Source organism: Oenanthe melanoleuca, chromosome 2 (assembly GCF_029582105.1).
Source record: "Oenanthe melanoleuca isolate GR-GAL-2019-014 chromosome 2, OMel1.0, whole genome shotgun sequence".
In the NCBI taxonomy this organism is placed as follows: Eukaryota; Metazoa; Chordata; class Aves; order Passeriformes; family Muscicapidae; genus Oenanthe; species Oenanthe melanoleuca.
Window position 1 is genome coordinate 82,337,780 of NC_079335.1, and position 144,179 is coordinate 82,481,958.

Consider the following 144,179-nt stretch of genomic DNA (forward strand, 5'->3'; position numbering starts at 1 on the left):
AGGGCTGTGCTGCGCTGTCAGTGCAGCAGTACAAGCGTTCTGATGGCAGGATTTACACAAAGGCTTTGATCGTCTGGTTTACTAAAGCTGGAAGCATCCTCACCAAGATAGAGCCAAGAGCAGAGCTGAAAGCACCATTTCCATCCCTTCCTTTCCCTTGTTCTTTTAAGGAATCCCTGCTCTAGAGTTGAAATGATGAAGGAAAGGCAGCAAAATTGGGGTGTGGTGACAGAGGACCACCGCGCCAGCGCTGACATTGTCACTCGGGGACATTGGTGTAGGTGATTGACAGGCGCTTGTAGGGGAGCAGGGGAGAGGGTCGACCTGTGCCCACAGAGTTGCCCGGGTTTTATGGGCTGAAGCCTCACCTTGGCACAGGTGAGGCTGCAGGTAGGTAAGCGAACCATCCAGCACTACCTCTGAGCACACACTGCAGCATTTTACACAATGGCTACGTGAGGTTCAGCATTACAAGGTTTATCTTCTGCTCACAGGAGCAGGTACTTTCAGTTGATTTGTGTAGAGGCTGGCTCAGATTCTGAATACATTTTAAAAATATATCACTTCCAAATGGCATTAATTCCTTTGTCCTGCTCTCTCCTCCCATTTTTCCATTTACGGGTATTCACAGGATTTAAGGATACTTTTCACCAATTTGTGTTTGCCTCACAAGAAACATACAACTTCATGCACACAAATCTTTCAATCCTGAGGAAGGCCACCATCCAACCCAGGACACTGTAGCAGCAACAGTGCCTGTCACCAGCTTTTTATAACACAAAAGCAGAAAAAGGATATAATTTCTCATGGTTTCTGAGGGGCAGTAGAGAAGGAATTTTTCAGCTGCTGTTCAAGGGCAGGGCACAGACTTTTTGAAGATGCAGTTTCAGCCTCTTGGGATCATACTTTAAAAATGCAGTAAAGAGACCAATAATATTTTCCTAGGGAGATGTGTTCTGATAGCGAAACTATTCTGTCTGTTCCATTGTCATGCAAATAGGGAACACCCCCATCTTTGGCACTAGTGTGAATTATTATTTTAAATGTGTTTAAACTCAGGAATTTGGAAGCAGATCACCGAAGTGATGTTTGCAAAAGGTATATTCTATGTAATCACCAATTAAATCAGATACACTGATGAAGTGTCAAACAGTAGCTGTTTCACATACTCCAGCTAGGAAATTAAATATATATCAGATCTAAATAATGCTTTTCAAGAACTGTACTAGGAACTTGGAGATCTTGGCCAAAGCAGCCACATCAATATGGATCAGGTGACATTTGCTGCTCTCTAGTAATGTACAAGTGATAGTACAGAGATATTCACTCTTTCTGCTAAGCCACTGTGTTCAACAGACCAGGAAGGAAAAGCCAAGAGGAAAACTGGATTGAGCTGAGGAACTTCTGAGTGAAGACTGGGAGGCTGCTAAGGGACAATGCCAGGCCTGTTAGCTTCCTGCCTTACCCAGGGAAGAGGATGCAAAATAATTAAAGCTGATTTTGTACAGTTTTGCTTGCTTGCAAATGGAAAAATGAAAAGGCCATGGCATCACTTTAAAAAGTAATGAAAGAGAGTGGCTGTTTGGAGAACCAGATTGAGAGGCAGGCCCTTGCTGGCATGCTGGAGAATGGCAGAAGCTGTATGCAGGCACATCCAGTTGGACCTGCAGGTTAAGGGTCTTGTGACAGAGACTATAAAAGTCCAAGGCTCAGTGTAAAGAGCAAAAGAAGATTCATGGAAATCCTGGCATCAGCAGAAGGAAAGTACCCAGAGGGGTGGGGAAGAGACCAGAAGTGCAGCAAGTTCCATAACCATGGCAACAGCAAACTATCTGTCAAAAAAAGGCATTTCATTCCACTCCCAAAGCAGCCTGAATCTCGGTCAAACCTTTGTTTATGTGGCTGCCAGTGCTGCATGTTGAATCAGTAATTTCCATGGCTATGAACGTGACTCTCTGCAACCTGAGCAGGCAAGTAAGCACTAGAGCCTGCAGCAGACTGAGGTTCCCTCTGGTTCAAGGACACTCTGTATGTTCTGTACCCTGACCTTGCACTGTGCTAGCTGACCCAGGGACAGAAAAATTTCAGGATCCACCAGGTGTGTTTTATGTCACATGAGATCTAGGATTTGAACTGAGGAACATAACGGAAAACATTTTTCAATACTATCTCAAGGGTTCTTTTCCTTCCCTTCTCAGGCTTTCAAAAAAATCAGTTCCATTAGGCTTTCACACCTGTGCCCTTCCCTGTCAGGTCACAGGCGTGTAATAACCCATTGCTCCTGCAGATCTTGCTACAGCTGCTGACATTTATGCAGGAGAGTTGGTGTGGGTAAGATGCTTTGGGGTTCCCCACCATGAAGTGATCTATCTGCATACAAAATATGATTTCCAGTTGACTGCATAAACCTTTTGTCCCTGAGGGGTGCAGTGAGTCACTCCGTGTTAGTGCTTCCGTCCAGCAGCTACGAAAGCACACGTCTCAAATGCTCCAACAGATCTAAGACAAGTCCTCCAATGACTCATATGACAATGAAAGGAAACTGTCTGATTTGATAACAGCAGAAATTTAGGCTGGGCTCACAAAGGTCCTTACAAGCTGTGTGTCACAGAGCTGTGTTCAGCTGCAGGGAGATAGGCAACAGTTGTACTCATCCAGTCTGCCAAGGAATGAAATAAAGCAGGGTAAAAGGGATTTGCAGAGGGCCACTGGGTCAGTCGAGCACAAGACCTAACAGACATGATTTCTAATCAAACACACTGTGCATAGGACTATTACTGACAGAGAATTGCTGTGCCACCTGCATTCCCGGCTTCATCCCACTTGTACTGAAATCCTAACAGCTGAGGTTTCAAGCCCCATCCCCCAAAAAAACCCCAAAACAACAACAACAACAAACTGATGTCTTTTGGAAATCAGGCACCGAATTTCCTCGTAGCAATGCCTGCCTAGGTATCAACATGTATGCTGAAGAGGTGTTTTAGCAGTTTTGCTAACACTGTCATAGCAGCTACTGCAGATGTGGAATTGCTTGTACATCTATATTTTGCATCTGCTTACTAGTGGTTTTCAGACTTTTTTCAGAGAGGGCTGGCTTTGATATTGCTTTAGATTGCAAGATTCATAGCATGAACTTAGTGCAGTCCCATTGCAGATCTCTTAAACTGATTTTCATTCAAGTTCACAAGTTTGATTTCTTCATTTTATGGAACTTTTTCAGAAGTTCCACTCTGGATTCTCTTTCCATCTCTTTTTCTGAGACTACAACTCAACGCTTGACAAAGTGTCCTCAGGTTACACCCATGGCTATCATTCATTATTAGATCATTCAGAAGCAACTTCCTATCAGATCTAATCAAGAACCCATGCCAGGATCCCAGGAAAAGATTTTGACCAGTTTGATTCCCCAGACTGACTTGTCATCATATTAGATGAGCACTAGAAAGAAGGACTGGCCCAGCCCCACCTTAAGATGGCCACAGCATCACAGCCATGGTAACTGTAAAATGTAAGCAGAGACATTTCTCCCTTTCTTGCTTGCCTGATTCTGCCCTCCATGATGCCACAAGTTTTTGAGCAGTGGAACAATAATTTATGTCAGAGGATGGATCCAGCTGAGAAAAAACATGTAATGATGGGGAAAAAAAAAAAGAAGTATTTTTTCCATATTCTCAGGTGCCTTGATGTAGAGGGAGAGACTCAGCCATCAATGCCACTGATGGAAATCTACAGAGTGAGCATTCAAGTCTCAAAGAAAGTAGATCCCTGGAAGCCTGGGACTGCAGCACAGCTACTGCAGCAGCAGCCTGGTGTCATGGAGCCTTAGCAGAGCAGCTGGAAGGTTTTGCTTGGCTTTATCAAGAGTCATTCACTCCTCTGAAGAAGGATGACAAATCAAGAAAACTGAGAGTATCCTAGGCATCAAAAGGAGGTTCGCTGATAGACATTAATGGTTACCTGCCTTCTCACATGTCAAATTCACTCTTTATTTGTGCAAAAGCCAAAGCACAGAATGCATTTTGGAATCAGAAAAAATTGCTGCTCTCAATGATACCCCAGTTCATAACTATGCTTTATGGGTCTTGACTCCACAGTTACCAGGAAGATTTACTCCTCCCTTGAAACTGTACTGAAAGGGAGATAAGTAAAAGTCAAGGTTTAGGATCTAGTGACTCTTATGGGCAACCTAACTTTTGGAGAAGAGCAAGGTGGATAAAAGTACATACCTTTAATCAGGTCTCCTGGACCTTGAATGTCACCTGAGCAGCAATGCATGCACATCCGTATAAACATGCAGTGCTTTTGCTAAGGTATTTTTACTTCATTGTTATTTTTCTCTCCGGTGTCCTACTACAGCTGGGGCTCATTCCAGCTTCATACCTGACAAACAAGGAAGACTTATGGGTGCTGCTTTCAAGGCCATGGGAAAAAATGATGAGCATTTTAAAGGAAATGCAAGAGGTTCCATACACATATTGAGTGCTTTCCCTTCTCATTTTGTAGGGATTATCATGACCTTGCAGTGCTGTAATCAAGAAATTCATTTCACACTTGATGGTCTGGCTCTGCACAGCTGTACTCACACACCTGCACTGCAAATAAAAATGCTTAACCAGCATTTTAGTCTCTAGATGAATGTTTTTCTTTTCTGAGCTTAAGCAAAGATTTAGCATGATTTACAGAGAGCAGCTGCATTTCTTGAAGAAGTATTGAACACACAGAACTGCTAATGTGCAGAGGAGCCCTGTGACTTACTTTTAGAGGTCTTCAGGGTTTGGGATAAGGGAAGTTACAAGCACTTTAGAGAAGACTCCTGGTGAGAAGAGGAACAGATCACAGCATGATGAAATAGGGGCAATTCCCTGTAGGGAGAAGCAGGCCTGGAGACAGCCTCAGAAGCAGCACCAGACATTGGCACCTGATGTGGAAAGACCAGTGAAGAAAATTCTTATTTAGTCCAGCAGATGACTTTAACAAAGCTTTAGCACACAAGGAGGCCCAAACTTCTACTTTGTGGGAAGACACACTTAGCTGGAACTTTGTTAGAACAGATCATCCACTAGGACTCAATTGCAGAAGCCAACTCTGACCCAGCACAGCAAAGAAACTGGCTCTGAACACTTACAGAAGGATTTGCCTACATGAATAAATCTGTCTGCAAAGCTGCAAAACTTACCTTTCAACCTCACCTCATTTCAAGTCAATGGAAACCAGGCAAGAGGAGCTCCTTCTCTCTCAAAAGAGAGACCTGAAACAGCTCAGCTGAACTATGCCCTAATATTTCCTTCTCTCTCCACTGATCAAACAAGCCTGGGGCAAATTCCTCCATCTGCTGCAGGTGTCTAACCACAGGAATCTCACCACCACCACCACCTGTGTGACTCCCAGCAGACATTTTATCCTGTTCCTAGATTTTTATTCCTGCAGTGCTCCTGGCTCCTGGCTGTTTTAGCTGGCAGCCCTACCTACCCAGCTGCAGATTAAACCTGCACCTGCAACAAGCAGAGAGAGGGAAGTGTGTGGTGCATGCAGCCAACACTCCCTCCCTTCCAAGGTGGCTTTTGTCACCTATTTGCCTGTCTGTTTTCACAGTTGCCACAGGCGAAGTGTCAGTTCACAACAGGCTGTGGGGACAGGGAAAGGCTGATTTTTGAGCCCAAACACAGAACTCAGCTTCTGCATTACCTCACTTAGTGGGAGGCCAACTCATGTAGAGGGAAAGAGTTTGGACTCGCTGTAGGGTGGGGGGCATAGAAGGATCAGCACAAGCCTGATGCTGTTTCAGCAACGAGACAGAGGGCAGAAGTGGGGATGACACCATACATCCCATAATGCTTTTTGCAAGAAGCAAGTGACAAATGTAGGGCAGGGGAGGTGGCTTGCAACCCCCCCCCCCCCGCCTCCAAGCTGATCCTGTGCCATGGGATGTCGGGGTACGGCAGCTGAGCCAGGCTTAGCTGCCTCTTGGGATTTAGCGTCAGTGCGGCAGCATGGGCAGAAATTAGCAGGCTGAGCGTTTTCTTTTGGCAGATGCCAGGAGAACTGGAGCCTCTCAGGGGAGAAAAGTGATGAAGGGTTCCTTTCCCTCCCTCCATTTCCTCAATGGGAAAATGAAATCTTACCATTTAGAAATGGAAATTTTAATTTCCAGCGGTATGTAGGAAACTGGAGGCAGAGGAAATGCTGATTAAAAAGCCAATCTGTTAATAAGCACCCTTAACGTGCTTGTTCTTTGTGCAGAGATGATTGCCCTGCCGGTGGAGTGAAGATACATGTTTCCAATTGTAAAGGGCCCACGGCTATCAGGAGCCGACGATATCCTTATCAGCAACAGACGGTACAGTTACTGAAAATCCTCTCCAGTAATGACCGACTTTACTGTGCTCCGGTGGAAAGAGTGACGAGCACAAAATTCACACTCAAAGTAGGGCTTTTAATTATTCACGGCTCCATATTCTCCAGAGCTATGCAAACCCGAATCACTTGCTTTGTAGATCCCCAATGCTGAAAACCTCCTCAGCTGAATGAAGCCAAGGTCGCCGTGACCTTCCTCCCCCTTCCCGAGGCTGCAGAGCACCACGCCATCCTTTTCCCTCTAGCCTGAAACCGGGGCTGCTCTCGGGTGACTCCCCGGAGCCGTCGCTGTCCGGGCGGGCATCCGCACTCAGAGGCTCACCCGCCACCTAGTGGGGCTTCCCCACGCCTGCGGCTGCCTCCGCTTTATCCTCTCCAGGCAAACAGCGGGGCAAAGCCCGGGGAGCTGCGAGCCCCGGGCAGCCGCGCACTGAGCCGCGGGTGGGCTCCCACACAGAGCGGTGCCTGCGCAGCGGGAGGGGTTTGTGTCTTTTGGGATGGGAGGGGAAGAGTGGGAAGCGGAGGGGGTGTGCACTGACCGGGGACAGTGCAGGTTCAGGAGGTAGCGGGCACGGAGGGGGCGCGCTCCCGGGGGCTGCACCCGGCGGTGCGTGTCCGTGCTGGCCCGGAGGAGGGGAGGCCCGGGGAGCGGCGTGCCCGGGTATTCCCTGGGGAGCCGGCAGCACCTCCCCCGGGAGCCGGCCGGGGCCGGGGCCGGGCCCGGGGCGGTGCCTGCCGGCGGGGCGGGCGCGGCGGAGCGGAGCCGAGCGAGCACCGCCTCCCCGGGGCCGGGCCCGGCCTCCCGCTCGGGCCTTGCGTGACGGGCCTGGCCGCGCCGGGAGAGGCGGCCATGGAGGCGGCGGGCGGCGGCGCAGCGGCGGGCGGCATCGCCCTGCACGACTTCAGCGGGCAGCTGGGCGAGCAGCGGGTGCACTTCCACGCCATGCGGCTGCGGGACTCGCTCTTCCTCTGGGTGGGCGCCGCGCCCGCCCTGGCCAGCCTGGCCGTCGCCATGTGCAGCCCCCGTGTGAGTGCCGCCGCCGGCGTCCCGCCCGCCCCCGGAGCCCCTGAGCCGCGCTGCCGGCGCTAAGCCGTGCCCTGTGCTGTGCTCCGCTTGCAGGACAGCATCCCGGTGGCCGCCTCGCTCCTGGGGGACCCGTCGGACACCGCCTCCTCCTGCCTGGCGCAGCGCTTGGGTAGGTGCGGGCGGGGTGCGGGGGAGCTGGGAGCCGCCTCCCGCCGGGAACGCGCGGCTCGGGAGCGGCTCGGGAGCGGCTCGGGGCCACCAGCCCGCGCTGGGTGGGTGCAGGGGATGCGGGGCGCGGAGCCTCCAGCGCTGCAGCTTGCGGCAATCCAATCCACCGATTCACTGTTTTTACCCATCCGTCTGCGGCACCTGAGTCAGCGGCCTTGAGCACGTTTTGCACAATCAGAAGTGAATTATTTGATATCCTTGTCCTGGATCTGGGTGCGAGGCAGCGGCAGCTGCACCTGTCGAGTGGGGTTTCAAGTGACCTCCTCTCTTTCAACCTGTGACACTGCTGTGCTGGTGGGCGAGGTGGCCGTCATGCCAGGCACCTGCATTTTACCTGAAGATGAAGCCAACCCCCATCACATCTCGCACCTTTTAGCCCCCACATTCTGAGAAGTTCTGGCCTGGCAGGTGCTGGGTTGTCTCACAGCTGCCTGGGCTTGGTCGGACTGACCCAAACGGGCAGCACTCGGGATGCTTCCTTTTCCATCACGTGCAGTGTGCTACAGCTACTGCAATAGATGAAATCCTCCCATGTCCACACTAAAAAGATTAAAAATACACGGCCTAATGCATCCTAGGACTTTTGCAACTCTGACAGCTGTGTCATGCTGGTTACTCATCCTCACCCGCCAGTGGCTGATGCAGCTCTAACTGGTGAACTGCTGAGTGCTTGTTACCAGGTTTTACAAGCAACATGCTGAGCTGCTCAGTCTCACCTTACTTCCTATGTTTCAGATGGAAAGGCCACAGAATTATTAATGATCTCTGTGCTGATCTCTGTTTCAGACAGTATGTCCTGAGTTTGCATTGTCAGGCACTTCCATGAGTCTACACCTGCTTCTCCTCCATGGCCACATATAAAAAAGGGTTGCTTACAAGACTGATCTTGAAAAGTAGTATCTCTTCTTTTTCACAATAACTTCGCTTTTAATAGACACTTTTAGTCGACCCTGGTGGCACCATTTTCTTTACACACTGAATTCAATTCTTTCCACTTTATGGGATACTGCATAACATGACTTCTTTATGTAATTATGTAATATGTAGTTAGTGCCTTATCCTCAGGAAGTCAATAAAAATATAGTCAGAAATACTTTGGATAAAGTGTAATAGTTTATTCCACTTTCCATTTGGTCTCCTTGTCACTCATTTCTTCTGAATTTTGCTCAAATCTTCTGTGTAGTGTTGCAGCCCAACTGACAGCTCTAAGTTATCTTAGTGATTTCCATACTTGTACATGTGCTTGCTGTCTACACTTAAAAGATTTATTAGATGTTTCATACCCGAGTTCCTAATAACTTGCCATTTCTTCCTTTAGTTCTTTCAGTGTTCTAGGACAGAAACTGCCTGAGTCACCTGAGTTTTCTTTCCCCTAGTGAGTGGTCTCAGTTTTGCTGGCCTTTTTTTTTCCTCCCTGAAGTGCTTCTGCTATTTGCATTACTAATTTCCCATACTTTGTTACTGAGAAGTGATACTGTTGCTTGGTACTGGTCTATAGGTTACTCTTTATCCTTGGAGTATAATGCACCTTGCTATTTTATTTTTCTTTGTGTGCTTTAGGTATCTTTTTTAGCTATCTTTTTTAGGTATCTTTTGTTATCTCATCTTAAACTTCTGAGCCATCTGTGGCCCAGCTAGGCTTTTGGTCCATGTTCCTCTGTATCCATGACATCTCTCCACTAAGTTGCAGGTTTCCTTGCCAGTCAGCTCCTTTCATATTATTTTTATATACTGTTCTTGCTTGTGTGATCCTGGTTAAGGTATATTATTTTGAGGAAGGCCTATAGACCTTTCTCACCTTTGGTTCAAAGGGGAGAGTCAATAATACAGTTATGGCTTTGAATAATTATGTGTTTGCTCTTTACCTGAGCTTCTGGGAAAAGAAATACATCATTTTGAAACCTCGCACCATAGTCTTTGGGCTGGCTTTTGACAGTCCAGCAATTTAGGCCTACTGATGGTAATTTAGTTCAAATTTATCATTTATTTATTTGTTTGTTTGTTTATTTGCTTATCCTGAGACCAGTGGATCATCAACAAGCATCCCTGTATCTTTGTTTCACAAAGTGCTTGGTAAAGAAATCTGTGCACCACCTCAGCTAGAAATACCCAGCTTTGCTGTTATTTTTTAGTTTTTCTCTGGGAATTTAAATCCTTGTTTCTCCCACAAAGTCTGTAATAACAGAGATGCTATTCACAGCTAAGTCTGACCTGTAGCTGTACTTCCAACTTTTAAACCATCCTGACATGTGGTAACCTTCAGGCAGGCAGTTTTTCTCCCCTCTCCTCCCCGCACCATGCTTGTCACCATTTTTCCCTGTGCAGTTTCTTGTCTCCACAGGCACTAGCAGGAGTAGCATGCAATCCCATTTGCACATAACATTCCATTTCTTACACTTGCCAGTCGCATTCCATCATCTGCCACGTGTTCCTGCAATGTCACATGATCGAATGCAGTGTTTCCTGCCCTGCAGCAGGAGTTTCAGTGCTGTGTGCTGTGCACTCATTCTTTTGTTTTCTTTATAGTTTGGTAGGAGTCCTAGCCACAACAACTGCATTTTGTGAGTTGGCTCTATCTCCTTCCGTATTTCTGATTGTTTTTCTGTTGCTGAAGACACATGTGCTTCATTCTTATTCCTCTTTCTGCATATGTCTATCTATGCTGCTTATATGAGGTGCAGGGACTGTTTCCCACCATCCTGCCTGATTGCTTTGGCACAAGATATGTCTCACCAGTCAATAAACCCAAATTCTAAGAATGTTTCCTGGAGGCCAATTCTTGAGAAAGTTCTTGTCCATTAAGTGCCTCCCTCACATGCATATCCTGAAATCACAGTGCTTTGAGTACTGATTAGTGTCATGTCTTCAATCTTCCTTCTGTAAGGACTGGTAGACTCTGAACCTGAACCTTTTCTTTGAGTATTTCTCAGCTGGGCACTGGTCACTTTCATCACCTCTTTTCCAGCATAAATAGCCTACAAACACATGTGTAACATTTGTCCTGCTACTTCTGCTCCTGCAGGGCTCCTCTTCAAGCTTTGGTTGGGGCCTTTGCTCTGTACATGGAGTTGTAGGAGCAGATCTGTGCAGTTTCTCCTGGTACTCAGCACATCCCAGATGATGGCTGTCAAGGATGTTTTTCCTCCACTTTGAAGAGACAGTGGAATAGGGATTGTTAACCAGGCTGCATGGGAAGCAGACCTGCTGGAGGGCTTTTTAGGTAAGCCTTGTCCTTTGCAGTTTTCTGCTTTACTCTGAAGCTGCAGATGGTCTTCCATGGAGGCATAAGGTCTGTCCTCTTTTGTCCTTTCCACAGGAGTGCACATGTCCAACTGAATCCTTGGGAAGCAGGGACTGAAAAGGTCCCTCTGCCCCTCAGAGCTGGGGCAGAGCCCTGGGAGCAGAGGTCCTTGGCACAGGCAGCCAGAGGGACTCCCAGACTGTTCTGGAACTGGAACAGCATCCCAGAAACTCCATAGGCAAACATAATTAGGAAGTTGAGTTTTGACATTGCAGTGCACTGTATAGTTTTGTTAGCTAGCATAATGCTATTAATTAGTTCAGAATTAGCATTGCATTCATTTAGGGCATGATGATGAAGCACTAGTGCTTACAAACTGTGCTGCTTTATACCACAAAAATCTAGTGCCAGGTGCTAATTTTTGCAGTCAGAGCACCACATTGCATTATATCAGCATTTTGTAGTGCCAAGTCTTAAAAGGCAGATGAGTCCTTGCATTTCAGAAGCAGCTCTACTTACTGAGTCAGGAAGCTGGTAACCTGTTAGAATAGAAAATAATAAAAAATTAATTTGCATAATGAAAATGCCTTAAAGGAGTTGTTTAACTACATTTTATACATACATATATATAGATGGGTTATCTGTATGTTTAGAGTCCTATTTAGAAAGGATTGAGTTCTTGGAAGTCCTAGAGTCTCTATTTTCTAGTTTTAAAAATTCATTTACATTTTTGAATATTCAGCAGAACAGTCTGATTTGTGTTTGGGATCATTAGCTCCCAGCTCATTCCCTGACAAAAATATCTCATGACCCAAATACTATTTTTTGTCTTTTATTTTGCACAACTCAATTTAAATTTAGTGCTTATTTTTCCTATATGGTGCTTACATTTTTCACAACATTTAGCTTCAGTAATACATAAAGAGAGCCACAGATTTGCTATATTACCATGGTAAAATCTAAGTAGGATGGCATTTTATTTATTAAGCACTTCTTGATGTTATCTCTTCTACTCTGATAATTAAATCTTCTTGTCCCACTGGACAGGTTTTTTTTTATCACTGTTAATTAGCTCTGTCATGGAAGGCAGCTCTTAATTTTGTAGCACCTCTCTCTAGGTACTTGTCATTACAGTAGCCTTGTGCTTGGCTTCATCATGTTCAGCAAAGACTCTCCAGCCTCTTGGAACATTCATGCACACTGTATGAAGAAAGGTTAAGGGAAACAAAATTGACAGCAAGCTTAGACAGAACTGGTGCATAGCTTTTTGGGGCCTTTTAAGGATGAACCTTTTAAGGTTTTAATAAATAAACGAGAACTAAGTTAATTTCAATCACTTTCTTTTGTGCTTTCTCTCTAATGTTTTACACAGTGGAGATTTACAACTCTGAATTTCAGTGCTGAGAGTCCAGTACAGTCTGTGGTTTCACTTACAATGTAAGATATTTAAGAAGTGTCCAAAAATCCACTACAAGCACTGAAGGATTTCCAGTCACTAATGGAAAGTGTCTTGTGTCAGGTCAAAAACTAGTTGACAGTCACCAGTCTTATATTTTTCACTTCTGTAATGTGCAAGATCTTGCCCAGCTCCCCAGTGGTCAGGGACTTGTTCTGCTCGTCCTTTATAGCTGCACCCTGCACAGCAGGAGTAGGGAACATCTTAAGAAATCTTCATGATGTGGCTGTTTAAGAGGCTTGCTCAAATACCATAATCACTTTTATATAAGAATAAACTCTGGCTGACTACTCTGTTTTGTGTTTTAGCCAGCAAGACCAAAAAGCAGATATTTGTCAGCTACAATCTTCAAAACACAGACAGCAATTTCACCTTACTCATAGAAAACAGGATCAAAGAAGAAATGACAGCTTTCCCAGACAAGTTCTGATTGTGCATCATTGTGAAAGAAGATGAAGGTTTTGTTTCAGAAAAACTGATTTCAATTTTCACACTGACATAAAGTTAGTATGCTTCTTTTGTATTATTTTGATTGAATTTGTGGTTGTTATTAAATAGATACACTTGACTTGGATTTCCTTTTTGCAAATAGGATTTGAGTTTTCAAAGCAAAGTTGTTTTTTTTTGCTACCCTGCCAAGTAGGATAGCAAATGGATGCTGCAATGGATGAACATCATTGTAAAAGTGCATGTGGTCTCTGGCCTCCACACAGTACTGGGATCTGATGGCAAATCAGTTCCAAATGCTATCTGTACCATTAATCTACTGTGTACTAGTGCTGGACATAGTATAGCAGCTTTTAGTGTTTAAATAAAGAAACCCCACATTTTTGTATGGTAAAGCTGTGACATGAGTGTTACTTTTGTCCTTTCAGCCCTTCTTGGTTGTAGTACTGGTGCTAAACAATTGATTTCCTTCCATCCCTTGGGCACTAAGAACACTAAAAGGATTTCACAAAGGGTTATTTATGCATCCCTGGGGACTACATAGAAGGAAAAAGCACAAGCAGAGTTCTGGAGCAATAGATAAATCTGTCAGGCTGCTAGAAGAGTGTCATATGTAAATTGAGCACATACATAAAATCAGAAAGGTCTGCTACCATGACCACCAGTGAAAAGCATCCTGCTGCTACATCTCTGGACTTGCTTTCAGGTAGGATGGGTATCCTTTCAAAGGCAGGTCCAGAGGCTGTTTTGTTTAATGAGATGGCAGCTAGGAGTTAACTATCCAGGTTTTGGTGGTGTTTTTTGGTTTTTTTTTTTTTTTTTTCATCCAGAGTTGATCCCTGACTCGAGCTCAATCATCAGCTTTTGATACAAACCAAAATTAAACTACTGGTGCTGCTTCTAGGCAACTGTCCTAAGCACCTACAAAGAAGTGATGAATTTACCTTGCTATGGTGCCACAGTAAGCAACAGAAGAGTTTAACTGAGAGGCTGCTGCTGTAGAAGGCACAACTGCTGAGTCTTGTCCAAAGGGGTTTGAACACCCAGTGTCCTCAATGTCTCAGACTTGCTCTGGGTGCAGAGGTGAGAGCAGCTGCCTGTCCTTGCCTGCAGCTCAAGATCAGAATAGCAAAAAGCAACCGTTGAAGGGTATTTTCTTTTTAATTTACACCACCCAGGAAACAGAGTCAACTATGCTTCTGTAATTGACCATAAAAGATAATTAGTTGCAAATCAACGTGCTGTTTTAATTAGCCTGATTTACAAACAGCTCATTCTGTTTGTAGAGCAGGGTAGGGCTATTTGCTGAGGCATCAGCTGCTGCTGGGTGTTTGAGAAGTGACTGCAAGGGAGCCAGACCAGGGAGAGCCAACTGATGGGACAACGTCATTTTATTCTGTACATTTACATACAAAGTTCTTCTCAGTAGGTACAACAGATGTAACATCATGCAGACATTTAGCTTGTAAGACTGTTTTCAGTACTTGATTTAAGCTTGTGCTATGAGGAAGCACCACCAGACTATTCATGATCAAAACATACAGTAACACGATTCTTTAAAACTTCATCAGAAACTGAAATGGGGAGGGAGATCTCGCCCACTAGACAAAACACACCATACTCCTTTCCCAAAACATTTTACACAATACATTTAAAATGAGGTTTGTAATTTCATTTTTTTCTTAAAAAACAAAATAAAAAAAAGGTACAGTGGGGGAGATCATCTCCCCACTCAATAGTGTTGTCTTATGTGCCAGCTACAGGCGCAACTTGACTTGACATTCACAGAGTTCAGTTAATGGCACTTCTGCTTCCAATTTGGTGACCAATAAAGTGTTTGGCTCCAGGAAGTGGCAACAGTTAAGTAAAATACTTCCACTAAAAAGAACGACAACAAAAAAAGCCTGCTCAGTGAAATCCAAAAGTAATCACACAACCCCCTTTCAGAGTGGCCACAAAACACTTGCTAACAGGTGTTACCTGTTTGCAGTGTGTCTGGCAACAAAAGCAGTACTGAAACCTTAAAAGGGGGACAAAACCCCCAAGATCAAGCATAATGTCACTTCACATTTTTGTTTGAACTTAGAAAGATGGAGAAAGCCCTTAAATGGTAAACCCAAAGAAAAATCTACTGATGGGCTTAGAGGTTACTGAAAGTTCACAGAAAAAAGGCCAAAAATGGACAAGACAGCTTGGACTGCTTCCCCTGTTCTGGTGGCCAGAAAGAGCCGCCTGAGAAAAGCCTTTCCTGGTGATGGCTGCAGAGGAGACATGGCTGAGGAGCCAATGGTGCAGCAGGCTGGGACCCCAGCAGAGAGCTCTGTCCTGCTGCAGGACTAGACAAGGCAGGGCAAGCATCCCCACACTTCCTTCCTGCCCTGCTGCATCACCTAGTACCTGGCTCCTCCACCAAGGTAGGTTTAGTGAAAGCTTTCCAACTCCGTGAGCATGTATGGAAGAACATAATTAGAGTTCTTGTTTTCAGGAAAAGGAGCAAAACTGGAACTGCCAAGGCAGGAAATTAGTTTTTGCTTTATTGTCGTGACAGTGGCAGAGGACCAGACCGACTAGAGAAGCTGGGGCTCCCTTCATTGCAGATCAGTACCGACTACCTGGTTTCAAGCAAAAAACCAAAAAAGCAGCAAATCAAATCAACATGATAAGATATTTTTCTTAATAAAAGGTTGCTGCATGTTCCTGTCACCTAGTGTATTTACTGTCTAAATGTTGATATGTTTAAACAAGTATTCTTTTCCCTGTGCCTGTCATTGGAGAGCAACCACCAGAACAGGAGTGCTGTGGACAGCAGCGGCGAGCTCACCAGGAGCACTGGCAGTGCTGGAAGCAGCTGGGTTTGGAGGCTGTGGATGGTCTGCAAGGGCTGCACCGCAGCTGGAGCACACGGGCCACCAAGAGCACGAAGGGAGGAGCCACCGGCTCCGCGCACGATGGATGGCAGGACGCTGCTTTCAGCCTCTGTGCTCGCACCTCCTCCTCCCTCAGGCCCTTTTTCTCTTCCCTGGAGTCTGGTTCTGCTTCTTCAGCTTTTCCTCGTGAACCCATTTCCTTCATCCCCGAATGAGCGTGGCGTGCCACAAGCATCTCGCATCGAAGGCAGAAGGTATTGCACAAATTTGGGGCTCGCATACTGCACGAGAGGGGAAGGGCTGGGCTCTTTCCTCAGGCGAACACAGCCTGCAGACATCTCAGCACAGAACAAAAAGAAGCAGCCACACTCAAGCCTGACAATAAAACTTGAGTGTAAGGAAGATCAGGCTCTTGCTGTCACAGCAACTCTAGCAAAGGTGAAAAAAAAAACAGTAGTGTAACTCTGGGCAAAACTACCATCAACTGGTCCAGTGTTTCTTACCAGGCTCAAGAAGAACCCAAATGTCCACATCATCCTCTGTAAAAATTAGCAGCTTTAGGACAACATCGTTACTCTGAACACAACCACCTCTGTTGCTTCTGCAGGTCTACCTGTCCCCTTGCATCCGTCAGCATCTCAGGCTGTGCTGCTTTACTGCGTGGCCTGCCGGGGAGCACGGATCTCTGATTTATTGGGGCCTGTAAGAGGACATTGGCAGCCTAATGGAGGATGGAAATCGTTAGGTACAGTAGTTAATCGACAATATATACAGCAAGGGAGGAAGGGGGAGGGAAGGTAGAGAGGAAAGTGCAAATGAGCACTTCCCCTGTACATGAATGCAAGATGTACATCAAAGTGGCAATCATACGGACACTCAGTACAACATTGACATCCTGCTGCTCTGCTGGAACGTCTGCACTACCGAGCAATCACAAATGGATGGCCTGAGTGAGAAAGGAGAAGAGGGAGGGAGAGAGGGAAGGGTTAACTACAATGCAAGAAAGCTGTTTACAAAGTCCTTGCATTGAACTAGGTCCTCACAATATTCTCTTGAGTGAGAATCAAAAGCCAATGGCCAAAGGAAATAGTTGGTATGGGGGCTGGAAGGGAGAAGTCAAGTGGCTACTATCAAAGTGCCATCTGCACAGCAGGAGGTAAGCTGGATGTTCACTTTGTGTAGAATTAATCCAATTTAAGTAAACTTTTCTTTTGAACTTAAATCTTACAAGAGCAGTTGGGAAAGTGGGGAAATAAGGGTAAATTCATTGTATATTCTTGGTTCAGAACCAGAACACATCTCTAAGAACCCAAGACATTATTCACAGGTTACCAATTAATTCCTTTCCAGCAGTCATTTAAGCAGTTTTTCCACTTAATTTGAAAACCCAAACCCTGGTTCTAAAGACACTTAAGACAATACCAGGACACTCATTTCCCAGGAGCAGAAATCCCAGTTATGCTGCCTTTTGGAATAAAAGTATAGATCATTGCCCATGCTCCTTACTGTTTATCACTGCTGATCTCTGCTTTTTTCCTGGAGCAGTCAGAGATCCTGGACCTCCTGATAATTACAGCCATTCTAAACAAAACTCATTTTTGCATCATTAGTCAAATAATTTGCACCATCTACATTACTATTAAGGACCAGTGGCAACCACTTAAATAGATTAATATACTCTTAAAATGCAGTAAGCTGATTTTCATTGGAAAATCAGCTTGTTTGGGTAGGATTTTTCTCCAATGCATTCAGTGAAAACAAAAAAGAACTAATTTTGAAAGTAACTTTTAAGTGCACGTGGGCTATAAAGACAAATATAAGCTGCCTAAAATGCAGTCAGAGTTTGAGTCACAACAGGTTTTGCTTTGCTTTTTCTTCCTTTTTTTTAGTGTATACAAACACAGCAGGCAATCTGGGCACTTGGACTTTCTAGACAGGCAGAAGAATGTTGCACAAGTCTAAGTTTAAGTCAATTCAACTTTGCAGTGAATCCGTCTTTCCTTTAAAGAAACACAAAAACAAAACAGAAAACAACATTCCCCCTCCCCCCATGGTTTCTTTCTTGGAATGGCTGCACCTTGTATAAGATGGCTTCATTTTTGTGATCTATGGAAGGAAAAGGAAATAAAGTGCTTCTTGAGAATAAATCAAAATAAATATACATATTTAATGGCAGGAAAAAAAAGAGTTCTGAAGGGCTATTGCCAGCCAGGTCTTTTCTCAAATGAGTCTTTTCCCCCAAAACTTTTCAAGAGTAATCTGCACAACTGTTGAAGATGCCAAAATTTGCTTTAGTAGCAGAGTTGAATTCCTCTAAGTTTGTGTCTGCTCCGTCACTGGTTTGTAAAATCTGTGCAAAACACCTTTGCCCAAAGTGCTACTCCTCCCGCACAACAGCATCAAATAAAATACAAAAGGAAGAGAAGAAATATAAGAAGGGGAAATAAAATAATTAAAAATAAAAAAAAAAAAAAAAGGGAGAAGGAAAAAAAAATCCACCCAGTTACATGGACTTCATGCCGTTGGCAGTGGTGTTCTCCGAGATGCCGTCGCTCACAGCCGCCGAGTCGTGGAGGCCGGAGTAATCCTTGAGTTCCGAGTTTGTCAGGAGCAGCGGCTGCTCCCCCTTCTTGTGCGGCAGGAGGGGCTGCCGGGTGTAATGCTCCCCGTCCGGGATGTTCTCAGGCAGGTTCTGGTTCTTGCTCTCGGGCAGCAGCAGGATGCAGATGATGCAGATGAGCGTGCAGCAGGCGAAGATGACGTGGTGGAGGAAGTAACCTTTCTGGTTGTGGAGCTCCATGATGGGGGCGGTCAGGCGGCCGAAGCCCGCGCTGGCCAGGACCAGCCCCAGCCCACCCCCCCTGCAAGCACAAGCAGAGGGGAAATGGTTACACTCAGCTGTCATTTCACACCCTTTTAACTGCCCCCATAGAAGAAGAAGAGAAGCTTTATGTGTTGGGTTGATGTGGCCAGAAATGTGTATTCTATCACCATCTGTTGAAGCCAGGTGGGGCAGTGACCCTTATCTCCGTGGCACATACCATCTGCTAATGGGCCATCTTTAAAACCAGCTGGGGCAACCATCTTTATCTTTTCCACAACCCATCCTCCCTCCAGGAAGATATCATCTGCTGGGCCATTCAGTCCCACTGTATGACTGATAAATTTACATCATCCCACTGGGAGATGCTCCACCCAGGGGGAGAGAGGCCAAGCCTTTCCTACCTAGATAAAAAACTGAGATTTTGGACAGCAAGTTACCTTCTTTCCACTGGATTCCAGAGGAAAACCAGACCTTTCTACATTAACCCTGTACCTTCAGAGGAAAACTGCATCTTTCTACAGTGATTCAGCTGAACCACATTTGCCACTGCAGGAGGATGCAGCCACCATTGAATGGGACTGCTACCAACACCCTGACTGACTGACGGGGTGTCAGGTTGTATTCTGATTCTGTCAGGGTTGGGATTGTTCTTTGCAATAGTGCATTTCTATTTTATTTTTCCTAGTAAAGGATTGTTACTCCTAATTCCCATATCTTTGCCTGAGAGCCCCTTAATTTCAAAATTATAATAATAATTTGGAGGAAGGGGGTTTACATTCTCCATTTCAGAGAAGCATCTGCCTTTATTGGCAGACATCAGCCCTTCAAACCAGGACACTTTACCATGTGAATGCATAGACAGCACTGTAAAGTACTCCCAGTTCCAAGTATTCCCACATTCAGTGAGGGAAAACCAGATTTTGCTCAGCATGCCACCCTTCTCCACTTAGAAGACACACCAAGGCGCAGTAAGTGCAAAAGTCAATTTTGGCTGCCTCTGAAGTATCTGGCACCATTCAGCAGTGGAGGCAAGAGATTAGACTTTACAAACCACTGCCTTGATCCATTATACCAAACACTGAGTGCTGGAATATTTTCAACAGAAAATCATGTTATGGCTGGAACTTCTCAACATACTGGAGATGTAATAAAATGCATAATTTTCAGACAAAAGAAGTGTGAAAATAGACTCATCTTCCTCCAGCTAGAGGCACTGAAGCTGCTTGTAAAAGGCCAGATCAATGCTTTCTCCTGATGCTTGGCTATGCAAGCAAACTCTCTTGCAATTCCTTGTCCTGCACAGCAGCATCTCTCCAGGACCTGGCCCACCTCAGAGCCCTGGTTCTGTCTCGGCTGGGTGACCCCACACAAAAGTGGCACTGCAGGTGTGTCTTTGGGCAGGCCATTCCCTCCTGCTGTGACACGATTGAGGTCTCCTGCCAGCAGTGCCATCCTTACATGATTCATTTCAACAAAATTTGTGAGAGTGGGAGCTTGTCCTGCATTTTCCAAAACCCCTGCTTCCTGCAGAGGGAGTTCTCCCTGTGAGTTTAATCACTGGCACTCTGCTTCCCTACCAAGCCTGTGAGGGCAACACACTTCCTACATTTCCTCTGGGAGAGCCATCTATTCCAAACCCTCTGGAGATCAGAGGGGCTCAGGTGTTCAATTCCTGGCCCAATGCAGAACGGTCACTGTCAACAAAAACTGGCCCTTACAGAAGATGACTTGCAGAAGGCAAATGGACTACTTTATGTCAAATACTTGGGAAGAAACAGTTTCCCTGACTATTAAGCATCCCAGAAATCATTGTACAAATAAACCTACAAATGCCAAATTCACTCAGCCAACCACAGCATTAAAGCTAATCTTCACTCAATCCTTTCCAAAATCCACTGCTGCTTACTTGACAGCTGAAGGACAGCAAACACAGGTTTCAAAAGATGCTCTTGGGACACTGACTGGATCAAAAACTCACATATGTATGTTCCAGTTCTTCAGACTCAGCAGAGCATCTTTCACAGACAACAGTGACTTCCCCAAATGCTGCAAAAGCCCTTATTAAAAACTTGCCAACTTTCTGATGGCAATTTAGAAACCCAGCTGAATGCAACTATTGTGCAACTGGCCTCCCTGCAACTTCATTAATACACTCACATGAGTAATTGACACAGCCAGTCCCAAATGCATGGCAAATCTCTCTCCAAGCTGGCTCTGGAGCAACAAAAGCCTGGCTCATTTACATCAGTGATTGCAATGGCTAAATTGTATCTCAACCCCCCTGAGAAGGACCTGAGGTGAGTTTTAAATGCTGCTGTAGAAGGACATCAAGCAAGCTGAAAGAAAACGGGAAAAGGCAACAACAAAGACGGCTCTGTCATTTATGGGTCAAGTGGCTTCAGATTTGCAGGGGGGAAAAAAGTTTTTCCATATGACGTCAATAATTAGAGTAAGCATTACTTTTTCCAGTGCCATCAAAACCTGGCAGAAGAAGGCTTGACAGTACATTTCAGAGTGTGTCCTACAAGGGGTTTCTTTAAGGTTTAACTACACTGCAGATGTGAAAATGTGAAAGGAAAAAAAAAAAAAAAAAAAAAAGAGAAAATTGAAAATACTGTCAGGAATTTTTTGTTGCTTCTGTGCACATCAGGAAAAGAGCTACAAGGCGAGAGAGGCAGCACCCTCATGATTCCCACTATTTTGGAGGTGACAAGGGACAGCAGCTAGAAAAGAAAAACACTCTGAGTGCTCTGGGCATTGCTGCTCCTCAGCATGAGGAATTCCATGGCAGGGGCTGGTGTCTGTGCTTCAAACACGCTCCAGATGCAGAGTGGAGCCTGGAGAGGGAGTGCGAGGGCTGCTGGCACCCACAGCCAGTCCCAGCTTCCTCCCTCCAGCTCTGCCTGCCAGTGGCTGCTGGGGGGCTTTCCTATGCCATGGCCCCATGGATGATCCAGCAGGGCCACTTTCCCAACCCCTGCACACCCACTGACAGTGGGGAGGGATGGTTTGCATGAGGTTTATGGTCCTAACATGGGCAAAAAGCAAAGGGATCTTGGTTCAAAATTTTGTCCTCGAAAGGTCCTGCTTATGCATGGGGTAAGAATTTCCTTGCTTGCTATGTCAGTGTTTTTCCAGAGAGCAGCAAGACATCCTCACTGACATCCTTAGGGAAGGGTCCTTGCCCATGTCTGCATTGAGCAAATGGATCAACAACATGACATGGCTCAGAGTAAAAGTGAGCCAGAGAGATGCCTATGCTAAAGGAGGCTCTGGGAGAGCACCTGGTCCAGCTTCCTGCACAAAGCAGGGCCAGCACTGAAATCAGACCAGTTTTTTATGAAATTTGGCTTGAGGCAGCTATTGATAGGAAAAACCCCTAATTCAGCCATTGCTGCCCACTCTTTGGCTGTGTGGGCACAAAAGCAAGATACTGAGAGAAAAAGCCAGAACCATCTTCCACTGGATAGTAACTGAGTATGTGGAGGATGAGGAGAGGACATGCTGTATTTTATTCAGCCTATTCCTATTTAGTAGACATGCAGCTGTAGTGGTGTGAAGATCATTCCATATGAATTATCAGTGACACTTGGTTTAATTCAGCATTTGGATGGAGGATGCACTGAAGTCCCAAGTACAAAGAAGGGTAGCTCCTGATGAAGACCCCCTCCTACTGCCAGGAGACTGAGGTGCATTGCACAGACCTGAAGGATCCCTCTGTGACACATGACAGTGTGGAATATTCATGTTGCTGGAGCAGGTGTCACCTCTTGGTGATGAAGATCTGGCTGTTCTCCTCCTGGAGCTGTTCTACACCACAGCAGCAGAGATGGATGGATGCTATCAAGCCACTGCTACCCCAAGTAATGGCAGTGCTGTTTTCCACTCTCAGGGATTTGCAGATAATGGATTTGATCAGGGAAACCCCAGAGACAGCCCCAGTGCTCTCTTTGCCTTCCTTTTCCCTAATGCTCCTTGAGATCCAACCAAAAGCATGTTAGTATCATACAATGATTTGGTTTGGAAGGGACCTTAAAGATGATCTAGTTCCAACCCTCAAGGGGCATCCAGGGCGGCATTTTGGAGAGCAGGTTATGAGGGAGTAGCCAAATCCCACCAAAAGGCAAGACAGAAGGCACTCAAGCACACCTCTGGCAGATTTATGCACTGTCCTGAGCTACACCTCCTAATTGCAATCCTGAGTGGATCTTATCATGGTGGTAGGATTGCAAAGCAGTGCAGAGTGTCATCATTTCTATAAATAAACAGGGACCCTGAGGCATAGCTGGCTGCTGTCACTCGCCTGGTGTCACCCAGCAGAGTCAGGGGAAGCAGAATTTCGGCTCCCAGCCAGGATTTTGTCCCTCTCCTTGTAGCAATGTAATTGATTTAAGGGAAAAAAAAGCTTGCTAAGTTCAGACTGCCCATCTGATCCCACTTGGCAGATTCTCTTCTGGCTGACATGGTCAATTCCTTATCCATGTGTCTTTCAAACAGAGACAAGGAGAAAATTAAAAAGGCATAAAAACACCAAACTGATTGACACACACATAAATAAGTAGCTGTTAGTGTTTAAGGCTGCTGTATAATCTCACTTCTCACACTGCCTTTTCCTGTGGAAATAATGTTATCCATAAAATACATTCACAAATTTAGATAGCCTGAAAAAAAAGAGACCATGGAGCAAGGAGACTCTGGTTTCTCTGATGAGAGTTTTGCAATAATATTTTTGCTAAGTTATTGAAAGGGTATATAATTTGAAGGGGACCAAAAAAAGTATCCTCTTTCCTCCATTCTCTCTCCCTCTCACCCATATGACCTACATTCCTGGGAAATTCAGTGAAGTCAGAGCAAACTCCTGAATTGCTGTGGCATAATCCAGAACTGAAGCACAACCCTTCTACTAAGAAAGAAAGCAGTGCATGCACAAAATGATGCAAACCCCTGACCATTCAAAGATGTGTTATGGCAAGGTCTCCAGCAAAGGTCTTTTGTCTGATTACTCTTATTTCCCAGGATGAAAATGCTCATCTTTAGAAAAACTTTGAGCCTCTGCTAAGATAGGTCTGTATGTGAAGAGAAAGACACATTTATCTACAATAAAGGCAGAAAGGCAGGCTTGCAGAGGACCTCTATGCACCAAAACTTTCACACCCCATGTTTCAACACCTCCCTTCCACTGCAGCTGTCCTGGTTAACCTGCCCTGTGGAGGCAGGGATTGCTGGCACCTATGTCCTCCTCTGCACAGTCATGGAATTTCTCCTTTAATATCAAGATGCAAACTCACCTGGTTGCTGCTTGAACAAATGAAGAGCTAATGAAGAAACAACAACGTTCAACCACACAAACTGGTTCAGTTGAGTATTTAAGACCCTACCAAGCTGCAATTCATGTGCTGCCAGGCCTGCTGATCATCACCACGATGGGACACAAGGTGGAGCCATGGAAAACAAAGCCTCTCTATACACAGACATGCATTCACTTACAGAATGACTGCAGCTACTGTAAAAACTGGCCCCCAAGTTGTTGTGAGGTCTCCAGTTACATGGGGCTTTCCCTCAACAAGGTGTTAAGTTACACAGCCCATTATCAATTAAATGAGGATAATTTTCTCCCCATCTTTTGATGGGGGCTCCAAAGTCTCACCTGATTACTGTGGGTGTGATTTCAGCACAGAAGAACACGCTGAGGCTTCCAACAGCATGGGAAGAAAACATACCCACGATGGAAAACGCGACAGAGAATTTGTCTTTGACGCTGTCACTCATACCTGGCAAGACAATTGTGTTCATAAAAAGTAAGAATGAGGTGAAACTTCTAAAGAAGAAAACAAAGAAGTTAATATTACTCTTCTCCTTCAACAAGAATTTGACTAATTTTGGAATACTAATTGAAAGCTGATATTTATAAAATCCATTCCCCAAGCACCTGAGATACAAACACACGTGCAAAAAAACACAACATCATGCCAAAAAATGGCAGTGGTCTCTGATTTTTTTTTTATGCTCAGCCACCAGGAAAGGTAAAGCACATGAAAAAACAAATCTTTGGGCAGTCTCTTAGGCACTAGCCTCTTCCCTCTCATGTTTGACAGACAAGTGGAGGCAGGCACTGCTCCTCAAGCTGCCAAACATCTGTACAGTGGGGCTTGGGCACTGGAGAAGCTTCCAGGGCAAGAGGGGAAAGAACTAGAAGGGCTCCCTTCTCTGTGCTAAGCCTCTGCATGTGATCAATCTGCAAACCCTGTTGTAACTCCCAGCTTGACCACTCTGGGTGAGAGCAGTTGATGCCAAGGACAGTGAAGCACTCCCTTAAGTCAGGGCATGTTTGCTCAATCATTTCATGGCTGGATGGCAGCAAGGTTTCCTGGAGCAAACAGTGCCTATCAAGCACTTGCAGAAACCCCAGGAAATCTAAACAAAGCTCAAGGAAGCTGTGTCTGGCCACAATGACAGCACATCTCTCACTTAATCCTTGCTTGCCAGCTTCTGTGGCCAGGGGTGGGATATCTGACCAGGGCTGTACAAGCTGTCCTGGCCAGCATCACTCACAGGCACTGCTGTACCACACAAGGGGAACACATCATGCCTGACAGGAGCACTGGGGAAAAGACTGGAGCTTTGCAGCCAATGCTCCCTCACCTTTCTACACACACATCCCAAACCTGCCTGAGGAAAGAGCTGCTGTGTGCAGCCCCAAGCAGGAACACTGGCTGGGTTGGATCCAATGAAAATTAACACCTGCTTTTGTTCTTGCTGAATATATCAGCTGTCAGGAGAGCAAAAGGTATTTGGGAGCTCTTTGGTTACGTCTTCTGAAATGTGCCATAGCCTGCCCAGGGCTAAGCCCTTTCTGCAATGCACCACAAGTCTGAGGGAGAGAGCAAATTCTGCCAGCTGATGAGGATGTGGGCACAGCACCTTCCAAACCGTGGGTCTCTGGCCACTCTAGCACAGTGGGTGAGGTACAGCATTGACCCCCTCAGGGAGTCATGGCTGCACAGCAGAACAGACCTTGGAAAGACTTGGGCAAGGACAATGCCATCAAACCTGATACACAAAGGTACATTTTGTTCCCCTGTAGTTTGTCACTGTATTGCTCTTACAGTACTTCAGCTTGGGAAAGTATTTTTTAAGGTGTTTAAGTCCCTTTATCAAAAGCATCTTTAAGGTGTTTTAGTCCCCTTTTCTTTACTGGGAAAAAAATAAATCTGAGGTTCTTGTACTGGGAATGCTGCTTCTCAGAAAGAGACTTTCTGGGAAAGCCTTACCCTGTATGACAAACCTTGGGGCACCTCTGCACCCTCTCTTGACTTGCAGGGGTGAGCTGTGTGGAGGGGATGCTACACAAAGAGGCTGCACATGAATGAGCAGGCCTGCCTGTGAGTGGGGTCTCAAGGCACTGCAAGTGGACTTTCCCCTGCACCCCTCTGTGGCAGCAGCTCTGCTCAGAGTGCTGTGGCCCAGGCCTTTAGGATCTACCCATTCCTGGGTGAGTGCTTCCCACATGATGCAGGTTTGTCTGTAAACCATACCTGAGTCTGGAAGTTGACTGTATTTTCCAATCACTGGATCCAAAACCACGGAAGTCAGAGAAAGATATAAAAGAGAAAGGGATTGAAAACAAGAACATACAGTTTTTATAAAAAAAAGGGCAAATCCCACATGCCACCCTAACCCCACCCTCTGACTCCCAATTCTTTCCCATGCCAAACCATCACATAATTCCCTGGCCACCAGATAGGACATGCTGTTTCCAGGCTCATCTCAGCTGGAGGACAGCATGCTAATGAGACAGTGATAACAAACCAGCAGTAAAGCATATTTAAAAGCCCCAGAACTACCACTGGGAGTAACACAAAGGCCTCTTTGTTGTTAATGAAGGGGGAGAAGAGAAAATACCCTCCTGCTGCAGCCCTGAGGGAATGGCCAACACAAGCTTGTGTTAGAGAGCAAAATCTGGGTATCAGTGCTGTCAGGCTGGTGGGAGACCTATTCCTCTCCAAACCAGGAGCTGATGGCCCATCCTAACCACACAGGAGCACACAGCAGCACTGGGCAGCAAGGGGAAGGGCACCAGCACAAGCTGGGCACAGCTCTGCTGCTCATCTCCACCAGGATTCTGTGACTTCCCAGGTGACACTCCAGAGTTCAGAGGAGGGGTCAAACAAGGAGAGCTTCAAGGTCTGCTGCAGGTTTGTGGCTGCTGTAGAATAACCCTCTCTCTCTCACCATTCTCAAATTTGGATTTCGTTTCCCAATTACACCCAAATTATGCTGCAAGATGCTGTGACAGATTTCATAATAAGTAGGGTCACTGCTTCTCTCCAAACAGTGACTAGTTCTTCTGAGGAAGAGGTGGCCATGGTCAAGAGTGGGGAGAGCTGGTCTGAAGTTTGAAGCTGTCTTTCCCTCCTCCTCTCACAAAGAACAGAGTGCAGTCAGAAAGGCTGACAAGGGCACTGCATTGAGAGTGCCAATGCAGCACAAAGCACCTAAAGCCATGCCTGATCTTAGTTTTGGTAACTTGGCTCACAGAACCACCTAAACCTGTTATGGAAAAGGTTGTAATGAGTCCTACAGGGTGTTGCCTCCCACCTCCCCCATCAATTTTTTTTTAAAAAGTGCAACCAGATTTTCATAGCTCTGGAGCAGACTAAAGGCTCTAACACATCTTCTCTCAACTAAGCAAATGTGTGTTTATTGCCTCAACAGCCTCCCATCCTTAAAACAAAAACCAAAATGGGTAAATTCAGTGTGTAGAGCCCGTGATGGACACCCCCAGAAGAACATGGAGTTTTGCACCACACAGCACCAGTCTGACTCTGTGAATGGTCTCGGTCCATCCACAGACATGATGAGGAGCAGCCACAGGACTTCTGCTCTCAGCTGGGATTGCTGGACGTGGTAAATATGTGCTCAAAGGGAATGTAAACATCTGTACCAAGCTGAGAGCAAACACACACGATGCTGGATTTTCCTCCATGTCATGAAAGAGGTTCCCTGTTTCCCTCCTACACTCCCACAAACAGCTTTGTTTGCTAAAAGTTAACTTCGTAAATGCCTCCGGGAAACACAGTCTGTAAACAGGAACAATTCCTGTTGGCTCAGAGCTGCCTTTAGTAGGCAAGAATGTGAAAACTTTCCATCTTCCATGCAAAAAGTTCTTTCTTATTAAGGCCCTCAATTATTTCTAAATTTAGGAATTATAACTAGCAATAACCACTGTTCTGGCGTTCGTCTCACATCCAGTTTGTCCCAAAGTATGTCTCAACCCTCTTCCCCCTTCCTTGGAGGTGGGGCTTTATGGGACAGGGGTCTAATGATTGGCAACTGTGAGAGTGGCAAAACACATCTCACATTCTCTCTGCTTCAACACCTCTCTGATTCATCAAGTTCAACTTCCTCGGCCAACAAAAAATGAAGAGAATGAAAATCAAAAAAGGAAAGGGGATGTTTCTATAGCAGCTCAAAAGGGCCAGACAAGTTACTGCCTGCAAAGGAAAAGGTGGGACACTCATTTTTTGCAGGACAGCCATGCTGTGTCACTTCCCAAAATCATGTGTATACATTCACATGGACTAGACAAACACTGTGTTAAAAGTGGGGCCTGTCAGCTGCATGATTTCTATGCTACCTGCATATTACTTGTTCAGAGGAAGATGCTAAGAGCAGGCAGAGGACATACACCTACTGCTCCAACTTCTGCATGGTTTAGAGACCACTTGAGAAGCAGACTTGAGTGGCAAAGTTTCCCCTTCCCAATCTCTATACTGCTTTTTCCCTGGGGGCTATTTCACTAAAATAAATTTCAAAGTGTTTTTTGTTTCCTGGTTTGTTTTCTTGGTGACTACCCCGGACACAGCACCAATGGTCAATAAGCTTCACCATGGGAATCCTCCAGAATACAATGCCTTTTGTTAATGAGCCTGAGAAACAAGTGTTTGGGGAAACCTTCAAACAAATTCAGATTCTAAAACTATGCAGGTGTATCACATAAGGAATGTGGGAAAGGCAAAGGAAATGCTAGTATTTCCTGATCCTTATTTGCATGTCAAGCTTGCGTGGTCCTGAAAAGCTCTCATCTCCAACTTACAGTTGAGAAGGCCCAGCTGCAGAAGTGATGCCAGAGCTGTGAGTATCATGAAGAGCAGGAGTCCTCCTCTCCTGCCCAGAAAGCCCACCACAGGGCACATGGCCAGGCAGGATGCCAGGGCAATCCCAGCCATGGTGTAGTAGTCCGCATAGAAGTTGTGGGTAATCGCCATCGTCGCTTCGTGCCCCATCATACTCTTGGCAAAACAGTGGTGTATGCCATAGCCAGTCAGCCTGGGGGAAACAGAGAGGGCAAGAGAGACCACTGCTGAGAGGGCAGAACACACACTGCAATGTATTTCAGTGTGGGGAGGCATTCGTGTGGGAATAAAACATCTTAAGTCACAAAACTTATCTCTAGCTGCTGCTGTGAAAATAAGCATTGATAAAAAGAAGCAAAAAGAAGAAACCTCCATTCAACCTAATATTTGCTGACTTTATTCATACAACTGCTGCTGATGGTATGATCAAGGCATGGGGAACTTTAGAAGAGCTTCTAGTATATATTAGGTTTTCCCATTGTATTTGAGAAATCCCATTCCCAGAGGAGCACATCTGTGCTCCCAGTGCACCTGCTGGCAGCTACAGAGCCATGAATGCTGCCATGCAGTAGTCTCTGTGATTGGAGAGCAAAACACCAGGAACACCCACCTGCCTGTGGCATTTGGTGATACTAAATACAAGCATTGCACCTCACTTCCCAAGCTAGCCTGTAAAAACTGAAAGCCCCTGAGAAAGGAGCATTTGAAGTTGTATGTGCTGCAATGACTATTACAATTATGAAATAATAAGCTCTAATTCAATCTACACATCTATACCACCCTTCATAGCAATGTGTCTCCTCCTCTTAAAAAAGTTTCTTTGAGATGCCACTGATCAATATCTTACCATCACATTACATGCCTCTTTTTCCTATCTCATCCTGTGCCTCCAAAAAATAGAAAAAGAAAAAAAAAAAAAGGAGAAGAAAGAGCAGGGGGCTGGAGGTACAAAGGTCAGCCCTAGCCTCACCCTTGATGTGCTACAAAACAGTAGCAGTACAACAGGATAGGGGTACAACAGGACAGGTCAATGCTCTCAACTGCACCCATCACAGCTCAAGCACCTCTGCCAGGAAGAACCTCCTGTCCCTGGCCCTTACACAAGACAAATCTCATGGCACAAATTAACAGTGCCTGAGAGAGTGGGAGGAACAGATCCAGGTCTCAAAAAAAAAAAAAAAAATTTAAGAATGGCAGGTACATTACACTGGTAGTCTTCTATCCTCCTGAAGGTCAGGAATTTGAAGCTGAATCAGTGTAAATTGAATATCAAAAATAAGCATAAAAACAGCTGGGGGGATACACAGTCACTGAATGTATGACAGCCCAGAGACTGAGGAGCTTCTCTTGCAAACTTGAGAATCAAAGCTCTAGTTCAAAACCCCACCCTCAATACCAAACACCTTGCTCCTGATAAAAACCTAATACAAGTCCTTGCAGTTTACACAAAAATGACATTTGCTTTGAATAACTAGATTATAGCTGGCTCTTCCCATAAGAGAAATATTAATCAGCAAACAGTAGTAATAAAAGGGCAGGGTTAACCAGCTTTTCTTCTGTCTTTCTCTTCTATGCATGCAAATACAATTGCAGAAGTTGCTATTGAGGCCATGACTTTATAAAGTAAACTATTGTATCATCTGGACTTTGCTTTCCAGCCTGCTCCCTAAGAATTACTCTGTTCTCTTAACTTGGTGAGCAGCTCAGAATAGTTACTTTTAAAACTAAATCCTGCTCTTTTTTAATTTCTTTTTGTTTCCTGCAAAAGATTCCTTCTCCACATATTAAAAATTCAGCACAGCCCTAACAGGAATAACAGAAGTAAAATTAAATATTTTTTTTCACCCCTTAAAAACAAACATTAAATCTATTTCCTCAGACGTGCATCTGCTTCATGCTCTGCTTGGATGGCAAACAGCCTCTGTGTGCTAATGCCAGAAGTTATTCTTTGGGCTGCCTAGGTCTGATTTAGAGAATTTCCAAATATGCAAATCAACGTGGGTGAGGGAGAAGGGGAGAATTCCCCATGTAAACAGTTTTCACAAATATATTTAATACTGTCTCTTAAATGTACTTGGTGAGCCTAAGGAGAAAGCACTATTTCAGAACAGAGAGAGTTCCCCACTGGTGGGGGGAAGAGAGATACAAAACTTGTAAAACCATAGTTGGTTCTGCAACCAATATCACTGGAGGCTGACTCCTGAAGTCTGTGTGACTTTTTCCCAGCATAGGGGCTGTCCCCTCTGGGTGATGGCTGATCCATAAGTTTGCAGAGTAGTGCTCTGAAGTGAGGAAGAAAAAGCCACAAGAGAGCTACATGCATTGAAACCTAGGAGAGAAAGGGGGTTCCTAGTCTTCTCCATCTCTACCTCCCACTTGAAAAAAACCCATGAAAAATTCAAATGGACATTTTACAAGATGGAAAAATTAGAAAATGCACTGCTGGTGCCCTTCCAAAATTTGCAAGCCAATGTATTTCCTCTTTACAAGGTGTTCAGCTCTGGACAGAAGGTCTCAGAGCCTGTAACCTGCAAAACTCTCTGGCTGATGCTTTTCTTTGCACTCATGAGCATGTCCAAACTGAAGCCTTAGGAGGCAAGCATCACTCTGTTCTGTTGGAGACTTCTGTTCTCACTGTGCCCCCCTGCACATAATTTGGGAGCGCTGGGGCACTTTGTAATCTGCTTTTAAAGACCCACCAAGCACAGCTATTACATGAGGGAGCAACTTGCATTTACTGCTAAGCACATCTTCCTCTGCAGCACAGCCCTGTGAGATGTAAACAGCTTGAACCTGCACTCCTGGGACATAAATGGTTTCAAAACTCCCACTGGGATGCCAAGCAGATGCCTGCTTGCATGAGCACCTGTCAGCACTGGTGACAGCAAGGCAGTTTGGCATGGCACCTGAGAACCTGTGGTTCTGCTGCCTGAAGCAGCCAAAGAGCTCCTCCACATTGCCACAAAAAATATAGCTCCCTACAACTGCTGGTGTTTTTCCAGGATCATTTATCAGACATCTCAGTGAAGGGTCCCACAGTAGGAAATAGTGTAGCTCCCTCATCACTTCCCATTGCTGCTCCAGGTCACTGACCACACAACTATTTAAACAAAGAGATTGGACTTACGAGTTCACACACAGCACTACGATGTTTTTCCACAGGTTCCTTGTTCCCACCACTTTAACAATGCAGACTTTCTTTGGTCTCCTGGTGATTTCCTTTTCCAGCTCTGAAACAAACCAAATCAGATTTATCCTTTCACTGAGGAGAATGAGAAGGAGAACATTTACTTGTGCACTAAGATATTCTGAGGGATGTTCTGGAGAGCAGAACACTATTGATTACATTAACAGGAACTATAAAAATGTTGAACTGCCTGCCTAAAGTCCAGCACAGGTTCCTCCTTTGCTTCCTTTCATCTTCTTGGGGCAAAAGAACTGAGAACTCCTTCATAGTCCAAACCTTCTTCCAATTAAAAATGTGTATGTAAAGTGGGAGCAGTATAGAGCTTGACCCCAGCAAGCATGATAATAAATTTCTTGAAGAACTTCAGGATTCTGTTAATTTTTAAATCCCTTCACAGGGAGGACTGCACTCATGCAGCCACAGGCTCTGCTCCCTTTGTGCAATGCATACCTAAAAAGCCATGGAAAGGACTGGAGCTCAAACTCATTTTTCATGGTAATCTTCTGAAGTTTGTTCAAATGCAAGTTTAAGAAGGAAGTGGCTAGAACATTATGGCAGCTCATCCATCTTCCACTCCATTTCCTTTTCAAATATTTAAATTTTTTTTTTTTTCTGATGGATGTCCCAAACTTTAAGACATTTCCTTAAAGAAAAATCATTGGCCATCAGCAGCTGTGGTGTCTTTGCATTTCAGAACTAAAGCCCCCCCATGTCCTCCCAGTGTTGGGCAGTTTCAAGTGAGCTTTTTTTTTGCAATGCTGAAACAACACAAAAGCCTTACAAATGTTGCATCTGATACTCTTGTTGGCATGGGACAATAATGAAGGGCACGAGAAGCTGCAGCTATAAAGAAGCATCACAGAAATAATGCCCTCCAAGAGCACAGACTAGGTCTGTTTTTTGGGGTAAAGGCTTCCACTGCTGCTTTCCAGCCTGGCTGTGTTAAAGGCAGCAGCTTGGCCCTGCTGTGAGGGGTGCACGTGTTCCCTTGGTGCATGTGCAATGAGCTGGGGTGTCCCCAGTTGCCCACACTGGCCTGCCCTGACCTCTGCCTTACTCTGCTGAATGGCAACTTCCTACAGAGAAGCAAGACAGGAGAAAATAAAAGCAAGCTGGGGGATGGGGGACGGGGGGAGGGGAGGTGGGGGGGTGTGCTTACAAAACAAAAAAGTCACCTGAACTTACCAACTAAACAAAAAACACATCTGCCAGCTATTTGAAAAGTGCATCATAAAAGTAATAAATCAAACAAACACTATTTACATGCAAATAATTGAGCTATTAACTGCTCATGCCTGGTCTTCTCTCTAGAGTAAGTCCTGGGAAGGCTTCTGACAAAAGCAGCAAAGGGTATTTTACTTTAGTGATTGTACTTAAGCAGAATACTGATATATTACTTTCCTAACAACCTGATAATGGCCATTTCTCCCCAGAACCTATGCAGCATGCAGCTCATAAAAGCAGAAAAACTAAGATGTAGAGCAAGAGAAGAAAGTGCTTAAATTAATATTTTTATTACAGAAAGCCTCTTCAGCCTCATCAAACTATCAGGGCCATATTAAAATATAAGCAATTAAAAAAAAGCAGAACCTAATCTTAAAGAACAAGGTCAAAATAATTTTTGTAGCAAGATTCTAGGAAGGAATAAGTGGGAACAAAATAATTCAGAACAATGGAAGCAGTTAGATAAAACCTAATTGTAAAGCCCATGATTGAGCCCAGGCCAAAACTTCTACAGCAAAAAAAGTCAAAGCAAGCACTAGAAGGAACACGAGGGTTTTGAAAGGCTTCTGGTGGGTGTTTACTATTTCAGCTGCAGGGGAACAATGAAAATCACTACCCAAACCACCCATACTGCACAGATTTCATGTGGACAAAAGGCTTTACTCTCAAAGAATGACCAGATCTGGCATATAAAGTAAAACATCTTCTTTACTTTTTTCTTTCAGAACAGAGAGTAGATTTACTTGTAAATACATGCTGCATAGAGCCACAACTCAATAAAATTAAGAGAAACAACACTCAACTTGGCTACACTTGTCTTTGGAACCAAACAAGATTTAGCCCTCCACTCCTGCTCTGTTCATACACCAGGGGTTCCTATAATCCATATGTTCTTTGTTTATTGCCATGCATTATTCTCACGTGCACTCAGGCCCCCCTTTTAACCCTTCTCATAAATCAGTGCTTCTGAACCAGTTCCCACCAGGTGTTTTCCACTGAACTGCTGTTCTGCCCTCAAGTAAAGGCTCACTTGGTTATGTGACCTGTCAAACACCTCCTGTGCCTCTGCAGTGATGATCACACATGGCAGGGGAGCTCACCCCTTCTCTACCCTACTCATGCAGCAGTCTTTCTGCAATGGACCCCTGCTTCTGCTCTAATGGGGGTTATACTCCATGGGTACATCACAGCATTGTACAAAATTGTCTCAATTTCATATGTAACAGCATTACAAGCATAAAAAAAAAAAAACAAAAAAAAAAAGGAAAAGAAGGGAGAAAGGGAGGAGGGGGAAAAGAAAAAAGAGGGAAAAAATAATCTAGCCTCAAACCTTACACCAAAGAATTTTCTGCAAACAGAAACTGGCTTTTTATTGAGAGCCTTGTGAATCTACCAGCTATTTACACCTCCACCCTTCTACAATGTTGCTAAAACTCCAAATCTAAGTCACATGCTTTGGATGAATGATTTGTCTCCAAGAGTCCAACACAATCCATCTTTCTGATGGCTTTCTCCTTCCTTTGTTTCTATGAATACTTTTGGTGAGATGTTCACCAAAAATCCCCACTGCACTGCAAAATCAATGACTTGCAATAACCAAAGTATCATTCCAATAGGAGCAAATAAGCTATGTGACTAGCAAAAAAGTCATCAGCTACAGAGCTGGTTCTCACATAAGTGACCTGCTCTCTTTGGAGGGAGCCTGCCTGCATGAAAGGACCTGCTCTGACTTTGATGAGCATCAAGAGAGTGCCAGTTCCCAGGCTGACTGACTTCATAGGTCACAGTTAAGATATTAAAAGTCAGGCCAAAGTCTATTAAAACCTCATGGAAGTAAACTATTGCTCTCTCAGGACTAACACCAGAAAAACTCCCATACCCCCCACTTATTCTTTGATTTTACACTCAAATCACCAGTACAGAAGGAATTTGCATTAAATATTTCAGCTTGGATTTACCAAAAGGGAGAGTGTGGAATATAAAAATATTCCTATGGATTTATTCAGCAGTCCCTAATAAGTTTTCCCATACTCCAGAGCCCACACACACTCTAGGCTTTCTATTCAGGGACTCAGCAGGAAAACCGTCAACAAGCTAACTCCTTATATCTCAGTGGAAATTAGAACTATTCACTGGCAGACTTTAAAAGTCTCATGGGAAGGGGAACCCTACCAGCAATGCTGCTGAATTATCATGGGACCCTCTGCATTTCAGGAACATGCCTTTCAAAACCAGAAAATATCTTTAAAGCCTTCAGAAGAAGCCACCCATCTCTGCATCACTTGGCACAGACAAAACTGACAAAAGCCCAAATCAAGCTGCTGAAAAATTGTCTAAAATGACAAGTGTCCTGTGGTGATGGACTTCTTTTGGATTTTTCTAGCTACTAAATGATACTGTCAGCAGCTCTTTGAACGTGAAAAGATCTATGGAAGCCTAGCACAGAGACTCAGTCAATCCCTGGAGCATGACAGCTCTGCAGCAGGAGGTAGACCAGTCAGAAACACAGAGGTGAAGCAATCTATTCTCAGGCAGGCAGAGTTACTGGTACACAGGTTTATTTGTACCTTCCAGGACTTTTGTCCAGCTCTCAAGCCATACACAGAAATTATGAGGTATTGACTGATGGGCAGAGAGCAACAAGGGATAGAAAACTAGAAATCATAGGTGGATGGCAGGACATTAGTAGTGGGATGACTCTTCTTATTTAAAAAAAAATAAAATCTTGTTTAATAACCTGAGTAGGGAGCTTGGCAAAAACCTCAGAAATGAACCAATAAGGTCTGCTGGTGACAAAGTGAGGCACTACCTTACTATCAAAGGTAAGTACAATGCAAATGTCCTCAGAGGGAACTGGGTGAGCTTGAGATCCAGTGTGTGGCAAAAGCAAGCGGAAATGTGAAATAAAAGGAAAAATTCTCAGTGATTAAGGGGAATGTTTCTGGTGGAGGAGAAGCAAAACCTATGTTGGACTTGGTTATGTACTACTTGAACAAAAGTGACTATGTGGCACCAGTTTAATGCAGCCATGAGGTATTTGCCATTCAGACAATGAAATACTGGAATTCTTTTACAGTTCTGGTTATCAGTATTTGGGAAACTAAAGCTCTGGCAAGCCCATTTATAAAAAGAGAGGAGAGAGAGGAGAACTTCATCTCAGTACAGGAATAGGGCTGCTCTGCTCTCTTCTCATGTAGCACGAGGAAAAAGAGATATAAGATAGGCACAGACAGGGACAAATGGGAAAGGGGAAAAAGAACAAACCCAGACACTTATAGTGTATTTGAATTGAATGCTAAAATGTTCCTGCAGTACAAGAGGAATATGGAGACTGGGATGGCCTTCTAACAAAAGCACTGGACATAAATACTAATAGCACTTAATATGAACCTGCTTTCATGAGAGCAACTCTAACTCCAGGACTATAACAGCTAAGGACTGATTGCAGTGATTTATTTCAATCCTGTATTTCTAATTACATTCAGAAAAGATCGAAAAGTCACACATAAGGTTGCTGCTGCAATCTTCAATTTCCCATATGCATTATGATACAGCATTTAGATGATCACACATTAGTTTTTCCCCCAGAATGTTCACTGCAGTCATCCAAGGGGCAGATATTAAAGACATCTCTGCCTTTCCCATTCAACATGTAGCCTCATTATCCAAACTTCCCAGTGAGCACAAAAAGTCATAGATTTCCTTAGAGACATTCCTACAGTGCTGTCATAATATACATGCATTTCATAAATTCAAATGAAATCATGTCTACAACCTTCTTGTAAGTATAAGGGCAAAGATTACTTCTATTTCACAGGCATGTAGATAAAATAGAGAGGATTTGTGTCCAGAGTGAGAAGAAATCAGGCAGCAATACCCCTTGTAAACCCCTGATATAAATGCTCCCATCTTTCTGCAATGGAGCCCCAGAATCACACACTAGAGATGGACACTGAAGAAATTGTGATTAGTGACAGCACTGAAAGGTCCTGAGTCCAGGGAAATCTCCACCATTGTACAAGAACATCCCTGACACACCCAGAGAATGAGTACAGCTCTTCAGGAGGTATTCAGCCTCATTTTCCCAACACTGTCCTCTTTCCTTCTGCAACCCTCTGCCTCATTCACTACACACCTTCCAAATTCTGCAACAAATGAGGAACAGACAACAGCTTCATTCCCACATCATCGTCCATCCTATGCACTGATTCGTCCATCCTATGCCCTGTGGAAAAAATAGGTTGTAATCATGTTATTAAAGGCTGTACCATCATGCCTTAGTGCCAGGAGGCCAAGCAGGGGTTGCCCAGGCAACCTGACTTCTTTAATTTCCCAGAGCATGGCTTGTCAATGCTTGCATTCTTCTAACATTATCAGCAATAACACAAAGAGCAGCTCCAGTGTCCCTGGGTGGAGCTGTGGCCATCAGGAGGTTGCAGGTAGCCACACACTGCTGTGGGAGCTCTGGAGGGAACCTCAGCAAGCTGAGCAGGTGAGTGGGCAGCAGGGACGGGTGAAGCAAACATTTTAGGGGTGGATTTTGCAAAATAGTTCTGAGACTGAACCCTTGGGCCTGACAGCTTGCTCTAGAAGGAGGAGGAAGCAAATGATTGCGGCCCCTTTGGTCTCCATGCTCTAGCTCTCCTCTGCTCTTCCTCTATAGAATGTTCTTCCTCCATTGCCACTCTAAGTACCCTCCAATTATTCTTTCTTATTCCCCTTCTTATTCTTTGCTTTGTCCCCTCTGTAGTCTTTGCTCCCACAACTTTTAAAAGTCTCTTCTTTCCTCTCTTCTCTGGCCACTGGTCCCCTCTTACTGCTCTCCACTTCCACTTGGTTCTCGAGGTCTCCCCTCCTACCCTTTACATGCACATCTGGACTCACTAATTCTCTCCTCTCTGGAGCCCCTGGGCTGGGGAAAAGCCAGCAGCAGCAGGGCTTGCTGCCAGCCCTGTGCACATGGTCCCTGCCCTGCAAAGCTGGCTCCTCTGGCAGGATAGGCAGCACAAAGAGCCAGTGTGCCAGCGGGGCACAAATCAACAGGCTGGAGTGCAGCCAGCGAGAGCCTGCAGAGGACTCAGCTAGTGAGAAAGGGTCATTCAAACTGAAATAGAGGCTGACAACCCCCTCTTCCTTTTTTTTCCCCTTTAAATTTCCTAGCATATTTGGCTGTTCCCAGTGGCATCAAAAGGCACATTCTCAGCAGAGTGCACCGTTTTTCCCCTGATCCCTCCAAAACCTGATACTTCAGATATCAGCACTACCTCAGCTAAGGACACAGTCAGGGCATGCATGGGCTCTCCTATTCCATTACTGTACAGCCAGCCAGAGAAAGAGGACTTAACTGACCAGTTTTATTCTTGTTCATCACTCTCATGTACAGCACATCCTGAAAGAGTTGCACAGACTCCACCAGTTCCTGCTACTGCACAACAGGGGCCCAGAAGGAGAAACTCAGACTCTCCTGAAACTTATTTAACATACAAGAAAACAACAGAAATCACTGGCTGGGTATTTTTTTTTAAATTTTGAGATAGAAATCTCTGTGGCTGACACATAGCCTTCAAGCAGAACCTTGAAGTGTTTTAACTTCATTTCTCACATTTACCTGACCACCCTGTGAGAGCTGCATGGAACATTTAAGTTTAGCACCATTAAACACCCGAGAAACAGGATCTGTCAAAGGAGAACATCTGGCAGGTTTGTACTTCACTATCACATGGAATCACCTGTATTATGGAGCCATAATACAGAAGAAACTTGCTTTTCTTCTCCAGCTAATACACACCTCGTCTACCACAAGCTTTAGACCAGCAGTGTAGTGATAGGTGTGATGGCCTAAGGATATGAGTAAAGCTGAAAGAGACTGACTTTCAGACATAAGGCATTTTCACCTTTCCCTCTGCTATTTAACAAGTGGAAAGGGAAAATGCATATAATTACATAGATTCAAGCCTCATGCTTAGGAAAAAAAAAATATATATAGCAAAACAAAACAGAAAAATAGCTTATGTTTAAAGAAAAGTAATGGCAGCATGTTGTTCAGCAGCAAGAAAGGTGAAAGATAATTTTTTTCTCCAGAGGGAAACTCCCTGAAAACCACAGCTTTCCTAACTGCAACCCACACACATACACACACAGAGTATTTATCACCACTGTACCCCTTCACCTTCTCCATGTTGTGTCCTGCATGCTAAATTGCTGGAATCTATTTGGGTGCTTTACCTTTGCTGTCCACCTTTTGTGATTACATCAATATCACTTCTCTAAGCTTAGAAGGGAATTTTGGGAAAGAACAGCTATAACCTCTCTGCCAGGAGCACCTCTGGTTTGTGTTTCCACCCAGAGATGAGCAAAAAGGGAGCTTTGTTTTTCAGCCTGGCCAAGCAGCTGTTTTCATGTTAAGGAACACCTGAAATGTCTCCCCACAGAGGGGAAGCCAAAGAGAACTACACAGGAGAGGTTTCCTTGGAAGCATCATGTGTGACACTTGGGTAGCTGCTGATGCAGCAGTGTCTCAAATGGAGCATTTCCCAGGACACACAGACACAGCAGGGCTGGGTCAGCTTGCAGGAGACAATCTATTCCCTTGAACCAGGCAAAAAGACCCTTCAACCCCACACAAAGAAAAAGAATGCATTCTATAAATATAATGAAAGCCACCTAAAGTGTAACACACCTTTAAAAGGTGTAAGGATGGTTGGTGCTTTAGGATTTCCAATTCCCCTGAACACTCTTTTTTCCTGTTTGTTAAACAATCCCCATACTCCCTTAGCATTTATGACACCAAGGTTAAAATAACTGTCCAGCAGCTGCACTGAAATGTATGTTTGGTTCTTGTTCTACAGGGGAACAAGGAAGAGATGGTAAAGCTTCTGGAGAAACTGGTAGCAAAAAACCTGTACTGAATTAATATTATCAAAATATTTAATTTGCCCATGACTGAAGCTGACTTTTTTTGGGTAATGCTTTGAAACATCTGTCAACAAATTTCAGCAAGCCTGTTTTAAAAATGACATCTCAAGACACAGTTGAATAAAAATAATTTCCTTGATGCAAAAACAGATTTAAACCTTTATTTCTAAAAGAGAGCAAAGTTTAAAGTCAACTAGTAAAATTTTGAGTTGAAACATAGTAGGGGTAATTTAAACCAGGTCTAATTCATCTATGATTCTTAAGCTTTAAAGAAGAAAATGCAATCACATAAAGCCAGAAATCTCATTATAAAGGCAAATTATTCCTGCCCAAAATCACAAGGTACACCAAGCACTCAAAAATAAAGCCACTTAAAGCTGATGAGGAAAAAAATATCCCTTTATGCAACCAACATCAGCCCTGGGATAGGCTACTGAAGATAAGGGCAATGTAAATTTACAACACTCCAGACTCCTGTTAGCATCCCTTGTCTCACTTTGTTTGCCATGTAAGCACACTCCCACTTTTCTTGCTGGCTGGGCACTGCCCAACATCTGCCCACCCCCCTTTGCTCCTGGCAGGGGCTGCTACAGCAGCTGCTGGACCTTTCAGCTGCAGCTGGATCACTGTCTGGATTTTAATTGTTGTCTTTAGAGACATCTCCCAGGAGAGCACTGCCAACCACTCCAACCCAAAGGACTGTCGAAAACAGCAGATAAAATTTGCTTCCTTTTTTTCTTCCCCCCCATCTCACGCATGGGCTACCTCCCCATGGAGCAAAGAGGCCCTATAGATGGTTAGTGGCACTCTCCACCACAGGCAGTGTAGCCACATGGATGAGCAAAAGCTTTCAGCAGGCAGTGGAAATGGTGTGATTCTTCAGAAAGGAAAATCAGCCAGCTCATTGCTTGGGGAGCAGTTCAAAATTAAATTTTCTTGCATCTCAGAAATACTTTGTCCTCTTGAATGCTGCTTCTTTTTACTATGGAACTCTCATCAAGTGCCAAAATGGGTAAATATGAAACTCCTGTAACTCCTGTAATGATCTGTTATATTGGATACACTAATTTGACTGGTATGTATGAGTAAAATCACAGTGGGATTTTCAGCTGGAAGGGACTGCAGGTGAGCAGTTTATCATTTAAATGCATTGGGAGTAATTCAATCACAGGAGGCTGTTACAACAATGCAGTGAGGAATAATAAACAGCAACACAATGGCCTCTAACTAGAGCAAAACAGTTTCCAGCTCTTTCAGATGGAAAACAAAGAATAAAACAAATCACAAACAAAAATCCCTCCACACAGATAGGAAAGCTCAACAATGGAATCGAGGGAAAACAAGGGATATCTGCACCAGGCTCAATGGTATCCTTTCTCCCAGACAAGGACCATCTTTTTACCCATTCCATACTAGAGCAGCTATGGGCATGTCATTACAGCACACAAGAGCAGAGAAAGGTCTCCTCCTCCTTCCTAACCCACTGCAAAATACAAAGCTGCAGTTTGATCACATTCTTAACCCAAGAATCCTACTGTTCTCCTGTCCTCACTCAGACCATCAACACCCCCGTGCATCCAGAATGTGAGAGGTGGGGCTTTCTTCAGTAGTTTGTAGTTAATCTCATTCCATTCTTTTCATACTGCAGAAATGCAGCTTCCCTCCAGGGCTGCATCAGAAAAGCCCTAAGTGTGGGGCTGCAGAAAGAGTTTAAAGAGAAAAGTGAGGGAAGAAATAATAAACTCCAACAGTCTTGTCTTCAACAAGGAGGCAGAAATGACCATGTTCTGAATAATTTATAAAATGCAAATGGTGTTGTACTGACAACTGCTATATCTAAATGTATTTGCAGTCAGAGGATCCACAGTATCAAGACATGAAATAATGCTGGTTTTTCACATGAAAGGGAGTCCTTTCCTTAAACAGGAGTGTACTCCTACCGTGAAACTGCTGAGAAAAGTAATCAGTCACAAATAACAGTCATAAAGCCATTTTGACATTTAGCATTTCTCCATGGGCAATATCATTATACATGGCCTAAATAAATCCCTCCAACACACAGCTGTGTCTTTATTATTTTCCTTAAAGGAAACTCAGGTAATTAGTTCTCTTCTGTCTCCTAAAATACATTTTATTTCATCTGCAAATTCAAGAAGCTGACTGACAAAAGCCAAATTTAGGAATTGGTTAGGAAACTCCAAGGCCAACTGTTGGCTCAGGGATCCATCATTTCTCAAGATCCATCATTTATTCTGAGGAAGATCTGCAAAAATGAGGAGTGGGAAGCAGATCAACAGGTTGGTGATGGCTCACACACCCCTAATGCTTTTCAGAACTTGACCAGAAAAATGGCATTTACACTGCAAAGACATTTTGTGTGATGCAGATCCAGGAACTGTAACCCCTGACACACAATTACATGCAAGTCAGCTAATTAACACCAGTGCACTGACTGCACCAAAAATCATCAGTGACCTGGGTATGTGTAACAGAGATCCTGAACTTTGCTTTACATTCCTCACTGATGGAGACTGCTTTATTAATTAGGCACTGATGTTAATGGTGACAGTTCTATCCTGGATTAAGTCTGTTCCAGGGCTGACTGACACCTTTAACACTGACTGACAGAAAGTACAGTAATCCCAGAGACCTTTGACAAGGATCAGACAAGTGCAGAAGCATCACTTCTACCCACTGGCAGAGCTACTGGCTGAAGTTCCCCTGCAGCCCCTGGGGTCAGAGCAGGCAGTGCTGGAAAAGTGGGGGAAAAGTTTCCACTGTTTTCTGACAAGTGGGTAGTATGATACAGATTGTAAATGACAGTGCAAAATGGGTGTTTATGGGCAGAACCAAGCCTGTGAGAAGGAAAAGGGGAGTCTGAACCAAATCTGACAGGTGCTCTGGTGATACAAAGATCCAGACAGCTCTTTGCCATTGTTGTAATTAGACAAACACACACACACACACACACACACACACAGAGTCTCCTCTGCACAGCAACCTTCAAGACAGGATCTTGGCTATTTCAGTGACATTTCTGGTGGAGCCAGCTCTTTCTAAAAGCAGCAGTAAACCAAGGAATTGATACTTTAGACTGTCAAGCAAAAACTGCACCCTACCACTGTCACTTGCAACAATCCCCCATCCCTAAAGCAGCATCACTCAGATGATGCAGGAGAGGAAAGCAAAACCACTCTTGGAGCAAAGCTTTAAAGAGAAACTCTAATGTGGTTTAAGTTTCCCATGGGTCTGGCACTTTAGAATAAGAGGTTTGAGTGCTGCTGCTTCTCCAAACCAACAGAGTAAGTGCTGGGTGATGGGCAGGATCCCAGCAAGCAGCTTCCTTTAAAACACAGCTTCCAGAGGCACACAGAGCTGAAGGCACACTCTTGTAGCCATGGTAAAATTCTTCAAGAGATGTCTCTAAAGACACACGGCACTGCAAGACAAGACTATAATTACTAGGACTGTTCAACAGGCCATGTAGTTTGTAACACAGTGCTGGAGTTTGGAATGGATTTTCAGGAAAAGCAGAATGAATGAATGAATGAATGAATGAGATGATTTACAGGCAATAAACAGATAATTTAATTCTGGGCAGTAGTGCCACGTGCAGCCTTTCAAGAAGAGCTGGGGGATTTGCAGTTGTCTGTCCAACTCACCAGGCACCACTCCTTTGATGTCACTTTCTGTGCTCATCCTGTTCTTGTGTGTGAACTGAAGGATCAGCTCCTTGGATGCCTCAAACTGTTGTGTAGCCATCAACCACCGAAGAGACTCTGGGAAAATACTTTAAAGAGGGAAAACAGGTTAGGGCTGCTTCCAAGTTTCTGTCAGAGGATGAATTGGTAGAGTTTTAGCTGCTCATTTAACCACTCAAAAACTGTGTAATTATTTCAAATACAGAAGAATAACTTATGAAACAAAAAAAAAGGGAAAACAGATTCAGAATGTGCAAAATTATGATACTTTCATTTACCCTGATTCACAAATCATAGAGGAAGTATCTTACCACATGGAAATATAACACATTTGAGTTTTATAACATTACAGGTGCTCTGTCCATTAATATAACTTGAAAGAAATGAGAGGAAGAGGCAGCACTGTCTGCAGCAGACATTTGCTGCCAAGAAGGGAGTGAATGAAATGTGCAGTTCACACACAGTAATTCAGACCAAAGAAAGAAAACAGCTGACAGAAGTAATTTGGGTTCTCTTTCAGAGACAGATGAAAGAGAAGAATTACTTCTTAGGATGATAAGCTTCCCCTACTAAAGACAGTATTTTGTTAGTTGCCTTAAAAATATATACATGCATACAGTTTAAAAAGTCTGTATTCCATCCAGGTGTTTTTTTTCAACTGTTGATATTAACCAGATTAATGAGCTTAGCTGGTCACTCTTCCTTTTTTTCCAAATGAGTTTATTTTAATACAAAAGCAAAAGAAATATGTAGCTCTTAGAACAAACCCACAAAACCTCCCATACTGCTATAGACATGAAAACTTTCAGCTCTCACTCCAAGTAATTTTTTTTTCATGCTAAGACCTTGTTTTTACTGCTCCTCTAAAAGATCTTACTAAAAACAAATGTAACAACTACTTTTAACTTCAAATAATAAAACCCCAAATTTCCTTCACAAAGCACTGATCTTTGCTGTGGATGCTGGCCAGTCCTTGTACTTCTAAGCAGTCAATTGCACCATTATCATACTATCTCTTAGGGCTGATACAATTTGGAAGACACCTTAGCAAAGCCTCCAACTGAGACAGAGAAAGTATTTTTGGAAGAAGAAATAAAAAGGAGAGAAATCAGGTAGACTGCAATCTAAATAATAACAGTCAATAAAAATATATAACAGCTATGATGACAGTCATTCAGCTTGACAGCTTATTTACTACCTCTTGTGCTGCACAGATGATTTGGCACATCGTCCAGAAGAAAGTCTTGTAAAGAAAAAGCATTTTTTTGAAGTACTAAGAATTTTCTGAATGCAAAAATCTCTGCATGCTTGGCCCTGGAGAGGGTACAGTCTCAGCCACCAGCCTACAAGTTTTAGACTTTCCACAGAGTGCTTAGAGGTTCCAAACAACAAGTCCTGTGATGACCACTAACATGTAGGGAAAGGAAAGGAGCCACGAGGATGGGCATCACAGGTTGGGGACAAACCTGTCCCAACATCTTCTGGCTCCTGCAGGTTTCTAAAACTGCAAGTGATTAGGTCTAGCATCTTTCAGGTACTCCATCACTCAGTGTGAGCAGTGAGAGGTTCCTTAGGGACACTTAAAGATCTGTGTGCTGTCCTGAGTCCAGGTCATCAGTCCAGTCATGTTCAATGACAGCTCCCATGGTCTCAAATTCTCAAACAGTGTGGCACACTAAGTCTGGTTGCACTGAATGGACTTTCATGGCCAGAGTAGAAGTCACATTTAATAAATCTCACAGCCAGAAACAAAAGTGTCATTCTTGAGCAACAGGAATGCAGGTTCTTGGGTTGCTGGTGATAAATGCACTGTCTGTGGAAGCACACACTGATAATACTTGAACTATGAATAATACAGCCATTGACAAATGCATTAAATTGTGAGATGACTAAAAATATGATCACAAACACAAGCTTGCTTTCTGCATTTCCTGAAGAAGCACTTGGTATTGCTGAGTGTTCAAGTCGTACACAACAGGTGGTGAGAGAGGAGATAGGTACAGCCCATCAATGGTCCCAGAATACAAAGGTGAAGTCTTCTCTGAACTCCTTCCTCACTGAAGCTACATTTATAACGTTTTCTCTGAGGGAAGGGAAAAGGTAAAGTTACAGGAGATGCCATTTCATATTTAGGTTGGAATTTGGGTGACTTCATCAGTAGCATATGTGGGGGTGTGAAAAGTAATACATATTTTTGAGCTAATGTGAAAAAGTTCAGCTTTTGCTCACCTTTTGGGTCATTCCTTTGGCTTACAGTTCCCATCAGCTGCATTGTTCTAAACAGAGCTTGACTGCAATCCCTCTGTGTCACTGCATCCTTTGTTTCCTGTCTCCCTTAGAGCAGTACACCAAGCTCCCTCAGTGTTCCTGCTCCAGGGTGTGCAGACAGTGTGTCCCTGGTGAGCCACAGCCAATGCATGCACTCCTTCCTGCTGAACTTTGGCTTTCAGTATTTTCCTCACATAGCTGGTTGATAGTCTGGTACCTCCTCTATCAGCAAGGAAAGGGCCATGTTTATACAGTCAAGGAAAAGAGCAGGGGCTGGGGTAGGGTTAAACTTTCATCTCCTGTTCCACAGCTTCTGCTGCTTGGGAGACGAGAGGGGGATGACTGGAAGGCACACTGGGGAAAAAGATCTTAAGACTGAGAAATCCTGAGAGAAGAATCCTTGACAAACACCAGGAAGGTACCACATCCAGCTGGAAGAACTGTGATTCTGTGCAGATGGATGGAAAATAGATGCCCATGGAAAGGTTGTAATGTGCTGTCAATCAGGGGTCTGCCTCAGGTCAACAAACCCAGTTACTGCAACTTTGTGTCATGATGCAAGTAAATCCTACCTAAAGCATCAAGAAAGAAGCAGACACCTCTTCCCATTTCTTCAGTTTTGGTTAGAGTGAAGCAGGAGTTTATTTCAAATTATTGATGCCTTTACTGACGTTCATGGCATCATCCTGTCTGGAGCTTCCTTTGCTCAAGGGAGAAGAAATAAATCTCTGTGTAACTGAAGCTCCCCTTCTCTTATGGCTCTAAAACACACACACTTGAAAGGAGTCTAACTTCTATTAAACTGTCTTTATACACCTGTTACAAACCCCTGCCTGGCTTACATGGGTGCCTTTCTGCCCTTCCAGAATTACCTAAGAGCCCAGTAGGGGAATCTGCTCCACACTTTTGTATCCAAGCCCATCTGCCCATCCTTCCAAGACAAATCTGCTGCCACTCCCTTTTTCCCCATCTGCTCCCAGCTTCCCAAGCCACTCAGCCATGCACCTCCTGGGGACTGTATAGCCTGCCATGTGCATGTGGCCCACAGAAGAACAAAACAAAGGTGGGAAGAGCTAAGCCCCAGCCCTGGGGGGGGGGCAAACAGCACTCTCACAGCAGGAGATGGAAGCAAAGAGAGTACAGGGGAAGGAGGAGGCAGTGCAGGGGCTATTTGCAGCATCTGTTATTAGGCTCACTGCTTTGGGTACATGATGGGGAATTAACAAGCAGTGCAGTTTTCCAGTTTTTCTTTTATTACCAATCAGTTACTTTTCTTCCTTGATCTGTAACACATGCTGCTAGTCCACGTTCCATTTGGAAGGAAAGGAAGAGGTAATAAAATGGCAACACTTCCCAGAGAATATGCAACAGATGGAAGCAAAAAGCCTAAGAGAAAAGTACAGACTGTACTGACAATATAATTAAATCCCAACCAAGGTTCATTTCTGCAAATGCAAAAACCCTGGGCAACACAAATCCTGATCCTCAGGCTATTACCACTATTTATCAAGCTGCTATGTTCCACAATATATAAGGGGGACTTATTTCCTTGGTTTGTCTGCCTTTCCCAGCTAAAAAAAACCACAGAGTTCTTTCAGATTACAGAATAATTTTTAGCATTTCCCATCCCTTTTAATGTCACTCAGGAATGACCTCTGAACAGGAATGTGTGAGACACTACCAAAGCCACCTGGAAAACGTGTGGCCTCCAGAAGTCTGCTGAGGGATGCCTGTTCTCCATGCCATCCCCCATGTTCATTAGGCATCTCCATACTAGTGTACCATGCTTTTGGACACAAATGTCTGTAAATATTCTGTTTGATACTGCATTTTATCCAGTGGTGGACATCAGGTATTTCAGCTGGTGGGCATTACTACATGAAGCTTTGGGGCAGACCAGCATGTGTATAACATACAGCAGGTAAGGGAGGGAAGAACTCCATCACAGATTAACATAAACTTTCTTCATTATTAATCAGGATGTCAAGATCAGGCTATTTAAATGCTGTAGGTTGGAATACAGGGGTAACCCCCTGCCTCCTCTGCTGACATTATCTTGCAAGGGACTTGTAACTCTCCTGAGTGCACATTTTGCCCATGCTGAGGCATGTCTGCCTTGGGAATAAGCAGTGAAATCCCCACTGAGGGTTACTACCTTCAACACAGGAGGGCTCAGTAGGGAGTTAATACAAAAATACAGCTGCTACATCCTGTAACAAGTTTTCACAAGCTGTAACTTGTCAGGCATTACAACCAGCAGCCTAGCTCACCACGGTACACAGCAAGCTCAGTCCTCCATAGAGTAGTAGCCTTTTTCCTCATTTTTCTCAGTGTACAATAACTAAATATTTTAGACTTGTTAGTGTTCTTACTGTTATGGTTTTGTACAACACTGCTCTCATGAGCCTCTGTTGTCTCATGCCACCACTGCGTGTCACTATTAAGACAGAACAACAAAGAAAGAGTTTTTGGAAGGTTTATAAAATCATGGTGAAGATGAACCTGGCACTATTCCCAAGGTGAAAGCCATCCTGCTTCTCTCAGGACAGCCCTACCAACACCACAGTGTCTCAGACAGAGAAGAGTGGGACCAGCTAGGAGTGGGGAATTCCTTATAGGAGCAATGCTGAGCACTGCCTGGCACAGATCAGCCATCCAGACTTCAGCATAACATGTGCTAATTTGGGCAAAATCAAGTCTATTCAAGGCCTGACTACCTCACGTACACAAAACATCCAAGTGTGCTTGTTCCAGGGCTGACAGATCTTGTTTGCAACTTTTCTTGGATCAAAGAAACCAACAGTGTCAGCCCAGAGCCACAACACAGGTATTAAGGGAAAATAGAGCCATGTCAATCTGACAACAGCTAGGCTGGGATACATCCTCTCAAGAACTTAGTTTAATCTTGAAAGGGGAAGTGACAGTCAGAATAATAACAAAGTACAACTTCACCTCAGTGAAAGGGGACTATCTCCCAAGTGCCCACCGTGCCACAGGGTGCAGAATATGTGCATGCTACAGAAGATTATAAAGCTATTCTTTCTTATTTCAAAGCCAAGCCTTTGCACAAGGTGAATGGAATAACAAAAGGAAAGGCTCATACGTGTTGTGAAGCACACACACTTCCCAACACTGGAGCATCTCCCCAGTCCAGCATCAGGAGCTTGTTGGCAGGAGGAAGAAATACTTACACCCAGTAAAACAGCATCAGCAGGAAGGGACAGATGATGACAGCCTGGAGGACCTGCCAGTCCCTGCAGAGGGCAGCCAGCCCTGGCATGAGGAACTGCCCTGCCATCTCGATGAAGCTCGCCACCATGGTGATCATGAAGCGGTGCCCGGGAGGACAGAGCTCTATCCCTGAAACACAGAGCACACAGACAATCAGCCCCCAGCAGCAAAGACATCCTGAGCATCGCTAGGAAACTTTAAGGGAGTTCATGTCCTGCAGGAGCTATGGTCAAAGCTATGCAGAATCAAATAAATTTTGCTTACTCCCAAATTTAGGCACTAGAGAAGCCCATTAACAGCTGTGGTGCAAACATTGCAAATTCCACATACCTGCCAGATTTCCTTCAGTCTCTACCTAGAGAAGCATTTTACCAAATAATAAGGTGTTTATTTTTAAAAGGGAATGTGTAGTCAAACACAAGCCAAAGATCTTGGGTCATGCCTTTTCACACTCCTCAGAGACACCACCTGCCTTTCCAAAGAGTTTGCTGGGAGGAGGAAGAGCACAGCTCTCAGCAGGATGCAGGCTCCCAGCTCAGATGGGAAGCCACCTGCCCACAGATTAATATGCTCCAACTCAGCCAATGCCAAGCTGGATTTTGCTGAGTGTGCTGTTTCTGGGTTTGTGCTTCCCAATAGCCTACCTTGATCAACTTTCAAACAAGCCAACTTCCCTTCTGTCTTATCCGCCCTCCCTCCTTCCTTTTGCTGTGGGGCTATTTACCACCATCACTGGCATCTTTGGTTGCCTCAGTTGTCTTGTCACAAGTGAGTAGATAAAACTTAGTTCACTAGATCAAATGATTTCCTCAAACCCTGAATTCTGGCTATCTTTATTCAGTCAGAAGATGAATTTAGTCAGAAGCACAGCCTAACAACAAAATTTTAAAAAGTCACAGAAGAAATAGCAAACACAAAATTTGGACTGGCTTCTGGAAATTTTTTCACCAGTAAGATTGCAATAGAAGCCTCTATTTCACATTTCCCATTTGCCCACATTCACTTACACAGACTAATGCTTTAGCTCAACAAACCTGCCACAAATGTTGTGTAGCACTTGTTGGAATGCTGATACAGAAAGAGGCCTGCAAACATTCGTGATATGTTGCTGTCAGCATTGTTGTTTTTCTATGGGGTGTTTTCCTATGGTGGTTTTAAATTAAAATTTAATGGTTATTAAAATTTTAACTGAAAAGCTGTAAGAAAATAGGAAGAGATGACAGCTGTTCCTTCATTCACTCTCTAACCTGCAGTTTGCATTTATCACTGCAACACAGATTTAAACTAACTGACCAGGAGCTAGCTTGTAGATGAAATGTAGGATTAAACACCACACATTTTGCTCTCTTTTTTTTCAGCCAGTGCAAAAACTACTAATGGATTTTTGCCAATACAAAGGGAAAACGTATCTGTTGTCAGGCAGCCCAAATTTTCATTATCCTAACCACAAACACAGCAGCTTTGGAAATGAAAGGGGGAGAAAAAGCCCTCAAAGTCTCTCACATGCTATAAAAAGCTTTTACATTTTAATTTGGTAAACAAGCTTAAAACACAGAGCTCCTTATGACATTAATATGGTTTCATTCTCACTAATGAAGTATCCCAAGACTAGGAAATTTTTTTTTATTCTATGCAAAGAGGTCACTTCCGTTTTATTTCTCTAATCTCCAAATATAAAGTGCTTCTGTTTGTTTTTCTAAACCTTAAAGTCACAGTTACTCACACTCCAATATTCCCTCATTAAGTACAAGGTCGAGTTTTGTTGCTATGGAAACGGGAAGTCTGCATTAGATACATAAGGCTTTGGCATTTCAATTGCATTGCTCAGGTTAGTATCAGGTAAAAATAAAAATAGCCAAGATTTCAACTTTTATATAAAGTCAGAAAGAGGTGAGAAAATAATAAAAAGTATATTTCATTAAGTCACTGGTGGACAGTAAAAAACTCTACATGCAGCAGTTATTAATTATATAGAATGGAAATAACTTCAGAGATTGTTTAGCACCTATTTTCTTCTCTGGATTATCACATGCATATGATCAGTTTCTGCCCTTTCCTCTAAAAAAGCTGGAGATGACAAGAAAATAACCCCTGCTCTAGCTGGGTGAGCCTGATTTTCAAGCAACACCAGCAGCATATGAAGCACCACATCTCTGTTGAAATGTTTTACATATTTGGACAGCCTACTGACTTTCCAACATATCTGGCTTCGATTGTATATGATAAAAGATTCAGCATTGCAGTTTTCAGCAAGCATCTATCAATCAACCCTTTCCCACCTCTGCAGCAAGGCAGCAGCCTTGCCCCAGGAGCAGGAAAGGCACCCAGCTGATGCTCACACTGGGGTCTCAATGCACTCAGGCATGAAGTCTCTGCAGCTGCAACAATTTCCACCCAGTTCACGTGACAAAACTACCAACTCAGACAAAATCATTACAAGAGTCAGATCAGCTTTACCCACCCATGGCAAATCGAGCAAGCAAGCTCCAGCTCTCTGAATCAATAAAAAAGTTTCCATCTCAATTACTTTGTGGAGCAAACCCTCATCATACACACTAATCAAAGAAATTATCACCAATACCAAAAACTCCCAGATATATCCATTTGCTCTACTTGGTTAATTTTGTGTGGAGACATGCATGTAAAGGATTTTGCTTCCTTGCCCAGCATTTCTATTCTATGCACTCAGTCAGAGCAGCAGATCCAGCTCAGATACCAAATTTCCCTAAGTCCTAGGCAAGTGATCATACAGGCAAGTTGAAACCTGCATGCAAAGCAGTACTGGGGCAGTGAAATCAGGCATGCTGGGGACAGGACACAGGGGACAGACTCTCTCACAGTCAATGGGCACTCAGCAGCAGAGGACAAACAAGCTGGACCCAGACAGCCCCTAAGGCAAAACTGCTCCCCAGGCTGCAAGCCCAGCCCAGCCCGAGGGCAGCTGTCTGACTGCAGGTGTGACCCACACCTGGGCCCCACAGGCATCCCAGGCACAGGGCACTGAACACACGACACTCCTTGCACAGCACATTGCACCTCTGGCTGGGAAATGTGGGAACCAGGTCCTGGGGCCAGACATGTTGTGCCCAGGAGCACTCAGGCTTGCTGGGGTGTGAGTAGGGAGCTACTGGAGAACCTCTGCAGTGCCCCAGGCTCAGCCCCACTGCCTTGTGCTGGGGGTCACTGCCCTGGGCATCAGCAGAGAGAGGCATGGCAAAACCACAGGTCAGAAGACAGGTTAACCCATAGAAATGCAACTGGCACTGGTGACAAGCAGTACAAGGACTTTACATCAGAAAGGACAAAATGCCTTTGCTAACAGCTTCTCTCCCTGGCACTGGGATGGACTAATTGGGCTGGTATCCTTTACAACAGTTTTTCAGGCAGCCTCTTCTGAAAAGAGGAAATGGGAAAGCGAGATAAAATCATGTGAGTATGCCACAGCCTGACATCTGAAATGCTGTCCTCTCCCCTTTCCAGCTGTTTTTTTTTTCCCATCCTCTCTACCTGCAGGTATGGTAGGAGCAGTCTATGAACATACAGATGGGAAGAGCTGCAGTATTTCTAGGTTAACATCAGCTCATGTAGCCACAGAGCATGGCCCTGCATAGCCCACCTCCTCCAAATCCCACCAGGCAAGCTGTCACTGCCATGAAGGGACTAAGAGCCACATCCTGTCCTTTTTCACTCCATCTTGCACTTGCACACTGGTAAACGATCTGTTTCAGATTTCAGCAACCCTCTTGTTTGTCTTAAAAGGATGACATTTATTCTCAGAAAATTTGCACAAGGATGAAAGGCAAATATCTCTATTTAAAAAAAAATATGAAGAAGTTATTTGCAAATAGCATATCAAGAGGAAAAAGAGGCTGCTTTGCACTGCTTGAACAACTCTAGCATTCACTCGCCCATCTTCAGACCCAAAACACAAAGAAATTCTTGTTCTGCAGCCCAAGTTTCAGCCCCCTCTGAAACCACAAGGTAGCAGCTTTTTGTGCCTTTTTGTGATCTCTCCCTGCCCAGTTTCCATCTGTGAGACACCAAGACTGTAATTATATAGGAGTATCCCTTGGAGAAAATGGCCAAGACAAAGCACCTGAAGCCTGGCCAGGAGCATTCACACTGAAAAAAATCCCCAAGGAGACAGTCTGATTCTAGATTCACACTCACAGTTGCACATTATATTAAAAAAAACCCCAAACAAAATTCCCCAGTTTCTGTCAGGTTTCCCCATACTACTGCACACCCAATACTCTTAATTCCTTCCATCTAAGCACCCCTCTGAGATGTTCCTCTGCTTCAAAAGGGAGGGGAAAAATGAGACTCAGATGAAAAACACTCATATTTGAGAAGAATTCTCTGGCAACATAGCTTTAGGTTTAAGATGTGGAACACCAGAAACTCCCAGTGGCAGTAACAGCCTACAGCACCAAGTCTGTGTTTGCCTCAGCCCCAGCAGCTGCTCTGCTCTGTTGAAAGTGAAGCTCAAGATGTGACCCTGAGAAAGAATTTTGCATTTGGACTCTGCTTTTCATCAGAGCACAAAAGGAAAGAAAACAAACCTCTAAGAGTATTTAGTTTCCCAAGCTGTTCAGCACCTCCAGCACGTCTCAGCACCTCTGTGCTCCCTGAGGTCACCCTTTTGGCACCGTGAGCTCTGCCACCTCCGTCACAGTGATCCTGAAGGCTGCTGGGAGGTGACCCTGTCCCTGCTGCTGCTGTGTTTCCTAATTCCCACCAAGCTTTCTCAAACCTCTGGGACCTTGTCTTCCTCCAACACTCTCTGAGGGATTTGCTCTCTGCTGTAAACAAATCATCTCACTGGATACCCTAGAATAACATGGCCCCCAAGCTAGCTTTTGGCTAGCTGACCGGATAAAATCACAGAAAAACTATCAATAACTCCCAGACAAGTTTGCAGCTGGCTGCTAGGAAGGAAGGAAAGTAAAATCCAGCATATCTGCTTATACACAAAAATTTCCACTTGGTTACTAGACACAAACTTCTAAGAGGTGCAAGCCCTACCCATGGGCTACATATACTTCTTATCTCTCAATTAGCACACTTCTGATTCAGTCCTGGCCAAAATAGCCCAGGCTAAGCCAGCACTCACTCCTGCATGAATTTAGACAAGGAGTACATCATCTTGTTTGCCTTTGCTGTCACCAGAAGGAAAGAAGCATAATGTGTAAATACTTTATTTACTTTATTTAGTTGATTAGGGAACAGAAAATGAAGTAGCTCGTGGAATTAAAGGTTATCACACACACTGCAGCACACAGACAACCACCAATTGATGTAAGCACAGGACAGAGACAGAGTGAAAGGGAAGGAAAAATCTAATTTCCTCTTTAGAGAAATCCAATCCACTGCCAAGAAAAGAAAACAGTAATAGACTGAATCTCCAATGGCAGAGTAATAGTATTATTTTCCCCCAACAGCACATCAGGACAGAAATTACTCTAAAATACACCTGTGAAGTGACACAGATTCTCCTTCAGAGGTACTTTTCTACACATCATCAGCTTGGTGAGAGTTCTTTTAAACACATGCTAGCCCACCATTTAATTAACACATTTAATAAGTGTCAAGTCAGTTGCCTCAGCACTGACATAAAGCTGAGCTGACAGAGCAGTCAGGGTGGCACCAGGGCAGGCAGCCAGCACAACACCTCACCAGATGTGCAGCAGCACACTTAATTTCTGACCTCAATAGATAGCCTGGATGGAGCTATCTTGATAGGGAAATATCTAATCACAACAGATTTCTTTCTTATCAAAACTAGATCAGATGATCACTTGGTACGCAAAGACCAGGATAGTGCCAAAACTGATGCCAGGCAAAATACCCTTTAGATACACTATGGAGCCTCACAGAGAGGCATAGCATGAAAAAAGTGAATATAGCTGCACCTCTCCTGCAAAATCCAGCTGAAACACAAGGTGCAACCTTCCCTCTTTACTTTCCACATGCCTGACTTGCTCCTGTAAAGCACAAATGAATAACACACCATCCCTATTTCAGGCCTGGTACTGCTCAACTCCATCAGGGTGTTTAGATTGCCTGAGCTGCAGGCAGTGTGTAGCTACCCACAGGTGGAGGGTTTGGACCACAAGCACAGAGCCAGGCTGGATTCAACGCAGGGTGTTCACTCAACCCTCATTAACTCGGTTGCAGAAGCTGTGGACTTCCCAGGCACAATGTATATGCAGCAGAGCAGGGCAGGGCAGGGCAGGGCAGGGCTGATCTCAGCTCCTCCAGGGACAGGAGACCTTGAGCAGAGGCTGCCTGACCAGTGTGTGGGATGCAGAGATGTCTGCAGCAATGCCCTGGATGCAAGCTGTCTCCCAAGGAGCACCAGTGGCAGAGAAAGAAGAATGTGTCATTCCTCCCTCCCTTCATCCCATGGCATCTGTATTTGCCAAGTTTTACATTGCACAAGACAAACAACATCTTACAAAACAGACGGCTGACTGCATAAGCAACCTTTAACACACCATGCTGCCTGCCACTCACAAAGTGACAAACCCAAAGAAATGTTAGATCACATTGGACTTGAGTTGCTGCAGTTGCCATCTATCCTACTTCCAGGGGAAGGCAGCAGCAGCACCCCTGCAGCTCCCAGCCAACACTGACTTTTGGTGACAGTTCCTGTACGTGAATAAAGCATTATGAAACAACACAAGGAGAATGCCCCTGGGAACTTCAACAGCAGTGACAAAGAACATGAGAAAAGGGTAGATACACTGTGTTCAGTTTAAAGATGACTTAATTTAAATGCAATTAAAAAGTGATTAAAAAGCTTTACCAAGACATAAGTTTTTATATATGTTAATTGCCTTCTATAAAAAAAATTCTCACCAACTTCCAGTCTAAAATTTCCTACCCCCCTTAAGACACTCTCCAATGCCATATAAATATTTGTTCATTTTCGCAAAAACTAAGATTGCACAGAAATATATGGCACTCTTTCTTGTTCCAAAAAGGTGGCTTTCTCTGAAGGAAATGCACAAATGGTCACAGCAATGCTTTGCAAACCTAACACCTCTGCTGTTCACAACAGCTGGTGTGTTTTCTCTTAGCAGGATCTAAATCATTACTGACATCTTTTTGACAGGAGTGTATGAGAGGAGCTGAAGCAAAAACTGATGTGAGATGTATCAGAGGAGCTCGTTTTCTTTGATGCTTTAGTTGAAAGGGATCTGCATCTGTATTTGTTAGTGCATTTTTAACAATATTGTAGCTACTTAAAATAAGAACAGAGAAGAAATTCAATAGCTGGAAACCTACACATCTCTTAATTCATTAACTGGTAAACAATATTCCAACAGCAGCTGTTTCAAAAGCTCTGTTTGCAACCTTCAGATGGATGATGGTCCTCAAAGAACCAGGACCAAAAAAATAACAGCCTAACACTTTGTTTGAGGTCTATTAAATGCTTCCCAGCTCACTGAGACAGCTGGGCAGTCCCTCTTTGTGCAAGAACTGATCCCACATGAGGTGCTCCTACAAGGAGGATTTTTTCACCATTACCATCATGCTGTTGGATGAGTGAATGGATGCACTGAGCCTTGGATTTGAGCACATTGTCAGCAAAACTGCACATTGCTAACGAGAATTTGACACAGGAGACTTGAGCTGGTTGCAGCCTAGCTTATCAAACAGAAAAGACAACCATGGAAGAAAAATAAATGGAGGCTCAAGAAATGTACTTGGTGCTTTTTAGGTGGCAATAAAGCTCTGCCTGCCCTGCACCCCTTGCCTCAGATCAAAGGGAGACAGCTGGTCTGAAGAACCTCACATCCAGAGGCACAACCTTTGGAAAGTACCCTGCTCCTTTCACTTGTGTCAACTTCATAACAAACCCTCCATGGGCTTACATACACAAAGTCTAAGCAAATATTGGGTGCTGTTTATTAAACTCTTGCAAATACAGTTGTAACCCCACACACGTGTGCATATATGTAAACATACACACATATTTATGGATGTGTGTATATATAACAGTGAAGGCAAAAGCCCCTAGCTCCTTTTCCTCCCCTGATCCTCCTGTGATGTCAGAAGCAATCAGTGGAAATGAGGGTGATGCCCTGAATAACCCATCCCATCTCAGGGGGCTGAATTGCTCAGGTGGCATCACCCTGTTGGAGAGAGCCTGGAACAGCACAGCTCTGGCTGAAAGCTCACACCAAGGGCCAGCAGAAGTGCAGGCAGTTTAATCACAAGCAATTAGTGAGCCTTTTTGTGAAAGGCTGTCACACATTTGGCCCCCAGGGCACCCTCGTTTTTAAAGATTTATGCCACGCAGTCTGGATAGATATTTAATGAACACAGTGAAGGGGATGCAGGGATGCAGAGCCAATGAGCTGCTGTGTTCTGAGTGCTTTGAGCAACACATGCATTCACTGCAGAAGGAGGTGCCACTCAGACTAAGGGGTGACTTCTGCATTAATAATTCCCTGTCTCCAGGGTTCAGAATGAACACTGACACAGGTCTGGAGAAGGCAAAGGGAGGCAGACAGAACTGGGACACCCACCCAACAGGAGAGAACCATGCCAAACACTGCACACAAACACTGTGCCTGAATAAGAACAGCCCCTGGTCAGGTGTCCTCTAATTTTAAGCCCACGAGGATACAAAAAGAAAAATGAGGCTGTGATAATGCAGAGATGGTGGGAAAACTTCTGATATAAAAGCAGATGATGCACAGTTAGAAGTAGTACAGATATTGTTTTTCCTCTTCTGTTTCCCAACGAGCTTTCATTTTCCAGGTAACATTCCCATAAGGAAAAAGATATATTCTAGGGAAAAAAGAGGAAAGACCAGCGAAGATTTCATTTTGGTCAATTGATTTTAAAGTGAAAAAGATATGACATCCAACCTTGGGAAAAAATCTGCTCCTTAAAGCAACGAAAATTCTATTTTTCATTCAAAATCAAGTCTTAAGTATTTGGTTACAGGCTTTTATTCCTTCTGTTAAAGGCATGACCTCTATGCTGCAGAGAACATTTTCCACTGCTCTGTGCACATGGAGTGCTCTGTATGGTGGGGTCTGCTTGTGGCTGGTTTGTGAGCAGTCCTGCAGTGAAGACTGTAATCCAATGGGCTCAGTGACAGTGCACAAAACTTGTCAGAGAAAGAGTACTCCCTTTCCAGCCCTCTCCAAGCACATCTCTGTTCCCAGCCAAGGGTAACTCTGTAGGTGCACACACACACAGAGGTGAGCACAGTGGAACATCCCTCACATGCTGTTGTCACATACAACGTAAAATGAACTCAGAATTGCCAAAGCTTAAAAATTCCTTAAATTTCTTCCTTGCTATCTTTACAAATACAAGACAAAAGCTTTTGTGAAAGCTTTTTTCCTGTTAAGCACCAGAATTCCTTGATTTGGTAAAACCTGATTAGACATTGAAGAACAATAAAAAGGGAATTGGCATTACAATGCCTCCAGCATCTCATATTTGCATGTAAATTGTTGTGCTAAGGATGTCTGTGCAGCACCAAACCAGACCACCCAGAAACATCCACTGGGATTCAAAGTTTACCCAGAATCAACCCTGAAAAATGTGTGACTTTATTCAAGAGTTTCTCACAGCCAAAATGAATATGTTGTTTCACCAGTTTCAAATACTAACATCCTGTTAAAACTGGGGTAAGAAATAATTTTTTTTGCTGAATGGATGGAAAGCCTCCAATTGCTTTGCAATAACTTTGGAAAAGATAAAGACTATGTTTCTTCACATCTTCCTTCCATGGAAGCTGGCAAGTAGGCTGGGAATAGATGGATGTTCCTGAGTAGAAGCCATCCTCCCATGGGTATGTTCACTTTTCTGCAGTGAAACACCTTTTCCAAGAAAACTCCTGCCACTTACAGAAGAGTTCAAATACGGCAACACTTGCTGAGTTGTTCCAAATAAAACTAGAATGAATTGCTGAGCTAATTAATAGCCCAACATTAAAAGGAAACCAAGCTCCTTGGCAAGAATCCAGCTGCAATTCATGAAAGCGGATTTCACTTGTTTCGATTACAACAGCAGTAGACTTTGTACACATCACAGCTACAGCTAGAATTGTGAAGATATATGCCCATACCCACAACTTGAGATATTAATGACTTTTAACCTTCTCTTAGCAGTAGCTAACTATTTCTCTAAGTGATTTTCTGTTTCAAATGCAAGCTCCTGACAAGTGGTGCTTTGCTGTACCTGTGATGGCACAAAGATAAAGATAAGAGCTGTGGCAAGAGGTAATTCTGTCTAGGAGAACACCTGGCAGAGCCTGGTGCAGACTCCACCTTGCCTAGGCACAGTCAAGCTGTACTCTTAAGGTCAGATGATCTTAGGGAGGTTCTCTCTGCAGTAATTTCTGCTACTGACTTTGAAGACAAAGCAGTTTTGCCATTATTTGTGTTTTTGTTTGTGCATCAATACTTAGATTGCTTGTTGTACATAAATGGCACCATGAGCCTTATGTGCTGTTTCCTGTGCAAGGGTTGCATTGTGTGTCGTGTTAGATCATCCCGGGAACAGCTTCAGGTATTTCCAAAACCTCCTGTATTTACCGTCCTCTTGTAGCAAGAGAAATATGTATAGAAGGTGGGAGAGTGAGAAAGAATGACAGAAAGATTGTAGTCATGGGAGGGGAAAGAGATAGTTAACAGAAGGATTGCTCCTGGCTCATCATATCAGATTTCCTTCCCACACTCAGCTTTGAATAAATCATTCTATTGCTTGACACAACAAAAATAATTCAGTTACTGTTTCCAAATTTTCCTTTGTGTCTCCTTGCAGAGCCAGCAAGGGGATAAAAAAGGGCTGAACTGGAAAAGTACAGGAGTTGAGATACAATTTTCAACTCAAACACCAGTTTGCTTCCTGACTACATAAAAGAACATGGTAAACTACATGAGAAGTCCTATCTATGAGAAAAATTCTGAGAGATGGCAGGAAAAAAGCTTTTGTGGCTGATCCTGCCTTTGCTGGTGTGACTGTGGATCCTCAGCACCCCATGCAGGGCTCAGACATCACCACCTCTCCGGGCAGGTCCCTGTGCCTGCAGGCACAACAAACCTGAGCACACTGTGGGTGTGTGTTCTCCTGCCATAAGCAACACAGGAATGTCATAGAGGCTTTTTCCCAGATCAGGTACCCACACACCCAACAGAACACAAAACACTCTCCACAGCTCCAGAGCAGCACCAGGCTCAAAGGGCAAAGCATCCCCAGGAAAAGAGGGCAGAGCCCTTTGCCATTCATAGCACAAACCTACAAACTACTTTCTCAAATACCAATGGGAACAAGGAACTGATTCCTGGCTACAAACTCATCTAACAAGTTGCACAGTCCAATTAGGAAAACCTTGTACCTTATATTCAGATTTTACCAAGTTATCAGCCAAAGAATTACATACTAAAGGTATGCTGGGTTACATGGGAAGCAAGCATAACTAAATCTGAAAAATCTGTTTTTGCTGAAACAAAGTCTGTGGACATATAATTTGAAAAAATAGAATTAATGTTCACTTACATTTGTATATGTTTACAGAAGCTGAGAAGACAAAAGCTGCTCCCCCTGTCTTGCTGAGTGATGTTTCTATCAAAACTAGAATTTCTCCAGACTCCTAGAGAAAGCTGCTGCTCAAGGCTGTCTGGCACTGGACAGTAAGCAGATCTCTTCACACATCCCTGTCCACTTGCATGACATTCCCAGACACAGAGAAATTTTAATCACTGTTTTCTCATCTAAAAACAGGGCCAGAGCCAGAGGAACTGGAAAACTTGGAATTCAGGCTGGAACCACAGAGCACTTGGTCTGCTCCAGGTGGCTCCTGAGGGCTTTGCATGGGGAAGCACCTTCCTTCAGTTCTTCCTAAACACAGAACACCAAATTTAAGCTCAGGTTTTTAAGAACAGGGCCATCTGTTATTATCACTATTGGCTTATTTTAACAGCAATAGGAGACTATATATGGCTATGTCACAATGAAATACAGAATTTAGAAATCAGACCTACAAAATTAACCACTAAATAACAATTCAATTAAATCATTTCTTCAGCCACTTCCTCGCATTTATAATTTAGCCAGATGTTTCACACTGGAGAAGGAGTATCTTTTCTACCAAGGGTATGAATAGATAGAAGTAAACAAAAAAAAAAATCCCTTTTCTAAATAAACCAACTTCCTCTCCAGCTCTTGCCCAAAGGAGAGGAAATGTCAGGCATTCACAAAGGCTGGGTGACAAAGAACTCTGACTTGCTCCAGATGAGTGAGGTGCCAGATATTTGCATAAGAAATCACAAGTGTGGGAGCAGCCCAAGGCACACAGAACCTGCCCAGCTTTGTACACAGTGTCAGCAGAGTGCTGGGAGAGGGCACAGGTACCACCTCATCCACAGCAGCAGGTGGGGAAGGGTCCTCTTATTTTGGTCCCTCTGCCTCTTGCACCCATTGTGCAGAACCAGTGCTCTGGTGGTGAAATAAAAAAGTGGCTTCTCATGAAGAAAAAACTGCAAAGCAGCTAATTAGCTTTTGCCCTCTGCTTCACTCTGCAGCAAGAGACTCTCGTGCTGTCATACAGTAAAGCTCATTGCCCTTCCCTCCCCTCCCTGCTTGTATTTTCCAGCATCCACTGCCCAAGGGTAAATTGCCAGTAAATACAGAGGATGGGTGCTCCAACCACACACAACCAGCCTCCAACAGTTTCACTACCAGTAATGAGTTTCCCTCACCCCTAAACCCAGATATCACATACCTACACCTTTGTCTACATAGAGTTAAGTCATCTGTGCAACCTTCACCCTGAGGTGGTTTTTCTTCTAACCTGACCAGAAGCTGTTGCTCAGATCACTTTGCACCTGACTGCTGTAGGGCTATAAATACACATCCACAACACAGCCTTGTACTCACAGGCATTTGATTAAAATAAAGTCAACTAAAAGGCAGACCACCTTTGAAATGGAAACAAATGGATACAGAAGGAATGAGGAGCTGAAAGACAGAATTTCTGAGCTAGTTACTGTCAGGCTGCCATCTCCATTGCTGTCCTGGTATCACCAGCAACATTTCTGCATAACCACATAAACAAAAATCAAAGCAGAAAGAAAATACTATTTTTATGGGGGCCTAGAATTGAGAACAACACATCAATATAATAACAACAATACCAACACCACCCAGGGACAACTTAACCACATTAACATATTCACTCATGGCTGGCAGAATGTGGTATGCAAGCCCCTGAAAGGGAAGACAAGCACTGGAAAACAGAAAGGGAGCAAAGCAAATCAGCAGACCAGTCTGGCTCACTGGCAGGCTTCAGATGGCTGAGCCTTGTCATTTGTGGCCTTCTTCTCTTTAAGGGAACTCCATTTATAGCCAATTTTGGAACTCCAGATATGAGAAATGAGACACTGATATAGATGGGGTCTCCTGGTTTCAGGCATCCTAGCTTAGTTTTAATACTGACTCAGCTGACTGGCAAAGAATCACCTGCAAACAGCAAGGAAGATTAAGATCTGAAGTGTGGCAGCAATTTCATTTCCAAATCCTTCTGCAACACAGGAAAACTCCCTGTGCAGTTCACCACACAGAGGAGAGCGAGGAGCAAAAATATCCAAGCTGTGTTCAAAGAAGGAAAGGTGTGGGCGTGCAGGGCTTGCACTGATGTATTACTGACTTATCAGAAGCTAACATATAAAACCAACTAGAAAAGCAACAGATGTAAAATATTTTCTATTTTAAAAATCCCTGCATACTCTTCCTAGAAGGTACAAAGACTCAGAGCTGACTTTTCAATTTGAGCAAATGCCTGTACAAGCATAACAAAGAGGGAAAAAAAGTTATGGAGGAAGAAAAAAAACCCCACAAACCCAAACTTCTCTCCCTCACCTAATCACAAATAATGTAGCAAGGGTCCTTACACTTAAGTACAGGTCCTAAATACACAAACTCTAAGCTTCATTTTTTGGGAATTCATTGAGAGGTATGCAAAATAAATAACAATGTTTGAAATTGTTGCTAATAAGGACATGTTCATGTCTATTAATTATATATTAATATTAAAAATATATGTATTAATATTAAAAATATTTATATCACATGTAAAGCTCTATAACCATTAATTTTCATACATCACACCAGATTCAATTGCCTGTTAAAAGGATCTTCCCTTTTACTCCATAGTCAATTATTCATTAACCTCCTAGAAACATTCAAAGAAGGCACAATTTATTTCAGAGACAGAGAGGAATTTGTAATTATAAAGATTTCTGAATTTAAGTTTTTTTTATGACAGAAACAACACAAGAGGCAACAAGATACCTAACTGGCCAACATCAGGATGAGTTCCAGAAAAATAACTTTGGGCATGATTTTTGGTATTGAAAACCCATAGGATCACAGCACCTGCAAACATTTTCAGCTAATGAAAGTATGCTCAGCAGGAGTCTTACATTAGAACCACTCCTGCAGCCTGTGAAACAAGTTAGCCTGGACTTAAGCTTCCACTTAGTGACTGACCACACTATTTCTGCTTCAACAAAACATGTTGGATGTTGAAGGAGCCAAACAGACTTTTGTACTACTGCAAGCATCACCAAGTGCAACAGACAAGGCTTAATTAAAACAATATATATACACTGTATATCCAACCACCCTAAGAACACATTACTCTTGATTATATCTCTCACCACCAGGTATTTCACATCAAACAGGAGAAACTATCTCTGTTCCAGCCTCTTCCTTCCATGGTTTCACACATGAACCACTTAATGACTGTGTGCTGTAGCATATGTAGTCAGTTAATATTTATCCATGCTTTCACTACCTACCTTATATCACCAAAGGAGCCTAAAAAAAACAACCCTCCCCCCCAAAAAAAAACAAAACAAAAAACCAAAATAAAACAAAACAAAAAAATCCATGCTCTGAAATGAGATTGTGAATTTACCTAGGTATGAATGCTGCTTTTAACATGCTTTCACTATGAAGTAGTCTGGGTTTCTCTTTCACATCTTGCTAGAAAGACTGTGGGCTGAGGGAAGAGTATTTCATCTTCATGTCCTGACTTTTCTGACTCAAGTAGGGCAACAACAACTGGCCTGTGGATTTGGGAAACAATTTATAATGCTTCAGAAGAAGAGGAAACTACACCTGCTTCAGTATCAGAAAGCACCAGAATGCACCTGACTTACATTGCACTCTCCAAACCCAGGTTAATTAAAAATATCCTGTCTCCCAAAGACCCACAAGTTGGGCTCCACAACAGCTGAAGCAAATTTTCTAAAGTTCAGATGGCTAGAAGTTGAGAGCAACAAGCAATATTTGAGACATGATTTCATTCTGAATTCAACAGAACTAAGATATTGTATTAATTAAAAAAGTGTCTGAAAACAGCTAAGTGCAAAATTCTCTGGGGTGTAATTAGCACAGTGCTATCTGCTGCTGGGACACTAGTACTAGTTGATCCCCTTCTCTGGAAAACAGACTAAAGCTCTTCCACTTAAGTGAACTTCTTCCCTCTTTCAAATTTTTTTGCAGTAAGAACAGAAAATTGTTTTGGCATTAAAGAGGAGTTTTTGCTTGGTTGGTTTTGTCGCTGCCTTTTTTCAATAAAAAAAAACACAAAACTACTGCATGCTTTAAGCAGGGATAAGAGCACGGGTGGGCAGTTTCCAGCAAGGGGGTGGCAGATCTTTTTGCAAATAATTTATTTGAGAACACCTTGTGCACACTAGATCTGGCCACAGGCTGCCTGGAAGAAGCCATGCACAGCTGTGGTGCACTAAGCAGCATCCCTCTAGCACAGCAGTTTTTGGGGAATTGCACAGCTACCAAGCCACTGGGGGCTCTCACCCCTGCCCTGGATCTTGGGGCTGCTTTGACACCAGGTGATGGAGGCCATGAGGAACAGAGCACACAGCAAGAGTGGGAGCAGGAGATGAAACAGGGAGAGCAGGGATGGCAGCAATCCCTAATTATAAAGAGACAAACAAAAGTCTGAGTTTGGGGCTAACCCTGCCACACCACATGTCACTACTGTCTCCACAGCCAGCTGTCAGGTCAGAAAGACTGCTGGTTGTGCAGCTCTGGGGAATGGTGTTTGTCCCCAAAGCACCACAGGCACAGCAGAGGAGACACTTATGTTCATGAAATATGATCCTCATCACATTCCCTCTCAGGTGAGCAGCCCAAGAACAGGATTCCCAAATACATGTGCAAATGTAGATGAGAAGAAGTGGGTAAAGTCTGGTTTCCATAATAGCTTTAAGATAACTAGTGATGTCTCCAAGTGTTATAGATTTTTAGATTAAGCACTTCATAAAAGAAATCACAAAGGTCTAATATTATCAGCATTTTCCACACATACAACTCATTGAACTAACTGATCCCTATAATAAGTTACACACTGAAGGGTATGAAGATCCAAAGCCCAAGATCTAATGTGCTTCATATAGGATTAGAAAAAAGCAAAGCCATGGCTGAAAAAATTAAGTTCTCTGTGACTGCATTCCCCACGAGAAGCTCACTACAAAGAGCTGTATGAGCTCCAAATGCCAATTGTTGGAGTGAATGTAACAGCCTGGGACACTAAGGGGCTTTAACTTCTTTGGAATGAAATAATTCTGTAGCACATTTACAATGCTGGCAACACATCAGATTTCTGTATCTTATATTAGGAAACAAAGGCATACCAATCTGTGGGGTTACAGACTTTGTGTCGTGGGCCAAATCTGTTCCTAATCCAAAGGCATAGATCTGAGCCTTAATAAATAATCCCCCAAAAGCAGCCTGCCCTGCCCTCTTTCCCTCTTCCTATTTGCTTCTGTGTTAGATGCTTGATGATGTTTTCCCCCAAATCTAGCCTTGCCATTGCACACACTTCAGATGCTTCAGCATCAGATGCCTCTTTGAGAGGCCAGAGCCTACTCTGGGATAGCTCTTTGAAAGAGTAAGATCTTCCTCTCCTACATATCATAAGCACACAAATGCAAGTAACTAAAGAAATGAGAATTTGGAGAAGAGTAATTTCTTTCTCAGGAAAAAGATGGAGGATGTATTCTGCATTGGAAATTCAGGAACACAAATGGTGATGTGAAGGGATTGAGACATTTCTCTTCCTTGAAGATACTAGCAAAATACAAAATTTGCCTTTTCATTGGTGCAGTCCTGCTTATTTCCAAAACCAGGCAGCATATCAGGTCTCTGCACTGAGTAGAGATATGGAGTGATGTCTTGTTTAGAGATCCTGGCTCTCTCTTCAAAAGGCTCTGCATCCCAAGCAGCCTGGCACCCAACCCCTTCCCACAGCCAAATACCATACACCCCAGACATTCCTTGCTTCTGGTACAGACTTACCATCCTCTGTACCAATTTTATAGCTATGGCTAAGTTGTTTCCAGCACCTGAGTTCACTTTCTATTTTATTGCACCTTCAAGCTAGACTTCGACAGAGATGCTTTTAAATCATGTCTAAAGATTGCTGAAATCCTAAAGTGCACTGAAAGAAGCTGGTGACCTTTGACTTGGCAATTTCATTCAGACATCTCAAAAGAAAAATTAAAACAAAAAACCCAAAAATCCAGGAACAGTTAAAGAACGGGAACAACACTTAAGAACTTGGAATTTTTTCCCGAGAGAAATTCCACACGTAAAATAAAATATCCTTATAATTTTTCTTCAACTACTGCTTTCCTTTCCTCACTGGGCATGCACCCACCCACACAGAGAAACACTGACCTTTCTTATTCCCAAACTCCTGACAGTGGATTTGTGCCAATCTCCCTGCAAACATCATTCAAATAGTCCTCCCCAGTGCAAGAACGACCACACACCACAGGAGTCAGATAAAGTACAAAGGTAAATTTAGAAAGCCAGATACACTGAATGACATTTTTGTTGCTGCTCTTGCACACCCTGAGGTGACTCGGGCATTCCCAAGAAGGGGTGAATGATGCTCCTTCTTACACAAGCAGCAGTTGATGACAGTCTTCAGTTTCAACCTGCTGACAAGTTAACTGCACTGCAGAGATACCAGATAGCCCAAGAAAGCCTCACCTTATTTTCAGACATACCCCCTGCTACATACTTTATCTCCAATACTGCACTTGCTATGTACGATTAGTCTTCCTTTCTAGAAAACTTGTTCAGGTGTGTGGCTGTTCACAGGAGATAGTTCAGGTATGACAGCTGGCTGATTTTTATTTTAAGAAAAGGTTAACAGGCAAAGGCAAGACCTGATGAGGTGGGTGGGGATTTAGGGAGTGAGGGCAAATTCTTTAAATACAAATCTCACTTTTCTGCACTTTTAAAGGTGGAATTATATAAACTCTATTTGAATATCTGAAAAAAATCCTTTTAATTCTACATTTGAAAAACAGCACCCTTGTCATAAATTAAATTAATTCTAAAAAAAATAAAAATGTATTAATTCAAAATATTGTTCAAGGAAACAATGGCTTGCTTCTCAAAGATTTCAAGCAAGGCAGACACTGAGTTTGCAAAAGCCACAGACCAACACTCTGAAACAAGAGTTTTGCAGAAGGTCTAACTCAGCTCCTGACAGATAAACCTTTGCCCAAATGGCAAAAACAGAGCTTGTAAATATGTTTGTTTAAATTAACATATTTCTATGGGCTTTGAACTTGCCACTGAAAGTAAGCTATGGGAATTGGGAAGTTCCAGGATGTGGAAAGCTTATGCTTCTCTTTCCTCTGGTATCCACTATGTTATCTACTCTATCTAAACTCTGAAGGGCATGATGACCAGAAACAAAAAACCACAATGCTTCCTTTGTTTAATGACATGTTAACTTGAAAGAGCAAAACCATATTTTGGTAAACTTCTATTTTGCTCAAAGAGAAGATCATTTGAACAAGCTTTTGTTTCACTAATAATTAGTCTGTAAATGAAGAGCTTTTTAATTCCATTTTTCATCCAAGCTCATCTTGGCAAAGGCCACAAGGGAAAAACAACCATTAATCAGGGATCTGAGCAAGTGGATGCTGAGCCCTACAACTACTTCAGTGAGCACGTGCACACATGCAGTTCTCCAGTTCTCAGGAACAGTGCCAAATGAATGTGACAGCCATATTTAATTACAAGTCAACACATTTGAATTACTACCAGCCAGTGGCCACCTACTTCCTATTGAAAAGCATCTTAAATAATGAAATTCTGACTTTACCTTAAGTTTCAGCCTTGCTGTCTGAAGGCACAAATATAAAACCTATAGCCAAATCCTTGACTTTCTGCATTCCAAATACCTTGTCAGCGTTAAGATCCAAAAATTGGGATTTTGGAGGAGCAGGAATCACCTCATGCACCAGCTAGCAGACACACTGCAATTTTGGGTATTACATGAAGCAGTCTGCCTACTTCATTTCCTCCCTTTCTCATCACTTTCTTCTTGAATTCTGGCTGACACACAAAACATTCAAGACCTTTGCATTTTAAAATTACTCTGGCCATCCTTTCATTACAGACAAAAGAAGGTTTTCTAGCTCAGATGTTGATGATTGTCACCAGCCACGTTGAAAACCAATCAAGACAATGTTCAGAAACTGTGTGAAACTTTAAATGTGCATCAAAAGAAACAGGTTCATATCTCAGATGCAAAAATTGACAGAGCACATATAAAACCACACAAAACCATGCTAATAGGTAAAATGCATTTGTAGAGAAAATTATACTTTTGTCAGAGAGATTAGACAAATACATTTAAATACACTAAATAAAATTTAAATTCTCTTGCATGTGGGGTCATTACAGTATCCCTCCTTAAATATATCCCTAAGCAGATCCATTCCATTTCCCAACACAGTCTTACTGCCAGACACAAACTCAGCTCAGTTTGATGATCATGACATATTCTTCATTCTTCTCATCCTCTTGTTTAAGGGGAAATCCAGAGATTACATATCCTCACAAACAGCCTGCTCAGGCAGGAAAAATGTGGAGTCCTGTCAGACAATGTTTTTTGCTTGGAGGATGGAGACACCTCACTGTGACTCCTGTGCTGCCCCTGGCACAACTCAGCTGTCAGGCTTGGTTGTATTTTTCCAACAGGCATGAGCCACCTCTGACCAACAGATTACCTCCACCTGCACCACTCACCAACCTCCAGAAGACTTCATATGAGCCAGGTACCCCAAGCCCTGCCCAGCATGGGCTTGTCTTCTGTGAAACAAGTCAGAGCAGCACCACTCAGAGCTCTGCACCTACTTATTTAACCTAAAAGGAGAGGCCACTTCCTTTCATCTCCAGGCTGTGCTACTTCTTTTATTCAGTTGCCTTTAGGGAACTCCTCTGCTCCAGAAGCAGGAAATATCTCACATCACAGCAGCTTCTCCAGGAAGCTCTGAGACACTCAAGCATTTTCCAGCCTTGCCAGCCATGTACCAAGGCTTGATCACTGGAGTCTGGTTCCCAGAGTCACTAGGTCAGTCACTTGGTTACTGAATGAAACATCAGTGGCCACCTACCCAGGGGGAGGGCGTGGGCTGAGATCTTGTTTACAGGAGCTCTCAATGTTCTAAACATGTGGAAACTTGGCAATGGTGAGCAAAGCTTAAATGCCTTTTGAGCTTTTACCTATTAGCTAGCTACTTCTAAAGCACATGCAAACACCTCCTCCTGCCCTTCAGCTGAAGCTGAGAGCCCTCTGAAGATGCTGAATCCCAAGAGTGTTGGAGTTGGTGGGATGATATTGCCCTGAAACCAAACACAAAGCTGGGCCAATACATCTGGCTCTGTAGGTCTGCTGACCTCTCTGATTCCAGATGAACCTCCTCTTTGATTTCTCCTTCTGACTTCCAGTCAGAACTACCAGTTGTCAAGCCTGGCTTCAGAAGGAAGGCCAAGGTAATGAGGAGGAGCTGCATCCCAAGTTTGTGGTGTGCTGCTGGCACAGATCCTTGTAAATAAAGGAGGCAGAACCAAATCCCCTGAAAGTATCTGTGATTCCCCATGGTAGATATGGTACTTGGGCCACCTCATGTTGTCTTGTCTGTAAGCCCAGCTTCCACTCCAAGATAGGGTTCAGAAGAAGACAGGCATCTTCTTCTTAACCTAGTCCTATTCTTCTCTCTGGATGGCTTCTGCTGAGCAAAGAAGCTACCTGTAAGCAGAGCCACTCACAAAGCCTGAACTGTGCCAGGTCCTCCACCTTGAGGAAAAACCTTGAGGATTTTGGCCTGATTTTGTGTGACTAAATCTTGTCAACAGGCTCAAAAGTGATGCAAACACGGGGAAGAGGAGAAAGTAGTGGGGCAAGCAGGAGGATACACTGTGACTTAATGGACTACATGAGTTGATTTTTTTTAGGATAACAAGTTTTTAAAATGTTAAATAAAAGGAAACAACAAGCACCTTGGCCTAGAGACACAGAAAATTTAAAGCAAAGTTGAGAAATTTGGAGTACTGTTTCTGACTGTGGTCAGTGGTACAGGCATGCAGCAAGACTTCATTCAGGATATTTACTTTACAAGGCAAGTCCCCACCTGATGCAGCCACAGAAGAAAACTTACAAAGCTGCTTTTAAACTACAAAGCCAGAGAAAGGATACTGCTGGAGAAAATGCTCATTGCTTTTGTGGGAGCTGTCACACCTTCAGGGCTTTGCCCTTCTTGGCACATGGAGAGCTGTCAGAGCATTTAAAATGCCTTGGTTCTGATCAATGCTAATTTACTCTGTCACCAACTCAAGTAAGCCACAAAACTTGCCTGAAAGAACCACATGCAAAAAGCTCAGTTGAAGATCTGTGCTGCTAAAATTAGCTACCAACCTTTTAAAAATATACAAAATTTAGCCTTGGTGCAGCAAGGGTGGATATTATGCTCTGATGTCCCCCTTGTCCTAGCAGTTACCATAAGCTGCTCATGACTCTTCCCTTACATTCTCTACATATTTTCTACTGGCAGATTTATCTTAAGAGTATAGAATCAGTTAATATAGGAAATGTATAGAAAGCTTTAATATAACAAAAAGAAAATTGTTTTTCCTTCAGGTCAAGTTGGCTCGATATTTCAGAAAAAAAATCTGGAGTTATTATGCACAATATGAGATCATATGTACTAAGGAGAAGGGAGAATGTGTTGGCAGCACAGAACATGAAACGATATGGGCAATTTGGCTGACAGCAGGAAAGATTGTTTGGATTAAATAAAAAGAAGTGTTGAATGTTTGCCTGTGCCAAGAAAGCTTGACCCTTGCTTTTAAGAGGGATATATAAATTGGTTCAACAATTTAACAAAGTTTCATTATGCAGTACTTAATGCCTGGAAAAAAAAACACTCCAGCCCTTTATAGTTACGACTTGCAAGGTGCTGAATCCCTGCAAGCATGTTTGCTCAGCACTGTTAACACTGCAAGCATCATCAGGAAGAACTCTCTTCTTCCTCCCCACTTCTGCAGGGGGTCTCCACCTTCTGTGACTATACTGTCACAGTTTATCAGTTCTGTCTGGCACAGGGCAAAATGAAAGAGAAATGAAGTGTTCTCCCCATTCTTTCCAAAGGTTTAGTGGTACAGATAAGCTAGCAAACTGGATTTCACTTCAGCATGAGAAGCAGCTTAGAGTAAACACCTTACAGTACCACACTGGAGAAGCAGTGCTCTTTGCAGTAAATTGGGTGTGACAATGCCCAAAAGAGTATGGAGAACATATAGCACAAGGCAAATCCAGCCTGATATCTGTATTTCTGCATCAATTCTGTCAGGCCCAGTCCTTCTACTGGTGCAAGCAGCTATAAGCATTTACCCTGAAGGTATAACAGTGCTGCCTTACATAAATAATGAACTCTTCAGGTGGAGACAGAGCTCAAATAGGGAATCAAAATCAAGAACAAATAAAACAAAAGAAAACTCCAGTGAACTAACATGCTTTGTCAAGCTGGCAGCCAAGCAAGCTGTCTTTCCTGCACTCCTGCCTTACTGTCAATTATCTGATCTCACTTCAGCTACTTTTACTTCAAATATTCCAATGTGTCACCTCCCTGCTCACAGGTACATTACTAATAAAAGACATGGGAAATTATTTTAAAGAACAGAGACTCAGTGTGCATCATGCCAGTTTTTCACAAAGCAAACTGTATGACAATAAACACAGAGAAATATATATTGCAGCAACAAGGAAAAACCCCACAAGCACACAGCCAACACACATGCAGCAGGAAGCTTTGTTTGGGAAGCTTTTCTGTGTTTTTATGGGGTTAAGAGGTTTTTTTTTCTGGAGGAGGTGTAGAATAACCCCAAAGAACAGGTAAAAATTAAGCAAAACTACAACAGTTTGGTCAACATTCCACCGATTCTCACTTTTAAAAAAAGTAATCTGAGAAGGTCATCCACCAAAATCAGAGTACTTCAGAGCTGCAGCAACACAAGATGACAAAGATTACTTGACAAAGTCAGACACATTTCTCAGAAGAGGTAGGTAGGGACAATCCTTCTGGGGAAAGAAATGTGCATTTGCTTTCCCAGTTTCACACGAAGTCTCTGCAATGTCTCCCAGGCTACATATAATATACAGAGAAAACAGTGGCTTGCACTCCAGGCCCTGGATGATAGCCTTCCTCTTTACAGAAAGCCATTCACACTTTATTTGTACATCTACCTACACCTCCCTGCTCTCCCTCCTCCACTGTTATTTTTCTGGTTGAGAATCAGACTCCTGCAGTGTGAAAATCAAGATACTGCCAAGAAGCATCACTGAATACAAATGAATTTATCAAAAATGAAGGAAGCCTAAAATACTATCACAACCTGAATGTTCCAAATAAGAATTTCTTATCCCTGAATCAGTATATTTTACAGCTCTCTGTACAGCTTTCTTTTCCTGTTATTGTTTCAGATGAGCTCTGCATCATATGAGATATTTGTACCAAGTACACACAGAACAACTTAACAGGAAAAGACTCCTTTCACACTTCCCCCAACCTTCCCAAGTATATCTAATACAAATCCTGGCCATATTTTTCATGTTTTCATTTAAAACTGAAATTGATTTTTATTCCTTAGAAAAAAGCTCCTCTCATTTTTAAAAGTTTCTGTTAAAGACTTCTTGAACATATTTTAAAACAGATCAAGCAAATTCTAAATTTGGAGTTTCACCTTTCCAAAAATATTCACATACATTTTTCTATTCGTGTCTCTGTCAAAACCACTTGGGAAATAATTATCAGTATCTTCTTTGTTGTGGCTGTCTAGGAGCTATATATACATGCACAATGACAGAAGTTTCCTGGGTCATTTCTAGTTAATTCCATTTCTGGTTCTAGAAATCCCCACCCACACAGTGATTATTATTAATTAATATAAGAGACAAAGAGAGACAAGTGGGGTCAGGGGGAGGGGAGAAGAGAGAAGGGCACAGAAGAGCATCATCATCCTAGCAAACATGTCCCCTTGCAGCTTCAAGCATATTAACTACTACCCTGAATGCAGACTAACTTCTTGTCAAGCCCTAGCACTTCTCAGAATTAAATCACACTGCTGTAACATCTGAGCTTGTCATCAGTTAAGGCAAGACCTTCATGTTCATGAGGAGAAAAATATTGCCTGAAGCACTACTAGTGACAAACAGATTTAAAAGGATTTTAAAAACACTGCAAGACCTGGTTCTTGATCCCATCCTTTCCACAACAGCATTAAAAAAGACCAAAATAAACAGGAGGAAAACCTTGTCACTCAGCCATTCTAAAGCTCTCAACACATCATTCACGTTTGCATTGAAATGCAGAAGATGCATGCCAATGACCACACTCCAGCAAGAGAGGCAAGGAGGTCACCTCCTTTAAAACAGTCAGAAAATAGACTGCTGAATAGAGATGGTAAAAAAAGAGACAGGCTGTGAACTAAAAGAGGAAGCCATCAATTTTTAAAACACTGATGGAGACAGATTCAATCACATATGATTAACAGCTGGAAACGGAGCTGATGCAAGAAGGGGACACAAAGGAGGCTGACTTCACAGGAAAGCCTGATATACACATTTACAGGGCAAACAGCAAGGAGAAAAACAAATGAGAAAACCTGGGGGAATTACAAGACAACAGGTTCAAAGAGGTTCCAGATTTACAGCACCCTATTAACTGGCATTGCTGTTACCTATTGCTGATACATAATATTACTGAGACTAAATCCTATTTTATTTAAGCTGTTGAAAAACGAGTACAAAGCTGAGGAATGCTTGGCATCATCCTTTTGCAGAAGGTGCTGTATGCACTCAGGCAGCTGCCAGCACTCAGCTAATTGAGAGTGTGGTCTTTTCCCAAGACCACAACTATAATTTTAGCTCATTACAGCCTGCTTTGGGGTGTGCTCAGTTTATATCTTTGCACACTCTTCTTTTAATATTCTGATGAATAATTTAGTTCTGATGGCAAGCCCTTTCACATTCAGGCATTTTTTCCCTCAAGCCTGTGGATGTGGTTCCAAAGTATTGAACTGGAAGACACTCAAAAGGGTCTGTATCTTTTCCTCCCTCCTCTCCCTGTATTTTCCTTACTCTGTAAAAAGCAGAATGCAGAGCACAGGGCAGCCTAGGACCTACAGCAAGATGCATTACCCTAAGGAAACTGGAAAAATTGCACCACCTTGGTATAAGTCACAATGGAGCTTAAGAAGAAAAAAGAACAAAGCAAAGGCAAAGTGCTTTTACCTCCCTGAAAAGCATGGCATAATTAATCTTCCCAAGCACTCAGCATACATTTGAAGGTTTGCCTGAAACATGGTCAGGGGGTGTTCACAGGAGCCTCAGCTCCACTAGGAGCCAAGTGACAGATCTGTCAGGACCAGCCCCTAGACAGCCACAGGAGGCTGTGGGGTTTCCTCTCACTGCCACTTGGCAGCAGCTTCCAGCTGTGCACACAGGTCCTGTTATGGACATCCAGCATCATTTCTGCTCCTGGGTGCTCCCTGTGTGTCTGTCACTGGCAGCTGGCACCCAGATCTTCCTCCTGCCTCTGGCACCCCCTCCCCAGCAGGGAAACCTGCCTTGCAGATGACAGTACACATCAGCATGATTTAGCAGTGAACCAGCTGATTTCTTGCACCACAGAGGCAAATTCTCTCCTGCAATGTACAGGAGAGATGCCACCCAAATTCATATGGCCACAACAGAGAAGGCCATTCTCCAAATTTAAAAAACAAGACAGCACTGTTACAGCATATGCTTGGTATAATAAACACCCTTCCTCCTAAAATCCTGAGGTAAACTCAAATTTCTCCCCTAACTTGGTGGAAAAGAATGTCATGAATATCCACTTTGCCATCTCTAGCATGCAAAAATTTCCTTCTCTGCTTTATTTGTCAGCCTGACCACAAGGAAGCTCTGCACTGTGGCTGCTGAAGTCCTTCACACACAGCACACACATTCCCAGCAACATGAAAACTATACCACATTTCCAAATAGCATCACAGGTTGTTTACAGAGACAGGCTGACTAAAGATATTTTTATCCTCAGCTTCCAAGACCAATTTATAATTAGTGCAGCTTTTGAACAAGATGCACTTGCAGTACAGCATCAACACACTGACTCAAAATAGGGCTATTTGTATTGCCAGTGGCCTCCCCAGGACAGCTCTTCTCTATGGCTCTTGGGCCACAATAATACAGACAGGGTGACTGCAGGGCACAGCATGGCCAAGGAGCTGGACAGTAAAGGAAAACACCTTGCTGGTAGAGCTGAGAATTTCCCCAACAACTGGTATTTCTTCTGTAAGTGGACAATGCAGCTGCCACTACCTGAGCTCTCTCTGGTCTCTGTACCACTGGTCAGGTGTCAAAGAGGTTTTTTCCATTTCAGGGATATCCTTAGACTCACTTTGCTGCAACATCAACACACAGAAGCTGCTCTGCAGAAACACTTCCATGGCACTGACAGCCAGTGTGCTTCCATGCAGTTCACATTACAGCATCCCTCCTGTACCCCTAAAGCCTCCCTACAGCTCTGCTGCTCAGCTCAGAGGGTGCTGGGCACACACATCCCCTCCAGACATCCCCAAGCACAGTCTCAAACATGGGCAGCTGCCACAATGCTTTTCACAGCATTCAGATACAGCACTCCAGCTGAACAAAGGCTCTCTTGTGCTACTGCTGCATGGCCTGAAATGGGGTGAAGAGAGCATGCCATGGAATATGACTGCCAGGAGGTTAGGGAGAGGCATGAGGGGGTAGGAAAGCCAGATGAGGGTGAACAGGCAATCTGGATCGAGCTGCCTCCTCCTCCCCACAGCTTGGTGTGAGCAAAATACCCACAAAGCACAGCACTTCCCTCTCTGCTGAAAAGCTGTAACATAGCTAGAAGGGTCTCCACAGTACCACAGGCTCCTTCTAAGAGATCTCTCACTCCTCTGGGGATGGGGAACAATCAGGCACCACCCAAAGGGCAGCATCTCTTCCTGCCTCTGTCCAGAAGGCAAGGGAAGCAAAGATAAGGCAAACCTTTCAAGTCTCATTTGTGGGATAATAGAATTATAACCCTTTGTTTGGCCAGAGCCATTGATTGTCAAGGCAGATAGTTTAACCCAGCAATTCACCTTCCCAAATAAATCCATGCAGAAACACAAAAAAAAAAAAAAAAAACAATGGGTGAAATCTGCAGACTGCAGAATTCTTCTCTTCTTAGAAAAGAAAGTCTGTGGGCCTAAATGTGATGAGAAATATAGATGACAATCCAACAATCCTCCCAGACATAATTAGCAGTCTCATTTTATTCATTTATGAGGCTATGGAGACTTCTTTCTATACTTCACCAGCTTCTGCTATGGGGGGAAAAAATAAAAGCAGCAGAAAACTCATGGGTGAAGCCCACATGAAGTTAACTTGGCTTCTTGGACTCTTTTGGTTGCAATAAACAAAGTCATTGCTTGGGAACAAAGTTTGATACCTGCACTCGTGGCACCCTGGGACAGTTTCAATACAAGTGAGAAACTTGATCGAAACAAGCACTGCAGTGACCTGAGAAACAAACATTGTCCAGGGAGAGCTGCTTAATTAGGTCTGCCCACACTCTAGAAAATGTTGTCCCATGTCCATAAAGTAGGCATTTCCAGACCATTGAAGGTAATCCTTCAATGCTAGCTTTGCCCTTCCACAAGGTAAAAACTTGCTTTACTCTGTTCTGTAAATTGATTCCTGCAAGTAAAACCCTCATGTTTTCAAGGAAGACAAAACATTAGTTGCATATGTGCAAGAGATAGCACTTACTATCTGCCATGAATGGGGCAGTGTGCACTTCTTGGCTGCAGACCAAGGTCTCTGAGACCTGAATTAGCTTTTGATGCTCCAAAACCAACTGCTGCATTGCTTTGACTAAACCATCCTGACTATAACAACTATAACAAAAAGAAGTAATCCCATGGAAAACATTGTCCACTTTCCAAGACAAATAAATAGCTGTAAGCTGAGAACAGCTCAGATATTAATTACAGGCAATAGTGTGGTGCATGTGGAGTAGACAGGGAGGATGGACAAAGTCTCTAATGCCAGGGGAAGCAAGAGGGGATGCCTTATTACCCCTAAAATGCAGATGGGCTACTGCCAGAGCAGTATAAAAAAGCTTGTTGTTTCAAAACAAGTCTCTTGAGAACTGGCTCCTTAAGACAAGTTGAGTCTAATCCCAGCACAGTCATTCTCTTCAGCTCCTGGAAGGAAGAGTACTTGAGCCTGTGCTAACCAATTCACATCACCAACACAACTAAACTGTGAGCTATTAGGGCTTTAGTTGCATCTTATACAACTGTTCCTTACAGCAAGCTAAATTTCAGAGAATAAAATCAGTAATTATAATGTAAAATCCATATGGTTTTACAACAAAAAAAAAAAAAAAAAAAAATCAGTATTTTTGATGGCTTAAAGTATCACTGCTACAGCAGCTGACCAAGCTACATTGTATAACATTACAAATCTAGAAATTCATGTGTTCAACCACAGTTAAAATAAAATTAAGAATATTTTATTTCTCTGATTGCCATGGGAATGGCTATGACTTAGTTCTGATGGGGCACCCTTGCATTAGTGGTGAGTATTCTGCTGCAGACTGACAGAAACGAGGAAAAAAGCACTCAGATTGAAAAGCAGCACCAGTGCTTCTCCCAGCCATCAACTGCAGCCAGTGCTCCTTCTGTGTGCTGTCAGAGCAGCTCCACAGGGAGCAAAGCAGCACAGGCCTGGTTTAGCTGAGAAATTGCCCACCAGTGAGGCTGGGCAGTACAACCAAGCTGTTCTATTGCTTCTAGACAACCTGTACGACGTTGTTTGGAGACTGAAGAATGCCCTAACTGAATTAAAAACAGTTCAGTGAGGCAGAAAAACACAGCTTTTGCCTCTGGAAACCTGGGTTAAAACCATGGCTTCAGCCATCAAGGTAAACATCATGTGCTCTTAACTGCATGGGCTGCTGCTACAAATAGGAAAAAAAAAAAAAAAACCACCACCCACCAAGGAAGATTCTGCTCAGATGCAATTGGAGGTCCTGAAGAGACCTTCAGAATTCAAGCTCTGCATATATGGAAAAATCAAGTGTAAACACAAGGGAAGGGATCTATTCAAAAGGCTTATTCTGGCCACTAAATCACTCCATGTACTGGCTGGAAACAAACCTTGTTAGAAATCAAGACTCCACATTTTCAGCTCTCTCTCCATTCCTTGTGTTTCAGAAATACATGATTGAGTCAGAATCCTGTTATTACTTGTTTCTATCCTAAGTTTCCTTGTCCTTCCCTCTCCCCAGTGCACAGATGCAGCTTCAGTAGCTCCTATTTTCATTCCTTCTGCTTCATCCACTCTCCACAGAGGTATCTCTCCATTCATAGTTAGTAGGGCTTACAGAACTGGCTGCCCCAAAGCAGTTGCCTTCAACAAAACACTTCCTTAGAAACACAAAAGCTACCTTGAGACAAGTGTGCTGCCTCTGCCACTGTCCACACTTCTGGTATCCCACATCCCAACCTCACTTCTCTCCTTTATCACAGGGATCAGAAATACACCAAACATACCTTAAAGGATTAAAGATGTTTTCCTTCCTCTTGCCTAGCATGATGCTCAACACACAGGTGGAGATTCTTCCTCCTGAATGCCACATTGGAGTATGCACAACATGCAATCCATGGCAGGCATCACATTGAACAGAAACCAGAATGCTGAGCAGGGCAGAGCAGGGCACACAGTATTGATTCTCCCACTACGAAAGGAAGAGCTCCTCATTTCAGAGAACACCATCAGGAAACCTAAAGGGATCTTCACAAGCAAATGGGAGCAGCTGAGTGTCCTGCTTCACCCCACTTTCACTGTGGCAGGCATTATAGACTAATTCAGCAAAATTTTCTACACCAACAAGACAGGACAGGAAAAACACAAAGCACACAGGCACTAAAAAACTGCAGTGCCTGCTGACAGGTCTGAGCAACATCTCACCAAGCAGGATCTCTCCAAAGAGAGCATAGAAGGGCCCTGAACTGACTCAGTCATGGACATGGGGGAAGGAGTTTATCCCATGGGCAGCAAGATTTGTGTTTAAAGGCATGCATTGCCCCACTCCTAGCTGGAGACAGACATGCAACAGCCCTTTCAGTCACACACACACCTTCTTTCATAGCCTAGCTCAGAGAAACCTGCCACCTACCATTGCTAGTTTCTAGTGCACCAGCCCTCCAAACTAATGTAGAAGAGATATGCAGAACAGCACTGGAGATTTCATGTCTGAATCTGGCAACAGAGATAAAAAATGCTTTCTATGAAGACACAGGAGCACACAATCAAAGGTGGAACAAGCCCCCTGCAGCAGATTCTTGTGGCACCACTTAGCTTTCAGGACAGGGTGGTAGACATGGGGATGTTAAGTGTGCATTAATCCTAGGCAAAAAGCCTGCAGCTTCCAAAGGGTAGATTAATTATTAAACCAGCAGCAATAAAAATATTCAGCAGCTCAGAGACAGACACCTATATTATGGACAGATAAGAAGCTCCAATAACCTTGAACTTCAATTTATAGATTCACTTCTCCTTCCCAGTAAATAGCAGCAGTTATATTTTCTAATTTGTTCCTACAAAGGGAAATTGATGAAAATGGTGGTTTATATTGGCTAAGAGGCACAGTGTACACAGCAGTAGCATTTTCCTCCATCTTTCTATCTTCTCTCCTGTCAGCACCCATAAGAATAGAGTATGTTTGTTTCCCTGACCAGCAAACCAAAAGAAGGATCATGACAATGATTATGGGCTTTTAAGTACAACTATTTTTCCTTTAAAATTGGGATGGCAAATACTGGGACATAAGGGATTAGGCCTGTTGGAATTTGAAGAGACACTCCTTAACATCCTTGCCTTTCTAAAGTCAGGTTAGTCACTAGAACACCCAAAACTCAGATATTGAGAAAAGGGATGGGCACATGTGCCCTCAAGACATTGTAGTTTTGACATTGCTGATATGTACATGCAAAGATCACCCTGTTTTGTGGGTGAAAGCAGAGCATAGTCTGTGTTTGAATGAAGAACATTTGTAATCAGTTGTCAGGAATTTTCACCTCAGTGTATTCAACCCAACTAAACTCCAAACAACCCATTTATAGATAGGAAATGCAAAAAAAGCAAAAATAATGTTTTACAGTGTTGGCTGTGAGTCATTGAGTTGAGCAACTCCAGCTAGCAGTATTTAACATGGTTAAATGAAAATGTTGGTAGGAAGGCTGGAATCTCAGTTTCTCAACAGATTAATTTGCTATATTGTCTCTCCATGGGAGGAGTTGGAAGTCTCTGATGTGTGTATCATTATACAGTGAGTATTAAACAGGAGAGGACAAACAATGGCCAAGCTGGCTGTCCTCCAGTTAATCATTCTGCTTTGACTCAGGTTCATCTTTGAGCTGCTGTTGAAAACCAATTGCTTGTTTAATGGGGCAGAAAGATGAAATCAATTTCAAATATGCATCTCTAAAGTGTCCCTCTTATGTAAAAGTGCTGCCTGAGGGAGCAAGAGACACATACATTTCCTTCTGCTTGTGCCAGTTTCACCTCCAATTCACTATACCTACAGGTACCAAAGTCTAAAATAATGTGAAGAATGAAGCTGCAAAGTGTCTGTCTTTGGTTTGTGGTGTTCTCAGGACACAGACAGAACTTCTCCAGGGAGGTGACAGCCATACACCCAAGTGAGATTAGTTAACACTGACTCATCAGGTGTTTCATTAAGGAGCTGTGTCAAGGAGGAAACCAAGTGTGGTGAGCAATGCTAACACTGCTCTGGGGAGCAGTGCTGGCTGCTGGGGTGGAGGATGCTTCAGGGACAGGGGACACTGGCACTGCTGGGAATGCCAGGCCAGGCCTGGCTCCAAAGGAGCAAAAGCCATTAAGTGGCACTGCCCAGAAATTAGGGTCAATAGTAATGCTGACACACACACAGGATGTTCTTTTGGTCAGGTGAGGAGCATGCAAACCAGATCAAAATGGATTTGCTGACTGCAGGCATCCCATAATCTTTTCCTATACCAACACTTAAAGGCAATAATACTGTTTGGGACTTCACCTTTATTTCCTTTTATTTTTTAAATAAGAAAACTTCCCTAAGCTAAGAGAAATAATTAAATTTTACATTCTAACTTGGGAATTTGAAAACTGCATTAACAGAGAATCCAGGACTTTTAATTTTGCTGTTGCATTTTTCTATTACAATTTTATGACAGAACATCCACCCATGCACAGTTTCTGTGATCCTTCACTAATATAATAAACCAGAAAACAAAAATTTATGCTACTCTGGGTAAGCATAAGACAGACCAGTCTGGACCAGTGGTCAAAACACCACCTCCACAACCCATGCACAAACTCCCTGCTCTTTCCAGCCACATCCCATTAGTCTGTGGCTATCACAAGGAAACATTACTGTGTCACACATGCCCATGTACCCACTGGCCAGGCACCACACAGCACACACAATTTCGGGGTGCCAGCCCAATTTTTGCAGTTATCTGGAAAGCAGGCGTTCCCAGAAATATGGCTAGCTCCCTCTGTGTCCCTCACTACAGCTCCAGAGCAGTGTCAAGGTGCTTGAAGCAATGCAAGTGACAGTGGACAGTTTGCCAAGGTGTTAATGTCAAAGGCTCCAAGTGAAGCTGCTTGGTGCCACCATAAGGAATTTCTGTCACTCCAGACAAGCCCAAGAGACCATGCACATACACAAAAGTCTCCTCGTGTCACAGGCAACTCGTTAAAATTACAAAAGGAACCAATCCCTCAAGCATTCCAGAATTAAAAAGCCTGTGTTTACTGCTTGTCAATTGATCACCTGATCTTATCAATTTTATCATCACATGAGTAACTAGGTTTGCACTGTGTTTTTTCACCACACTATCTTGAGGGGATAAGGTACATAAAAACACAAACCACTTCCAATTCCTGCAAAAAGGATACAATAGAAACGAAGAAAACACAGATGCCAGGTCTTTGGAGTTCCTTTCACAAAATTCCAGCAGTGTGCAGAACACCAGGAGTAATATCTGCAGATTTAGGGAGCAACTGCCTCTCCCACCAAACACCCACACTGCACACAAGTACCACCAAATCACACAGTATACTGAGTAGAAGAGCCCAGGTCACCCCCAGAGTGAGAGCAGGTGTCTGTTCCAGGCCATTCTGGATTGCAGTGTTTCTGAAAGCCAGTCTCTGGTCACAAAGAACTTGGTGAAGAGGAGGAGAGATGAAGGAATTGCGTGGGAGACTATGCTGTCTGTGTGAGTTGGGGAGTTTCTATCCCATGAGAAATTTTAATATTTGTCATCTGCTTTCACCTAATCTATCCTTATTGCTTAAGGGTTCCCATGATACAAAAGACTAGTTCAGCAAGAATCTGCAATGGAAACCTGATCCAGGAATCCAGACTTGAGGAACAAAACACACATAGCATTTAAAAGTAACACAGTATCACATTTAAAGGTAACACATTATCTCCAGAGACCCCAGATATTAAATGTGACCCGAAACAAAACAAGCACGGTTTCTCCAGCACAGCCAAAGAAGGCAAATATTTTTTGTAGAAAGTTTCTATCACAACACAGTAGTTTTCAAAAAAGCGATGTCTATACATATACACACGTGGGCATATATATTTATTTTTATTTACATGTATTTATTTTTAGGCAATCTTCCTCTCTTCTAAGAGACACACTCCTATATGTCATACTTTCCTTTTTGTTCTTTATCACATGCCTTTGATCTATTTGCTGCCACTCACTCACCTACCTATCTTTGCTAGGTGTGCTAGTAGTATTCCAGAATTGCAAATTAAAAAAGACCACAACTTGCAACTAAAACAGTTAAATGAAAGTCTCTTCCTCTCCCTGACCTTTCCATGAGAGGGTGTCCAGCTCAGCTGCAACCCATCCATGCATCATTCCTCACCCATCATTTCTTTAACTTCCTTTAGTGGAGTCCAAAGACTGTGGCTCCCACTAGCCATGTTGGACAAGGTTGTGTGATGCCATTAGAAAATTTTACACTTCAAGAATTCAATTTTCCTCACAGAATGATGCTTTGATTTTTTTTCCCTTTTGATTTTGCTCCACTCTGCAGTACTCAAGAAACTATTCAAGTATAGTTCATGCTGAATGCACAGAGACATTGTGGTACAAGAAGGAAAGGGCACATTACTGGTTATGGTTCCCTTATCTGCACCAATTCCACTGCTGTTGCAAACACACAATAATCCTAGGGTGGATCTGTCAAAAAACAGAGCAGAGAAACTGACAGTGGTGGGAGTAATATTTCAATAAGTATTTTTGATTTCTTTTGCTTAAGCCACATCACCTCGCACAGTTGATTTTGAGTGCAGCTACAAAACCAGCCAAACTGGCAAAATTCAGCAGGTGTCAACATGTGGCAGAAAAATCTGACACTGGCAGTGTTTCTTGAGAGCTCTAATGTATGGCCACAGCTTTGCTGGGTTTTCAGACTTAGCTTCAGGAGATAATGCTGGTCAGGATGCAGTTTGTTACCTCATCACAAAAGTCCACCTTCCTGCATTCTCTCCTCTCCTGACATTTACCTCCAACATTTGCATCTGTTTGCTCCCTGAATGGATATTTAAAGAAAAGAGTAGAAAACTGGCTCAGTAAATTGAATTTTTGTTACTTTGTTGGCTGGATTATGTGGCTGAGTAAAGCCAGCAGAGAGGAAGCAGATGCAGGGAGGAATGCAGGTGAGCAGGGCTCAGAATGTGCTGGGATTCCCCCAGGCTGGGAGTTAAGGAGCAGTTACAGGAATGCAAACACATTTCTCCTGCATGGTGACCACATTAACAGGAACTCTATATCCTATAATTACTGAATATCAGTATCTTAACAGGATCACAGTTGCAGCACGGGGCCCATGCAGTAACATTTTTCCTTAGAGACCTCCAGACCCACACCACAGTGACAGCATCTGTCTCAACAGGATCCTGCCCTGGGGCAGGATTAGGCTGTTTCAGAGGTACCAGGGCTGCTGCCAAGATCTCCAGGTACAGACAACATGGAATGGCATTGCCAGCCACAGCCTATTCCTGTCCTGATCCACCAGTTTGCAGAACAAACAGAAAATGGAAGTTTCAACAAATTGTATGTTTAGGTTACTCAAATGTGTAATAATTTTACATTTACAGTTAGGTGAAATTAAACCTAATGAATTTTACACTGGATGCCTATCTTGAAATTGGCTTAAGATTTAAATTTCAAAAGTACCATTTCATACGAATTACACATTGTACAAGTGTAATTGCCATGCAGTATATTTTAAAAATCAGCTTAAATATTGTTTGCTTTGGCATTTGGCCTTCTTGCAGCAGTAGCTTTACTTTAAGTCACTGAAATTCTGTTTGAAATTAGAATTGTGCATAACATTTTGTATACCAGTATTCCAATTCAGAATCATCAGGAAAAACTTGTTTTCACATAAATCTTAGTGAACACTCCTAGTATATTATAACAAGTTTTAGTGTACCTTTCTCACAGTTGTCTTCTCCAAAGAATAAGCACTATTTCATTCCAGTGTTGAGAAAGGGAAACTCATGTTTCAGTGAGTACAGTTTTCAATACTGCCATTTATAACAAAACAAACAGGAGACACAGCTGAAGCCTAAACACATAAATCCAGAAACTTCCTTTTGTATTTCCTATTTTACAGTACATTTTAAAATAGAAATGGGCATGCTGTGGTCAAACATTCTCAGGTAGCCGCCTAATTAGCAATCAAAAATTAATTCAGAAAGCAGAAATAATAAATTAAACAACAAAAGAAAACAACAAAACCCCCAAATCACAAAACCCGAAACCAAACCAACCAAAAAAACAAAAACACCTACACACTTTGACAATCTCAAAGGCTTGGAAAACATTCTGGTTAAAAGACCTTGGTTACAGGAGCTTGACAGACAATTCAGCACAGAGAACATCTTTCAGTATCTTTATCCTAGACAGAAACATCATCATCTCTGCTCCCCAGTTCAAGACCTAACCTTTTCTTATCCCAAAGCCAAAAAATAAAATTTAGTCTCATTGAAGGGTAAAATTTACTGAGTAAAACTGATGGGACAGTAATAAAATGACCTTTTCAAAGCAACTCTTTCCAGTACTGAAATATCAGATTGATGGCCTGCATTTCTTCTCCTCAAGGTTTGCACTGCCAAGTTCATGATCAAGATGTTTTGGTCTGAATCACAAATTTTTTTTGTTGTCATCGGCAGACTGAAGGGTTTTATTTATTCACTAATTTGGATGTTGTTAAGAAAAGCCAGCCAGAAAAGTGGAAATCTCTTTACTAGGACCTGATCATATTTGGTTCTCCAACTGAGCCTCAGAAGTTTTCAATAAATCCAAAGCCAGGCTTCTCACTCTGAAAGCTTAAATAAATAAAGTTAAAGCCACACAGATCTCTGTAAATTATTTTTAAGAACTGCTTTTCTCTGCTGCCAGTTTATCTGCTCTTCTTGAGCTTAGTCAGTGTCTAGAAAAGGTGGAAGGATTTCCATCTGCTACTACTTCAAAGACAGCTATCCTGAAAAGAAGCACCAACCTGTCCAAGACATATGTTTCTCAATGTATTAGACCTGCTGTCTCTGCCAAGATGCTGAGACACTGTCTAATCTTTAACAAGCTTTCAAGAAATAAGTTTTAAATCCCACATTTAAGAATGACCCACACTGGAATTAAGTCAAGCTTCATCATGACTTGCAACAGACTAATCTGTTTACACCAAGGGAATTTCTTGACCCGAGTTTGCTGCAGTAAGCTTGCAAGAATTGATTCATTTGCACTACAAGCAAGCCACAAGGGCTCTTAGACTGCTTCTACAGCAGGGCATTATGGCAAGGCAAATTTATACCATGGCCCTTGCAGTCATGTCACTCCTCTCTCCTTGAATTCCCAGGCATCTGCTCCTTCTCTCCACCTTTGTCTGCCCATGCTCATTCCACCCTGCAGTGAGCTTTTGTGAGGAGAAAGACTGGGGGAAAACTGACTTCAAACCAAACCAAACAACAAAATCAACATTTTTCAGCTTGTTCTTACATTGCTGAATCAGTTCACTGTCAGGCCAGCAGTGGGTGGGAGCACCAGCCAGGGCAGGATGGAACCCAGAACAGGCAGAGCCAGGTCAGCTTAGGCTGTCCCTGAGCTGCTGTCAGATTCTCCTGCAGGGCAAAAGCTCCAGCCAGTTCCTCCTGCACTGTTATTTTGAGATTTTTAACTGCTCCCAGAATCAGGGCAGAAAGGGTCAGACACACAAACAAAAAGCCCTGTCCTGCTTGGACAGGCAGGTGGGTTATTTCTGCCAGCAGCCCATTCCTGTGAGCTGTTCCACCTGCACTGCCCTGCCATGGGCACAGCCACACTGCAGCCCATGCAGGACATGCTTCTGGGGTCTCAAAAAGAGATAGAAATTATAGGTAAAAAAAAAAAGTAACCTAGTCAGAAATCAAATCCAAAGCTGTCCTAGCAGGGAAAAGCACTTGTATGCCCAATGCAAGTCCCAGCAGGTACTAAAAACCTCCCAGCCAGGATCCCAACAAAGGACAGCACTGAGGCAGCAGTGCTACTCACATTCACACATGCTAGCACTACATGCTGCCAGCTTTGTCTGGCCATTTTTTTTGTTTCCAAAACAACTAGGACACAAAATCTTTAATTGATGCCATTATTCTTCATTGCATTGGAGCAGATTTCTTATTTTAGAAAAATATCTGTCACATTGTCTTTTATCACAGCATGAGAGAGGAGGCAGCTGTGGTACATACTGTATAGTCTTTTTTTTTTTTTTTTTTTTTTTTAATTTTCCCTCTTTGGGTCATGCATTAGCTATTCTTCTTCTCTGCTTTGGCACATGTTACTAAGCCTAGACCCACACAAAACACTTATCCTCAGGGAAAGATCACCATTAAAGAAAATGTCAGGAAGGGAGGAAAGGCACCTGCATGAATTTTTTTTTTTTTTTTTAAATACAACACTCAGTCAAAAAGGATTAAGTCTGTCTCCAGAAAAAGTAAAAATACATCAGGTTAAATGTTTTCAAGATGCAGTTTGGATTTTGCATATTTTCTTCCAGACTTACCACAGACACTAAAGAAAAAAAAAAGCAGAATGGGACAATCGATTGGACAGAATGTGACAATGGCTGATTCATTATTCTACACTCACACATGACATCTGAAAAGACTCATATGAGTGCAGTCAAGGTTGATATAATCAAAGCTTCTCCTGCCCAAATTCCAAAGCATTGGAGTTCACTAATTGGGTTTCTCTGTTGTACAGATACAAGAGAAACAATTTTTTTTTCGAGAGATGACAAACACTGACAGTTTATTTATTTATTTAACTTTCAAAGCAGAGTAATTTTTAATGGATCTATAATTCAAAAGCTCTTTAATAAATTTTCCTCAAGCTTCCTAGAAAGACAGATTTGACTTTCTGCATTGAAAAACAAGTCAGTCAAGTTCTAGGCAAAGAACCCCAACCAAACGTTTCAAAATCAAAGCTATGAAAGAAAAAATAAATAGGATGTTATTGGGAACACTGGTTGCAATTTCACCACATAAGCTACTTCCAGCATTACACAATTTTTAACTTGCTTTTATTTCTCCTTCCTGCCTTCAATCCATTTTTGTTTCTATAATAATAGTAAAAAAAACTCCAAAGAAATTCTTGCCTCAAATTGCTTTTTGCCTCACCACATTATTGATTCTGTTTCCTGTGCTTTTTTTGCTACTTTTCTTTCTTCTGACTCTGTTAATCAAGTGCTGCATATCCAGGAGGCAGCTACAGTGCCTACAAGTACTGGACTGAAATCCGAGTGGAAGTAACAGAGGAACTGGGAAAAGTCCCTGATAAGCTGACAGGCAGACACTTTATTCCTTTGGACAGCAGTTTCACATCAAGCAGAAAACTCTAGGGATACAGTTATTTATTTATTTAGAACAACAACTCTGGTTCTTAAATATCCATTGAACTCAGTGCTTCATATACAAAATGCCCTCCTCATTTCTCCAGGGAATTAATCTCAAGTGTCTGGATAACAGTGACATAAAGTAACCTACCATGCCTTAGTGCCAGGACACACAGGTTCTGCAGTCTGGATTTTTAACAAAATCACAGTTGCAGTGCACAGTGCTCCAGCAGAGCACTCCTTCTCCTCCACTGCACCATGGCACTTCTCAGGTCCTAGTGCAGGTGAGGCACTGCCCTGCTGAGATTATTCACCTCAGAGAATAAACCACAGCAGAATGAAATGTATGTCCTCAACCTAGTACATTGATTGTGTGAGCTAAGGCACTAATGGAGATGTATTTACACTTGAATGCCTGACTGCAAGGGAGAGGGCTGGGTTATCACTGTGCAAGAGGGTGATCTCTGCCATGGGACTAGGGCAGAAAGCTGGAAGGAGAGGCCACAAGAATTGTTAGCCTGCCAGGAATTCCTCCAAGCACAAGCCAGTTACAGAGAAATGTTGGGACATCCAGGAGACGGGGACATCACCCAGCGAGGTGCAAGAATATGGATCCAGAATTTGTGATGCAAGTACTGGACTGTGCTTTCTCCCACAGTTCACTTCATCAGGGCACAGCTATATTTCCAAACCCCTGAACCTTTTTCAAACACCCTTTTTCTCTAAGATACTAGCTGGTTGTTTTTTTTGTTTGTTTTTTTTTTTTTTTTTTTTTTTTTTTTTTTTTACCTAAACTCAAGAATTGTTGCAAGAAAATTTGAAAGATTTCATACTGATGTACAGGTGACTAAAGCAGACATACAGCTCATATATCCAAAATTGGACTAGGGCAAGATTTGCACATCATTCATTAGACTTTAGTAAACTGATTTCTTCTCTCACAATTCATACCATTACCAGAATTCAAAGAATGTGAACAAACAAGTTTCCAAGATATTAGCAAGCACTTAGGTATCAACTTATCTCTAAAAGCTAAGTGTCTGTACAAGTCATTTAAGAAAGGACCAGATATTCTCAAAAGACAAAAACATAACTCATACTTTTAGGTTCATCAGTAACTGCAGCATATAATTTATGACAAATTCTTTCACAATGCTACATCAATGAGTTTTCTTTAAAAAAAAAGAAAAATAAGCAATATGAGCACTGATATGGTGTGCATGATTAATTTCTGTACACTGTCAACAAATAAAATGAAGAATTAAAAGTAAACTTTTTATTGTATCTGACTAAATAATACACACTTGCAGAATTACTGCAATGAGCACTGCCTGCAAATTTCATGCTTAGAGTGAAATTTAATTAACTTGAACTAGTAAAAATCCCACAGGGTTATATTATTTGTAAGTGAGAAAATAGGAGTCATGTCTGCGTGACTGGGAATGGGAATTTGGCTGCCTTGTTTAATCATGGTTCCTCTTGAAAGGCACATAAATATTTATGTGAATTTGTGCACTGACATTTGTTGCTGGACTTGAACATTCAAAATCTCTACAGATAACTTCTACATGCACCTTCTACATACACACAGCTTTTCCTCTATGCACATCCTGTTACTATAACTTGGCTTGTCTTCCTGACAGGCTAACCTGTAGGGATAGGCAGGAAAGGGAAGTAAAGCACTATTCATTCCTAGGTGATTTATGAACCTATGCATCCTTCCTTCTGCAGCAGAAAGCTGGCACGCACACACACAAAAAATCTATGTCTGTGCCCTCACTGGAAGAAGGTTCTGGGGGAAAAACAATTCCAGCTCTGAATGCTGTTTGTCTTAAGTGCAACTCCTGAGAATGCCACTGCTCATCTCATTTCCAACACTAGCCCATCCTGTTTTCAAGTGCTGCCAAGGGCTGAGACACAGATGAGGAACAGGGCAGCTACAACTCAGTAAGCCAGTTTCAGCACAATGGTCTTTACATGTACAACTTCTCTCTGATACTCTCTGTAAAAAACAATTATCTTACTGCTAGGAAAAATTTAAAATACTTAAAATCTAAAGTCACTTTGACATGGCCTGCACAGATGCATGCACATGTGCTATGGGAAGCTTTTACTACCATCCACCCTACACAGCACAGAACATCAGCCTGGACCTTTGTAGCAAGAAAAAGTCATTTAGCAGCTGTCTTACAGCAAGAGGGGAAAAAACCCCAACAAACCAGCAGAGGGAACAGACACTTTACAATTTAGTCTTACACTGAAGCTGGAACACCACTTCAGCTGAGTCGAAGAGTTGCAAGTGAAAGGCAACTTTTTGGATTTAACTATCCATTTTAAACACTCCCTTACAGTCTAAAGTCATTAGTTGTATGAGCAGCTGAGACAATGCAAAGGAATTTGGATGAGGAAGAGAAAAGCTTTCCTCATTTCCTTTCAGTGGCAGCAAGCTCTCAGCTGTGCGACAGACTTACAAATCTATTTGACATTGCTCAGAATGAAAAACCACCAATTAAAAAAAAAAAAAATCCCTAAAAGTGTAATTACAATTTTGAACAGTTACAAGTGTTTGTGTAACAGAAGGTAAGATTTTGCAAACTGAGCATACCCAGGGTGTTGAAGCTGGTCTGGAACAATTAAAAGACAGACATTCTAAATGGTAAAAATGCAAGCTGTGTCCTGAGCTGGGGAAATTGCAAGTATACTCTAATCTCATCTGATTGTCATCATCACAAGTGTAACAACTGCAGTGTTCCATCTTAATTGTATTCACAATTGACCAGTCATACAAAAAGTATCTCAAATAAAATTAATTTCTTAGGCTTTTTGTCACATTGACAACACACAAGATTTTCAGCAACTGAAATGGAAAAATTGATTAAAATTATATTCTGCTGCATCAAGCAAACATCTTCTAACCTTCCAAGGAGCTTTAGAAAGAGACTATTTTTATTCTCCTTTGGCATGCTAGAAGACTTATTATAAATTAATTTCAAATGGGCTGCCTTCAATGGTACAGTTTTTCAAGGATTCAGGACAATATGTTAGCCGTGTTTCAAGGGCACCTCTGCTCCAGAAGACAGTGTAGGGGTTAAAATAAGGATGAGGGTCCATGCCCTAATGGCAGACATTGTGTCCCTTGAAGGGCATATATCCACTCTGACCAACAGAAAAGGGAAAGAAATTCGGCAGAAGTAGTGAGGAAAAAGAGGCAAACAGATTATTATGAGTTGTGATTTGACTGTAGTGAGGGAAGCAACGTAGAGCAAAGAAAATTTATACTTATAAGGAGAGTACAGTAATTCCAATAACCTTTTCCACTCTCACATAAATTGAGCCCCCAGGCACTTGATAAAAGGCATGCACAGCACTTTTTTTGAGCAGCTGGAGAGCTCCTACTACATACTTTTTTTTTAAACACTTCTCCCACAAAGCTATTGAAAATTGCAGCAGTGCTGTTTCCAGAAAATCACATCCTGGTTCAATGATAGAACAGCCTGCGGTGGCTCTATAAACAAAGTGGTTCTGTATCGTTTAACAATTAATGGTCACTTTAAGGTGAGCCAGTTAAGATTTTTCCTTCAGTGGATCCCTCTGTGATCACTCCTACCACATCTGCATCAAGTGACTCAGACAAAGGAAGGCTGGTTACATAAACAGAAGGTAGGTGGCTTAACAACCTTGATCTTATCACAGACCTGTCAGGGGAGAGAACTGCACGTTACTGCAGAGCTATCTCACATGTCAATGCACTGGAAAAGAATCAGATGTTTTCCACATCCTCCAATTCGGGAATGCTTTGCAGGGTTATTTATTGAGCCAGTTCAGATTACACAGAATAGCTTCAGAGCCTCCACCTGCCTTGCCAAGGCCATGCTTGCTACTGAAGAGTCACAAGAGGAAAATGGAGAATGAAATCTATTACAAACTTGGAATCTTCAGGATTTCAGAGCCTATACACTTTTGAAAAATAAAGAAGGAAAAGAAACAAAGATAAATCTCACCCTTTCTATCAACAACTGGCTGGAAGCAAAATTATTTTACAAATCTGACATCGTGACAGCCCAACACTCAGAGGTGCTCCATTTTCATACTCGCTCATTCTTCAGCCAGCAGCAAACTTTCTAGCACTCTGCTCTAGCTTTCCAGGACACATGCTTAAAAAAAAAAAAAATCTTGAGAAACCACATTTAGCCTCTTAGATCTCTGCCTGTGTAATTTACAGGAGTAACAGGTTAGACTGACCTAGCTATAAATGAGAAAGATACATCACAGCTGGACACCCTAACTGGTCTGAAAGCCTCTGCCAAGCTTCCACAGCTTTTGAAACACAACCTGTGATTTTCAACAATGTTTCTACCTTTTTTCTCCCAACAGTGAAAGAGAAGCAACATGCCCACTCATTCTGCTACTATGCATTGGAGGGACACCCCTGCTTCCTTGCTTCAACCTGAGATGTTGTCTTTTTTCCAGCAAAGCTATTTCCAGAGCTTATTTACCAGTTCATTCAAGTCTAGACTTTCTGTAGCTCAGTCACCCATGAAACTGCTGAACAGCCTGCAATTGTGTGCAAATCCACACCATGGGCTGTGCTGCCCGAGCTCAGGTACAGTCATTAGCAACAGCATACAGCACTTTAATGGGAAGCTCTTTAAACCTGCCAGGAGCATTTGCCAGAAAAAAAATCTCTCTTCCTTTCCTCTCCTTCCCCTTAAATAGTTTAATTAATACCAAAGTCCTAGCTGTGGCTCCAGGGGATCCTGACTGGGAAATAGAGACAACATAGGACAAGAACAGCTGGAAGGGAAGGCTTTTTTCCCTTCATTCATGTAATGGCCCTGCCCAGTGTGAGCCCCCACTCCCCCTCTATCTCCCAGGCTCAGGTAGCACAAGAGACACTGTGCTCAGTAGATCTCCCAAAGGAAGCAGGGGACAAGATCAGAGGGGTCTCCCACTGACAGCAGCACACTGGTGGTCTCCAGAGTGAAGGTGGATGCCTTGCCTGGCAGAGGGCTCAGGCAGATACTGGCACCACCCTGACTTGGACAGCAGCATGTGAGACGAGAGGGGGTGAAGGGGGAACTCCTGCCCTCAGCCATGAGAGCTCTGGTGTCAGCTGGTGGCAAGAAGCCCTAAGGAAGGGAGCTGTGCTGAGTCAGCCACAGCATCTGCCCTTCTCCACAAACACCCAGGAAAAGGCTGCCCTGCAGTCAGGGCCAAGGCAATGACCCAGTGAGACCAAAGTGACCCAGAGGCAACACCCTTCCCACCCTCAAAGTCATCAGATTTGCTCTCTCCCATGACTTCCACGTTTGCTGAGCGTGCTTGGTCCCATGTGAGCTGCACCAGCAAGCAGAGCTATCTGCAGTAAGACTGGCATGCCTTGCCTGCTGCTGCAATCCACAGATAGCAGCAGAGGCATTACTCAGGCACCCATGACCCTGCTGAGGGCTCCCACACCTCTTCCTCTCAGCCTGTCCAAAGGGCCATCTCAGGGCTTTCCACCCCAATGGCTGAAGTCAAACCTCCTGTCCTTTGGCTGGGCACCAGGCTGTGGCACCCTGCATCCATCCGTGCTGAGCTAACAAGGGCACAATGCCCATCCTTCCTCTCTGGATGTGCACACAGCAACAAATACCCAACAGAAGGCACCCTGAGGAAAAAAAACAGCTTTCCCCCTGCCTTCTTTTAACCTGTCTTCTTCCAGTCCCTAGCCTACACTGTCTTCTACATTTAGCTGCTGGGCAGGCCATATGTGCCCCTCCAACCACTGTGGCCAGAGTGCTCCTTTCATCCCTTCACCATTTCTCTCTCCAGGAGATGTCACCACTGGTCCCAGCACCCTCCTCCAACAGGAGGTGGCCCATTACTGCAGAAATCTGCTAAGCAAAGATAGTAGGGGATCCACCCAGCACACCACAATGGGTAGCTCCAGCTCTGTGCATCACATTGCTGCTGAGTGTGGCATATTAGGAATCACTGTACCCTCCTGGGAAGTGTTTCCTGAGGATTCTTCTTGGTTGCTGACCATAACTGCTGAGAAGCACAGGTATCCACTGAAGATTGGTAGGAAAACCTGTTTCCAGGTAGGAAAACACTTCTGGAACACAGTAAAAGCTCTTCCTGTTCCACATCAGCATGAAATAAAAGCCTTTCAAAACTGTGTGTTTGCTCAGTGAAATAGGATTTACTGCCTTTCATTCTCCTGGATGATGCAAGGACCCACAGCAGCCAGGAGGGGAAAGCCCTGGGCTCATTGCTCCTCTGATTCCCTGCCTCACAGCAAGCACCATCACCTGCAAAAAGCCTGTCTCTTCCTGCAGCCTCACTAAAAAATTTTATCTGAAACACCTCTTCCAACAAAACTGCAGCAGCTGCAGGAAGAATTTTCAGTTTAACAAATGAACATCCCAAGGTGGTTCCTTCAGATAAGCCCTGAGCAGCTCCAGGCAAGAGGCTGTGCTTGGTGGCCACAAGAATTGAGCTCACCACAGCACTGAGGAAAACCCAAAGAGAAACACAAGCAGATCCTGCTGTCCCTCCACAGGAGGCAGGGCTCATCCCTGGCACACTCTGTACCTTAGGGCAGACAGCTCTGAAAACAGCAGCAGGCTATGAAGAAGAGTGTGGTTTGAATGAAGGCAACTCAGTCTTGGCAGCTCTGTGTTTTAAAGACAGCACTTTGGTGCTCCTCTCATTCCCAAAGCATCCTGAACTGTTATTTACAATTTCCCTCAGGCAGGCCATAAATCCAAGCACAACTAGCAAGCTCAAGACAGTGTAAAAGGATCCCAGAGGCAGACTAATTACCTTTGCAGGCTATGCAAGGCTATGCAGTTTTCTTCTGCACAGTAGCTTTGGAAATTTTGGCTAATGGCTGCCACTAACAGGTCAAACTTTCCACTTTCCATTGTTCTGTTCAAAGTAGCCAGCTGGGAGTTCAGGGGCAACAAATCTCCAAGGGAAGAAATCAAGGCCATTAAGGGAAAGGGAAGAGAGGCTATGAATCATAAGAGTACTCCACACACTTTTCTGATTCCAGCAGAAAAGACTGAGAGGAAGCCTAACAGATTATGAGGACTAAAATCAAAACCACTGCCAAAACAGAAAACCCTACAACTCCTGTTCTCTTGAGACTTTAGGGATTACTTCTCTCCAAGCATGCTATATCAAAGTGAAAACTTCTTTTTTGTTTAAATTATTTAATACAGTAAAAGCCCCTCATCTCTTGAGACAGAAGGTCAGAAGATTTCTCAGAAGTGCAGGTGCTGCATCTTTCATATTTTCTCACCTCCACAGAAGTGTGCTGATGTTCACCCTGCAGCTGATTTCACACGGATCTCTCCTAATACCTACTAGCTCTGTTCAGGCATTGTCTATCCAGACAGCACTTGTTATAACAAACACCTGAATTTTAGAGTAGGGGTAAAATATCAGACTCAAATCATTGCTCTGCACCAAGTAGTGCATGAAGCAACCAGGATATGTCATTCTCTGAATGAAAGCCTGGGCTGACAAGCTATTGTGTGTCTGAAGCAACACAAACACTCTTTCACTCCAATCCTAAAAACATCCATAACCAAACTTCTACTTAGTTGACATTTCCCCATGAAAATCATCAGTTGCAATCTCTTAAAAGTTGAAAAAAAGCCCTCATCAAGTAAGAAAAGCTAACATGCTGCAACTGGGCTGCGAAAAATCCTGACAAGCCTATTTTCCAGCTGGACATCACAGTGGTAATTGCTGAAGCCCCCTCTCATGGGAATCACACAGGTTAAATTACTTTCCCAATAAAAGTGTAATGTCTTCAGTTTCTGGTGTAAGATTCTCACCAGAGATTACATGAGCAAAGGCAAGAGAATTTTAAAATCATGTATCTCAGGTACCATATCAGGTATAACAACAAAGTGCAATGCAGAACAAACTCTTGTCTGTTTCAGGCAGGCTTCTTTCCCCTTGACACAGACCAAAAATAAAACAGAACCTGTGGAACTTAATACTACAAAATACTCTGTGCAAAGTAAGGATACTGTGCTAAATCTTGATGGGTTAGATACCATCCACAATAGGAAGTAAATAAAATTTTATGAAGATCTGTACAGCAACTTCCAGGATATAATTAGATAATACTTTTCCAGAGCCATAATAGAGAGGAGGAAATTTTGTGTTTTCTTCGGTTGGTGTGGTGCTACCTGTTAATTACAAACAGCCAAGGAAGCAGAAGATGCTCTCTGGAACATATCCCAGGGACACAGATTAGGCTGGTAGCATCATGGATGCACCCTCCAAAGGCAAGGCCTCCAGAGGGGCTTTTCAAGTATTCTGGCTCCAAGTTTACTAGTAACCCCAGATGGGAACATGTAGGTATTTCTTAAAAGCTTTCCCTCAAGTTTCTCTCAGAGATTTTTTTTCCCCCCTCATGAAACAGGCATAAACAACACCACCCCCCAACCAAAACCCCCAGACTAGACAACCAAAAAATGAAAAGAGTTGATAAAAGGACTTCAGGGTCTTCTAACATATTATTCATACACATTATGGCTATGAACCAGGTAACTTCTAGGTTTAAAAGACAACAGACAAACCCAAGCCACCTTATATCTTTTGAAATGAACTCTGAGACAGCTTCACGGACTGCTTTGTAGTAACTAAAGAAACAGCTGCAAAATCATCCTTACCAAAATTCAGGCTAAAGCTTATGCAATCAATATGATCCTGGTTTGAACAAAAGCAGGAAGGCTGAGAACAGCAAGCCACATTCTGGATAAAAGCACGTTTGTATGGTGATGAAGGAATACTCACGCAGAGCGTACAGGGAGAGGACTATTCCAGCCAGGCAAAATCCCTCAAAAAACCTGAGTGTGCTGAACATGGTCACATTCACTGAGAGTGCCACAGTCAGTCCAAATATCAAAATGAATATGACAGAGAAGAGCAGCACAGGCCGTCGACCAACCCTAAAAATAAGGAAGTAAGGAGAAATAGTGTTACAAGTCAGGATGGACATAATGCTGGATCATTAAAACTGGCAAAGAGGGGAACAAGTCAGGCAATCCCTTCCAAATATTGCCACCCATTTTTAATGCTTGTTCCACTCTTCTCTCTTTTTTTCTTACTAAATCCCAGATTTCTCTGCCAGCTTTGCATTGACAAGTCCATCTCAGAAGGGATTAAGCAGAGACAGCACATTGTATTGGTGCTTGATTTAACCAGCATTTTCAAAACAACAAAGGTAAACAAGGAAGCATCTGGGAACTACTGTAAGGCCATACATAAGTCCCTTGGAGATGAAAATCAACTTATCAGAGCTTTCTGTAATAGCACAGGAGGATATATGGTATTATAATCTGCATGGCACAATATATTTTTTGCTGCAGAGGTCTCCTCTTCCCAAGAGACGTGCTTTTCAGTCTCATCTACATGAGCAGCAAGCTCAGGAAACTACCTTTCTTGGTCTCATTTGTTGAGGAGAATCCTAACAAACATGGACTGAGCACAAAACAGAGCTCAGGTCACTTTGCTGAGCCTTAGAGAGTCAATAATGACACTGACAGGAAAACTGTGAGCTCCAAGGCCCTCCACCTTGTGTCCTCACAGCAGCTGGAGAGACTCACAAAACCAGCCTGACTAGAGGGTGGGGTGAGGAATAAACCACTTCAAAAATCATTGCAACAGGGAATAGGACTTGGAGCCCTCCTTTGCAGCTGCAACCTGCAGCTGCATCTGTTGGTACAGTGCTGACAAGGAGGAAGAGTTATGCTACCACTGAATGTGGGGTCAGCCACTGCAGAGTTTGGCTCTCTCATGTCCAAGGAGCATGAGATTTTTAACATCTCTTATTCATATGTTTAGTCTTTATAATTCCCCTTTCTCTCCCCTCTTTCTGTGCAAAGAGAACGATATGAAGCACCAGAGCACATGGCTATTTTTAAGCAAGAATTGGATCATTATGTGGAGATTTCCAAAATTTTTCAACTTGTCAACTCCCACAAGTTTTCCAGTGGAACTGAGGATCCATTTTAGTCAGCTCCATATGCCATTTTTGCAAAGAATACATGAACTTGCTTTCCGTAGGCAGCTTTCACAGACCCATTCAAAGCAGACTGTCAGCTGCAAGCCAGCCATCAGGTTGAATGTCAGCACAATAAAGAGCATTTAAATCTCACAACTTAGTCCAGTTTCACATGCTGTAGCATTTCTATTCAATTATTTCAGCAGATTGTCACCAGCAGTTATAAAATACATTATACGCATGCACTCACAATTAGAACTTTGGGTTTTGCAGAACTTAAAATAAAATAGGGACTGAAGGGCTGAAAAAGAGACATCATTATAATTTTTTACATTTTTGGGAACTGGAAGAGTGCACCAGTCATCATTCAGGCTTTTTCAAAGTCACACCTAAGAGAGTGCTGTCATGGCTCCTTGCAGGAAAACAGGTTTATTATTATTTTCAGCTATTGTGTCACCTGTGAGGCCCCTCAAGGGCTGAACTTGTTGGCATTAGCCATTCAAAGCTTTTAAAGCAGAACCAACATGCAAGCTGCAGAAAGCAAGGTCAAAGCAGGCTGCTCTCCATCAGGGTACAAGCAGAGGCCACTGGGAGAGGAGCTGCAGTGGGGCTGAGGGTGGGAACACAACATCACTGACTCTGTGATCCACAGCACACTGGGGACACACTGGACAAGGGGACAGTGAGTGCTGTCTGTGTTCAGATTTTGTATCCACAGAACACTTAGGCAGAGAGGGGAAATACCTCATGTAAAACTTTGAATACAGAAAAAAAACAGCCCTCTGAACTTTGTGTTATCAGCTATCTGCACAGCCTTTTGCAGCCCCATTTTTGTTATGCCAAGCTGTAATTCATACCAATTAGTATTTGTGGAAGTGTTTTGCAGATGAAAGGCATTATGCAAACACTCAGAATTAGGAACTTAATTCTCATCACAAGCCTGACCTGCCATTCCCTGATGTTGATTGAAAAAGACCTCATGCTTAGCATACTTCAGTTCCCTTCCTCCCACCCTCTGTACTCAAGGTTATCCATCATTAGGACACAGAATTTCTTCTACCATTATACAACTTACACAACTGAATGGTTGCTGCTAATGAAAAAAATCAGAAAATCCAAGAGCCTCCTGAGCCTCTAAAAACTCACTGAGACCAGATAAGCCCTCTGGTAAGAGGCATTTCCTCATAAATACAAAACTAGTCATCTTCTTCACCAAGGCATGCAGCACACCTCAATAAAACAAAGCTCCAGGGCAGCTATCAGCCATTTATTTAGGGATCCAGCAGTGTTTTGACAGGATGGTGTCTTAGAGCATTAAAAAGTGCCTTTTATATGCAGACAGAATTATCTGTCTAACAGTACATGGAAATGCTTGAGAGAAATTAAGCCATACACAATTTCCCTGGTAAAACAGCCCCAGGATGCTATCTGCTGCCATCCAAACTGTTCCAGAGAGAGATTACTGTATCACAGAAGTTTCAGCCTACACTGCATGCTATTATCTAGATCAAATGCTAAATGCTGCCTGCACAGGTAAATAACCAGGGATACAAGCAACCCCAGGGTTTTGAAGAATCTGCAGCCCCCACAGAGCATGAGAAGTAAATAGATGGAAAAGACATTCCTAAAGTCAGAGTTGCACCACAGAGGGACAGTGAACGGGCTGAGGACAGGACCTGCTCTTCCCATCCTCCTACACATGTACCTTGCCACCCTGAGATAACCAAGCTTTGCTCTTGCAGCTGATCAAATTGCTCTTCCCATGCTCTTCTCTGCAGGCTCTCTCTTGCTTTTGGGACTAGGACTGACCCAAAGGCTCTAAAAAGAATTAGATAGGTGCAAAGCAGGGGCACTACAGGGCAATGAGAGGCACAGACCTACTGTCTTGGTGCTACATGAACACCATGCCCAGCTGCTGCAGGAGGAAACTTTCCACACAAACCTCAATGGGCTCTGTCCAGAGCAGGCAAAATTGCCAGCAGCACTCTGCCTGTGGAACAAGTAACTTATTCAGGCATTGGACACAGCTGGGGTTCCCACAACCAGGCATGTTTGCAGACCTTCCTCCTATAGATTTTCCAAACAGAGCTGTCCCAGTGTGCACACCTACTGTGTTTTGAACATGGAGCACTCAGTTTACTTAGCAAATTGCCTTAATACACTCTATGCCTTTGCCTCATTCAAGCTTAAAAGATTCTTTCAAAGGGGAAAAACAAAGCCCCTAACTGCACAAAAACCCCAAAGCATCTTCTAATTATCTGAACTGGAGAGTGGTATATAAGTGAAATGAAAACATATTTTGAATTTTTATAACACTCTTAATGCATTACTCTCTTTAATCTCTCTGGCTCTTGCTTGGGACTGAAATCCCTCTTCGTTTTCTCTTTCTACCAGGTACAATCTGTACAACCCCTATGTATCCATCTCTTTATACAACCCCACACCTTAGCAGGAATTCAAGCTGTGATTAAATGGCAATGTAAATTCCATTTAGGTCTTCTTTGCTAAATGGCAAAAAACCTATTGAGCACAGAAATCCTGCTGTGTCAGAAGCATCAGCTGGCAATATGGACCAAACAGGAGTATGAGAACCAACTTTGGTGGCAGCAAACCATATCCATTCTTGTCATCCAAAAAAGGGTCTCTGTTCCCTCCAGCCACCAAGTCACCCTTTTTCTCCTTTGCACCACAGCTAGAAACCAATTCTCCTAAATTTACTAGACATTTCTAGATATTTGAAAACCAGGGTAATTTCATGCTGCATTAGCTCAGCTAAGCAGCTTGCAGAGGGGTCCAACAAACTCATGTGGCAGCACAGAGTACACTCTGGGGACAGAAATGGATGGAAGCTCAGGATGCTCCTTTGGTGGCAGAGAGCTATTAAATCCACTTACACAGTGTTCTCTCAAAGCCAGTGCCTTAGGCAACAAGTTGTTCACTTATTTGTGGCTTATTTGTCAATTATAGCAGCACTTTCCTAACTTGGTAATAAGTCTGCTTTCTCCACACTGATTCCATTTTAGGAAAGCCAAGCAAGGTCCCTCATTAATTTCCCCTCAATACTTCCTATGGGTTCTTAGAGCCCCTTTTTACAGTGGTATTTTAATCAAATTCAACTGTATTTCATGCATGTTCTCTACTTCACTAAAAAGTCATGATTTGTCTCTTGCCCAAAAAATTTTAGTGACTATTCAGGAATTAAGAAGCAATTTTGTCAGGAATGCTTGATCCAAATGACTGCAGAGCTGCAGGGGGCCTTTTTCTCCCAACTGACTGGTGAGTTGCTGAGGTTTTATAAGATTTCCCTAATAGGCAACTCTTCTTCTTTTCCTGTTTTAATGAATAGTAAAAGGGTTAACTTGGGGTCATTAAAAGCACCAACACTGGCAACTGTGCTGGAAGGCACTGAAGTGACAGGAGCAGCATTATAGAGCTATTGTTTCAGATGCTTCAAGTTTCCACAGAAATCACTAGAGCCATCCATGTAATTTTTTCCCCCTCTTCTGCACTACAAGACCATCTTTTTAAATAAAAGCTAAATCTTCAGCATCATTGGGGTATCCAATAATGTTTTAACTGCCTCAATTCAAGGAATTGTGATCTACTCTTTTAAAGTTTAATACCCCAATACTAGCAGCACATAGGTCAGCAAATCCTTAACACTCCATCACAATGTTTGCCTAACAAGAACTTTAAAAAAAGAACAATTGAAAGATTTGCAAAAAACAGCCTTCAACTCACCAAAAGGTACTGTGTAAGCACATGGTTGACATTACATTAGTCATGTATTCAGTGAAATCAATGCTGCTTCCAATTTCTTTTGGTCCTCTTGCTTGGTTAAAAAAACAAAAACCAACCCCAAACTAAAGGTTTCACTTGTGTAATTAGAAAATACTTAATTCTATACTAGCTTTACAGCTGCAATAAATTGTGTCAGTGGGAAACAAGTAAGCCAAATATCAAACTGTTTGTGCTACTTAGCTTGATATAAATTACTCAGGTCCAATTAACACACTTCGACAATGTTTGTCCATCATGATTCTTTCAGAACCTTAAAAATCATTATGTAAAGGTTCCTAATGAACATAAAGTAGAAGGCAATCAAAACAATATTTAATACCTTTATTTATTAATAGTTACATTGCACTAAAAGATTTTTCACTTACCAGTCAGCTATACATCCTGTTATCAAGTGGCCAAAGATTAATCCTACAAGCAGGGAGAACTTAGCAATGTGGACTTTCCAGGCAGAATCACAAACAAGATCCCACTGGAAGAAAAAAAAGAGACAGATAAGTTGAAATAGATTAATATCTCAGATGTGTTTAAACATACTAAGATGGTGTAGTTTCTTCCAAATGTCAATCCTAGCACAAGTGGAAGGAAATGGCAGAGGAGAGCTCTCCCCCTCAAGTTAAACCCCAGACCCCAAGAAGCAAAGCAGACTCATTCATCTCAGTGAGTTTTATCAGATCCTTAATTACAGGATGATAATATCCATCACTTAAAGATCCCCTCTCCAGGCCACAGGAGGTTAGCCTAAGGGGAAATCACCAGGCACTGGCAGTACCACAGCTGCTGCTGGAGCATCTCACCATCCCAGCCCCAGGTACCTATTACCAGAGCCCTGTGAAACCCCACCAGCAGCAAGCCAACAATTTAAGAGCAAGTGTTTCAATTAATCATCTCAGGGCTGCTTGGAAACATGGGGAAAAGCAGCTCCTTTGCCACAGACCTCTAATGGCCATTTGGTCAGGATCTCACAGTATGAGAGTTTCTTTTGCTTTCAGAAAAGCATCCTGATTTCCCTAGGTGGTGGAAGGGAGATGAAGACTGAATAAAGGCACAGCTGGTCAGGACAAGTCCTGGAATGGAGGTGCAGAGAGCAGCTGGAAGTCCCAGTGCAGCTGTACAACTCCTTGGGACAGCAGTGACTTTTCACAGCTCAGAGACTGGACAGGATCTGAACCTCCACAATAAAGCTATGTTAATACTGAAATTAACATTTCTATCCAAAGAAAGGGGAAATGGACCATTTCAGGCAGCCTGTTACTAGGGCATTGCCTCATTCCCAGGGAAAAATTAGGAAAAACAAGATTTCTAGTAAGGCTTCCCTAAACTCCAAGCCATTTTCTTCTGAGGCAGAGGAAATCAGAAGAACCAGACTGCATTCCTGGCTTTAGCCCAACATCCTCATTGCCCTTAGACATGTAATGTAATCTTTCTTATGTGTAAAGTGTGGATAGTTACTATTATACCCTTGAATATATATATATCCTCCCTGTAAGAGGATATGTTTGCCCATGGTTTGTGAAGTGTTCAAATATTGATGATAATGGCAGCCACACACTCCTCATGACAAATAAGTACAGCTAACTTTGGAGAGACAGATACTTCAGAATTGAAACTTTGCAGAATAAATGGCTGTTTGTGTGTAATGTAATAGTAGCAGCTCTTCTGACACCAGTAATTGAACTTTCATAGCCAAAAACACAAAGTAAAAGTATGCAATTTATTTTTAAAAGTCAGATGCAACTTCAACAAAAACTTCCCTCAAGAGTTCAATTAGGTGCACTGCACTTTGAGGCATTTCCATGATGCACAGCCCTTCCACAAACAAGGCAAGACTCAGCCCTCTGGTCCAACACACAGATGTCCTTGCTCCAATATACCATCTCACCAAGAGGTATAGCAATTTTATGGCTGAAAGAATTGTGCAAGCACTCAGGCTCAGGCTTTTTGCTTAAGTTAAATGTATTTTGAGTTCCCCTCTGCACTGATTTGCAGAAGTTGGGACACTTATGTTTCATCTTCCACCCTAGACTGGAGGCACTAAAGAACCATAAGCAAGTAGTATGAGCAAGGATTTTTTCCACCAAATAGCTATGAATAATTTGCAGCAAAGAATTCAGCAAGGAACTCTGGATTGCTCTCCAAAAATGTTGACTTTTCAGAAGCAAGTAGAGGAAATGTAATTACTAATACTAGCAATTCTAGAACTAATCTCAGCCAGCAAACAAGAATATCTGCCCAGACAAGCTGCAAACAAAATGAAATTCAGAAGATACATCTGAGGCAGAGGCAATCTTTAAAATTCTCCAGGTTAATTTTCACAATCCAGAAGCTGTATATGCTGCTAGATAAAAAATTAAGTTTATTAAAAATATTCATATTTATACAAGAGCAGATTTTAAAACTCAATCATTCATTTTTATATTTATCAGTTGATGTCAGAGGAACAGTAGTGTCCTCCAAGTGCAAAAAGAAAAAGGAGACACCTTGGTGCCTTTCCATTCTCACAGGCTGCTGTTGCTCACACAAGCCCCAGGCAGGGAACGTGCAGTACCAGGTTACATTTAGACAAAGACTTGTGGCTGGAAGAGCCAAAATCTCATGAAGGGCTGTTGTGAAATTCCAGCCCAGGACAACAGATGTCAACCCCCCTGGCACACTGGCACAGAGAGCAAGAGTTTAAAAGTAGGAGAAAAGTCACTCTATCAGCTTGTCCTTCAGTGGTGCCCAAAACACACCCACTCCTGTCGATAACTTATCTGCAAGTCATCCTTTGTTTGTTTGGTTTTGAGGCTATTGTCCAACTCCCCAGCTGCTCTGAAAATAAAAACATGTATTTCCTTACAAACCCTGCATCTGGCCCTTTCCTGCCCTCTGTTAAGCACTCACTGCAGGCCAGCAGAAATCAGAGCTGGTTCCCCAAGCCCCCACAGGCAGACTCTTGACAGGCCCTGACCTTCCCAAAATACCTCCCTCTGCAAAACCCTCCATATTTGTAAATACACAAATAGTGAAATATATCAGCAGTTGCTTCAACAAACAATTCTGGAGAATCTGCCGTGACCCCACATTACTTGCTCAGTACTAAGAGCTGAATTATATCCTGGTTTCTCCTCTGGCAGCTGTCACAGCCAGAGAGTGGTCACCATGAAGCAGTTACCCAAAATAAATTTGGCAGGACAGTGGTAGGTGCCACCAGGGCATTCAACTTACAAAGGGAGATGAGAAAAAGGAGAGAGAAGAAAAATGGATATTGGAGCCAAAAGCAGCCTCAGGTAAATATGATATTTATAGGACAAAATGCAGATTTAATAGTGAGTGTAATCTCCACTTAACATAGGAGCAGAGCAAACCAGCAAAGCTTTGTCATGCTGAAAACACAGAGATTTTGCCAGAGACTTGTGCTCCCCTTTCCCTTCCCCATGGAAAAGCCTCAGCTTTGAAATAGAGCAGGAACCTTCATACACCATCAGTGTTGCCTCTCCCCTTCCATACACCTGGGCTCAGCAGAGCAGAACAGAGCTGACATGTGCCCACATGGCACAGCTGTGCCCAGAGCCATGGCACTCCAAGCATCCTGCAAAGGTGACACTCAGCTTGGCTCCAAGGAGAAAGGAGTGACAATCTCCCATGGCCCGGCAGAACAAAACAGTCGGGTGGGCAGAGCTGATGACAGTTCTAGTGGCTGTCCAAGTAAATCTGCACTGGGAGATTGTTTGGGCTGGAGACTGGACAGTAATCCTCTACCACCTCTTGCAAAGGGTAGATTAATCTGTTACAAGCAGGGAAACCATTAAATCCTATAACTGCTCTGGCTGAATCCCCTGGTATTCCACTTGGGAGTTGACAGTGCCAAGCCCAAAGAATGAATGTTTCTAAACTTTCCCTGGGATTTCTCTGTTTCTCTGTTCTCTCTGCCCCTGGGTTTTTATGTCTTTCTGTCCTCCATCCATCCTCCCAATATAAGAAAGAGATCAGATAAAGTGACTTGCTAAACAAAAAGCACTGTATTGTTATGCCAAGTTAACTATATTTTAAATATGCTGGTGTAAAAGGAACATTGAAGAACAAAACTTCTTTTTTCTTAGCAGTACAGCAATATAGAGAATTTGCCACCTATGCAGATGTGCAATATATTGGAAGCATTTTTTCATGTTGTGACAGCATATTTTGGTCAGAGCTGGAGGAGTCACACCTTCAGGAGCCTAATGTTTAACTGGTATCAGTGAGTCACCACCCATGCTGTGACTCACTCTAATTCTTGGTGAGATGGAGGACTATTTAAAACATGGGATGCTTGGGAAGACAGCTGGCAAAAGGTAACCCACCCAAATAGTAATCATCATGCAACTTCTTTACAAGAGGTGAAAACCTGGACAGGGCTAACTCAGTGCATCAGTATTTGCACTGCTATAAGGTTTAAAATAAAGTCTGCAGCATGTTTGTAAATACAAACACAAGCTGTCTGAGTTAAGGGCTCTTGTCTCAAAAGCCCTTGAGCTCCAGTGGCCATAAGGCTGCCTGTGCTACCTAAGCACACTGACAGTGTGGTGCCACTGATAAAAGGTAAGGTTGAGGGTCTGGCTAGTTCTGCCTTCACTACCATGCCATGAAATATGCAAGGCAGACCCAAAAACAAGGAGAAAGCAGGAGAGATTCTCTGGTACAACACTAACCCAGAGTCTGGCACAAAAAACCCACCAGAGGGGAACTGGACACACATCCCCTCTTCCCACACTGTTCACAGTCTGCTTCCAATGCTCAGATTGCTGCTGAAGGAAAGCACCCCCTTCCCCAAAGAGTCTGCAGGTGGATTGTAGCTCAGCTGTGACTGCTCTCTGCAGTGGTTTCAGCAATAAGAGAGGATCCAGAGGGTCACCAAAGCTGCTCCTTGGAAGGCCCTAAGCCAGGCATGAAGCTGCAGCCTTGGCACTTGGGGAGCCCTGTCCTCTACATATCATGTATGCCACAGCAGCAGCAAACTCTGCCTGGGGGAAAGCCACCAGCTTGCCTGCTCATGAGGGAACGATTTTAGGACCAATAAATGAAAATAAGAATTGATTCTTCATCACTGAGCTGTGTTTGGTCTCATCTTCCTTTGTTCCTCTCCTTCCTGCTTCATCTTTTTATAACCAAACCCTGTCAATTTACCCTGCACAGAATCCACCTTCTATACAAGCATATTATCCAGTGAGACTTTAAATTTATGAAGGCATCACATTATCGTAGAATGTTTTTTTTCCTAAAATCCCCAATGACCTGAACCAAAGTTATTTTAAAAAAGAATAAAATAATAAAAAACCCCAGTTCTGTTTCTCATACAATATACATTAAAAAAGGCAGAACAGTCTCCAGGTACTTATTCCTGGAGGAAAAGCTCCAGGTCAGCAGACCAAGTGCTATTAAAAACAAAACCCCCCAAAAATAGGAAAGCAAAGCAGTCAGTAGTTCTAATACAATATACCTCACAGAACTCACAGAACTGAATAATCTGAGTAGTACTCATAAGTAGAGCCACAGGACACCACTGTACCAAGATTTCCCTCTAGGCTACTAAAGGACAAAAACTCTCTCCTTCCTTTCTCAGCCCCCAGCAGAAATGACACTCTGGCAGCAGTTAATCTTAAAGAAAGGGCATGAGATTCAGGAAGTGGCATGATGCTCAACTTTACAGAAAAGAAGTGTGAAGTAAAACCACACAAGGGAGGTTGCAGAAGAATCCTCCCAGAGGGATGCTCCAGCCCAACTGCAACACCTAAAGCTAGGGGGTTTTAGTGTCACAGGCATCTCTATCTTCTCCTTAGCCAAGGCAGCATGAGAGCATTTGAACTATTTAACCTTAAGGGTTCAGAGTAAGGGTGCCTCTCCTTTGAGATCACAGCAGGGCAAAGTACTCCCAGTCTGCATTTTAAATGTCAATAAAGTGTTCTTGAGAACACGTGTCATTTTTTGTGACCATCAGTACTACCAGCTGGGTGGAAATATCACATTTGAAAATAAGAACATTGAGTAAAAAAGTAATAGAATTAATCCTGAGAGATTTGAGAAGAAAGTATAAAATTTAATAATTTTATCTTATTTTTACCAGGTGCATTCAGAACCAAACGTCTCCAAATGACAATTCTCTTTATGGTTTTAATCAGACACAAGTGGACTGGAAACTAGAAGAGTCAAAAAACACAACATGCAAGAAAAACAATAAACCAGCTATTAAGAGGTTTTATTGTTTGTTTTCTTTGAACAGCCACTCAAATAAACCTACACCACACCTACAGTGGAATGCCTCAACCCAACACTCAGTCAACACCTGACTTTCAAGCTGCTTCCTCTCTGTATGATGCTAGACCTCTAAAAGCCAAGTACATCTAACATTGTTCAGCTTTATCATAAGTGGATGCTTTTGCTGAAATCTTTGACCAGTGTCTAAGTGCTTAGAACTTCAATACTTCAAAATTTTTACTGAGCAAGTACACACTGGTATTTTGAGAGGTTTATAATCAGCCAGATTTGCAAGAACTTTTACTCAGGTGTCGAGAGAAATATTGCTGGTACCACAGTATGACCTGTAGCTCAACATCTGCCTTCTTTCCTGTCCTAGCAAACCTCAGATCCCTATCCCCACACACTGGAGCTTGCTAACTCAACAGATGCCAGGGCTTGTTTGGGTCAGCTTCTTATCCAACCTGTTTTTCTTACAATGGAAACAACATTTGCTGTCCTTTTCATTCTCAGAAACCAGCAAACCATTTCTGACCACAGCAGACACCTGGCAAGGAAAAACTGCGGCCCAGAAAAACGACTTGTGAACAGTAAACACAAGGTCATTTACACAGAAATTGTCAGATTGTTTTGACTACGGACATGACTGACCACCTGGGCAATGCACCATTTGAAAAACAAAGCAAAGAAACTACTTTTGGTACTATCACCAAAATAAAGGTTTTGAAGACATGGGGAGGGAGAGGAGTGGGCTGAAAAAGAGGGGGTGGCACATGAGCCAGGGGACATGTGCTTAGCTGTCTTCCAAGAAAGATATAATTAGATTGTGCAGCATAATATGAACCTATGGAAACAGTTTCCATCCCCACAAAATAGTCCAGGACTCCATAACCATGGACTTCACAAGTTTCCTTAATGGTTTCTGAAGTTTAACATAGTTTAAGTTGCTGAAATACATCTCCTACAAAGCCATAATTTTCAGATATGCACAGCTTAGCTGTGCAATTTCTGCATTAGTTTTTTAAGTATGTATTTTTTTAGTCTGGTATTACAGCCTTAAAAATAAAGCACAAGGGCTCGGTGCCACGCATTACTGTGTGAACACTAACACAGAACACAGCACTTCCTCCTGGTGTGAACACTTTGTCATCATAATGGGAAACCTAAGGCACAGGTTTCCTCAAGCTGCTTGAAACTGGATAGGCAGAGACACAGTACCTCTTATATTAATTACCTCAGAGTAAGCAGGCTGTGCCCACTGTGCCCCGCAGGGAGATGCTGTCCTGCTCACAAGCAGTATGTGCATGGCCCCATTCCACCCCAGGCAGCTGAAAGGCCTTTCTAAAGCCTTTTGGTCATGGCTCACCTTTAAGGGACATATCCCATCATGAAGAGAAGGCTCAAGCAATTTTGCAGTCACAAAACAAGCTTAGAATTTCAAATACACAAAAAGACACATATTAACTCCATTTCAATGCCAGTAAACTAACTTGAGAAAGATTTTAAATTTAGTGTTCTGCACTAAATTGTTCCTTAGTCTATGCCATAAGCAAAAGAGACCCTCCAAGCTCTCCACTGGGCACATCAAGAGAATCCCAAGATAATGCCCCCTGAGACACTGCAGAACTGAAAACTTTCAGCTGCCCTTCAACTTCACACTTTAGTCAGGAGAAATTAGCTCTTCTATTCCCAAACTTGCTCTCCTCACAGATCTGTTTCTTTTCCCCAATGGCAAAGGGAAGAAAGAAATTTGCTAAGTAAATAATAATTGCTAATGTGCTAACAATTAAAATATGATTTGCTAATCATATGACAATCTTCTGAATACTCAACATGATTAAATCAACTTTAGTAGCATACATGTACCACCCACCTCTTCATCACTACTTTTTATTTTCAGTAGGAGTTCCCATTATTCTGAGACATTTAGATCTTCCTCAGCCTTCACCATCCAGATTAGTCAACTAACTTGTTTCTCAGCTGATGTGATCTGCTTAGTTTTTCCCAACTCCATAATGTAATCTAACATCAAAGAGTTGGGAGATACAAAATCCTGCTTGAAGCTTTCCTGCTCACTATTCATAATACTATGCTAATAATTTTCCACAGAGCAGCATCAGGATATTTCAATATCTCTGTGCTGCAACTAAGTAGCTTTTCTACATGCATTCTGACATGATTAGAAGACTCTGCCACAAAAGTGACTTTAATTTTCAATCCACTCTTTGCTGTAACACCTTGCAGCTGCTTGCCTCCCTCTGGCCTTATGAAAAGACCATGAGCAACCACGCCCATCCCTAGGACTGAGATTGCACACACTGACAAGTGGCATTTGAGTACCATTCCTCAGTATTCAGCCAACAACCATTTATTCTGAGGGAGGTGCATGCTGCTGGGACTGACTTCACAACCAAACTAGAAAAGTTAAACTAGCTATCAAATTTGTATTTTGAACTGGTCTAAGTAAGCACTGTAAATAGAAGCCACGCATAAAAAACCCTGCAACATTGTAGTTAAATATTAACATTCACTATCAAGTTAATGCTTTGTAGACTAGTATTTTTCAGGCTGACAAAACAGGTATGCACAAAATATGTTGCAGGCTTGACAGGGCTGACATGGCAACACCTAGTTTACTATCTTGTTGGGCTTTTTTAAATCCAGGGGAAAAAAAAAACCTCAAGTACGGCATGAAACTCTGAAATTGAGAAGGGTGAAACAGTAGATAAGAGGAGAAAGTCATTCCTCATAAGAAATACTTGCCACCTTAGATAAAAGGACCAGACACCTTAACTCTGACATGCAATTATTGGTGCCATGACCTTGCCCTCTCATCATTTGCAAACTATGACTATTGCAACTCAGGCAAGAAGAAAAGGAGAGGAAAAAACCCCCAGGTCTGGTATTAATTCAGACCTAAATAAATATTAAGGGTAGGGAAGAAGGGAGAAAAATATTCCACTTGGTTTACAAATCAGAAGGTGAAACTGGTCTGTCAAGCTTATATTGTTCAAGCAGACAGCATTTTACACAGCCCTGAAAGACACAGTGGGGAAAAGGTCTTACAGTTTAATTTACAGTCCCTATCCTTAATAATATTTCTAGGGTGCACATTGCAACACTGTCTGCATGATCATGGACTTTGGCCTGAAGGCCAGGAGGAAAGCAGGCAGCTCCAGAGTTCTGCAGAGTAGCAGGGAGATAGTACTTGGGCCAAAATGAATTCCTCCACCACTGTCTGGAGGCAAAGAACCTTTTTTAGGGAACCAGACCACCCTGCTCTGAAAACAATGCACAAGGGTAACTATAAATCACTTGCTGCTGGAGAAAGTGAACATACTGCTTCCCTGCATTCCACAAGCAGCATTCCTGATTCTCATAGCTTTGCTCCTGGGGGATCTAGATAGGCATCCCAGAAATGAGGATCAGGATATATCCACTTACCTAATCTTTTGTTCTTGTTTTTCAGCATAACAACTGGCAATTTGGGCTCTCCCAGATTATAAACAAAAATAAAAGATGCTAACAAAACCTTGTATCACACACTGAACTTTCCTAGCCAGTCCAACATGCTCACAGCACATTTACCCTCTCCTCATCAGCTCAGAGAACAGGCAGGAGGTTCCACCCCAAGCATGCCAGTCACACCAAGCACAGCACTAATCCTTCTTTGTGGCAATAGCTACAAACCTATTGCATGTTCCCAGCAGGTATGACACGGCATGGATCAGCAGGAGCAACTCAACACACGCATTAATCCCTGCTGCCTGCCAGTTTTTACAGGCTGGTGTAGGGGCAGGCTCCCCAGCTCCAAGACTGGGTGTGGATCAGTGCAGCTCCAGTAGTGCTGAGCAGTTATCAGACAGTGAAATGGGGTTTGCCTGGAAACCTCTGCAACACACCCTGATGACAGGGATTGAAAGGGTGTTGAAACTCTTTTCTCCATCCTTCAGGTTCCTTCCTTCCTCTTTGACTTCAAAAGGGAATTCAGAATGCACACAAAGCCATCTGCTGTCAAAAGTCAGCTGGTAAAAATTATAAAAATAACTTACATTATGAGAGCTAAGCACACATTTGAGTTAAGGTGACCAAAACCTGAGAGAAGCTGTTCTGATGGAATTCTGTGCAAGAACTGAACAACCAGCACTGCTGCAAAGCTGCAGCATATTCCTACAACAGGCTACTCTGATCTTCTACACATTGTCTGCAGCAAACCCCAGTCCTTTGTTCTGTAGCAAGATCTCAGCCTAATTAATTCCACAGTTACTTGCGGGTAAGCCAGCGCCAGCCTGGCTGCCCTGAAGAGCGGGAAGAGGAAGGAATATGAAAGGGAGGGAGAGAGGGAGGGAATGAGAGTAAGGGTGCCAGGTGGGCAGGAACAAATAGACTGACAAACAAAACAAAAGATGGGGTACACAAAAGCACTGTATCTCTTTCAGCATTTTCTAAATTTAGCAGCTCTCTAGAACTGATTTGATGAGACTTAAGACTTTTCACCATCAGTACGGCCAAAGTTTTGAAGTTCAAGAAAATCATAAATCTTGTGCTATTCCAGGTGTTGTTTCATTAAAAAATGAACTCCTGAAATTTGGCTGTCCTGCAAGCCTCATCTCAATGTCTCCATCAGAAGGGGCTCCAAATTACATGCCTTCTTGTGTGCCAGTTCCTTTCTTTGACAAATGCTTTAAAAAAACATGAGGTCACCTTTTATTACTGCAGTCTTGTAGCCAGAGTAAGAAGAGGTAAAACTGTTAGTGCACTTCAGAAATTTGGGGTTAGACTGCCTGCACAGCTGGTAAACATTCACCACAGCCAGCAATTCCTGTCACAACATGGGCAGGGTCTGTATATTTAAATTATGTGACAGAGATACAGGATGTATTAGGGAGTGGAAACAAAAACAAACAGAACCCCAAGCATTTCAAACATCACGTCCATCCAGGAGGTATTAAAAAAAAAAAAAAAAAAAAAAAAGGTGGTTGTTTGACATATGCACAAAAAATGACTTTTATGAAAGGCTCAATAGCAAGACTTGAAAAGCTGAGAATTCAATATGGAATTACCTTCCTGAAGGATCATTGCTAGTCGTGGCAACGCTACAAACTATTTATGGTAAATTGAAATCAGATTCCTGTAACTGAGACGCTTTATCTTAAGGGTGATAATAAACATGAACTGCATGTACATTTCCTGTAGTGAAAAAGAATCCATGCCAGACAAAATCCCAAAACTACCTGAGTTCTGATGTCAGTGTTGGTCTTAATTGGTCTTTGTTTTCTAGACCAACTGCTTTAAAAGGCTTTGGCCAGTACATAACACCTCCAAATAAGTAAAACCATTATCTAGGCTCACTAAACAAGAAGCCTTGTGATATCATACTTGGTTATTTCAAACATAAGATTACTTGCAGTCTGCAGACAGAGGACAACTCTTCACACAGGAAGTTGCAGGTGCTGTTCCCAAAACAGCCATCCCCTTCCTCGATGCCACTCATCCAGAAACTCAGCCTGTTCTTCCAGAATGTTGCTCACCTGTGCCCTGATAACCGGGAGGCTCCGTCACCACTCTCAGTGTGTGCAAGCAGGCGTCAGGGCAGCTGCAGCAGGACAAGCCAACAGCTCCCCTTTGCCTCCTCTTTAACAAAAAGATTTTTCAAGTCTGTGAAGGCTCAGAGCAGCAACCACTGACTCTTTATCAGCTAGCTTGCAGAGGGAAGAAGGAAAAAAATATAGTTTGGGATCTCTCGCATAGTTGAGGAAGCCATGAAATAAAATAGTATTAGATGTTTGCTCTGGTCTGGCAGTATTTCTGGATACCTCTGGCCACAGGGACTTGTTGACCCTTCAACACCCATTAGAAGCTGAGAGTCATTCCAAAGCCTTGGCTGAAAGAAATTTAGAACAGACCTTCTGCCCATTGCAAGTCTCTGCTTTGCAGGTCCCTACACCCCCTTCAATCTGTTCAGTGGAAACAAAGTGATGTAGTAGCTTCAATATTGCCACTTCTGACCCAACTACTGCAGTGGGTATAATAACTCAAGGTTTTCATTGATTTGGGACCAGGTAGAAGCCAGTCGGCCAGGAACTAACACTGACAAGACAAATCCTGTCAGCTGCTGGGGGAAAAAAAAAAGAAGCATCAGCATTTCTAAAGTCTCTTTGCAGAGACTAGCCAACTGGAGAATATGCAGAAACAAATGAGATTACAGGCACAAATGGGAGGAGATAAGGGTGACACAGTTCTTTTTTTGGGAAGGACCTTGTCAGAATGATGCCTTCAAAGTAATTAATAACTATATTCTGAAAGTCCATTTAAAATGTACACCTATCCTCTACTCCAATAAATATTATTCTTCAATCTGTGCCAAATTAATCATTACTATTATCACAAAGAAATTTGTTTGTTTTATCATTTCTGGCTACTTGCAGATACCAGCAATATTCCCACAGGACAACACCGCAGACTAAAGCACATGTTACTGCACAGAACAATTTAACTTCAATTAACCCAGGAGAACATCCAGGAAAATAAGAAAAAAATTCTTTTTAAGAGGAAGTTTTCTATCAGGCTAACAAGCTGATTCAGATGAAGTTGTGCCCAGACAAGTGCCAGAACCGCAACAAAAGAAGGAGAAGGAAGACCGGTTAAGCAAAGACATCTGCCCTTGCAGGAGCAAAGAGCACCAGCCACAGACCAAATCAATCTAAGTTCAGACATCCTTGCCCCCAGACCATTTGGCTCTTCTGACTTCAGCTCTGCTTGTTTTGGCAGGGACAAATTGCTAGAGGCTCAGCCAAATTGGCATGAGAATGTTTGAACCAGTGGCAAATAGGTAAAACGATTGCCATGTTCCTTTGGAAAGAAGATGACTCAACCCAAATCAAGTGGGAAGTTGAGAGCCAAGCGAACAGCATTGCAGGAAAACAAGGCATCTGGAGCATAAAAACAGTCACAACAGGAATTCCCTTGTGACTAGACATGAAATATTATTACATAATTGCTCCAAGTGATTAAAATGCAGCCTTCAACTAACCACTTCCCTCTTATGCCAACCCCAAGAGGTGGAATGATCTGGAACGTTGCAAGTGCACACAGAAGGATGATGCGCTATCAACCTCTGCAATTTAATCAAGCCCATTCCTTGTCCATCACCAGCTCTTGGTCTCCATTATACAAATTAGCATGCAGAACAGCAAACAACCCCACCACTTAATGCAATCAAACACAGAGGATGGGTCATCCTAGTAACAGAGTTAAAAAACCAACAACCATCAATCCTGTAACTAAGAGCTTCCATTAAAACGTTGTCCCAAGATAACAGCTGGCTTTGCAGGTGGTCTGAAGATGCAGGCGCTGAAGAAGTTAATGAGAGAGTTAGGAAAGTCCCTGCTGAGCACACACTCCAGCCTCCTGCTAAGCTTCATGGCTACATATGTTTAGTTGTCACTATGTTGCTCATTGTGTTAATGCTAACAATTTACCTGAAGCATCACTTTGCAAACGGGTGAAAGGAGATCTCAGGTTTCCCCACAGAAAAAAAAATTAAGAGTGTTTCTCAGCATCCTTCCTTTGGATGCTAGTGAGATGATACATGGAACATTAAAAAGACCTTTTTTTTAAACTAGCCTTTTGCCTAAGGGCTGGTTTAGAATGTATCTCTCAAGAAATACATGTGCACTCTGTTTATAACAGTATGGTGATGTTGATGTTGTGATAAAGAATAGATGAAAGTCTTCAAAGAATCATTTAGCAGTGAAAAAGTCTTGCAAGTGAAATGTGCTAAGGGAAGATATTTATGTACAAACCAAGCTAAAGACCAAGATTTATGTGCCAAGTCAGGACATTAGCTCAGAAGGGTGATTTAACACGGCCACTAGAATCCCTGTGGTTAAATTATGCATCTGACCTCTTCACTACATGTATTTCAGCAGTGGTAAATAATAAGCACTATGTCCTTTATTACCATTTCCAGTTCCAATGACTGGCAGCACTATAAAAAGCACCGTTCCCAGTGACTCAGTCAAGCAGGTCAGGATAATGACAGCGTCTAACACAGCAGTGCCAGTCTTCAAGAAAGGTGCAAGGCCACCCCTGGCTCCAGCAAACACTCAGAAAAGTGGGGCTCAACAAAGCACCAAGCAGGGCTGGAAACAGCAAGACCTCCACTCCATCAATCCCAAGCATGACAGGCTGGGAGAAAATGGGCATCAGGGAAGGGATGGCTGAGAAAGTCTGGACAGGGATACAGCATCTGATGAAGGGAGCACCATTAGAAGAGAGGCTATGGAGACAGTGGAACTTAACACAGTTTAAGGACAGCTACCCTGTCCCTAAGGAATGGGGCAGTGATGTTTCGTATGCACGCACATCAAATATGGTTTGTGCTAAATAACCAGAAATATTTCATAGTTTCTCAATACAAAGCAATGCTGGAACATCCAGCAGCTATTAGCTCAGACCACTGAAAGTAAGTATGAGAGGATTTACTTGCCAAACAAAAGTACATTTTTTATTAATATACTTTTGGCTCTCTTTATGATATTTCAATATAACCCCTGGCTACTACACAGATGAGCATATATTAGACTAAGATTTAATAAAACTCTCTTTAGAAAGATGAGAACATTGCATAATACATTACAGAAATAAATGTATTTTTGAGGGGAGTTAAGGGTGATCTGAACATCCAGTCTCTTTAATTCATCTAGAGCAGCTCTTTCTCACAAAGGACAGTGAGGTGCATGCAAGAGGAGTCAGTGGTTACCAGAACTGCTCCCACAGTATCAGAGCTCCTGGGGACTGATAGGAAATGAAGTCCAAATCAAGCTATGATGATCTTCTGTCTGGGTTTTTCCTCTCTTTCTTCATTAGAATAAAAACAGCCAGCACACCCACCCAGAAAACCCCCAAAACAAAACCAAAGTACAAACTAAGGAGGAATCCTGACCCTGAGAAAACAATCTAATTATAATTACGTGGGATTACAAATCAAAGCAAAAAAGCTGCCAGGTTTTGGGAAGTGAGCATACAATAAAAATAAAAACTCCATACTGGAAAAACCCATAGTCTCAAAAGATGATTATTATTCTTTCTAATACAAAACAAGACAGCAGGGGCCACAGATGTTTGTTTATCCCTTAAAATTGATCTGCCCTTTACCGCAAGTTCTTCCAAAGAACACTTTTTTTATTATCTCTAAAGAAGCATGCAAGACAGCAAACTAACTCTCCCTTGACCTTTTGTGGCCAACTTGACGATGACCTTCAAAAGATTCAAACATTTCCAAAATTTTTTTTTTAAAGTTTGGACTAAAAACATATTTCAAGATATTTTTTTCAAGCTAAAGCTTCAGTGCTAAACCCCCAAACACATGAATAGCTCAGTTTCTGGATATAAAAAGAAGAAAATGTGACCACCTTAAATATCTAATTTTCTTATACATTTCTTTATCACAAACCATTCAGATCCAGCATGTGCCTATGCTCCTCTCATGAAAGGAGTGTAGCTGGGTTACCTTTCTTTTTAATCCATTTTGGATTCAAGGTATTGAGGGATTTGCTTTTTGCCTGTTGCACACTTTTTCAAGGGACACAAAGAGAAACCAAAATGATTTTCAATGATTCAATATAAGTACGCGCTGGCTGACCAAAGCACAATTATGTTCATCTGATTGTTGCCTCGTTTCTTTATCCCAACTAGATAAACACAGTTAAGCCAAAACACTGCTCCCAGGCAGGAAGTAATTTTTGCTGATCTTACTTAGGAGGGGGTCTTGAGATTAAGGGAACTACTTCCCTGGTGTAAGCATTTCATTTTGCATTTCCAGGAACTCCAGCTGCCTGTTAATATCAATAGGGCCCATCTGCAGCCTGCGGGGCTTTTGCAGGGCCGATATTAGAAACAAGCAAAAGCTTTCAGGTGAAAAGGGAAGGTGATTTTTTTATATGCACTACTCAGCAAATATGAAGCAAGAGCAGAAAGCAGCATAGTCTCCTCACTAGAAATTTTCCACTTTAGCCATTACATGGGGAAACACAAAACACAGTAGCATGCACTTTCTGTTTCTGGAGTAAAACAGCTTGTGAGACATTTCTTTAATTGCTGTGCCAAAACAGTTTTCAAGAGAGTAAGTACAAAACCAGAGGAATTCAGGAGAACTTTTGTCTTATTTTACTCACAACAGTCAGCGTTTCTTCACTTTCCCTAAAAATCAACCTGGTTTTTGATGTGTACAGCTGCTTTAGTACACTTGCACAAAGACCAGCTGGAGCCCTCTCTGCAACCTTTTCCCCTTACTGACTGGGGCTCGTGCCTACAGCATCTTCCCCACAGACACCCAGGGACAGCAGGACAGTACCAGGAACCCAAAGGGACACAGAGGATCCCGTTCCAGGACATAACTTTGCAGCTTAGTGCTGCAACCAGTGTGCGGGTACAAGTCCACAAGCTGGATCCAGCGGGAGGGAATGCGGGATTGACTTTCTCCGGGTGGGAGGCTGACCCAGGGGCAATTGACTGACCCAGCTGCGGCACGGCAAGGACAGATCCGTATCGTGTCCAGCGGCTCCCCTAGCCTCGGAAAGAGAGGGTGCCGAGAGGGTCCGTGAGGGCCGGACAGGGAGGGGGGGCCGAGGGAAGTCGCCTTTCTCACCTTGCTCACGACGTTCTGGACGAGGCCGGCTCGGATGCGGTAGTGCCACTCGCGGCAGCCGCACTCGCTGGCGTTGTCCCCCGAGGGGGTGGGCAGCCCGGGCGGGGGGAAGATGCTCCCGTTGCCGCTGTGGTTGGCGTGGATAGGCGCCAAGGTCCCGCTCCAGTTGCCCTGCCCGTCCGCCTCCCGGCACCAAAAGTCGGGCTGGTCCAGGAGGAAGGAGTCCGAGAACTTGCTGAAGCCGATGACGAGCGCCGGGATCCAGGTGAGCAGCACCAGGGTGCGCTGGTAGCGGCCGCCCAGCCCCCCGAGGAAGGGTAGCACCGAGCCGTCATAGTCCAGGAGCAGCGGGCTGCAGGCGGCGGCGGGCGGCGGCACCGGCAGCGCCTGGATCTCGGCCCCGGCGGCGCTGGCGGGGGGCGGCCCCGGGGGGGCGGCGGCCCCGGGACCCACGGCCCCCGGCACCGAGCCGTTCTCCTCCGGCAGCGGCCGGCCCCCGCCGCCCGCCTCACGGCGCCGCTCTATCGCCATCCAGCCGCCCGGGGAGGCTCACATAGGGGGGGCCGGGGCAGCCCCGGCTCCCTCGCGAGTCCTGCCCTCCCCTCCGCTCCGCCCGGGCACACACACACCTTGCAGAGTAAGGTATTGCACACACGCTCTCAGCCGGACCCGGCAGGAGACGGATGGGGGAGGGAGAGAGGGAGGAGGGGAGGAAGGATAGGGGCGAAGAAAGGGGGAGGCACCGAGGGAGCCCCTCGCTCTCTCCGCTCCTCACCCGCGCCCTGCGGCCACGAACCGCTGCAGCTGCCGGCGGTGCCCCCCCGCTCCTCGCCTGTGCGTCAAGCTGCACTCATCCCAGCTCTCCCTTCCCCCTTCCGAGAGGCACCGCCGAAAAGAAAAGGAAGGATCCAGCCGGATCCGAGCATGCGATGGGCCAAAGGAGAGGAAGGGAGAAGGCGGGGAGGTTGGAAGAGAAAAGAGAAAAAAAAAAAGAAAAAAAGCCAGCCACCCCGCGAACCAAACCCTGCAACAACAAACCAAGCAAAACCGGTGCAGCAAGGCACCGAACACGCCTCCTCTCCCGGTTTTGGTGAGGAGGGGGAGGAGAGACAAGAGGGAAGGCAAAGGAAGGAGGAGAAGAAAATAACAGCTCCCGACACGGCTTCCCCGCTTCCCGCACAGCTAAGGGCTCCCCCCCGGCCGCGGCAGCAGCGGCGGCGGCAGCCCCCAGCACCTCCCCGCCGAGCCCTCGCAGCCCCGCGTCCCGCACATCTGGCTCTGCAGCAGGGGGCCCCGCCGGCCCCTCCGCGGCCCGGGCTGCGGACGCGGTCACCGCCGCCACCACCGCCGTGCGCCTCCCGCGGCAGCCCGCTGGCCGCGCCGTGCCGCCGGCCGCACCTCCAGAGGCGGGCGGGCAAACCCCCCGGCTCCCGGCAGCCCCCACCTGCCGGCCCGGCCCGGCGCCGCCGCCCCCCGCTCCGCCCCCGCGGTGCCGGGCGGCCGCACCTGCTCCCGCTCCCGCTCCCGCTCCCGCTCCCGCCGGCCCGGCCCGGCCCCGCCACCGACCCGCCGCCGCCGGGGGCGGGACGCGCCGCGGGGCGGGGAGGGCGCGGGGCTCGGCGGGGGCTCCGCTCCTCCCCGCGGCCGCGCTGCGCTCCGGCGGCCGGGCAGGTAGGGCGGCGGGCGGGAGGGCGAGCGCTGGGGAAGAGGAGGAGGCGCTCGGGCTCCGCAGCGCGCTAGCTCCGGATCAATTATTTACGCGGTATGTGCGCCTTTAATAACGCAGCGCGGCTGCGGCGGGCTGGGCCGGAGCGCACCGCATCGCCGAGCCGCAGGAGCACCCTGTGTGGCTGAAGAAAGGACGAGACTCGGAGGGAAGAACCGAAAGGTGAAGGGGGCATTTCCGAGACCTAGAGGGCGGCGAGGAGACGTGCCTGCCTCGCTTCAGTCAGCCTGTCACATTAGTACACACTTTGAAGAAAATTATATCCTGTTAGCACCTGACGTTAATTGTAAAACAGGCATTTCAAATTTGTGAAGGTTATTTTTGTGTTAAGCTAAATTTACTTCAGCGTGTAAGTGCCTCAGACTATTTTCATCGTGGAGCACAGCCTGTGCATTACTGAACTGTGCGGTTATTTTTTCCTTTGTAAGAAGGGAAGGAGAGAAAACAGATCAATATACGCTTGTACACGTGAACACAGCTAGTGAGCAGAAATGCTTGTGTGCATTAGAAGAGGATGGGTGTCATTGCCAAATATAAATGGAAGAGCAAGCTGTTGATGGAATTTCATGTACTTGATCTGGCTTCTGCTAGCAAATTATTGTACACCATTTATGCCTGAGATCTTCCTCTCTTTAGCTCTCTGTCTTACAGAGGACAGCAGAAAGGTTTCATGTCTACACCACTTCAGTGTGGCTCTGTGTCCCTGTTGTGGGGCTTCCCTGAGGTCTGCTCTGAGGAACACCCAGTACTTCAGAGGCCCTACAGCCTCTCCAGGTGACACTCTATCCTCCTCTCTGAATTTTCCTTGGTGAAATGTGAATGTGGTGGTCCCTGCCAAGGGAAGTCTCCTCTTTCTGTGTCTCAGTGTCCTTTTACATCTGATGCCTGCTATCAAGTCCCTGTGCCATGTTTTCTTTAAGATGAGCAGCTGCAATTTGTCCACTGCTCCTGCAGTCTCTGGCCACTGACTGTCTGCAGCTCTCTGGTCTCTCCTCAGCTGGTGTCTGCAGCCTGTGCTGAGCAGCAATGCCCCAGCCCCTGTGCATGCAAGGGGTAACCCTGCCTCCAAAAACAATTCCTCTCATTACTTTTCAGTCATCTTTGCTTTCCAAGCAGCTTCTTAGGGTTATTTTGAATTCTTATTCATCCTCTGATGTGTTTGCAGTTGCTCCCCAGTTAGTGCCAGCTTGGAAGGCTGCTAGCAAAACTCCCCCTTTGGAATTGCATTTATAGTCCAACCTCTTGCTTGTAAAACACTGACAACTGCTGCTTCCAAACTTCTGTTTCCCCTGCCCAAATTTTTCAAATAAACTGAACTCCCTTCCTGGTAAGCACATGCACAGAGCGTAACCAAGGCACAGATGAGTGGAGTCCACTCTCTCCTCTTCCATAACATGGTCTGCTCCTATTGCCAATGGAAATTTGCCCAGATTGTCCCAGTTTCTAGCTGACAAGTTCATATTAATAGTGTCTTGTCCTATTGTTTCCTTCTAGCTGTTTACAAATTGTGTATTATTGGTACTAGATGCTTTCTGGGGTGAAAACTTGGCTTATTTATTTATTTTCAAATGATGCTTTTGAAGACAGGCATCAGTTTGCTTATTTCTTGGCCATTTTCCCTGGATTCTCAGATATAAACTCTAGGGTTTCCAGTGCTGCTTGAGCCACTTCCTTCACAGCCCTGGCATAAAGTGCAGCCAGACTGTTGGATTGAACACCACAATGTTGCCTAAGTACTGTAGTAGCTGTTTCTGCCCCAGTGTGGGCTGCAGCCTTATTCCCTTGTCATTAATGTGTACTAAGGCAGTCACCCCATCACAAGTGACCTCGTTTAGCCAAGACTGGTGCAAAGAAGGCCTGAGGCAGTCTGAGCCCTCTCTGGCATCAGTCAATAGCTTTCTCTGATGAGTAATCCACTTGCTTTTGACTTCCTCTTACCACTGATGTACGTACCAAACGATTTCTCATTACTTGGGATGCTCTTGCTAATTATGTTTTATTTGTTGAATTGGATTTTTTTGTGTTTGTCATTACCCATTCTTGCCAAAGAGCACTTCTGCACTCATCCCATGGAAAGATCTGCATTCTCTGGGCTTGCTTTTTGTGAGCTCATGATTGCCTGCTTCCTAACATACTTAAATTTCTTCTGCAATGTGATGATTTGTGACAGGTCTTCTGGAAACTCCCAGCTACCACTCACTGTCTTTTCCCACACAGGGGAAAAGGCCTCATCATAGCTTGGGACTGGCAGAGTGAAATGTTGAGGGGAAGAGAACTTTATGAATGGAGGTCTCAAGTTGAAGTTCTGAGAAAAGAGAAATTTGACTGAAGAAAGCAAAGAATTGAAAACTGGGGAGAAATGGGAAGGAAAAGGAGAGCCCTTAGAGAACCAGGTAGGTGTAGTAGATCTGTAGAAAGAGAATTCACACAGTACAATGAAAAGCCTGTAATGAGAGGTTACAATTCTTAACTCAAATTGATCAAACATTTTCATTCAAAACACCTTTTCTGGGCTGCTTCTACATCCTGACTTTTTGTTTGGAACTGAAAAATTTCAAAGGTGGCATATTCCTGAGGGTTACATGTTTTTGCATAGTAGGAGTTCTGCCCTTGAAACGGTGATCCTCAAGAGACTGTTCCTGAGTAGAAGAAGGTTGCAGACAAAAGAGGAAAGAAAATACATTTCTAACAGCTAAGAAATAAATTTTTGATGAAATAAGTACTACTGAAGCAAAACATGTGAAAAAAAACTTTCAAAAAAGAGGAATGCCCTTACGTATTCCTGTGAAAACTGTTCTTGGTTTAAATGAGGAAATGAAAATTGCTTTAAAGGAATATTCCAGATATGTGGTAGACACATGAATAAATGCTGAAGCTAAGCATTAAGACTCTCTCTTCTGAGCAAGGCTTAATGAGGAGCTACATTTTGTGATCAAGCAAGTTTTCTCCAGTGGTGCCTCTTTGACTTGAGGGAGAAGAAACAGAATATTTGGGGTAATCCTTCATAGAAATACAAAAAGCTGCAGTTTAAAGAGAAGCTGTATTCAAGAAGAGAACAAATCAATGTATTTTGATTTATTTTATCCACCTTCATTGAATTATATTAGAAAAATTGTGCACCATTATGACCTAGGTCATCAAGTATGTGGGGTGGAGGAACAGAGAAGGTGGCTATGACCTGCTCTGACAGGGCACTTCGATTGCCCTGTTGCAGAACAAACATCCTGTCTATTGGCACCCACTGCAGCTCAAGAGGGTTTCAAGCCAGGACTCAGAGAAATATTATCATGTTTACACAAAGGAAGGAAGAAGAAATCAAGCTCCCTTAGCTTTGGCATTAACATTTTCACATTCTTGGAAGGCCAGCCACGGTACTTTGAAGAACTCCTGGCATAAATTCCTGGTTTATGCGGAATTTCCAGCAATTCCATAGCAACTACTGTAGCTATATTTTTTGTTTTATGGGATGCATGCTTCATTGCCTTTTTTGTCTTAAGGAATCTTGTACTGTAAAGGTGAAATTATGACAGTGTAATAAACCAAAGCTACTTGGTACAAAGTTTGATTAATAAACTTACCTATTGGAATGAAGACTATTTATATACTGGAGAAAAGCATGCTGTCTTCATAGGATCAGATGAAAATTCAAGTTGAAATGGATCAGGAGGTCTCTAGCCTCCCCTCCTCTGGTAGCAGGATTGGCTGTGGGGTTGGATATGGATGTGCAGTGCTTTATCAAAATGCTATAAGGGATTTTTCAGCTCAGAGGGTCAGGTGAGTGCTGTCAAAGCTGGATTTGAGGTAAGATAAACCAAAATAAAGAAGAATAAATTGAAAGTGGTAAAAGGGGCTAAGCTACCTGGGGAAAAGGTAGAAAAGCCTGTGCTTGTTTCAATGTGCTCTCTTATGATTCTAATTGAACCAACAATGCCTGACTTTCACCATTGTTCCGATGTCAGCAGACATTGGTGAAACTCACTGGAAAAAAGTTCTGTCCCTCCTGATGCTGATTCAAAAAAGACGACAACCAATTATTTGTGTCTTTTACTCTGATGGTATGTACCTCATATGGGGAGGGATGAAGCAGGAGAAGGGCTCCCATCCTGTCTCCTATGGATGTGAGCACACTGAAGAATGTGGATGACTATGTGTATTATCCTAAAACCAGAGAAATTTATTTGTACATTATTTATTGGAAAAAATAATATGTGTTGCAAAGTCAAGCAATCTGACATTGGTAAATGCTGTAACTAAGATAGCTTGGGCAATGTCAATTTATGCCCTAGATCTGGTGCACATGGATTCTGATGCAAACTTTAATGAGTAGTGCATTATGCTACAACCTATAATTACATTATTGCTAACAATTTTTCTTGCAGATCTCCTGTTTTGTTCAGTTAAAAATAAAAATAAATTAAAAAAGCAATAGATGCTCACCTAAGAAGCTTGATTTTCAGCACTTAAAATACCTTTAGGAATCTGTTTCTTAATGAGGAGCATTTCAATACTTTGTTTTTTCCTTCTTTGGTATGGAACCCCATGACTTATTTAATATACTATCTTCCACCCCACTCTCAAAAACTATTAATTAATGCCCTCATGGAACTTCTTATAATTCTCCCCTTTGAAGCATCCAAGTGTTTCACAAATACTAAGGCATTTATTTTCATGGTGTCTCTCTAAGGGGAAGGTTTTTACCTTATTTTCCTATTGATAATCTCAGAGGCAGATAGGTTAAGGTTAAAAACCTTGCTGTCTTGGGTAGTTGAGGCTTGCAGCAGTTTGACATTCTAGAGTATGGTGCAGCATTTTTGCATTTTTGGAGCCCAGATCCAGGTGGCAACTGTGATTGTGCAGTGTGTTTCCAAATCAAATTACAGTCTCAAGGCATGTACTCACAAAATTAGACAAATACAACTGGAATAGCATCATACAGTGCTTTGAGGAAGAGAGAGAAGTCTGAGATCAGTCCTGGGCAAAGTGATGGAGCAGCTGATGCAGCACTGGATTAATAAAGAATGAAAACTAGGTGAGATAATTAGAGTCAGTTAACCTGAATTTAAGGAAAGCAAACTTTGTTATACTACCTTTTTTTAAAGTAAGTTTATGAATTTGGCAAATTAAAACAATGGTACTGATGTGAACTCTTAATGACGGTACAGCAAGACAGAGATTCACAACCTGGACCAAGATGTTCTCACTGGTGCCACCAGAAGAATTTACCTCCACCACCTGCTCTGACCATTTCCTAGCTGGAAATTAGCTCCCCTTCCAACCTGCCTTCAGGGCAATTCCTACATGGACCCCCTGCTTTACAGTTCTGTAAATCAATGAGGTTCACTCAGAACAGCAACTTGAATTGCATAACCTTATATTGATAATTTTCCTTGAAGGGAGCTCAGGAGCTCTCTCATATACCTCTGTACCTGTCAGCATCCATCCAGTAGATTTTCTAAGTTATGAATTTAATTTTCTGGAGAAGCAGTGACTCTTCATCCAGTCTCCCACCTCACTTGTGATTCACCTGCCTCTACAATTAGTGAGGCAGTGCTGCACAGGGAGCAGCTGCCTTCCCAGTAAGGTGACCCACATGTAAAGCAGGTCTAGCCTGTTCACTCAATAAAGCAAACACTCTGTGGACAAAAAAAGTAGTTACATAATTAAAGGTTTTCTCACTGTATATACACAAGTATTATACACTTTATATATGTGTGTGTGTATATAACACACAGACATTATGTGAACACACAGAGAAGCCAAATTAGACTTACACAAGCTATTTTACCTTGTGTAATTTCTGACTTTCAAGTGCCTAATTTTGCTTCTTCATGGTATTTAAATGTAGGGCTTTTTGTCTGTGTGTATACATTAAAACAATGCAAAAAACTAATGAGTGCTTACACAAGGCAAGTTCTACAGTGTATATAATTTTTAGATACAGCTTGTTTGAATGCTTCAATGGAATGCAGTGAAATCAAGTAGGAATTAAGTCAGTCCAGTGGCTTTTTTATTTTGAACAGACTTCAAATACTAGAATTAAATAAATGAAATTAAATGAACAATTAAATTAAATTAAATTAAACAGGCTTTGAGCTGGATTTCTGCTTCAAAAGACCAAAGTCTCTAACAACATTCATTTTACACTCCCTTGGTCATAGCATGGTAGCAGAACATCTGATGTTCAAAAACCACTTAGTGAGAATATATGTATATATTTTCTGCATCCTCCTCTGAGGCTGCTGACAGATTCTTAACAGAAATACTGAGTCTGAAATAGTAATACTTATTTCAGGAGCAAGATGGGTGCATTTTTGCCTATAATAGGAGTCACAACTGAGTACATGCAGATGTCTACCATTGCTTTTACTGTATAAATCAGTTTCTAAAGGGAAAACAAAATCAAACAGCATCGAGGACATTTCTTAAGGATTATTGAAGGATAGGAATCAGGACACCCTGAGGGAATGCAGTGACTCAGAGTGCAGTCCTTAGACAGATAAATTACACCTTGCTTGCAGTTTAACTGTGCAAGCCCATGTATATGCTACAGAAAGTAGCCTAACAAACATAAGGATGGCAACTCAAAGACCAATTGTCTAAAATGCATGAATCACCAGGTTTTCCAATCTTGCAGGACCTAACTGGAATAGCTAATAAAAATGGGCAAGAAACTTATTTGCACATCAAATGCTTGCCTTTGATTTTTTTTTCTCCCCTTTACACTTGGTTAAGAAGCATTCTTGATGGGGACTTCTTTCCCTGCTTGTTCCTATGTTGTTTATGCAAGATCAGACTCACTTAGCCTCCAAAGGTTTTTTTCACTGAGTCTATGCTGGGCTCAGACATAGCTGGGAGCTAGCTTCAGGGTGCAACAGAAGACTTTAGCCTCTTCTTCTATCCTTCAATGCAATCCCAAACTGGATGTTACACCTGAAGAGGCTGAGAAGGGCCAAAGTCTCAATTAAACCAGGTTGTGTAGCCACATGATGTTGACATGCATGCACCTGTCCATTTTTGTGCTGTCTGGCACTCAGTGATGCTTGCACCCTGCAAGACCTGATTGCAGCTAGACTAGCTGGCCACTGTAGGTCCCTTCCAGCTTCTCCCTTTCCCTTCCCATCTAAACAAGTGTAGCCCTTGATACTCTCCCACTGCCCATCCACAGTGGACACCTGCACCTGTGGCTCACAGCTGAGCTCATGGCTCTCCTGATTAATCCTTCCCAAAATGTCAAGAAGAGCATATTCTCTCTTGTCTACATGCAAACCAAGTATGGCAGCACACATCAGGCTTAAGAGGGAAATCAGAGCACTAATTAGCTCAAATTGTGGAAAGAGCATGTTGGTTTTCATCAAGAAAATTGCTATGAAAGAAAACAATGATCTTAAGAACAAAAGAGATAAAAAGAGGTTTGGGAAAAATCATAACACAATATTTAATATTTTTGTTGTATTTTCTATAAACGTTTGAAGATTTGAGAGATAAGAGGCTTGCACTGCTATAGTTAAATAGTTTGTAATTATCTGGAAGCCAAGCCAGCTTGTACAAATACAGCTCTGCAGTGTGGTCAGTCTGGCAGACTCTGTCTCTTCAGGCATAACCACTGATTTATAACTTACCTCATAAAGGTCAAAACCCACTTTCCAGTATGCTAGCAATGTTGTCTTGAACTGTTAACCACTACCCTGGAAGTGCCAAGCATTTCTATCATAATGGAGTTTTTTACTTGAATTTATGCAGCTTGAAATCAAGGAGTCTCTGGACTTCTGAAATAAATTATTTAAAAAAAAAAAAAAATAGGAGAGAAAAAGGGAGAAAGAGAGAGAAGGAGAGATGTTGCCCCTTTGTTCATCCAATGAGCTCTATGCTTTACTCTACTCGAGCCCCAGGACCTGGTACATCTGAAGTGAAGGGTGAAATTCCAGCTAGTTTTGTTCTGGCCAGTAGGGTCTGGCTGACACATGCAATTTGCCAGGGTGTTTGGTCAGCACACACCCAGCTAGCTGAGGAAAGGTAAAGAGCATTAGTCATACCACATATACTGCAACAAATAACCCACTGCAGACTTGCCCCAGCTTTTTTCCTTCTGCTGCCCAGTGAGGATGCTGAGTCTGAGGAGTCTGAAAATGCAGAAGACAGTGTGGAAACTCATGCTCCTTTGCAGCTGCAGCCATCTAGCTAGAAAAGTTTTGCTAGGATGGAAAAGCTGCCAACAGCAAACAGAGAATGAGATGTTACACCTGGATCAAGAAGAAATGCTACAAGGGATGAGTCAGCAGGAAATGAACACCCTTCTTGGAGAGATTTAGCTTAAAAAAATGAACTAACAGCAACAAACCCCCCCAGGCTTAAAAAACCCAAAGAAAACAGCAGATTGTAAATAATAGCATGAAGAAACAAACCTGGAAGGATGATGTTGGAAAAAGAAATTAGACTTTCATCCACAAAAGATTTCTGTTTGTAATTAAGAGATAACAAAGGATAATTCATGAGCTTTTGCTGTAGCCTTTCTCTGCTCCCACTACCCACTGAGCTGGTCAATGGATGGTCAGCCAGCAGAACAGGAAAGCCTGATGGCCTCAAGCAGCAAGGAGGAGGCTGTCTTGTATGCTAACCTGTGTTTGGTGTCAAGCAAACATTCTTTCCAGCCATGCCGGGGGTTCAGCCATATTCCTCAGGAAGGCATCAGCTGGGCAATGAGTTTTAAGCAGCTAGCATTTACAAAGTAAAAAGTCTGTACTAGCGATTGCAGATGTTGCAAATTGTTCCTACTTGTCATGGTATCATGGGGGAACATTAAAGGCTTCCACCAGTTTTGTGGTTGTTTGGAATGAGATAGGCAGTGAGCCCAAACCTACCTTGGCAAGAACCTTCTGTGTTGTGCAGCTTAGCTGTCCTGACAGCTATCTAAAGCAGGACACTTCTTATCTCCAGCTCCTTTCCATAGGGATCAAGTGTTTCTGGTCATTTGGCTTTTGACAAAAGGCTCTGTATGGTTATTAGCTGTAACACTATTCCTTGGCTTTAGGCAGGAGAGGCCAATTTCACTGTAGTGTTGACCTACTCATGGTTTCCTTATCCAGTGTCAGACTGTTATCCTGACCAGGCACCTCACTGGCTCCTGCTTTGTTTCATAAGCTGACCTGAGCAGATGATTAACTGGTGCCCTGTTCAGCTTCTCCTCTCTGTGATTAGGAACCCACTGATGAAAGATGAAAATGTATTTGTGTAATTATGCAGGAATTCTCTGTTAACCTCCCTCAATTATTTTTAAAAGCATGTTGCTATGGGAAAATGTTTCTGGAGTCAGTTATTTTAAAGCTTTCTTCTTAGATACTTAAATACATCCTTCCACTATTCTCAGATTTGAGGACAAACCTTTATCCAGCTGGTGAATGTGGATGTAAAGGATGTTGTTCACTCTGCTGGGAATGAAGCAGCATACCCACAGCTCCAAAACCTCAACGCAAACCAGTGCAGTGCTTAATGATTGGCCTCTATTAAAAAGTGATGCAAATTACAGATAGTAAGCTTTAAAATTTAGGACAAAGTTTCTTTTTGTGACAATCTTAAAAGTGGACAAAGCAGGAATGGTACAAAGCTAATAATTACTTCTTTTAAAAACAGAAAAAGAGGAACATAGTCCAAGTTGGACAAAGTTCAGGGGCTGCTGTTTTCTTTAAGTGAATTTACCTAAAAGAACAGTGAGCTCTAAATCATTGCATAAGGTGGAGGCCCCTGAGCTATGACTGATACCAGGCATGTGTATTCCTTCGATATTAAGGGATGGCTGCTACTGTCATGGAAAACATTAATGTCAGCTTCACCTTTTTGCAAAACAGTCAGCATTTTGTTTGGCTGAAGAAAAAATATTTTGGAATGGACCTCAGTGACCTTCTGCAAATTGATAGCTGGCCTGAAACAGGCAAAGCTGAGTCACCAGTTGCAGGGGGCTGAAACCCAGCCCATACATCTGTAGCACGTCTTGCACAGCCAGTGTAATTGATGTTGTGACATTCTCAGGCTCCAAAAGAACCCTGAGAGTCTCTGATCAGATTTTGAGTGGATACTGTATGTTACATGTAATCTCTGGGAGGAGATGAATTTAGACATATACTCTGTAACATCTGGGTATTTGGGATTCTCCTGTTCTGCATGCATTTTAATGGAAAATTTCCATTTCCTCAGAAGAAAGGAGATTCTGGGATTCTCGCAGTTCTGGTGAATGTGTTCCATCAGATCGTTCATGGAAATGAATGAATTCACTCTTTTATTTGTGTTTATTCCTTTCAGGGTATCTGACTCGTTTTTGATGAAGTCCATAGTACTTGCAACCCCTTTTCAAACTCTAATCCAATATCCTGGGAAATTTAAGCCCTTCCAGGGTGGGAGTGTAAGGACTCCATCCCTGATTTGACTTTAGGTATTTGCTGAACTTCTGAACCTCCTTCAACCTCCCACAAGAAGTAGCATGAAACAAAGTTTTCAGAAGAGGAACCTCTCTGTTGCTAGCAGGATGTTGTATTGTGTAGAGAGGAACAAACAGTGTAACATTTTACATTTCACGGCCCAATTTTTGGCCTCTCCTTGAAACGTTTAAGTCCCTTCTATTTTCAGATTTTATTAACAATTTCAAAAGTATCCCCTGGGTAAATACATTCTGCAAGAGTTCCCCTGCACATCAAATTCCCAGTTTACAGCCCTCCCTGACAGCCAGACTGCAAAAGCTTCATTGTAATATTATTCTCAATAATTTGGTAAATCTTAGTGTTTGCAGGAATAATCCAGATCCTGAAAAGATCTTCTGTACCTGGTGAATGCTCTGGGAGTGCTCATGCTGTTACCCTCACATAGCAGGCACAGAACCACTTGTACTTTCTTATAAAGTGCTATAATTTTGCCCACCACAGTTCAGTACTTTCTTTTTTTTTTTGGAAAACTTCCCTTGTGGTTTTAAGAGCCATGGTTTCCATTATCTCATTTTAAACAAATGGGGTTGGGTATTTGTTGAGACTCTCTGAAACACCAGGGTCACAGTCTGCTTGCACACAAGGCTGTTTGAAACAAGGCTGTTTCAAGTCTAATCTCCACTTAAGGATGTATTTTCATCTTGTTCAGTGTATAATGGCAGTGATAGTAAGTCTTTCTTTCTTACCTTTCTTCCTTTCTTTCTTTCTGTGTTTCAATCAGGGCATTACCATTTTCTTTTTCCTTTCTGGAATTCAGAAAACTTAATGTATCATGGACTTTCTTGTTTACTTTGAAGAATCTCATCTATTTTGTAGGGATGTACTAAAGCCCAACACCTCTAGAATTTGCCTCAAGCAATTTTTTTTGCTAAAAACAGAAGGCACTGAAACAATATAAAAGCTTTTTCTGCACACTTAGTTACAAGTAATTTGCATCTGAAATTTGCAGTTAGAGAAACTAAATCTGTTGTCACTGGGTTTCTGAATAGTGGATTCACTTCTGGGAAAAAAAAAAAAAAAAATCAAACCAAACCAAACAATCCAAACAAAAAACCCCAGGGCAAACAGAGAAAAGTTGTTTTCTAGAGCTGTAGATGAAGCCAAGCATAAATTATGGTTGACAAAGTACCATCAAAGTGTCGTGAAGTTCCTTAAAGACCCCAGTAGGCAATTTGAATTAGTAATCTCTGGTGGTGGGGGAAATTTTCATCACTATCCAATCTCCCTTGCCTTTCCAACATCTAGTTTAAATCCAATACAGATGCCTGAAGGTAGGAGCCTAGTACACTTTTACAGCTGAAGGTAAGAGTTGGATCCCTCCAGAGAGCTACACCAAATGCACAAGCTACCTTACATCTGTTGTTTCATGTCTATCCACCCTAATTCTTTCAGTCAGCCATGCTAGCATGGGGCACATTAAAGCATGTGCTTTCCTCTGCATTCTTTAAATAGTAAGAATAGTGTAGGATTTCAGGATCTTAAGGAAAATGCATTTTCTAAAACATCTGCAATATCCAACTAGTATGAATTGTTCTGTTGGCTTTGTGTGTACACAGACACACACACAATTTTTTCCAAGGTCTAAGATGGTTAAAAAATCGTGTTCCTTAGCTATGGATTGTACTGAAAAGATTATTTCTGTGGTTCCTTGCAGAGTGAACTCCCCAAACACCTAGAAGGCAGAATGAGGTGGTGACACCCTTCCTCCCTTGTGTCTTGGCATGGTGAGTCTTCCACAATGATCTGCAAAACCGAGCCCCAGGGAAGCAGGGCTCCCACCCTACCTTCCTCCCCCACTCTCCTTGGTGAGATGAGGGCTCCCCCCAAGGAGCAGGAGACCTGAGAATATGCAGAATTCTTTCACTTTGCCTTGGATCTGTGGGGAGAAAAGTGGCCACATCTCCTCCCTTAGGGACTTGGTCCAGGAAGAGAGGATGCAGCAAGGAGAGACTGGCCCTTTTTGAGAGCTAATGTGGCAACCTCTTTCAGCTTTTAATTATTTTTTTCTTCTTCACTTCTTCACTTTTCAAGGAGGAGTGAGAAGTATCACAACACAACCCAGCGATCTTCAGCTTGGACAGTGCTACTAAGATTTGTCTGAAATCCCCCTGAGGCTATTAGGAGACTGTGCTCCTTTGGGCCTGAAGAGGACAAGTTTTATGGGTCTCTGTAGAGAGTGTGAAAAATAACATTCAACTATTTAACCCTATTGTCCTCCCTGAGAGTAGTGGAGGAGGACAAGTCTATCCTCCTGCTCACAGTGAATTTTCAGTCCCTAAGTAGAGCATGAGAAGATAGTAAGAACTGAAAGACCTTGGCTTTCCACAAGAGTCCCCATACAAAACTAACCTTGTTCTTACTTCCAGATAACAAATATGTGGTAATTAATAGGATCAGTCTGTACAATCCTGCTTGGGACTTGAGCTGAAAAATTATTCAATAATACCGTGTATTCTACTGGCTGTATATGGAATGCAGTTATTCAACACATTGTTTGTTTCCAGGTATTTGTGATCATATCTTTGTTTTTTTTTTCCTGAGAGGAGGAAAAATATCTATTTACTAAATTCTGTCATCTTTATAATGTTTAGTCCTTAAGGCCAGAGCCATTATTTTCCATTTTCCATCTATTTCCAAATACCCTTTAACTGCACTGTAGATTAGCAGACACAGGTGCCAAATTTAGAGAATTAGAGTGCAAAAGTACTAATTAAACTAGTCATGACAGCCACTGCCTTCAGCAGTGATGCCTTGGGGGAAAAAAAAAACCAAACCCCAAACATGATTTTACAGGTTTTCCAGGAAAAGTGCAACCTCAATCAGCTACACAGTCTGGAGTGACACTTTTCCAGATGTTATCTCACCTGTGAGGTTCAGGGCCAACCTGCAGAGGACCACACATTCATAACCTGGAAAAAGAGGTGCACTCAGCTCTCCTGAGGTGGGTGGGGCACTTGGGGTATGTGCTAGATAGAAATTCAGTGTGCCCTGGATCCTGTCCACCTCTCTTTTTGGAGCTCGTATCTGAAAGCATCATTCTACTCTGCAGCAGAAATAGCAGCAGGATGGTGTAACCCAGCAAACTAAAACATAATTTCTCTAATTGCCGCTGCTAAAGACACAGTCTGGGATCACTGCACTCAACTGAGGACTTTCTTGAGTTCTTTTCACTCCTCATGGAAGAGGGTAAAAACGAATTTTCTGTGAGTAATTTCTACCCTCGTTTATTCAAGAGCAATGACATTTCCTTTAATGATGCCTTCCTTTTAGTGACACCATGGAAACCTTGGGATTTTTAAAGGATTTGAACAGCATAAGTCACTGGGAATTTGAGACCAATTCTCTTGCTATGCCAGAAAAAAGAACTCAGCTTTTTCCCCTTGAAAGCAAAAGTAAAACTCTTAAAACAAACTAAATCCAACAAACAAAATCCTGAATTTGGAGCTGTACTCGCTTGAAGTGAAATTCATGACTGGTAATGATCTACCACAAAATGTACTAGTTAAGTCCTAGCTGAATCCTCAAAGTAGGTGTTTAAGATGCATATGTTTTGTGCCTATGCTCTGCAGGAGTGAATTGCACTCCAAGTTCAGTTTGTTTGCTGAAGCTAAGAGAAAGCCAGCAATGCTTCCTGCAGATCCCAAGCTTATGCTTTCATAGCTCACTCAAGCTTCTGGCATTTTGTGAAATAATTAAGGAATGGGTACAAATGCATCTTGGAGTTTGAGTCTGAACACGTTTTCAATATTTAAATGTACTGTGTAGTTGTGTGTAGCAGTGTGTTGTAATTGTGTGGCTGTGTTTAACTTCTCCTGCAGGTGCAACATGCAAAGAAAGCCAGCACATCCCTTTTTAGACAATTTACACTGAGCTGTCAGCAAGAGCAGAAATGGACTGATAAGTAGCTGGTGTCATCAGCTGTCTGCAAATGGTGATGATACCAATGAAACAGATGAGATGAAAACAATAGGAGTAGATGCAGCAGGAGTGTCCCCACAGGCCAAGTGGTATTTCATGCAATTGTATGAGTGAGCTCTCATTGTTTCCTTGAAATATAAGAAGTTAACTTAAACAATAAGTGCAGCTTATCAGTTCAGGACAAGTAAACTGATAAGCTGGGCTCAATATATTAGACTTTGAATATTGCTGTCATCTTCAATTGAAATACTGGGGAGATGGAGAAAAACAAGAGGGTAAAAAAGGCCCATGTAACATTATGAATTTGCAATCAAGTGAATATTAATATAACACGGCAGATCCAGTAGTGGTCTGGCCCTAAGTTCCAGTTTTACAAGACAAATATTTTTTATGAACTACTTTTTTTCTGAATGGAACATGAAATTATTTTCTCTAAGCTAGAGAAGAAAACTGCATATGTCTCTGTGCCTCTGAACTCTGTTGTTTGCTTTTTCAGGTAAGCAGTTGCCCCCAGTATGTAACACAATACATAAGAATTTAAACCTTCAGTAGCTGAATGCTAGCCCTTTGTAAACAACAAACAACAGCCTTCTGGCTGTTTTGTCCCTTGATGCAGAGCCCATTGTGGCACAACCCTGGACTTCTGTCTCAGCTCACTCTTTACCATCTCCACATATGACTAGGCTTTGGTTTCAACAGAGCTGTATTCTGAGCTAATTAGTGCATAGCAGTGAGCTGGGGAATAGTTGGGTGACATCCATTGTCTGACACAGACAGCAGCTAAAGGTGCAAAATTTCAACAACAAGGTTAAGTGCATGGATAAATTACCACAAGGCAAAACTCATGTTAATAAAAGCTTTCTCTCTTATACCACACAACTACAAAATAAACCCTACACCACCTGTCTGTGTTCCATGGACTACAAATTTCAGTCCAAGGTAACAAACCTGCATTCAAAGCCTATTCTTTGCAGCCTGCCATGGCAATACATTCCCCAGGGTCATTTCACAGAGGGAATGATGGTGGAGGCACAGAGAGTGATGATTTGCCAAGGTCCCACATGTGATGGTTTCAATCCTGGCATGAGGATGCAGAGATTCTTATTGTCAGTACTAGGGGTGTCATGCACACCAGACAAATATCTCCTCACCCATCCACCTTCCCTAACTTCATTTCCCCTCTGAAAGTCAAGAGCTGCCAGACCCAAGGGTTGTGTTTGAGCAAAGCCTTCTCCCAGGCCCCTTTTACTCACACACCACTCATGAAAACTCTGCAATTGGTGCAAAGGCTGTGGAGTTATGGTGGAACTACAGTAAAAATATACTGAGAATGCAGACTGTGCTGTACTGTCCATTTTTATAAGCATAATAATGAGTCCCCAAGGGACAGCTAATAAAGCCCAATTATTCCATCCAAATGGTCCAGCTCTCAGAGGCTGGCAGGTTTGATCACTGATTGTGTGCTTCTGGAAACAGCAAAAAATGAAGTGGGATCCTGAAGTGTTATTAGGAAAAACTCAACTTTGATTAGGCTTTTGATGTTATTTATTCTGCAAATCTTCCAGTTCCCCACTGGAGGTCTGACAAGCAACCCCTTCCTCCTGCCCTGCTGCTCCTAGAGAGAAAATGCTTGGTCATGGCTGGGCAAAAAAAAAAAACATTAGACAGCAATTACTTCTCAGGATATAAGCACTGCTTCTTAAATTGACTGCAGTGACTATTTAGGAGCAACATGATTTACTTCCTCCCATGACAGACATTGTGCTGCTTGTGCAGTATTTTCCACAGGGCCAAGTCCCATTCTACTCACTCAAGTACTTCATTTGAAGTGACCTATGGGGTCATGAACTGATATTCCTGAGTGAGTAAGGTCAGGGATTTAGGGTGGGAATGGAAGTCTGAATCAGTCATAAGCTAGCAGGGGGCTCAAGCCATTAAGCCACTGGGTAGCCTAGATTTAAGCTACACCAGTGGTTTTATTTGTCTTATTCAAAGAGCATCAGAGTAGGACAGGTATTTTACTCTGCCAAAGAAGGTATCTTAGACCACATCACATTTACTCCAGGGCAGGTGTGCCTGTTCTTTTTAATTGCAGCAGTATGATATTTCACCTCAGCCAGGTGCATCCTCTGAGGGTGCCTTTCCCTTCCCTCCCCTGTCACACACAGCTGGGACCAGGCATTTGCATGGACAGTGGCAGATGTTCCCCTGTTTTCTTCATGTCTCAGTGGAGAGCTTGCTCTCATCCCACAAGTAGCTTCATCATAGCTGTTATTTACAGACATCTGGTAGATTATCCTACCAGAATGACCTTTTTAATCTTAAAAAAATAATTTGAAGAAACATTCCAGCTATCTTAGCTAAACTGCCAAAAATTAGAGCAATAGTATTGAGAAATAATTCTGTAATGACTGGTGATATGTCCATGGTAGACAAACACAGAGAGCTTCCTCATCTGCATGTGCTGGAAAGTCACAAGAATCCAGAAGCCACCACACTGCAGAGAAATTACCTTGGTGATATTTAAAGGATCATCAATACCACTGAATTCAAAGAGATAGAATTTCTAACCTCCCTTGACAGCATGCAACCTAAGTGTAGTTAAAAATACAGCCAGTGGCTTTTCAAGTGCAGGGTAATGCAGTGCTAGCAATTTAAGGTTTGTGCTCTTACACACAGAAGTTGCACACTCAGCACTTTTAGGTTTCAGTCCTAGAGGTAGAACTGTGAGATTTATAGGGGATGACAAAAGTGATTTTGACCCACTGTCCTTTTCTACAACTAGTAGCTTTGCCCTTCATGCTGTTGCTCTTGATTAACATTTGTGACATGGAGCCTGGGAATAGCACAGGCACACTGGCACCACCCTCACCAGAGCTCAGAGCAGCTCACTTTCAAACTGAAATATGAACATGAAAACCAAGTCAGACTCTGGTGAGTCCTCCCCAGGGCACTTTGTTAAGATTAGTAAGTAGTCATTCCCCAAATTCCTCAGCAGGCTTCCTGTTTTCAAGAAGCATTGTTGGCTATTGCGTGCACAAGTGGGGCTGCAGAATGCTCTGTGTTTCTTCTTGCCCACTGAGTGAAGTGGCTGCTCCATCACCCTGTCTCCAAAGCATTTCCTGTATGCTCCACTTACATATACATGCACACATAATTTAGTGCTGGCCATGCCTTGACAATACAATACTTAATTTTTGTATGCCCTCTGGCATGTAAGTCTGTTTTTTATAGTCCTCCATGGATAGAGGAATTACAGACACCTGCTTTTTTTCCATATGGATTCTCTGCTGTAAAGGATCAACTCATTAGCTTGTACCTTAGAATGTTAACACAGTTTTTCCTGCTGACCTACAATCTATTTCCTGAAAACTTACAGACATATAGTATCGTTGATATCTCAAGAACATTTATCAATTTAAAATTTAATTTGTCAACAAATTAATTGTGTAGGAAGACAGACAGAAAACATGACTGTTCAAGCTTTGCTTATCTTAAGAAACAGGCTATGAAACCCATAAATGAATGCAACAAAGACAGCAGAGGCAAGCTCCCTCTCCCCCAGGCCTGTAAGCAATTACATCCTTCCTTTCAGTAAAGAAAAACAGTGTTTGTCCCAAGGGAGAGGAAGAAAACACAATGTGAAAAGCAATCTGCATAGGAAGTATTCTTAGCAGGCAAAAAAAGCCCCAACAAACATAGCAATTCCAAGTCCTTTCTCTCACCCCTCAAAAGGCCCTTCTCCTCCCAGGACTAATTCACAGTACTGGAAGGAAGTCCCCAGCCAGGTGAGCTCATACAGGGCTGGATGTCACCTGAGAGTGTCAAGAGGCAGCCTTGTCCTCAGAGCCTTGTGGCCAAAATGGACCTGCTGGTTTGAGGGCTTTGAAGAGAAAAGCCCTTTGACCATTTCAAGGACAAGTATAATCCATTCAGGAGCATGAATTTCAACATGGGTCACATTTTGCCATACAGTGCCTGTGGCTTGAGGGGTAGAAGGAGTAGCCACCAGGCAGAATAAAAGCCTGTTGGAAGCAGAAAGCTTATACTGGAGTCTGTGGCCAGGGATGCTACACATAATGGGGGGGAAAAAAAAAAGACACTGCAGGAAGTGGCAATTATTTTGTAAGTTAAGCTCTTCCTTGTTAACAATTTTGATAACAGCAGTAAAAATAATTCTTTATGGGAAACTCTTGTGTAGCACAGGAGAAGGATAGGAAACTAAAAATGAAAGTAACTAGTGGAGGAATGCAGTATCTTTTTTAAAAAAATTCTGATTTACATCATGATTACTTAGCTTGCTATAGTAATTTCTCCTGCTGTAACTTTCTTGTTTACATTCCTAGACCAGACATGGCACTAATTTCTACGTTCCAGCCCTTGGTACCATCTCAGCATTCCTGTCTGCCTTGCTCTACCCTGCTGCTTCCTACAACAGTCAGGTCCTGTCTCACCCAACACACAGTCGAGCTCTGGAGTGAGCATTTCTGAAGTACAGGAGTCCAGCTGTGGTCAGAAACTCCAGCAGAGACAGACAGAAAAAAGAAAGTGTTCTGTGTAACAGCGATCAGTTTGAGATATTGGTGTTCTGGGGGATGAGACTGAAAGAGAACTGGGCTTTTTCCAGCCTTTTATAAGGTTTAAATACCATACCCATCCCTGCCACCTCCAATATTTGCTTTGAGTTACGTGAAGATGAAAATATCTGAGGGGTGGAGGCTGCATTTTGAGAGCAGGCAGCTCAGATAAATCACTGCAACTGTTTATGTGATCCTTAATGGAGATAGATGGGCCAAGAGGTCATGCAAGGAGTTGATTAAAAAAACCCAGAGAAATCTCTTTTGATCTATTCCCTTCCCTGGTGATCTTGCTCATGTCCTTGTATGTACTGATGGCACCAGCAGCAAAAATATGTGTCCTGCTGTTACCAAATATACAGATGGTGACCATGTCCCTTACTCTGGGAAAGTGGGACTTTGAGCTGGAAGATCAAATGCTAACCATTACTTAATTAAAGCAATTACTCTTTGATGCATATTTCTCCACAGATAAGAGACCAGTCCACAACTTCACTGACTTCAGCAATCTTAAATGCAGTCCTGGAGCGAGGCGGTAGCTCATACTTACAGATTTCTGGTCCCTGAAAAGTTCTGAAATATCTTAAAATCACTCCATAATCAAGTTTCCAGTCTTTTTACAGGCTGAGCGTTGCTTTTCCTCTGCCACTTCTTACATGTTGTCCTTGTACTTGGAAGAAGACAGAAGAAAAGCAACAGCAGGGAAAAAAAATTGTTGTGCAGAGATGAACCTCAGCAATGTAATCTTTCTGTGTCAGTGAAAACTTACCCTTCTCTTTTGTTACTTGGATAATAAACCTTTCAGAAGGCTTATGCTACCTGGCAACCACCAACGAAACAAGAGTTTCTGCTGGCTCTGGTCAATGCTCTGCTTTGTGCCAGTCTGCAGAGCAGTATGAGCCCAGCATCCTAATCTGCTTTAGGTGAGTTCTCCATCACCCCCTCCTTTCCCTTGCCTTATTAAATCCTACATCAGGCATAGCTCTTGTGAGCCAAGCCTCACTGTGCAAAACCCAGGCAGGCTATCAAGCTTGTTGTGCATGTAATTTCTCACCTGTGCTGGATCCTGAATACTGCATGAGCCTTCCTCTGTTTTCAGGTTGATTTTAGCCTGCACAGTAAACTGAGAAGCTGTCAAGGAGCAGTGTTGCTTTCACATTTCTCTTTCATCCCATGGTTAATAAACATTAAACTTGCTGACACTATAAAATAGCATCCAGGGGGTGGCTGATGCACTGGAAGCATTTGTATAAGCACAAATTTATAATCACATGTCCTGCTATCCAAATGAATGTTTATATGCAAAAGCCTGGAAGTACAGTTATCCGTTAGATCTCAATGAAATTAAAGGTTGATAATGCTGTGATGTCAAATGTCTTTGGGATTCTGCATCTTATATATTTGGCCATAGCTTGACTGTGATTTCCTTATGTGTTGCAGTATTGCCAAGTTACAGAAATAAAAGTCTGGGGAAAAAAATACTATGAGAAAACAAGGTTAGCACTTCTGTTTGTCTTAGCCTTTTAGGTTGATATGGATCTTATTTTAAATAAAAAACCTGTAGGTTTTCCAATGGTCTACTTCTGCTCCTAATTATCTCAAGCATACACCCTAGACCAAAACAATACATCTGTGGGTCAAGTCCTTACACTTTGCATGGAACAGTAAAAACTCCCTTGTGGGTAGGGGAGAAATAATTTCTGGCTTTTTCCTCTACCCAGATTTTTCTTTTTTAATCCTTAATTTAGAGGATTAGGGAAATTGGAAAATTAAGGAAAATGGATACATTTTTGAAATCTACACAGTCCAGTGAAGTTTTATGCTCAGTCTCCCACTCCTGTCAAAAGGAAACAAGAATAAGCAATGAGATTAAGATTATCATGCAAAAAGGTCATATTGTTGTAAGAGGAATGAATGAGTGAATGAATGGGCTAGCCTCTTGCAACAGCATGCTCAGTGCTGCTTATCCTAAAAAAATGGCTGTTGAATGACCAAATACTCTTCAAAAAAGAAAAACAGGGGCAGTCAGAGACCTAGAAAGGCTCAAGTTTAAGTGACTAAACTCCTGGCATTTCTTGTTCCAAGGAGGAGCTAGAAATGGGAGTTGGAAAAGTATAATAAATTATGAATGATCCAAAGTGTAGAAATTCTGTTCTCTCTAAATCAAAGACACAATGGCAAGGAGACACCTGATGGCTCTAAAAGGTGATGACTACAGAACAGAGAGGGCAAGGACTTAACAAAGAGCAAGAACTTCTGTGCCTCAGGGTGTCAGTGATCACAGCACAATTCAGAGAGAGACTAGACCATTTCTGTGACTACTGGGAATAAAGTTACAAGTAATTACACAAGCTTAAGAAGAGAGATCAAATGTCATGCTTCACATCTTAAGCCACCCTGCAGTTGTTAGAGAACAGGGTGGGACTGAGATGGGAAGGGTCTCTTGTACATCCTTTCACACATCACCCTTGGGGAGGAGATGCTGGAGTGTGTGTGTGCTGTCTGTTTCAGGTGAGAGGTTTTGTAAAAGCCCTTGCAGTTCGTGTGCACACTGATGTGACTCTGAGGGCTTGCTTTGGAGACTGGGCTATTCATAAGGATACATGGCCTAGAAATTCATAGTTTCTATTAACATTTGGGTGATAATATCCCAGAGGTAATTCAATACCTTTGTAATTTCCTCCCTGCTTCTTTTGTGAACACTTATTTGATTTATGGGATTTTACTTCTGAATGTATGCTACGTACACAGAAGTGCTTTAGGATTCACTCCTTGCTCACCAGTGCTGCAGCAGTCACAGATGGCTGATGGTGCTGCAAGCTGCCTTGGTAGCACCCCTAGCAGGTGTTGCTGCTGCCCAGCCCTGCTGACAGAGTTGGAATTATGGTCCCAGAGGAGCAATAATCCACTCCTGAAGATGTTCTGCAGGAGGCCTAGCTAGTATCATACTGCAGAAAGATTTTATTATTGTTAACCAGGAAGTCTTGGAGTACAATGTCAAAGAACTCCATGTTCCCTCCAAAGCATCATTAATATCATTGTTTGAACTATAAAAGGGTTACAATATGTTTAGCAAGAAACCTTGAAAATAATTGCAATCTATTCCAAATATTTTCAAGCTTCACAATGAAAGAGGGACCATTAACTGAATACCCACTGAGGATGATAGTTACAATCAGGAAAAAGCTGATTAAAGGCAGCTCATATTGAAAGACTGTAGGATCTCTATTTCTCAGAGAAGCAACACTACAGATAGTGACAAATTGTTGTAATTACAGTGTCTCAAGCACTAGATATTTAAAATAAGGATTTTTTCTATCTTTAATTGGGCAGGGTGCTCTGCAGAGCAAACATCAACAGCATCCATAAGGATCTTCCAGGCATGACCTTGTATCCTTGACTGCAGCTAAGCTAGGGACCAGGCAGAAAAGTGTCTGCACTGGGGTAAGTAAGGGCAGGAATCGACTGAAATGAGAGCTTCAGCTCTTGCTTTGCTCCTGTTCTATTAGTGGGTTTTTGTGATTGAAGCAAGGAATTCCCAAGCATGCACAGAAAGATGCTCCTATTCATTCTAAGCGTCTCTCATCTGACTAACTCACTCTGTAATCTAAAATTAGAGAGTCCTGGGGGAATATAATCTCTTTTGGTCTTTTTTTCTGCTGATCTAATAATTTTTGATCATAAGAAACTATACTAAAGAATCAAGCCCATTGAACCAATCTTTGGGCACACTTTTTATTGACTGCCTCTTCCTTAGTTAGCTGTGAGATCAGTTCAATGTGTCAACAGGCCTGAGGTGTTGCATCATTTGTCTAAAATAGTCAGCAAGAAGGAATGAGATGTGTTTTACTGGAGTTTGCATCATTCTTTCAGGTTTTTCCTGAGGAGGCTGAAAAAGCCTAGCTGTGATCAGACAGGAGCCCATCATTATACTTTCTTTTCACACATGTATGCCAGCTGCATGCACATGGAAGCCTGTGCCTTGCACTCTGTCCCTTGCACAGTCTATTTTTTAGGGGAAATCACAGAGTTTCTTACATGCTGTGACAGTGCCTGGCATTTTATGTCATCCCAGATTATGGCCTGCAAAATAAAGATGTAGGAGTGTTTGGAGACAAGTTGTTGTAATGAAGGACAAAGGACTCATGCTTTCCTTAGAAGGATGTACATTCCCAGGAACACTGTTAGGAGACTCAAATTTATCCCTGAATTTTAATCACTAATAAAGTGATTAAAATAAATAGAGAAGTATAATCTTGTAGGAGAGGCTGATAGCCCCTTCTTCTAGGGCATAGTTACATCATGCATT

The 144,179-nt window shown here is 43.1% G+C and overlaps 2 protein-coding genes across 4 annotated transcripts; one reads left to right on the forward strand and one right to left on the reverse strand.

Moving 5' to 3' along the window:
- Positions 1-7,116: 7,116 nt before the first annotated feature.
- Positions 7,117-12,874, forward strand: PSMG4 (proteasome assembly chaperone 4). The gene is made up of 3 exons (XM_056483423.1): positions 7,117-7,381; positions 7,475-7,550; positions 12,615-12,874. Exons 1-3 carry the CDS (start codon positions 7,205-7,207, stop codon positions 12,734-12,736), a joined length of 375 nt encoding a protein of 124 aa, XP_056339398.1. The 5' UTR covers positions 7,117-7,204; the 3' UTR covers positions 12,737-12,874.
- A 1,252-nt stretch (positions 12,875-14,126) lies between these two features.
- On the reverse strand, positions 14,127-119,711 carry SLC22A23 (solute carrier family 22 member 23). 3 transcript variants are annotated; one of them, XM_056483420.1, is made up of 11 exons: positions 119,181-119,711; positions 102,685-102,788; positions 97,309-97,463; positions 49,067-49,235; positions 43,569-43,696; positions 37,127-37,216; positions 31,708-31,810; positions 28,541-28,773; positions 25,980-26,012; positions 24,092-24,215; positions 14,127-18,481 (listed from the first exon to the last, which is right to left on the reverse strand). In XM_056483420.1, exons 1-11 carry the CDS (start codon positions 119,709-119,711, stop codon positions 18,124-18,126), a joined length of 2,028 nt encoding a protein of 675 aa, XP_056339395.1. In that variant the 3' UTR covers positions 14,127-18,123. The 3 variants fall into 3 exon arrangements, with proteins under 3 accessions (XP_056339395.1, XP_056339396.1, XP_056339397.1); XM_056483421.1 differs by lacking the exon at positions 37,127-37,216; XM_056483422.1 differs by lacking the exons at positions 14,127-18,481; positions 24,092-24,215; positions 25,980-26,012; ... (1 more) ...; positions 31,708-31,810; positions 37,127-37,216 and adding an exon at positions 37,223-43,345.
- Between the last annotated feature and the right edge of the window lie 24,468 nt (positions 119,712-144,179).

What these genes read in the sequence shown, in the direction of transcription:
- SLC22A23 (XM_056483420.1), bottom strand. Translation starts at nt 119,711, where the DNA reads ATGGCGATAGAGCGGCGCCGTGAGGCGGGCGGCGGGGGCCGGCCGCTG. An exon ending in CATCAAAGGAGTGGTGCCTG is followed by an intron (nt 37,217 to 43,568) that starts GTGAGTTGGACA and finishes TTTTTTCCACAG; the next exon opens with GGCATAGGATGGACGAATCA. An exon ending in TTTGTTGCAGAATTTGGAAG is followed by an intron (nt 31,811 to 37,126) that starts GTGTGTAGTGAA and finishes GGTTTGTTTCAG; the next exon opens with AGCTGGAAAAGGAAATCACC.
- PSMG4 (XM_056483423.1), top strand. Translation starts at nt 7,205, where the DNA reads ATGGAGGCGGCGGGCGGCGGCGCAGCGGCGGGCGGCATCGCCCTGCAC. An exon ending in TCGCCATGTGCAGCCCCCGT is followed by an intron (nt 7,382 to 7,474) that starts GTGAGTGCCGCC and finishes CTCCGCTTGCAG; the next exon opens with GACAGCATCCCGGTGGCCGC. An exon ending in CTGCCTGGCGCAGCGCTTGG is followed by an intron (nt 7,551 to 12,614) that starts GTAGGTGCGGGC and finishes TTTGTGTTTTAG; the next exon opens with CCAGCAAGACCAAAAAGCAG.